Source organism: Gymnodraco acuticeps, unplaced genomic scaffold, assembly GCF_902827175.1.
Source record: "Gymnodraco acuticeps unplaced genomic scaffold, fGymAcu1.1, whole genome shotgun sequence".
Classification (NCBI taxonomy): domain Eukaryota; kingdom Metazoa; phylum Chordata; class Actinopteri; order Perciformes; family Bathydraconidae; genus Gymnodraco; species Gymnodraco acuticeps.
The window spans coordinates 1-104,871 of NW_022990319.1; the positions used below are offsets into that span (position 1 = coordinate 1).

A 104,871-nucleotide genomic window follows, 5' to 3' on the forward strand; every position below is an offset into this window, starting at 1 on the left:
GGGCAAGACACTTCACCTGAACTTGCTCCTGTGGGTATTGTCCACAGTACATGACCATTGCATGTATGATATGTGTAATGTGTATTTGTAAAGCGCTTTGAGCATCTGGAAAAGCGCTATAATAAATGTAAGGAATTATTATTATTATTGAAGTGACTTCAACAGGGTTCATACACTTTTTCACCCCATGATTTTCAATGACTTTTCCATGACTTTTCCATGACCTTTACCTAATTTTCCATGACCAAAAAAATTACTCTTTCTCAGCGGTACCACTGAAAATTGTTTATTTTAACATGGAACAGGAAAATAAGGTCTGAAACATGTTGTGTCTATCTAAAACAAATCTAATAGGCTTTCTAGCTTCTACTAAAATCTCTCACCAGCAAAATACCTCGACAGTTAAATGCCATTTTATGTTTCATTACTATACGATACAGTATTTAATATCATTATAGTATTACTATTTCAGCGATTAGATAAAATATAAATTATATTTGATGCAACTTTAGTTACATTTCCATGACTTTTCCAAAACTTTGGGAAAAATATTGTTTTCCATAACTTTTCCAGGGCCTGGAATTTGCATTTTGAATTTCCATGACTTTTCCAGGTTTTGAATGACCGTAAGAACCCTGCTTCAATGATGGGATGGGGAGTTACCTCCACACTGAGACACGTTCTTGGCCCCGGCGATGCCCTGTCCTTCGATGCCGGGACATGGCTCACAGGATAGCTGACCCAGCGTGTCCTGGTACGTCCCGGGAAGACACTGCACACACTGCTCCTGCTCCCCGCTGTAGAACGTCCCGAGCCCACAGCTCACTGAGGAGGAAGACAGTGGCAAATACTTTGGAAGAATACTTTTGTGGCTTGTTTTGAACTTTGTCCTGTTGTTTTATTTTATCAAACTAATTCAAGTATACACAGTCATTTTGTTCACCTAATTCAAAAAGGTGTTGTAATGCATCAGCATGAACTTTAAAATACACAGTTCTGTATTTTAAATTGTATTGTAACATTGTTATGCTGCTAGTTATCCCCCTTTAAAAGAAATGTACCAGTAAACTGATCCTACCTTCTTTACGTAAATGTAAGAGACTACAGTTACCTTTCTTTTGCATGCTGATAACGTAAACCCGTAACATGTAATCCGTTTCTCCACAAGCCTGCTAGTAGGACCCTGAACTCACCACACTTCCCCTCTCGGAGGACGTGTCCCGTGCTGCAGAGCTCGGCTCCCTCCAGTACCTTGGACGGTTTCTGGGCCACCTCGTACTCCGTCCCAGAGAACTGGATGTAGAACTGCTGTTTGTTGATGGACTTCCTGAGCGTCCGCATGGCGCTCTGCAGCTTCTGCTTCACCCTTTCCCGCACACACTCCACGTTACAAGAGTCTGAGGAAAAAGTGGTTTGGTGGTCAAAAAACGAATTCTAAAGGTTTCTTTGAAAAACACAGCCTGACACTGTCCATATTTTACAAACAATTGTTATTTTTCAAACTGATTTGATATAGACAAATCATGTAAGAAAGAACATACCTGATGCTTCTTCCTCTCTCATCTCCATCTCAAACTCAGCTGTGATATGGGAAACCTCTTTGGAAGGAGATTTGCGTCCTCGTCTGCGCTTCTTAGAAGAGTCGCACTTGAGGTTTACAAATGTTACCTGGCAGTCGTCTGTGCAAGGGAATTGGCCTCCTTCCAGGTCAAAAAGACGAGGAGGAGGAGGAGCAATATGTTTTAATCAACACAAAAATAACTGCAGTTTTTTACAATTTCACTTCAAATAAAAGGGTAGTGTGTAAAATGAAGCTAAACTCAGTACAATGTGTTTACCTTGTAGGTTCTGTCTGGAGGAGTCTCTGTGTTTCTCCTTGTTTCGGGGCCTCAGGTGACATTTGGCGTCTTTGATCTTAAACCTGGCCTTCTGCTTTATGGGTGCGGACAGCGTGTCTTTATTCATAAGCAGAAGAGACACTCAGATTTGCTAATCACCATTTATTATAAAAACAACAGATGTGTAAAGTCTAAAAGTAATATTTTGACTGATAGTAACAGAAAGTCCTACTGTACCGCCACAGGTGGGTAAAGCACTGGTGGTGTTCCTCTTCGGAGGAGCTTTAACAGGCTGGACGGGCACTCCACAGCTCAGTGTGTAGCTGTTCTCTGAGTCTGTTAGAAACACACACACACACACACACACACACACACACACACACACACACACACACACACACACACACACACACACACACACACACACACACACACACACACACACACACACACACACACACACACACACACACACACACACACACACACACACACACAGACAGACAGACAGACAGACAGACACACACACACACACATTAGACTACAGTGAGAAAAGAGGAATCAGATATGATGATGAGAGGTAAGGGAGGCTGAGAGTTTTCATTTCGTCTGATGGACTGCGTGACCGGGTCATCTGCTCCATCAAACATCTGTAAGATATGGAGGCATGTGTGTTTCACTTGGCACGGCGCTGGGCCACTCACAGCTCGGAGGATTAAGAAGAATTGTATAAACGCAGTAGGACCTTACTCTGCTCCTGTATTCAGAAACAACAGCCCAGAGGAAACTTGTTGAACCTCTATTGAGAAATTAAAACCCATGAGATAGATCTACGAACCCTGTTTTTCGATCGTGATGCGCACCAAGAAGCATTTCAAGTGTGAAATGAGGGATGAAGTTTTTGGAGGTCATAAAAGTGAGATGATTAAATAAGAGCCTGGGCTGCATTTAGCCACAGGAATTTACATGGCTCTCTCCCCCCCTGAAATTAAGACTTTGCTCCAGAAAGACAGGAAAACAAATATTTCACTTCATGCCTGAGAGCTCTCCATCAGTCTCACACCACGGCAGCCAAGTTAAACGAAGCAATGGGCTCGCTGTGGAAAAAAAGGCGCGATCAAAGAATGTAATCGATTTACAGATGTGTGTTAAGTACTATTGCAGGAGGAGGAGACGCTGGGCTGCCAGCCAAAGTGCTTGCACATGGAAAAAGAAACACATCAGTCTGAGTGAAGCACCCTGAGGAGTCAACAAGTACAGCAATAAAGGACGTTAGTGCTTTTTTTTAAGCATCAGAGGCACAGACAGGAGAGTAGGTACAAGGAGCTGTGATAGCGAGCTGTTACCACCAGAGGGAAGCAGCGTGTGTAGCATGACAGCTAAAACCATCTGGCTTTTTTTTTTTTACAGGAGTAGAGTAAACTTTTTTATTTAAATGCCATCAAGAAATAGTTTCCCCTTTTTTTCTCCCCATTTTATTTTATCTAAGTGATCTCCCACCCAGACCACTTCCAGATATAACAAAACTGACACAAATTGTAATCATTCTTAAAGTATCCATAGCTTTCTTAGATAATATGATCCTCTTCAATAAAACCTGGTCTCCTCTCCTTCAGTACATTCATTACATCAGCTTGGCCACACTCTCTATACAAAAGAACAATTTCAAGTGATAAAATAGCACAACATAAATTCTTTTGTCCTATTTTCAAAATGGTATATTTTATGTATTTATTAGTTTTGTTGTAAATAATTTTGGTATCCACTGTAAAAAATGAAAATACAAAAATCAAAAAACATATAAAAAAGTATCAACATCCTTAACTTAACAGCAAGGTCCCAATTTAAGAATTTGGTTTAAATTGATACAAATAAAAACAACTGACAAGGACAACCAGAGCAACAGTGTCCCAGTTTTTCAATCCAATAGTCCTTCATTCCAGCCCCTGAAGTGTCAATACATTGTTGTTAGGAAGTGTTGGATAAACCTCATCACTTTAAAACACCAGTGGTAAAAAGATAATTAATTTTTTCGAAAAAGTGTGACTTTAACTAAGTGTTTTTGTGTGTACCTGCGAGGAAGAGGGCGTTGGAGGGGCAGGAGAGTGAGCAGACCTCTGCCCCCCCGCTCTTGGTGCAGGTCAGCTGGGCTCGGGGTACTGGCTTCCCATTGGGCAGACACTTCACCGCCTCTGAGGAACACACAGAGTCAAATCACCATGACAAACACCTGGACACACACACACACACACACACACACACACACACACACACACACACACACACACACCACACACACACACACACACACACACACACACACACACACACACACACACACACACACACACACACACACACACACACACACACACACACACACACACACAGACACACACACACGTACACTGGTGTTCAGGTCTGCTGCGAGGAATCCACCACGCCTCGTGTGGAGAGAAGTGGACACACACACACCACATACACACACACACTTGGTGCTTACCGATACAATCCTTCTTGTTCCAGTGGAGCTTCTGACCGGGTGGACACACACAATCGTAGCCGCCCTGAGTGTTTATGCAGCCGTGCTCACAGCTCCCGTTACTGATGCTGCACTCATCAATGTCTGAGACACAACCACAGAGACCATTAGGGTGTGTGTGAATAACAAGACATTATAAAACAAGATATTAGCAAAGACAAAATATTGGGATTATAAGCACATGTGATTAGAGATATGAAAGACAGTGAAGATGTAACTACACTCTAAAAACGAATTCAGGCGACCTTTCACCTCCACTTAATTAAATGCATGGTTGCAAGATAAAAATGTGAGTTAATTGATTTAGATAAACATTTTAAGTTGCAAACATTAATTTATAAGTTGTGTTGACGTAATAATGTTGGTAATTACATCAACTTAATATTGTGTGTAATTTGAACTCTGATTTCTGCGTTAATTGACTTAAAACTAAATTCAAGTTGTAGTAAGTAATGCAATTGGCTTGATAACTTAATTGTTCTACACCTTGAGTTAAGGATTTCAAGTCCACTCCCACTTAACATGCCGGGACAAGTTCCGACAGTTAAGACAAATAGAAACATACAAAGGACATTTGAAGTTGAGTGTCATCTTTTGTCATTCAAATACAGTAGATAGCCTTGTAGTTGCACTGTATAGGTAAATTGCTGTTTGACCAAAATTAGCAGCCTTTGAACTGTGAATAGTTCTGTGAGAGGATAGAAAGTAGTAGAGGCTACTGTGAGAGTAAAAATACTTTGGTTACTATTGTGATATCGCTTTTTATTCAAAATGAATCTCGCTGAAGCAGATAAAGGACATGCTTCTTGAGGTAGGATCGTTATTTAGAGTTGTCATTGAAATGCAAGTTGTTGGCAGTCCCCCATTCAGAATATATTCATTTAGGTAATTTCTCTTTTTTTCCTTTTTCAAAAATAACACAATACAATTGAAGTACGCAGAGAACTATAGCCATCCGCTGCCTTGTCGTGTACCTTGGAGAAAAGGAAGAGGACCTTTTCAAGGAGTTTAGCCACGTAATTAAAAATCTTGAAATAAAATAAAATCCATGGGCACAGTGTAAAAACACAGGACAAAAGCACTGCTCTCTATCAGTTACATTTTGAAGCATATTGCACTTTTGGCCACACCCCAATCCATAATATTTTAGCAACGTTCAGCATGGATAGGTGTTGACAGCAATGGCATGGGAAAAGGATAGTGTAACATTTGAAAAGTGGCTTCCGCTCTTCACTTAACCAGTTCAAATATTGTATGGAAGCAGCAAAAAAGAATACACTAAAACTTGATACACTAGATACACTAAAACTTGCACGGTTGTGATTGACAAAATCTGTCCACATGCATTTAAACACTAGGCAAAGTACTCAAAAGCACCTCTGTGTGTCTTCAGGACCACATTGCCATGATGACACACACATGCAGACTCAATAGGTGAAAACAATACCAGTGTTGCTTTAGCAGCTGGTAATAATGGCTCTGAATTCGCTAAGAGTGACAGTTTAAAAAGTATGCAATTACCTAATTCATTATCTCCTATGCGCTAACCTATTATTGAATGTGCTTCAAAAGGACATGAATATCGCCTTCATCAGTGACCGGTCCACCCCAGGATCTGACCATACGATGGCAACCATCGTGTTCGAGGGAAACAAATGAGCAAGCATTCTGCGTTAAATGTGTTCATACTGTTTGAAATAATGACTGTCGGCAGTGTAAACATCTTTGTTACATCTTGTGTAAAATGGATGTGTGTGATCTGCAGATTGGTGGCCATTGAGAGTTTGTTTCTGTAGTTTTACAAAAACGTTACAGATTTGACATATTTGGCACTGCATGGTTTTAATATGCAAAGGCCTCTAACTTCGTTGTGATGGCAGCATTTATTTGCTGTGTCCCCATTTCTATGGTAATATGGTTAATGTGTTTATTTATTATTTGTGGGGCAATTTAAATTTGTGTTATTTATCTTTTTTTTCAAGATTTAAATGAAGCTCAGCGCAAGTTCTATTTCATCCTTACTGACCGTCAGAGGCGGTGCTTTAGCACTGGATATCTTCCATCTCGCGCATGCGTAGGTCGAATATTTATATCAACAAAGTCACGTGTGACCTCGTATGACCCCGGAAGGCATAAGTTCCGCTGTTGTCAACGAGTTCAGTCCTTTTTCATCTTCTCGCTGCGCAGGTAAATACTTTTTGAGTAGAAGCCAAGCTAGCTTATTGAAAATTAAGATCCTAGCTTATCGCTACCTGTAGCCTTGTGATCGTCTCGATCGGAGCTGCGGGCTAGGAAAACGCTCGCCCTCCAAAGGCTGCGACGAGCTAGCTGTCCGCCCTCCCAAGGGAGGGGACTGCGGTGTTCACCGCTCGGACCCTAGGAGCTCCGGACCGGTAAAGAGCGGACGCTCCTGCACGTCAGCCGGTGAGATTGCGACCATTTATCGCTGATTGTGCTATCTATTCTCAAGCTAATGAGATAACTGTGTACAAGTTAGCCGGGGGCTCTCGCTAATTTGTTACTGCGCTATTGAAGGGAGCGTCTCCGCCCCCCTCTCACTACATACATTTGGTTCTTTGCCTGTTTTATCGTCCAGTTAGCTGAGTGTTTTCGTTCAAGCTAACCGTTACGGCTCTAGTGAAGGGAGCGTCTCCGCCCCCCTCTCACCGCATACATTTGTTTCCTTACCTGTTCTATCGTCCAGTTAGCTGATAGTTTTCGCTCAAGCTAACCGTTACGGCGCTAGTGAGGAGAGTGTCTTCGCTCCCCTCTCACAGCTCACAATTAGTTCCTGTTCTATCCCCAGTTAGCAGAGTGCTCTCGCTCAAAGCTAACTTGCTACAGCGCTAGTCAGTAGTGTAGTGGGCGTCCCCCGCACCCCCACTTATTTGGAGCATGATCTTTTTTTTAAGTCTAATAAATATAAAATCGTTGCAAGTGTATTTGTTGTAATAATGACGAAAACATAATACATTTCACAGTAATTAAAATAAAAACGATTTCCTTAAAAAAGTATGATTCATACTGACCCCGCGGTCACTGACCATAGTCACTGACACACCCACGGTGAGCCAGCTCGCCGCGCCCGCCGATTTTGCGGCAGCTCTTTCCCTCAAGAACACTAACGAAAAAGCTCTATAATGGCAGGCTAACATGTTTTACTTGACTTATTTTCTAAAAAGAATATAATTCACAAGAAGAAAGAGGCTAGCAGCATCGAAGCTACAAGTGAAGCTGCTAGTAATACATCAGAAGAGCCGCCTAAAGACGTGGATAATGCTAGCTAACGTGCACGTTAGCTGCGCTAGCAACGTTCCCCTGGCTAGCTCAAGCTCACCTTTCCCAGAGGTATGGACGGAGGAGATGTGGCGGAGGAAACAAGAGGCATACCCGTGGATAGACTGCAAAGCTGGGAAACTGGGCTGCAAAGTTTGTTCATCCATTTCGGATTTATCAGTCTTCAAAACCCAAGGTGTGTGTGTGTGTGTGTGTGAAAAGCAGCGCTGTCTGCTTATTTGCAATGTAGGCTAGGCCTAATCAGAATAATGTCAAGTCCAGATTCAATGTTGTTTGCATAAGTATGGCTATATTTTTCGTTTTGTTTATTTAATAAGTTCATTGAGCGCAGCGCCGTCTGCTTTTTGCAGTACAGTAACTAAAGTAGGACTAAGCATACCGGTAGTTTCTGTGGACCTGTCTGCCTGTTTTATGAGTGCACTGCGCGCATGCGCACTTGTGTGGCATTGTTCTATCTATCCCCAGTTAGCTGAGTGCTCTCGCTCAAAGCTAACTTGCTACAGCGCTAGTGAGGAGTGTCTTCGCTCCCCTCTCACAGCTCACAATTGGTTATTTTATTTAATCGTTTATTTGACAGGGACATGCACTGTAATGAACACTTAAGACATTTAAATATGTCAAGCGTAACAGTGCCAGATTTAGCTTTGAGCTACTTTCCATTCCCTCACATAAAACATTGAAGGAAATTACATTTTACAAACATGGTAAAAAACAAAATACATGATATGCAAGGAGTGGCAACGACATATAAAGTGCATCCATCCTCCAGTTAACTGAGTGCTCTCGCTCAAAGATAACTTGCTACAGCGCTAGTGAAGAGTGTTTCCGCTCTCCTCTCCCTGCACACAGTTGGTTCCTGTTCCACCCTCCAGTTAACTGAGTGCTCTCGCTCAAAGTTAACTTGCTACAGCGCTAGTGAAGAGTGTTTCCGCTCTCCTCTCCCTGCACACAGTTGGTTCCTGTTCCACCCTCCAGTTAACTGAGTGCTCTCGCTCAAAGTTAACTTGCTACAGCGCTAGTGAAGAGTGTTTCCGCTCCCCTCTCCCTGCACACAGTTGGTTCCTGTTCCATCCTCCAGTTAACTGAGTGCTCTCGCTCAAAGTTAAAGGTGACCTATCATGCAAAATGCACTTTTGTACGTCTTTTATACATGAATATGTGTCCCCGGTGTTCCAGGGAACTCACCAAGTGTCAGAAAACACAACCCTCTCTATTTTTCCTCTATACCCAAATCTCTTCAAAAGGGGCTGCAACGGATCTGATACAGACTGATCCAGATTTGAACACTTCTATGACGTCACAGAAGTGGTGCTACGGCTATTGGGCCAACTCCACCAATCAGGAGGAGACAGCCACGGACATTGCCGTTCGAAAGTGCTGGAGACGCTGTAGTACATATGCCAGGCCTGTAGATGGTGCTGTTCTCACAGAATCAGCCCATCAGCATGATCTGTTTGGTATTTTGAAAAATAAAGAGTATAAATATGCCTTATATAGGTATGGTCCTACACTATATTATTCAAATATAGCATGACAGGTCCACTTTAACTTGCTACAGCGCTAGTGAAGAGTGTTTCCGCTCCCCTCTCCCTGCTCACAGTTGGTTCCTGTTCCATCCTCCAGTTAACTGAGTGCTGTCGCTCAAAGTTAACTTGCTACAGCGCTAGTGAAGAGTGTTTCCGCTCCCCTCTCACTGCACACAGTTGGTTTAATACCCGTTCCATCCTTCAGTTAGCAGAGTGCTCTCGCTTAGGCTAACTTGCTACGGCGCTAGTGGAGAGAGTATTCTCGCTCTCCTCTCACGGCATAAAACCATTAACTGACTTCATTGTTCTCACCCCAGTTAGCAGAGTGCTCACGCTCAAGCTAACTACTATTGTGCTCACTCCCCTCCACTGCATATTTGTTTCCTGGCCCAGTTATTTACAGTCAGCTGAGTGCTCTAGCAATCGCTAGGTCTAACGGCTCTAACACTTGTATGGCTCCTCTTTAACCAGAGGATGGCCATGACCTTTGCCCCTCTTGTCTTGGCCTCGAGCATCTGAGGGAGGGCCTTTCGGAGGACCCGTGCATGAATTGCACCATCATGCCTCGTGCGGTAGGAGCTGCTAGACTAGCCGAGGTTGAACTACTAACTGAGGGTGGCCTTCCCCCTGCACAGTCGACTCTGCACAGCCCAACCTACCCATCTTAGGCGTTGGGCCGCAGAGGCTGCGGGTGCACCGCCCAAGAAGAGGACTAAGCCTGATAGGCTGTCCTCCAGGGTGGACCTACTCACTACTGAGCTAGCCCAGATGAAGTCACTCCTCTTGGCTCTCCATTCTGGTGCCCGTGCAGAGCACGCCGCTGCCCACCCGTGGCTGAGCTGGTTCTAGATGTGTTCTCGATGGCAGCTTCAGCCACTCAATTTGATGAGTAGGATGGGGAGAGCCCATCCCATGCTTCTGGGCCTGGCTCCTGTACCTCAGCTCATGGTCCCTCGGAGGAGGCAGATGACGGCTCCATGGGTACCGTCATTCGCATGGCACTGGCTCACCAGCAGCTGGATGCGCAGCAGCCCGAAACAGCGCCTGCCAGTGTGTTCTTTAGGCGCACTCTTCACAACCTTTACTCCCTCTTGTGAGTATCTGAGGGAGTTACATGCATGCTGGAGGACACTAAGGCTCTTTACAGTCTTACGTCCGATGGCCGAGCCCTGGCAGCCATGCAGGATGCGGCAAGAGTTGGCCTTGACCACACGCCAGCTGTTGAGCCTACCATTGCTTCCCTCATAGTTTCCCCTGACGAAGCTCTGAGGTCGGAGGCCAGGTGCCCTCGACTCCAATGTCAGGTCACTGATGACCTGCTCACTAAGGCTTACGATGCAGCGGCGCGCATGGGCCGTATAGGCAATTCCCTCTCTCACCTCATGCTCGCCCTCTCAGCTTCCCCGCAGCAGGATGCTCTTAGCGCTTCCTCTACCAGCCTCAGTGACGCCTCATTACAGGCGTTCGCTCTGATGTCTAGAGAGCTTGGGCGCCTGATGTCCACTCTCGTCCAGACTCGTCGCCAGGTTTGGCTGACACAGTCACCCTTATCAGAGACATGTAGGACTCTCCGTCCACCGGCTCACCCCGGTGCCCGCCATGGGCCTCAGCGCTCCACGAGGGGGCTGGCCCGCTACGGTCCTGTTAACTCGCCCCCAAGGCAGCCTCGGTATCCGGTGCCTAACCGTCGCCCCCCCAGAGCCAGGGGGCAGGGTACTGAGGGTCTGGGGCCGGCTGTTGGTTATCTCTCCCAGCAGCAGCAGTTCAACTATCGGGTAGCTCAAGCTTCAGACCCCTGGGTGGTTTCCACCTAACCCAAGGGTACAAGCTTCAGTTCCGACACTGGCCTCCAGTCTTCAGCCGGGTCAAGATGACCACCATAAGCGACCTGGCAAAATAAATCGCCCTAAACCAGGAGCTGTCAGTCCTCCTTGCCAAGGGTGCAATCGAGCCTGTGGACCCCATCTCACAGCAGGAGCCGCCTGGCTAGGCTTCTACTCGACCTACTTCCTGGTAAGGAAGAAAGGCGGTGGACTTCGCCCAATCCTCGATCTGAGGGGACTCAACAAGTTCCTAAAGATTTTACCTTTCCATATGCTGAGCACAGCGGACGTTCTTCGTACCGTGGCCAGGGGGGAATGGTTCACGTCCGTCGACTTGAAGGACGCTTATTTTCATGTGCCTATTGTGCCTCATCACAGGCAGTTTCTTCGCTTTGCCTTCAGAGGCCGTTATTTCCAGTTCAGGGTGTTCCATTCGGACTCTCCCTCTCCTTAGACGACTGGTAAATCTGTGCACCATCCCGGTTACAGACGATCCAGGACACGGCTCTCCTCTCTCATGCCGCCCGGCTAGGCCTCATGGTGAACATGGAGAAGAGTTGTCTGAACCCCTCTCAGAGCCTAACCTTCATGGGGGTGGCTCTGGACACAGTCACTCAACCAGCGAAAGCAGTGTTCTCGCCCCCACTCCTGGTAGACGTGATGCTTTATTCTAGCAGCAGCCGACTGGATAGGCTGTCCTGCTGAAACTTCTTTTTTTTCCCAGCTAGGTGAAGGCAGTGCTCTCGCTCCCGCTCCCTCTGCTGGTAACATGGGTTTAGTTACATCCCTTTTGGGTTCGGCGAGTAGGAGCGTTGCTCTACTCTTTCCGTTCAGCAGGTAGCTGGTGAAGGCTGTGTTCTCGCACCCCGCTCCCGCCTACGCTGCATCTGGCATTCGTTATTAACTCAACCAGTGAGCGCGGTGTTCTCGCCCCTGCTCCTGGTAGACGCGCTGCTTCATTCTAGCAGCAGCTGCCTGGCTAAACTGCCCTGTTAAATGTCCTTATCTAATCCACCTAGGTGAATGCAGTGCTCGCTCCCGCTCTCTCTGCTGGTAACGTGGTGTAGGACATTTACATCCCTCTCTGTGTTCGGCGTGTAGGAGCATTGCTCTACTCTTTACGTTCAGCAGGTAGCTAGTGGAGGCTGTGTTCTTGCACCCGCTCCCGGTTACGCTGCATCTGGAATTCGTTATCAACTCAACCAGTGAAGGCAGTGTTCTCGCCCCTGCTCCTGGTAGGCTTGTTGCTTGATTCTAGCAGGAGCCGCCTGGCTAGGCTGTCCTGTTAAACTTCCTTGTTTAACCCAGCTAGGTGCGGGCCTGTCCATCTGCTGCACAGACTCTGCTGTGGGACGCCTTGACGTCTCCCCAACAGGAAGGACCTCTTGTCTTAGTTGGAGAGTCGGATGTGGCACGCCGACCCCTGCCGCCTCCAGCTGTGGGTCTGGCCACTGGAGGGCCCGACCCACTGCTGAGCGACTGCATAGAGTATGTCAGGAAGACTATTCTCCAATGCCAGGGCACCATCTACTCGTAGGCAGTACGAAAACAGGTGGAAACTGTTTTTTTTTTTTTTACTGGTGTCAAGGGCGAAATGAGGACCCAGTATATTGCTCGGTGCCTACGACCCTTGAGTTCCTGCAGTCCCTCCTGGACGACGGCCGGTGTCCCGCTACCGTCAGGGTGTATGTGGCTGCTATATCAGCTCAACACACAAGGGCTGACAACAGCTCAGTGGGAGCCATAGGTTGGTATCCCTCTTTTTAAGGGGGAGCTCTGAGGCTTCGCCCCCCCGAATATCCCAAGGGCCCCTACATGGGACCTGCCCTTGATGCTGGATGCCCTATGCTCGCCTCCTGTTGAACCTTTGTTTCAGGCAGAACTGGAGTGGCTCTCAGCTAAGACTGCTCTCCTTCTTGCCATCACCTCAGCAAAGCGTGTAAGCGAGCTTCAGGCCTTGTCCATGAACAGCTTGTGTCTGAGGTGGAACTCAGATGGCTCAGGTGTCACCTTATGGCCTAACACAGCGTTCCTCCCTAAGGTGCAAAGACATATGTGCTGCGGCCACATGGGCATCCCAGAGCACATTCGCCAGATACTACACGGTGAATGTTGCCGCCCCTCACCCGCTGGGTGTGGTCCTCCTGCAGAGTCAGCCTAGGCCATCCTTATAGCAGGGGGAGTATTCAGACTTCCTCGTGACTCTGTTGGTATAGGTCATCCAGTGCTAAAGTACCGCCTCTGGTGGTCAGTAAGGATGAAATAGAACGATAGTTATGTATGTAACTACGGTTCTATGAATACTGGATGACCGCCAGAGTTTCTTGGTCACTCGGAATCTCGTGTTTCCGCGAGAAGATTCCATAGGACTGAACTCGTTGACAACACCGGAACTTATGCGGTCACGCGTGACTTTGTTGATATAAATATTCGACCTACGCATGCGCGAGACGGAAGATATCCAGTGCTAAAGCACCGCCTCTGGCGGTCATCCAGTATTCATAGAACCGTAGTTACATACGTAACTATCGTTCTTTCAGGAAGACTGGGTGTATATACATTCACTCCGCAGCTGCATATAATCAGCTCATCACAGGCGTTCTCTTTAACCTATTACATTTCACCTCATTCTCCAGCAGCCAATCAACGTGCTGCAGCCAAACTATAAAATGGTTCTCCTCTCTCCTGCAGTCAGCTGTGATTTCAGGTGTTCATGCACCTTATCATATGGCATGTGTCAATAAATGTTCAAACTAAATGAATTCTCTCCAGATTGAAACATCATGTGTTGAAATAAACAACTGCAGTTCAAAATAAAAAGTGAATTGCCTAATATTTTTGTTGTGGAATCAATTAATTTCTTTCTTTAAAGGCAAAAACATGAAAAAGCTAAGAAAAAAAACTATTGAATACAATATATTTGGAGCAACTTAATTTATAAATGGTTGTCAACTTAAAAACGTTTGTTCACAATGATGGTAATGAAGTACATACAACTTAAAATTCCTTTTAAATCATGTGGTATTACAAGTTGGAACAACTTAATTTTTGGAGTAATCAACTTCAAAACTTGTATCCCGAATGAGGGTAATTAAGTACATGCAACTTAAAATTCCTTTTAAATCATGCGGTAAAACTAGTCGGAACAACTTCATCTTTTGAGTAATCAACTTCAAAACTTGTGTTTATAATACCAATTATTAAGTAAGTGGTAATTAAAAACACCTGATTGTAGAGGAAAAGCCTTCTCCCCAAACTCAAATAACTTTGTTGCTTTAAGACAATTTCATTAGACGTTGTCTTAACTCAATAAACATTGATGCAAACTGTTGCGTTGATTTTCTTTGTTGAGCCAAGGCATTTGTTTTTAAGAGTGTATGACAGACAAACATGAGTGCTCCATATATGTTCTCTACATACCTCATCATTGCTACATTACCCTGTGTACGCTCCCCTTTACACTCTAAAATGTATTTCCCTTATTAGACGCATACACACAAAAACACACACTTTTCTACTCTACTGGTACTTCCAGGCCTGTTTGCTGTTTGATGTGAATCTCCTGTGCTGAGGGAAGTGGGATTCTCACCTCCGCAGTGTGTGAGGCCGTACAGGATGTGTCCCTTTTTGCAGACGCACTCATAGCTGCCAGGGTAGTTGATGCAGGTGTGGTCACAGGTCCTCTCAAAGGAGCATTCGTCAATATCTGAGCGAGACAAGAGACATCATAATTGAATAATCAAAATGTCACATAAATGTTTACCCATCATGGATAGTAACACTCATCCTCAAAATAATGTGGCTGACATGATCCTGCAAATGTATAACAGAAAGCCTGTGTTACTAACTGGAGACATATAGGAGCCTAAAATAGATCTTATTGGAGTCCCTATAACCAGAAGTCAGGATATCTCAATGTCTGTTGCTTCAATTTTAACTAATTCTTTTTTTCTTTTGACATGTTTTGCATATATATATATATATATATATATATATATATATATATATATATAAAAAAGTAAGGTTTGTTGCATCAGTTCAGAAATTCTTGACTATTTTAGGCTCACAGGTCTCATAAAAACATGCTATTTTCCCAAGAAGGTGTACCATACAAATGAAAGGAAATATGACTTAATCGTGGCTTGAATCAGTTTAATAAGAGGTTTTGTCCCGCTTCCTCTGTGGAAGCAGGAGTCAGCGGGATGAGTGGTTTACAGATATTGTAATCCTAATGACTCATTTATGGAGAAATACAGGCTGCTCACCACGGACTTAAGAGGTCGTCCCATTAATCACGGTGGACAGTATAGTAAACAAATACATGAGTTCAGCACTAAACTAGGACACAAGCTCATTCTAATAAACCAATCTGGAAAAAGTACTGAGCTGGAGGCAGCCCACATTCAGTGTTACGGCAATGTCTGTGTGTGAGTGTGCACGCCTGCCCGCATGTATACCAAATATTATTAACCTATCAGGAATGGAGGCCAGCGTTTGAAGCTCACCTGGTTTATTTCAGGCTGTTCCGCGGAGCTTTACAGGGGCTAAAAATACGCCATGTTATAATGGAGTTTGTCATGTGGAGGAAGTTGTTGAGGCCTGGATGTTGGCTCGGGTAAATATTCCAGGCAACTGTTCAAGTGAGGACTTAGAAATAGCTTTCCTGTTTCGAGCTAGCTCACAAGCGGAGTTTATACAAGCTGATCTGGGCACACTGGAATTGGCAACAGCTGTTGAATGTTAAAGGACATTTATAAAATCATTTCTGGTTTGTTTGAAGTGTTTTTCCTTGAGATATGCCCTCGTCATGATGACTTGTTTTGACAGTGATTATTGGAGTTCATCTTCTTCTGACAAAATGATTTCCTAAAAGGGCCCTATTGTGTCATTTGGGGGTTTTCACTTCCTGTAATGTGTTGTATAGGTTTTATTGCATGTAAATGGTCTGCAAAGGCTAAAATTCCAAAGTTCCCTCCAGAGGCAGTTCAGTAACATATGTAGGGAACACTTGTGCTTCTATTAGCTAGCGCTCCAACACATTGTACGTGATAGGCTAAGGGGTGGGACATCTCTCAGCAGTTGACCAATCACAACAGATCTTGCCAGCTAACCAATCAGAGCAGACTGGGCTCTGGTTTCAGACAGAGGGTGAAAAGGCGCGATCAAAATAAAGATCTTTTTGAACATTAAAGCATGAAAACATATGTCCTCTTAAACTTTTACAAAATAAACAATAAGGTGGAAAATTCGTATGCAACGATGGCAAATGATTGATCTCTGTGCTTAGGATTTCTTAGCCAGGACTGGAAAATCCTCTAGCACTGGCATGTCGTGTATCACCAGAAGCTATTTTCCCTGGAGAAGCTCATCAGCACTAAGAAAGGCTGGAAAATTAAAAGTTACATTTCCTTTTAAGGTCATGTTGAAGCTAAACAGTGCATCTGTCAATGAGTGAAACCTGGCAGCTACAGCAGTCAGTGGCAAAGGTGTGTCAGAAATAGACACTGACTCTTTTATGTCTTTCAACACTCAACACCACATTATTAAAGACTTTAAACGTAGCGACAAAGATGCACAGTTATTACAACACACGCTTAGGGATAAAAGCACCTCAGGGTTTTGTTGTTAATAAAAATCCGTTTGTATTTGTCTGCCTCACTTGTTGCAACTTGAAACCAAGATTCTGCCTTCGGTCTTACAAACACAACACAATAGCTCCTCCGTGTACGCAACACACTCACTGAGGAAGCTAGCTAAAATGCTATGACTCTGCACGACATTACATTAATGGGTTTACACGCATCCAAATCTTCACACTAGAGCAATGGATATTTAAAAAAACACTTAGACATTTATTGAAATATACTTAGTTATTATTGACTTTCTGTTAGCGTTAGACCAACAGGTCCACTGAGATGTTACTGTAGCCTCGCTTACACAAGGACTGCAGATGTGTGTATATTTCCGCTAGGCTAATGTCCTACAGGAACTAAAGTATCCCTGGACTCTCGGAGAGATCTAATTGATAATTATTTTCTCATCTTACTCCAGCACAGACGCACACTTGCTCTAAGGCTCCAGTTTCTTATTTACACATTTATTTCGCTGCACTGATCCATTGAGTTTGTACGGCACCGTTATGTGAACAATCAACCACGCGAGAGTCAGGGTTGGCAAAACGTAATGAATTATTTGAAAACACTTGCAATGTTTCGGCAAAGGAAGTTATAATAAATTAAAAAAAAAGATTAATAAATGTTTAGATTAATTTGTTTATGTTTTGAAATGGGTGGGATCAATCGGGATCAGCTAAGTTGTCAATCGAAAGGTTTATATTAAGCACTGACATTTGTTGTTAGCCTTTAAGCCTCAGTTCCACATTTTTCAAAGGAATTAAGTGTTCAATTATATGTATTACTTATGTTATCAATAAAGGGAGGGGTTACTTTTTTTCAATAACTACTTCCTGTTTACATTGCGCCATACAATTACTTGACGACGTTGCCATTAGCCATCGCTAGCTCCAGTAGTCCAGTCCAGCAGATGGCAGCAAAATAAGTTAACGTTTGATTCAAGATGGCGTGGTTCCTGCAATGCTTTATATATTATGTTATTATGTAATAATTGCATTGCTGTGAGCATCACACAAGCAGTAGGCCTTTAAGCTTTAGGTGAAACATGACAAGCAAGTCAAGAAAATATTTTATATGTTGATGAAACCAGTGCCTGATTGATGACAGGGATAATCTGTGTGATTGACAGCTGTCAGTTACTGACCTTGGCATGAGCGTTCGTCAGTGAGCAGTTTGTGTCCTTTCTGGCAGCTGCATTCGAAGGAGCCCACTGTGTTCTTGCAGAAGTGATCGCAGCCTCCGTTGTTCTCCAGGCATTCGTCGATGTCTGGGTGGAGACGATAACACATTTCAACAATCCATGTTTGTATATCACAGATTAGTTTGACATATAATATTTCTGTACATTTGATGCTATATGACAGAGAAATACTCAGACATACTGTATATACATCTGCTGTCATGTCATTTAACAAACACACTTGGCGGACTCCTTTTGTTTTGTTCCCTGTGATGTTCATCTTCATATTGCCTTTTAAAACTGGTTGCGAGCTTGTTTAACAGATCGGCAGCAGGCAGCGTGGAATCAGTGATTGGAGGTTGGCTCAGGGCTTGTTCATAGCGATCCCACTGTCTAATCCTATGATACGGTAGTTATCTGGAACTAATGGAGTCTAACTTCTGTCAGAGAGAAAGAGACTATCATTGAGTAATCTATAAAAGCTTCTTTTTTTTTTTTTTACTGTGGGTGACGACCAATGAAAGGGTTTATTGTCACCTTTTTATATCTGTCATCAACCATCATTATCCAGAACGAAACTGGAAAAAAATGTTGACAATGTTTTTATTTATTTTTTATTTTGTACGCTCATATTAAGGTAAGGGATAAGAAGCAAAGGTTCATGAATTTGGGACTTGTACCAAGTTTTGATCATGTCAGAGAGAGCTGATAACAGCCTCCTTTCAGCCTGATATATAACTATTTTTCAGTTAATTACAACGTGTAATAAATCATAAATCAGCAAGCGGATTTACAAACAACTCTAATACTGGCAGCACTTTGAGAGTAAAACATTGATTTCAACTACTTTCAAAAGCAGTATGAGAAGCTGTTAATATGCTGACAACAATTTACATATCTAACAAACATATAGACAGCTCTGATCACGGGAGCGAGTGTCTGTTGAATCCCTGTGGAATGAACCCTGTATACCTGAGCTCCAGCCCAGGTGTGATACAGACTTCCAGAGGAGCAGATTCTAAAATAATAATGAGGCTATAGCCCGAGGCAGCATGTTCAGCGCCAACTGCAAATCTGCAGGCTCCACTAATCCCAACCATCCAAACCTCACTCCCCTGCACATCCGGTCCTCAGTGCCCTCGCATGAACCCAAACTGCATATCATCACTTCTTATGAATACATTTAGCTTCTCCTCATCTCTCAATTAAAGTGATGATCAGATCATTCCATTTGCTGCTGGAGAAGAAGGTGAGATCAGGCTGTGGAGGTGGAGAGGAGCAGGAGGAAAGGAGGTGTGAGAAGGGACAATAGTCTGGCAGATTACACAGGCTAAGCCTTTTTTGATTGGTGCTCTAAGTGATGAATATTGTGAGGAGTTAACACCTAAATCCTTGAGCTGGGGAGTAACTCAGGCAAGACACCACGGAGAGAGAAGTAGAGTAGGGGGGGGAGAGGAAGAAGGAAGGAGGTGGGATACAATCAGTGCTGTGTAAATTGTGGCTTCCGACGCTATATGTACACTGCATTTATTTAGTCTTAATTTGCGTGTAACTCAATCAATTCAGCTATTAACGGGGTCAGGAGAAGGTGGCAGGAGCACATAGAGGTCCAGTCAACACGCACACACAAATGGCCCTCAGTGTAGCGTGATATGAGCCCTTATAAAACATCCAGTAACTAAGCCACTGTGTTTTTCCATCGGGTAGATTCTGGCCTCTCTGGCCTGATCCTCTCGCTCTGTATCCTCAGGGAGCTTCTGCTGAATGAACTCTTCATCTAAATATGGAGCCGAGACAGGAATCCACAAGGAGCAGGCCTCAGTAAAAATGTAGTAAACTGTATGTCCCGCTGTGCCCTGTCCGCGCACTTTTAAAGGGATTGTCCCTCCATCTGGCTCGGCTAAAACGGATTTCCCCGTTGGCTGGCGGGATGAAAGTGATGGAGTTTTAGAGCGGGACAGGTAAGTTAATGGCATTAGAAGTATTTAGATTGGTTAGCTCCTACAAATATATCTCTTAGTTTATTACTAAATCGCCTCTTGACTTTTGCCATTTTGCTGTAATTTTTATTTGCAGTAGATTACAGCTTATTTTGGCAATTGTTTGAAATTCAGCAACTTTATGTCTCAATAACAAAAGTCAAGTAAGTTAAAGGTAGAAAGTAAATGGGGGGGGGGGGGGGGGGGAAAGTAAAGGTTTAGGGAGGCGTCATTAAAACCTACTTTTGGGCCTTGTAATACAAAAACAGTTCTTGATCCCACCAAGAATAGGGAGCTAAAATACAGTTTAGCCTGATACCTACTTTGAGATGTATTACAACATGTTGTGAAACTTTAATATGCAAGTGGAAAGCCACTCTCGCAGCACTTTGATAGCAAAAATGTAATGATGGCTGTATTAATTTTTCTTTGTCTTTTTCCTATTTGACCCTCTTTTGTTATTCATGTCTAACCTGCAGCATCGTCTGCCAAAGGATTGAAATCAATAATATCCATATTTCTGTTATTTTCCTCAACAGTAGCTTGTCAGGCCATGCTGATCTCTATCTGTGAGACAGCAGGAGGGATGGCTAGCTGTGGGTTACAAACATACGCAGTCTTTCAAATCCTGAGACTACATGATTTTTTTATCAAGACTAGGCATTTTGAAGTTTTTCTGCTCCTGCATCTTGTGGATTGAAATGAATCAGATCACAAACATGGCCCAGAGACCACAGAAAGAAAAGCTTCAGGAGTGAGGAAATGTGGATTCTCCAACCAGGCATGTTGTTAAGAAAGACATATGCACAAACAAACAAACGCCATCCTACAACATTCCCCCTCTGCCCACATCGTCTCCGCTCTAATGCCTATGTAAAAACAGTGGATACCACCCCTGGTCTAACCCAACACAGACAGACACAGCTTCGTAATTATTCTGGCAGCCACAAACACTGGCAGAACCAGCGCTTTCTACCCACACTTAATGGCCACTCTGGGGATGACTGAGCCTTATAACGGGGTATATAATTACCTTTAATGGAGCTTAAATAAGCTTTGAGTTTAAATAAATACATTAAGCCTCCGCACATCTTGAAATGATAAAGTTTGGAGAAGAGGGAGAAGACAGATAAAAGCCAGTAAGGAGAGTGGGTGAAGGGGGAATGGAGGGTGGCCTGCCATGGGTGGCAGTTCTCAGTATTTCAGGGCTTGTTTTTACAAATGTTAAGCACTATTTTGATCTTATGTCATTGTGTTTACATGCACATCTTTGTTTTAAAGCACAAAGGCCATTTGACATGTGCTTATCCATCACTTAGTGTTGTCCATAGCCATGTATACTTGAGGTCAAATCCAAGTACAGCAGATCATAAAAAAGTATTTCAGAGAAATGCATCAACTTCCCTTTAAGTGTTACACCTGACAAGGTCACAGGAGCAACTGAGGCTGATGGGGATGTCATCTTTATATTTTTAAGGCCCATGATTGTGAAACACCCTCCCAGAAACGGATCTCAGAGATCGTTCATACTTCTGAGAGCCAACTCAAGACAGACCTTCTTAACTTGTCTTTTAATTTAAATGTATTCATTTTTATGATGATTTTTGTGTGTATTATTAATTAATTTGTTTTTATTTAGTCCTGTGTTTATTGTCTTCTGTTGATTTTAAGTGTGTTTACTGGTATTTAATTACCTTGGAAGGGGGGTTTGAGAAGCACTTTGTGACTTTTGTCTAGGAAAAATGCTAAATAAATAAAGTTTGAATTGATTTGATTTAAACAAAATTATTGAATAAATGTGGTGATTTTTTATGGCAGATGAAAATGCAGAGAATCACAATCAAAATGTTAACGCAATCCATCTAGTAACTGTTAAGATTTCCCTTAATCAGTTTAAACCTGGACGTGTTTATAATAACACAACATTATTTTCCAAAGAGCCACGTCGCTAGCATGGCTCGAGATGTGTTTTTGTTTGTTTAAACACAGTACAACTATGTAATTGTGAGAGAATCGGTGTGTTCATGAATGGGCAACTAGATGTCATCTTGCACCAACATCTGGAGAGCCAGAAGCCATCTTGCCTCAGGCGTTTGATAATGAGGACGCTCCTAATTAACTAATTAGCTCTTTGAACCAAGCAAAACAATTGTCTCTGCTTATTTCCAACAATCAAACAAATGTAAAAATCACACACATAGTCTTTCACACCAATGATTCCAACTCTAGTGAGTCATTTGTCATTTTCACTTTACAAAGATTGACAATCTGCCATGCGTTTCTGCACACAGACACACACACACACACACACACACACACACACACACACACACACACACACACACACACACACAGCTGTCTCCTGGGATCCATCTCTGACATTTAGTCTAGACGATCAATATCTTGCTCCAGCCTTCAATCAATAGTTTCCTCCTTTGCCAAGAGCAGTTTGTATCTCAAAATCTCACACAGCTTAAATCTTTTGCTGACAGATATGAAGCTGCATGCGTGACAGGGAATTTTCCCTGTTTCACACATCCAAATGAAGTACTTTTAGGGGCCTTTGAAAGCTACCCAGAATTACATTTAAGAGCAATTTAACGAGCAAAATGAAGAAAAAAAACCTGGCAAAAGCAGTCTATTCCCAATTGAACATAGCAAAAGAAAGTTGTGAGACTAAAAATGAAAAAAAAACATTGTTGACAGGAAATCATTTAAGAACAAGTTGTGAAACATGTTAATGGTCATTCAATAAAAACATGACATTGTATTAAACTTGTTTGTTTCCCAAGGAAATCGAGAATTCAATTGGTGTCGGTAATATCCAAGTAGGGTGCCATTAAAGCAAGAGTACAGCAACTAAAAGAGATCCAGTCAACAAACAAAAAACACATGATGAACTTCAGTGCACTTTCGCATTTCTTTCAAACATTACATTTTTCCAAACATAAAAAAGTTTTCTCCAATATATGTTTCAATTATTAACTCTTAGATGAGCATATTGAACTGCACGGCAACATATCGATGGACACGATTAATTCATGTGACAATAAAGGGCTAGTTAGTAGTATTAAGAGACACTAATTAGCAGAAATGGAAAATGGTGGTGATGGCAACACCAGCAGCCCTCTCAATTTGGTATCTCCCAAAGTAGTGTTATGGTAAGGATGGCCTGGCAGTGTTAAGCACATGTTTGAGGAGTTGTATGGCTCAGAAGAAAAAAGAGCAGGATTAAAATTCACTTTCACCACAATATGAAGGTAAACAGATTGAAAGGCCTCCAACACAATGTCATTTTAATTGAATCCCCTGGTATTTAATCAATTTCTTTGAGGGTATTCATTTTTTCCTAGGTCAGATATTTTTCAAGTGAATTCCTCACAGACACTGTTAGCTGAGGAGGATCACTAACATCCACTTGGGCCAAAGGAAACAAGCACCACACCCCCCCCCCCCCCCCCCCCCCCCGCCTGGTCCTCTGTGAGCCTCGGGGGCTGTGTTTGAGGAGTCTAATGTTTGGAATGGGTAACCTGACTCCAGAAGAGACCCTGATGCTGCTGCGGGGTTCAGCTGCCTGATAAAGACTGACCTTATTGATTAGCGTGCCGCCTAAAACAGCCGCCAGCAATAAGGGCAAAGTAAATGAACGCTAATTCTCACCTCTGACCCCGGCGTATAGAGAGAGGTCAAGCGCAGGGTGAGGATGTTATGTAAGAGGCTAGAAAGATGGAAAAAGAATCGACGGAAACTGGCATCTAATAAAACTTAAATTGTCACTTAAACCTTTTTTAGACTTACTTGTAGGAATGTGCTAATCATACCCCCAGGGTACGAGCTGCATAGCGAAGACTTTTACCAAATATAGTTTTACCAAATATTTGCAGTAAAAACCAATTAAATGGAATACATTTGCAGAAACCCGAACCTCTACAAATAATTATGGACTTAGTGCAGGGGATCTAGTTTTCTTGGAGAGCGCTGGTTTTCTTCGCTGGGTGTTGCCGGTGGATAGGACAGACATCAGGCCAGGAGGTAGCGTGTATTTATTCAGGTATTAAAAGACCTAAGCACGTGATTCTGTTTAATAACAACGGTTCCACAGGGGCATGTGTGCCAAGGGAAACTCAGTTTTACACAACAATAAAACAGCCAGTGATCTGGACTAGAGCCAAGACTGCTGGCCGTGGTGCAGTCATGTAAGGTGATGGAGAACATGGCACTATGACAGGCTCAGTGCGGTTGATGAAAGTGGACACTGATGGGGTAATTGATGACTGTGACTCCTTACTAATGCGACAGGGACAGACAGATAAACAAATATGCAGGTGTTGCAATAAAAAAAGGACAAACTGGTAAGAGAAATCTGAACTTCTTTAAAATCTATTGTAACATCATTTCCAAAATATTCGCATGAAGTCTGACCATTTTCTGGGACTAAACATTAAAAAGCCTCGACAAACCAGAGAGCTGCTGTGATTGCCCTCCGTATAATTTGCGCGACACATACCACCATACAACATATACGACTGTGTCTGCTAGCGCCAATTTCTGTGCAACTTCAAGAAAGGTTCGACAAAACATTCTTTCCTCCATCTCCACCACAACTAAAGGGAACGAGTGCAGTAGGCATTTGTCCTGGATTCGGTGTTACCACAAAGGTTGCGATGTCCAGGAATCTTGTAGCTTGTTACAGCTCCAGATTAATTGTGAGCTTTAACATTTAAAACTTACTTTTGGATTCTCCAGAAAAAAAATCTATTTGGATTTGGAACCAGACAACCGTCTCTGGGTTTGTTAACATGCATTAGTGGTCATGGTATTCTTTTGTTAGAAGACTATTAGCTGCTTGCTAAGTGGATATGATCAAGTCCTTGTCTTAGTTTGATATGACTATGTGTTTGTGTGCTTTCAGGTCTTTTCAGGTAGAAGAGGAATGCAGGCCAGTGGGGACGTGTTTCAGGTGCCACACTGTGCACTGTACCATTCCCCGACCACACGCTATCCACAGAAACACTCATACAACTGCAAGAACACACACACACGCACACACTCTCCATTAAGCTTATAAGTACACCAAATATTGACTAACATGCAACCGACTAAATGTGTGCCAATTAACCCACAGAGTGACATACACACACACACACACACACACGTACACGCACACACACACAATAACTCATCCATACTCCGGTGTGTACCTTCTAATCATACATCTGGTAACTGTTTTTAAAAAAAAATCTTCTTCCCTTTTCTCTACCTCTTTTTTCCTTCCTCTCTCCCTCTCCCTCCCTCTCTCTCTCACCCAGTTGTCGGCACGAGAGCCCCGTGATGAAATGCCTCCTCCAGTCGGCGTCTGTCATCGTGAGAGGCTGAACCGACTCGTCTGTCAGCGCAGATGAAAGGGCGTTTATCGGACTGGTGGGTTTTAAACATGCCCTACATAGTTTATATTGAAATGATTATGATAGACAGGCACGGCAGGGCACATCCTCTTGGCTCTGAAGCAAGGTAGATACAGACAGGGAGAGAGAGCCGGGTGGAGAGGGAGCTGTCTGCCTCTATCAAGCAATTTAGTGGCACATTAGATGAGACCACCTCACAGCGTGGCACTTATCTAGCCGCTAACTACTATGTTCAGTAAACTACTAACTGCCGGCACTTATACTACAGTCTGTGCAATACATAACACAACTGTGATAACATGTGCCACCAGATCTGCTACATACCCACACAGATAGGCTTCAGCAGGATATATTGATTAGCACTGCGGGTCTTGGAATTGACTGAATGCTGTTATTCTGTCCTCATCAATAAAGAAAGAAGTAAAGCACAGTGATCTAACAGCAAGATGGGACCCCTTTTGAATACATTAGGGTAGGGGTTGAAAGGGCCGACAATTTCACTGCCACTTCCGTTATTCAAATCCAACCATGGGACCTTTTTTTGCACACCATCCACCCTCATTTACTGTCAGCATTATACCGCATTTGGTTGAACTGATCCTTTGAAGTGAATGGGAAATATAAAGTGTGATACATAATGATGAAAACTAAAAATGATTAAGGGCAGTAAACCCATAATTCAAATGTATTTGTTCATCTTAAACCACAGCCAAGATTTGTTGACAGTCTATACTTGCACTACAGCACATCATAGTCTTGGTCTAGCTGAATTATTGCAGGGTGTCGGACAGCATAGAGAATGTGTGTGTACAGAGAAGTGTTAAGTTTGCATCAGTTTGAGTGCGAGTCCTCCTGGGTGATGGATACTGATCGATGTGCGCTGCCTGCTCTGTGTCTCTCTGCACTGATCCCTGCTTTGGGATTTATGAAGCCTGGGGGCTGATCCACATCCAAATTATGTGGGCGGGGCACAGCTGGACTGCACTCTTATCAATCTTCCCCACTCAACTCAAGCTCAAAAAAAAGGGGGAAACTTTTCATTTTTCTACCACTGTTTTGTCAAAACCACATATCACCTGGGGAGACAAAGTGGAAGTGTCGGGCCTAAATCTGACATCAGAGCAGCGGTGGACATGTTAAACCGAGCATGCCTTTCAGTAGACAGTACTACTATATGGGTTGCTAGAGCCAAATGGATGGCCGCATGAACATGGCTTTTACATTTTAAATATGTAATGTCCTCACATGAAATCTTCATCAAAGTCAGGCTGTTTGAGCGAAACATTTCCATGTAAAGGAGTGTTGGTCTGGATGGATGTAAACGGTCTGCAAAGGCTTTAACCCAAAAGTTCCCTCCAGAGGGAGTTTGTCACAAACACTCGTGCTTCTATTGGTACTGTACGCGCTCTAACGCATTGTAATTGATAGGCTAAGGGGCGGGAAATCCTTAAGAACAATCACAACAGAGCCAGGGGGGAAAGAGGTGCTGCAGCACAGGCAGTATGAGAAAATTAAGGCACCGAAAGCATGTAAACATGTCATAGTAGAGGCACACAAAACTAATATGAAACCTGAACATTTGCATAATATGACCTATGACTCACAGTTTATCATTGTTACCATAAGGATGAAGTTCCCTTACCTGACCCTAGCCCCTAACCCTAACCATGACCTTTCCCTGAACACAACGTGCATAAACTTAACCAAAACTATATTCTTAGTAGCCTTTAGTGAGGTCCCGTTTCATTTGCAATGAAGAAGTGTTTTCAAGCTTGATAAGAAAGTAAAAGGATAATATACAGTTGCAAGAAAAAGTATGTGAACCCTTTGGATTCTCCACACATAGCGTTGTGTGTTCCTTCCAAACAACTCAACTTTGGTTTCATCTGTCCACAGAATATTTTGCCAGTAGTGCTGTGGAACATCCAGGTGCTCTTTTGCAAACTTCAAACGTGCAGCAATGTTTTTTCTGGACAGCAGTGGCTTCCTCCGTGGTGTCCTCCCATGAACTCATTCTTGTTCAGTGTTTTACGTATCGTAGATTCGTCAACAGAGATGTTAGCATGTGCCAGAGATTTCTTTAAGTCTCTAGCTGACACTCTAGGATTCTTCTTCACCTCATTGAGCATTCTGCGCTGTGCTCTTGCAGTCATCTTTACAGGACGGCCACTCCTAGGGAGAGTAGCAACAGTGCTGAACTTTCTCCATTTATAGACAATTTGTATTACCGTGGACTGATGAACATCAAGGCTTTCAGAGATACTTTTGTAACCCTTTCCAGCTTTATGCAAGTCAACAATTCTTAATCGTAGGTCTTCTGAGAGCTCTTTTGTGCGAGGCATGGTTCACATCTGGCAATGCTTCTTAAGAATAGCAAATTCAAAACTGGTGTGTATTTTTTATAGGGCAGGGCAGCTTTAACCAACACCTCCAATCTCGTCTCATTGATTGGACTCCAGGTTGGCTGACTCCTGACTCCAATTAGCTCTTGAAGAAGTCTTTAGCCTAGGGGTTCACATACTTTTTCCACCCTGCACTGTGAATGTTTACATGGTGTGTTCAATAAAAACATGAAAACATATAATTGTTTGTGTGGTATTAGTTTAAGCAGACTGTGTTTGTCTATTGTTGTGACTTAGATGAAGATCAGAACACATTTTATGACCAACTTATGCAGAAATCTAGGTAATTCCAAAGGGTTCACATACTTTTTCTTGCAACTGTAATTATGATGATCATGTTGCATCCTTTTGTTTAGGGAAATTAGGAGCCGACTGATTTGTCTTGTTTGTCTACTTTAGTATATATGCCGATCTACAGCTGGATGGTGCTGTCTGCGTGTCCTGGCTGAAAGAGAGTGGCTGGGCAGCGTGGGCCTCACTGTTCAAACATCTTAAAGTTTGCCGATGCGTCGTCTGCCTGCCATGCCTGAGACAGCTCCGGTTCCAGGATTTCACACACTTACATGCCACATTCTCAAACTGCCTGACACACACTCCAGAACATACACACATACAGTATTATACCATTTAAAAAGAGCACGCTCGGATCACACGAGGACTGCAGATTCTGACATGCAAAGAGTCATGTCACGTCACATAGCCTTGTTGCTGTGACAATTCCTTGACCATGTCTGTCAAATGGTTGAGCCCCACAACTCCATCTCTCCATATCCATACAGAGAGGAGGAAGGAGGTGTAGCATCCTACACCATACATGTACTGTACATGTGGCAGATTATATACAGAAATACATATTCATTACATTGTACATATCATCGTCACTGTGAACTTTTGCATATTCTCCTATATTAACCAATATTTTTGACGCACTAAACTTTCTTTGTGTTTTTATTTGTAATAGTATCTTGATAGTGTCTTATTTATTTAATCTTATTGGTTTATTGTTTATTGTATGCACGAAACGCCAAGGCACATTCTTTGTTAGTGTAAATCTACTCGACAATAACAATTATTCTCCTTTGGTAAGACAATAGCCAGGTGTCCACAACCTTCTCACTGCTGCTTCGCCCTGAGGAGATAAAGCACTGCTGCCAGTGTTTGAACCCACGGGTCGGCCTCATTGAGCGGGGCTGTTTGTTTAGAAGAAAGCCATAATACTACAATTATATGTTTGGGAAGTTCTGGCCCACGCTGCGGCAGCCTTCTCCTCGGACCACTGTCATTGACGTTAGCGGCAGGTTGGTGGAAGCATAGAAAAAGCATATTAAAAAACAACAGACTATGGCAGTGACCACGACCGATGCTCTGCGAAGTTGGAAGTGAAGCAGATGGCTGGGGTGTGGTTTGGTCTAGGTAACTGAAACGCTTACACAGTGCCCAGAGTGCTCAGTGATCAGCAGCTGTAGACCTTTGCTCATAGTCATACAGCAGGCTTGAAGGCATCAGAAAACGTTCAATTTACTGACCTTTGCAGGTTTTGCCATCGGGCTGCAGAGTGAATCCCACGGGGCAGCTGCAGCGCACCCCTGTGGCGGTGTCTTTGCATGTCCTGTCACAGCCGCCATTGTTCACGGCGCAGGTCTCTGCAGATGGCGGGACAGAGATGGAGGAAGAGAAAGAGAAGAAGGGGGTGTTAACATGTGACCCCTGCTTCTAAAACAGCATCAAAAAGAAACAAGGGACACTGAAGGGGATGTGGGTTGAGAGAAAAGGTTCATGCAGTGGAAAAATACACAAACAGCACAGTAATGTTTTCTTGCGTTTTCACAAAACTCCAAAGATAAAACATTTTTTTTACCAAGATAATGCAGTGTTCATAAACTCAGAAAGTGACAGTAAATATTCAGGTGAAAAAGTATTTGGCTCAATGGTTGGTCCTGTTTCAAAATGTGTCAAGAAATCATCGTTAACACAAAAAGGGAAAGGGTTAATGTAAGTAGATGGAAAAATAAAGTTAGTGCAAGGTTGAGTGCTGTAAGTCTAGAACACTCTCGGCAGCACCGGCGTATATTTTAGTCCAGAAAAATGTTTTTGTACGTGGCGCAGATAAAGGTTTGCTGGGACTTGTGGATATTGCCTGAGCTGATCCCAAAACCAACAGGAGCTCATGGTAACTCTAGCTCACCTGCCCAGCCACTGTTGCTTTAGCAAAGCTCGGTACACACTTTCCCAATACGCCTCCAAAAGTGCTGAGGAGGCTGACATTTGACGTTGACTCATGTTTGTTGAAAGGGATTTAATAAAACTACACCTAATAAGGAAGTTTCAGTTAGTAAATGTTTGGTTATTGGTGGGTTTGACTTCAATAATTTTAGAGAAAATTGTACATTTTGCTGCTGAAGGTACAAGGGCTAAGAGTTGAGATATTCCACTAGTTCTCGGGCTTTTAAAACCTCCATCTGAAACCCAACAGGTCACATTTATAAATACACCATCATAACAAAAGTTGGCTTTTGAAATTCAAAGGATTGTTCCAGCAACATGTAAATCGGGGACATTACCCTCCTTTTTGGCAGCTTCTTCCCATTTAATTAAAGTGGCAGGATTGTGAAGGAGAAGTGAGGAAATAGGAAAAGCCTTTTCAGGCGTGCAAACACATTCACATCTAGAGGTCAATTCATTAGCATAAAGCATTCTGTCAAGAAACAGGAAGGTATTTGTGGGTTTGTTTGTGTTTCTTCATGTGGCTCCAAACAGCATCAATCTGTTTTCTAGCCTCATTTGTTCCTTGCTGTGTTTATCCTTGAAAGCTCTGTGTTCATCACACGCAATGTTTTTCATGTCTCGTTCTCTCTGGGAACGTTCTGAGACCAGATATCAAACTATTTTGTAATTCTGAACTGTCTTACGAGGGAGGAAAAGGGCCACATGTGAATTTTTGAAGATTAAAGTAAAAAATGTAGAGTTTTATTGCCAGAATTCAGACTTTCTTCTCAGAAATGTGACGATTTTCTTAGAATTCTGAGATTAAACTGAAAGTTCTGATTTTGTTTGTCAAAAAGTTTGTGTCAGGATTCTGACATTAAAGACCCTAATCCTCCGTATTGTCTTAAATGGATTCGTTATTTAAAAATGTTTTGCAGGAGGCTTCACAGAGTTTGTGTTTGTGTAGAAAAACAGCAAAGGGGAAAGTAGACACTAACCGTAACCCTCATTTAAACTTGGTCCTGTATGATACAACAGAAGACCCCTGTCCCATCTCCTCTCCCCAGCTTGGGTCCCTGTCCGTCTGCGTGAGAATTAAGGTTAAAGGCTGTATGCCTGCGCAGGTGCATACAGTCAATAAGACTTTTTGTGTTAGTGTTAAGGTACATGTGCATGAGCGTGGGCTTGATGTGAGTGGAGGTGGTGTTTGAGGGTCAGAGTGATTTATACAGAGTACAGTTGGCCCTATCATTAGGTGAGGGTTGAGCACAGTCCTGCTCAGCGCCCCAGCCTCAGGCCAGACTGAGAAGGGGAACACAGACGCACCGCCGAGCCTGATTGATGTGCTGGACAAGCCCCTTATAACCCCCTCGGCCCCATCTCCAAGCCTCTACACTCTCCATATAACCCTGCATATTTCTATCCCAGCCTGTTTGAGTGTGTGTGTGTTTGTGTGTGCGCAGCATATATCTGCTTGTTACTTCGATGTCATGAGGGCTGGAATCACATATGATGGATTCTAAACTCATACTGTATTTTTCCTCTGGGTGTCTAATGTTAGATCAGTCTTTGGTGTTTTGTTTTTTTCAGCACCACACTTGCAAAAGTTGGGGTATTCTCTGTTGACACGGTCCACAATGTGAAGGCTACAATTGCGAAATTGCTGATTATGTGTCAGAGTAACTGAAGCAATGACACATATTGAATGTGGATTGTGATTGTGGCAAAGATTACATGAATAGTTCAACATCTTCAAAATACCAGCATCTTGTAAGTTACCATCAAAACTATTACTAGAGAAACCTTACTTCACATTAAGACTCCATTAAGTCACCCGTCCGAGAAATATTCTGTAATACGACAATATGTAAAGAATAAGATGTAAGTAGGCTGACTTTGTTTGCTAGCTGTATATCTAGTATATATGCTAAACCTAGCAAATAGCTTGCTGGCTCAAGCATAATGTTTACAGAAACATGACTGGAATCAATGTTCTTATCTTACTCTTAGCAAAAAAGTGTAGTGTATTTCCCAAAATATGGTGGTATGAATAAAAAAAGGCCCAATGTCTATTCTCGGGAATTGACTGTTGAGTCAGTTCACAACTTTTCCATTTCCACTTTTATTTGATGAACATGTTTGATAATGTTTCTAGAAATGCTACTGTTGCATGTATTTCACATATTGTCTGTGAGTATTAGGTAATAATGTTCATTTTTTTATTATGATTTTTATTTTTAGACTATAAAGACCACTTGACTCAAGATGAAATCAATTTGAATGGAGAAAGGAAAAAGGTGGCAGCATATTCAGAAGATGATGCAAAATGTTAAGATTTCAGGAGAGGGGGAGGCTGCCAAAATGAAAGCAACCCAACATAACTCTCCTCTTGCCAATTGAACAAGGTCAGCAACTGCATGATAATGGATGACAATATGTCAGCAAGGGGAAGAGGAATGAGAGGAAAAACTGTATGGATACACATCGTCGTCTTCTCATGGAACTGCTGACTTTTTCCAAGAGAGGACACATGTTCTATTGATTAAAGATGGAAAGCATGAGAGGGAAAACTATGTGCACTGTGTGTACTAAAGCATCATGCCAAGTCACTAACTGTTGGAAAAAGGTGAGAGGGGCACGATCATCTGTCAGCTCTCAACAAGATCCCCTTTTCCCCCGTGATTGGCATCTAAATCAGCTGTCAGTCAGCATAGCTCTGGCCTGCAATCCCGCTATATAGATACACCTACTGTGAACACACAAACACACACATCAGCTTAGCTCCATCTGTCCAGAGGGGATGGTTTATTTGGAGTCCAGAGCCAATGTAGCACCAGTGAGTCTCTCTTTTGACACTTCGTTCACATATGTGCAGCACCTGGCTCCTGAATTTTCTTCAATAGCAACGTCATGAAATGTCTCAGAATTACTTTTCATCAGATCGCCCACACTCCTTCTGTCCTATTTCCCTTCTGGCTTGCTCTCAAGGTTTCTCCTTTTGTTATCTCACCACCGCCTTTCATTAGAGCTCCGGTCGCAGATCCATTTGTCTTGATCGGCACGTTGTCTGTGCTGTGTGATGGCAGCGAGTGCACAGGCAGGAGCACCTCGTGTCAGAGGAATCAGACTGATAGCTATGTCAAATCTAACATGCTGCTGCTGTTCAGGCGGTGCCAGTGCAGCATCGGGATGGACACTATGCTCTTAACAACCCCAGGCATGGACATGTGTTTGTTCATGCACACTGATAACTTCCCTCAGGGTTGAGTATCCAAATATATTGGGGTAAGTGGTGGCCCTTGATTAAAAGTAATAATAACAATAATAATCTGTGATTAATCATGAATAATCAAAAGATGTTTTATTTTTGCTTTATAGTAACATCTCAGCTGAGTTTAAATGATTTCTTAATTATTGGCATGAAGTCCAACAATTTTCCGACACCTAGCTGAAGCATCTTCAAAGCGGCTGTCACAGAGAATAACTGTGATCACCCTCTGTATAATGTGTGCGACACACGGAATATGTTCTTGGTAGTATTCGCTCTGCCAGTTTCACATTGTTAGCACTATTTGTTCCCACAATGCCTCCGCTTTCTTTTCGTTTTTACTGCCATGCAATTTAATTCTAACCCTAACTTTAACTGTACTGGATGTATGGGAGGCACTTAGGGTCAAACTTGATAATGTGAATTATTTGTGTAATTTTTCTAATTTCATTTTAACGTGGTAAGGTTTCCAGATCAATTGCAAGCTTTAATGTGGTAACATTTGAATTATTCAGGGTTCGAAACTGCAAATTGCTGAACCGCTCAGGATGTGTAGTGGAGCTTTCAGGAAAAGATGATGGATTCCACCAAGCTGAATATAAGTTTCACATTTATCAACTTCTATGTTGAGTGGCCAACTTGAACAAAGTTTAGGCTGTTTAGGCTAACATGACTTTGTTTTTTGTTTCTGTTTGTGGACAGTTCTGAGATTCAGACATCAAAACATTCAGAAAGACTGGATAATGGGAATCTGGATGGCAGTGTCCTCAAAGCCTTTCTCACACTGCAAGACTTGCCAAAGGTGCTACTGAGGCTGGTGCTATTGTAGACAGTTTTATTTGAAAGAAAAACCTGAGGATTTTTCCAGCGTAATTTGCAGCAAGTTGTAAATGACGTTACAAGAGGAGCACCATCAGGAAAGGTGACATGCTGGTACAACAGGAAGTGAAACAAGGTTTAGTGTGGAGTCAGGAGACTTCTATATTCAAGGTAAATAAAGGAGAAGAGAAAAGAACAAAGAGGTATAATAAAGATGAGGAAAAACAAATTCTCCATTCTTCCTCCAAGCCACATTGTCCGGAACCTGCTGAAATAAAATTGTAAATCAATTGACTGCAGACTGTACAGCACATCAGTTTGGAGTTCCAGATATTGGGGTGCAGGGGAGGAATGATGAGTTGAAGATCTGAAAAGAAAAGTGTCAGGGTCCAGTCCTTCAGAAACCAAATAATGCCCATCTCGTTTATTTTTGTATAAGTTCTCGATGTTGCACCTTTCATCAATAGCCATCCTTTACAGCAGAAACCGAACCTGAAAACCATCCTTAAAAACAAAGGTAGCATGGGACTGTTGGTTTTATTCGCTCGCCTTTACTGCCCCTTCAGAAGATTGTGGTTTTGAGAATAGGCTGCCAAGTACAGTGTAAAACGTTTATGGGGCAACCATGGGGCAACCATGGTCCAGAACGTTATATTACAACATTGGTAGTCTATTAGAGGAATGGAACACATACATTGTACAGTAAAGCTACATTCACATGACAAGCGGTAAAACGGCTCTGTGCTGTCGTTGATGTTGTGTTTCTACCCTCAGCGTCGCGAATCGTAAGAAATTGCGAGCAGTTCTTGATTGCTGTTGACTTTTTGATGCACAACCAATCAGATGACAGCTGTGCTAAGCGGCGCAAGCTAACAAGGGAGGTACCCATAAAAACAAAACGTATCTGGTGCTTTCACCGCAAGGCTCTGCACCCAACCTCACAGTGAGCAAAGAGCGAATCATGTGAATGCGGCTTAAGGTGCAACATGGAAAGCCAATGTTAGTCATCGAGAAAAACCTTTAGTAGTTTTAGGAAGGACCAGTTCAAAGGAAAACAGGGACTTCTTTCACTTTGTTTTCATCACGTAAGGTACAGAAGCAACAAAACGGACTGTGGGAGACACAGTGGGCATCATCGGATTACAAAAAAAAGAATGTTAACAAAATAAAGACAGAGAGGAGGACGAGGAGGAACGGAGAGGAATGGAGTCGGGGATACAAGCACAAGCGCCATGGCAACACATAGAAAGAGGAAGAAAAGAGTTACCCATAAGTAGCCGCCGTTTCACCCGCTTGTCCACATCAGCTACTGACGTGGCATTGAACTCAGAGCTCTCAATTGCAGCCTCATCTTTCTCTAAAACACAAGTGACAAGGGGACAAACAGTGAGCAGCAGGTTAATGAGAAGCCCAAATGACCAGACCTTCAGCCCCTCTTGGTGTTTGAGCAAAAAAACCAAAGCCAAGAAGCAAGAAGCGATGAGGAAGCGCCAAAATCCCTGTTAGAGTGTTAATCCCCAAACAAATGATAAATCCCCCAGAGCAAACAAAAGAACAAAATAAAATAAATGAAATATTGGTATCAGTGTGTAGCTCACAAAATGAAGCGGTAGATAGGCAAGAAGGTAGGTGGGGAGGGAAGGAGATTGAGGACTTACGTGAAAAAGTAAACCAATAAAAGATGGTTAGAGGTGTGGGGGTTTTAGGGATGGAATGAGGTTGGGGTGAACATTAACGGGAATCTTAAATCTTATGTTGACGTTACTGTTTGCAGATGGAGTTTCTGTCTTCCATATCAAACAGCCACACTTTCTCAGCAATGATTCCCTTGCGTTAGGATGGAGGAGGAAGATGAGAAAGAAAGGGAGGGGAGGATACTTGTCCAACCTTTCCAAGACAAGCTGTCTTAAATGTTGGAACAGAGACGGAACCAAGTTGTAATGATGACAAAAAGAGGTGAAGGGGAGGAAGACGAGAGGTCGAACAGCAGCAAGAAGTGATCAAACAACCGAGTAATGACAAGATTTTTGAGTGAAATGATGAACAGAGAAGAAAAAAAGATACCGAGGTAGAAAAGGAAAGGCAGAATCAGTCCCATCATGGCCCACAATGGGAGAGCTATATGAGGGACAAAGGGGTGCACACACTGAGAAATGGGGTTTGAAGGGGCAGTGCAGGGAGGGCATGCAGAGAAATAAAAAGGCAGGAGGGGGTAGTCTGGGGGCAGCGCTGGTTGCCTGTTTGTCTATGGAACACATCACAACTGGCTTTAACAGTTAACGCTGGAAGAACCACAATCCAAAATGTGGGCAGCGGAGCTGGGGGGGGGGGGGGCTGAGGTCGGAGGGTGGCCCTGACGATGGTTGTAGAAAGGGTTAAGATGGCATGCATGTGGTGCGTTGATGATGGTGGGTTTTACGTTAGCGAGGAGGGAGGCGGCCTTTCATTTGGGCCTGAGTCATTAGGGCCTGAATGAGCACCTCTTCTTGAATAGACGCCACTTGCCGCTATAGGACTGGGCTTTGATGTATACACTCAGTCCTGAGGTTGGTGAGGGGGTGGATATGGGAGTAATTAATGTTCATTCCATTCCCCGGCCCTGTCCCGCTACGGTTTTCTCTCTCTCCTCTTGGGAGCTTGATGGACAAAGTGGAGGACTCTCTGAAGTACACTCAGGGATGAATGGAGGCTTTCTGGTGCTCGGCTAACGAGTGAAATGTGGCTGTATGAATGTGTGCGTGATTGTTGAATTGAGAGCTTGGGCATACCAGTCCGTGTGCTTTTGAGCGTCTGCTTTCTTAAGTGTGTGAAAAAATCTGTCACGGAGGGAGATAAAATGTGTGGGTGGATGTGTGAGCCAGGTTGAGAAGGGGTGGGAAGAGAGGAGTCCCTGCCACTCACTTCTAAAGAGTCTACAGGGCTAAGCAGTGGTCTGAGGCCCACAGAGAGGGGAGTGATTAGAGAGCCAGACCACAGGACATGGAGGGGGGGAAGAGTTAAACCAAGCCAATCTACTACAACTACGAGGAGAATGGTAAACACCGATGCACTGAGAAAAACAACAACACAAGGACCAGGGTCACTATAAACAACAACAATAACAAAAAACAAAATGTTATTCAATTCCAAAAAGGGTAAAAAAAGAAATTAAAAAAAAGGGAAACCATACCAGGGCAGGCTCTCCCATGCAGCTGGACAAGCAGACAAACACACACATGATTGGACGGATTAGTAAAAGAGGAGGTGACAGACACTTGGACGATATGGCACATGTGAGTGGACAGAGGCAGTAGAAAGAAGGGTTAGCGGTGCAAGCCCCTGCCTCTCTATCAGGGAGTATGGAGCAAGGAAGGGGGCTGATGGATGGGGATGTTGTTGTCGGCAGGTTTGTGGTTCTCGCTTTGCTTTTTTGTGTTCGGGAGGTGGAGGATGAGGAGGTAGAGAGAGAGGTGGAGGAGGAGGAGTAGGGTTAGGTTTGCTTTTGAGGGAGCTTAACCTAAGATCAGGCTGCAATTGAGATGTCCGCTTTTAGCCACAAAGTCTAACACGTGGCCCCTGACCCCCGTCCCGTACCGTACCGCCCCACCCCACCCCAACAGCACCCAGAGCCAGTCTTTCCTCTTGTGCACTGAGGATTTATCCTTTCAATCCACCTGAATTGAGTTTTAACATGGATGCTCAGACAAGACAGGCAATCAGGAAGCAGCAGGAGGAGGAGGAGGAGGAAGAGGAGGAGGAGGGCGGAGGAGCAGAGGGATAGCACTATATAGAAAGAATAAAGGAAAGGTGGGGACAGGTGGGTCCATTGAGTAATTGGGACACCCAGTCCGAAGACCTTTCTCTCGTCAAATAAAATAGAGATAGAGAGAAAAAACACAAGACATTTGGAAAGAAGGGAGGGTTCTCTCTCATTTTTATCGTATCTTCTTCTTTGCAGCCTTTTCCTCGATGGTGTGTTCTTCTTTAAAGTAGCTGGAAAGAAAAAGTGGTTAATGGCAGTCAAAACCTAGCAGCACAGCAAACTGCTCGTGTGTTGAGACAGAGGGAGGTGTTTCCAGTGTACGAACAACAGGAAGGACAGCACATCAAAATCAGATCATTGTGTGTCCATGGTTTTATCAACAGCATTGACATCATTCTGTGTGTTCGTGTTTTTCAGTTCACAGCATGAATGAGTGTGTGTTGTTTGGTTGTGCAGGTGGTTGCAATCTCACATGTAATGATGTGTTTAAACGCACTTCCACTTTGTTTTCTTTGGTTTAAACCACAAGGAATTGTTGACTTTTTCTTTTGTTGTTTCATTGGGATCTCGTTGTCCAATTACAAATGAACCACAACTTGTAAACAAAAGTCACATGGACTGAAGCAGCTCACTAATTGGCAGAGATTAGGTGACCCATAATCTTGGTGGGTTAGTGATTCTGGCAGTAGGGGAACACTTCAGTTCCTACCACTACAATAACTGGAGGTTATCACTTTTGGGGAAAAACATTAATTAATTTAGGGCACAACTTTGATTACTTGCTGATTCAATTATGAACTTGAAGATGCAGAATTGATCAACACCTTCAATGTGCTTCATGTATTACAGCCCTTGAGGCCAAACTACAACCACTGTGACTGGAACCAGCTGCAGTGGGCTGGCTAAGGTCATAAATGTGGTGATGAAATTACTGTAAGACTTTACAAATGACTAATAACATATATATATCAGCAAAAACAAGGCGGAAAATAACAGTTGAAGAACTCCACTTACCTTGAACGCTTTTATTTATCCTTTACCGATTAAAACAATTGCAAGACAAAAACCAATGTCCATTATGTGAGAGCTAGGATGTCCTCAGCATGTTGTGGAGTCAACTGAGTTCTGACATGAGGAATGGAGTATCAGAGTGGGTATTGATACATTCAAAAGCAACTCACTTTCAAACATGTAACACAGGAGTAACGTTATGGCCCCAATGGATCATTCAAGAGACTTTTTGCAATGCAGCGCACCTCTACGGACTTTATATCCAATGTGCGACAGCTTCACAATCTGAAAACACCCAGTTCCCAATCGAGCTTCTACGTTGACTCTTTGGGTATGATAAGGTGAAGATAACCCTTGATAAGTAGTTTAGAAAATGGTCTTAAATTAAACAAGGTGCTCTCAGTATGCAAATCAGCTATTTTAAAATGTTTGCATCTACTGAGAGCAATCACTGTCATTTTGAGCCTGAAATAAACATGATAATAAAAGACATATTTGAATGTGACTCTGCATTCATTGTTGATTTAAGGATTTTCACAATTAAAAACATTGATAATTTAGTTGATAAGATATTTGTTCTTTTCTAAATCTACTGACAATCTCACTACCGTGTTTCTGTTGGGTTGAACATAATACGAGTATCTTAGCAGGTTTGATGCAGCATTAAGTTTGCAAGAACCTGGAAAAATTGTTGATTTAATAAGGTCTAATTCTTATTCTTTATCGCTGAGAAGCTCACACTTGAGTGTTACCCATGTCCTTTTTATGACCCGTAAATCAGTGTGCATCAATCTGTTAAAGTGCTGTTTCCCTCAGTATCAAGGGAAGAAGAGAGGAATGGTTGTGGAGCTCGGAGATGATCTATCTTTCAACTGTCCAACTCCAACCCCCGAACACACTTCCACATTCTGTTACCTTGCTTCTTTTATCAGCTGTGCTACACCGACACGGTCATGGCCTTCTACCATACAACAGATGTTACAGTCAAACAGCTGTGGGGGCTTCAGGGTGTGTGTGTGTGTGTGTGTGTGTGTGTGTGTGTGTGTGTGTGTGTGTGTGTGTGTGTGTGTGTGTGTGTGTGTGTGTGTGTGTGTGTGTGTGTGTGTGTGTGTGTGTGTGTGTGTGTGTGAACTGGGAAGACTTCTTGGTTGTCACTCACCGATGCAGGTCTTGCTGTCTGAGTGCAGGGCGTACTTCTGATGGCAGCCACACACCGGCCCTGTGTCTGTGTCATCGCATGTGTGCTGGCAACCGCCGTTTCCATAGTTACACGTCACTGAATACAACACACACACATTCCTGGCTTGTATATCATGCGCAAAACATGGCTCGTGACATTTTAAAAGGTCCACTCATTCTTGATTTAGCTTTAACAACAATGTGGGGGGGCAGTAACGAAGACGCAACATGGATGCTGTATTGGATATATGGCTCGGTGTGACAGGTGGGAGAGGGCCATAAAAGGATGCAACGAGAGAGACGAAGGAGTGAATTAAGGAGAGAAGGAGAGATAAACAGAGAAAGGGTGAGTGTAATAAATATGGTCTTCAGTGATGGTTATATTATCCTAAATGTCTGTTTCTCTGTTTCTTAAATATATGTCCTTGTTAGTGCTCTTAATGCTGTGATGCAACAATGGTATGTCGTATGGTAAAAAGAGAGGACTACAGAGCAACAGAAATAAGATCAGGAGAAAGGGAGAATTAAGATGTATAAGAAAGATGGAGAAGGAAGAACAAAGATGGGGCGAGGGACAAAGAAAGAGAGGATAAGAACATTTTGAAAATAATATATTTATAGTGTTTGAAATTCTTTGGCAATATAAAATCTATATAAAGGTAAGGTTCTATTGTTTGTAGCATATAGACACCTTTTATATTTAACATTTAGTAAAGTTAGTATTCTATTTTTTAAGGGTTTTATGGAATAACATTTCGGTTTCTAAAACAACATTTTAAAAGATCTTTTAATTGTTTAAGCTTTTGATAGTTTAAGACACACAATCTGACTGGTTAGTTTTAGGAAAATATCCTGGTTTGGGTTTAATTCACTACTTTAAGGTGAGTCCACCGTAAGTTCAAACTGGATTCCATGCATTTTAAATGTTCTTAAACAGGTTCCCAACTTCCTTGAAATCTCAAGGTCAAAAGGCAAAAAGAGGAAAAGGAAGAGGGAAAGAGAAAATATAAAAACTAACAACAAAAGGATAAGAAAATCCATCCATAGCGGAGAGATATGGAGACAATTGTAAAGAAGAGATCATAATGCAGGATCTTTCCTGGAGCTTTTTCGAGTACTTGCAAACCCTTACGCAGCAGAAAATAAAAAGCTTTAAACTTGGCCGCAAAAACAGCGAGCTGAGAAGTACTTTTTGACGGGCCACAAACTATTGAGATGGGGTTTGCCATAGTAAACAGAATTGATTTGTCAAACTCGAACTATTTCAACAGTTTGTGATTCCTCCAAGTTGTTAACCTCCTAATTTGCCTCGTTGACAGTTCTCCAGTGGGAAAGGGATAGAAAACTATTCAGATGAAGAGAAGAGAGGAGGTGAGAGATGAAATACAAAGACAAAAAAGGTGTAAAGACGTGAGAGGATGTGAGAAACAGAACAAAAGAGGGCATAAGGAGAAAGGAGAAAAGCTAGCATTTCTTCCATCATGTCCTGTGCCGCAGTGCTCATAAGGCCGGCACAGCACCGGGTCCCTGGCGTCTAATGAAATATTACCACAGCAGGTGACACATTAGAGCCCTTTCGGAGGCTTTCACAATCTTTACACTCTCACCGTCTGAGAGGAGAACAAGATTTGATGCCAAACAAATCGTAACTAAAAGCTTATTTCCCCCCCCCCCTCAAAAACAGCAGCCCTAAATTCCATGGCTGCAGGCGCTCGGCGTGAAGAGTGAGAAACAGAGATTGAGCTGCGAGGGGGGAGTTTGAGACATGAATTCTCTCTCTACTGAATCCTTCAGCACCTTCGGCTTGGCCTGAAACGCTTAACTGATTTTGGTATTAAATGTCCGCCCTCATAATTTACCCCTGAAGGCCTACTGGATCTTGTCCATCATTGCTATTACAGATGTTTATTATTAAAAGAGTTAAGATCCTTCATTGCACCAGTACGTAACCTCAATACAATCAGAAACAGAGTGTTAATACCTTGCTCCCATGTGAACTGTAAAAAGGAATTGAAACTAAATAGAGTGGTGCAGTGATGACATATTTCTGAAGGGCAACCCGGAAGTTAGCATCGCAACGGCTCCCTTCGTAAAAAAGCAATGGGATTTTACATCGGATTTCTAAATATTCCTGATTCCTGATGTTTCTGATACCATACCTGAGACCATCTCTAGATATTAACACCACTTTTATTATTTTAGGGAACGTAAATGCATCGCCAGAAGTATAAAAGCTAACGAACTACATCATGGTCGAGTGTTTTCCTTCACCACCGCTAAGCTAAAGGCGGCTAATTTTTGGCGTTATGATCGTTAACAGTCAAATGTAGTCACTTGTTAGCAACTTAGGATATTCCATCTAATGGCGTATTTGATGGCATAGAACAAAAACAACTTTTGTGTTGACCAAAGATCTTATTTCAAGCATCTAACCAGAAACATGTTTAAAAAAAACATTGACTTCATTACGAGGGAATCAGAAAGTGGTTAAATGCTTACTCAATTCACTCATGGGGGGTGTAACACTGAGGTTAGGTGTGATACGTACATATGCAGTCTTTCTGGTTTTTGTTCAGCTCAAAGCCAGGACGGCACTCGCACGACACCCCGCCCTTGCCTGGAGCCTCTCTGCAGATGTGGGCACAGCCGTGGTCCTTGTTCATGCAGTTCATCCCATCTGTTCAGGGGACAAAGAAACAGAGCTGAGGAACTGTTGTCTTACAAGTCATCAATTATATCATGGAGTAAGAAACTTCAAATTTAAATATTCATGACTGAACGAGCAACAGTGAGGTAAGAACACCTTTAGTTATGATTTGGATTTTTAAAAAGTCAGATTTCTCAGGATTGTGTGGGCGTAGTTTGATCAGATTTGATTGACAGTGACCAGACAGACCACCAATTTCATATGTATTGCAGAGGATTACATGAAACCATATCCTACATCGGCACAGCTACCTTTAAACCAGTAAGTGAGAAACGCAGAAACCCCTTATTTGAAATAATCTACTTTGGCAGATAATAATGTGTTCATGTAAGAACATTTCAGCCAAAGTGAGGAACTGATTTAGGAAGTACATTTTTGGGCATTTAACATTTTGCTTTCCCAAGATATTTCTGCATCACTCTTTTGACATCATGCCTCCAACAGCCATCCTGGATCTGCAGTTTTACAGAGCTTTACAGAGAGTTTCAGATCATTGTTTCCATGTCTTGTACACTGCCATCAGCAGAAAACACAACACAGACAGACTGTAGTTGGAGCCTAGCTGGACACAAATATGACTCCAAATGAATAATAACGTTGCTCTGTAACTGCTGGAAAGAAGCAACTGCTAAGAAGTTCCCCATAAGTTAAGAGGTGAAAATGATTGTTGTTCCTCTGATGTCAAGGATTAAAATGTGACTGTTGGTGAAAACTTGACAAATGAGACAAAGCAAGAACTACAGGCACGTTACAAAATAAAATATGAAAGAGTGGAACCCCTGTGGTATGAATTATGAAATTGCGAGAAAAAAATCAAGTTTATTGAACCAAATGCAAAACAGAACAACACATGTCATATGTAAGATGAGTTGAGGCGTCTAACAGCCTGTTCTTTTTGCCTGGAACAGTGAGTACGGTCCTCAGGCTGAACAGCCAGCGGTCATCAAACCAATGTTTTCCTTTGTAATTAGAAACTACTTTTACCATTTCTGAAATCCCACTCTCTCACACATTAAAACCCAGACACATTTCCTCTTCATCATCAGCACCAATAAAGCCCTCTGCCTAAATGTACGACTGTCCTTAGCCCATGTTTTCAGCGGTCACTAATCCGAGGCTTCGTCTTGTCACCGCTGACACGGCTGGCCCTTTTTCTATCCCTTCATACTTTCACCGGAGCATGTGACATGTGGTCTCCTATCCCGGTGATTTGTAGAGCATGATGGGGCAATACTAGTCTAAATAGGCCAGTGTTTAAATCTTCATCAGCTGGAGGGAAAACAAGTAGGAGGAGGACCAAGCGCCAGTCTCTAGAGAGGCGAATAGGGAAGGAGAAGTCAGCCAAAGATATCACTGAGCTCTGGGAAGAACTGGAAAAGTTAGTTTTTGGGGAGAGTGCGGTCGTCTACCTGTCATGGCACAATCAAATATCTTAACTTGCAAAAGACGGCTTCTTTCACAGAGTTTTGTACGTGTTTTCAAAAGAGCTTTGATCCACTCACGAGCTGATCAATGTTCTAGATATTATGTTTTTCTGATTTTGTTAGCTGTTCCATGACGTGAACTAACAGCCTAGAGGGAACATTGTGTTCCTCATGTCAGGAAAATGATGGGTCAGTACTTCTTCAACGCACTTCTTTGGGACTTTTTAAATGAGTACTTATTATTTGAGACACTCCTGTTACAGGACATATTTATCTTGCTTTTCAGTCCATTGTCTTCAGTTCCATGCCAAAGTGTTTCGCGGTTAGGAGAGTTAGGAGAAATACATGAAACGTAATAAGAAATTGTTCAAAAAATCTCACTCGACACTGGCTTGAGTTTCAATAATCAGGATACATGTATTCATTTCTTGCAAGAAAGGAACAAGCAGCCCCAAACAACTGAAGTTTGAAGGAATTGAATTAATCACGTAACACCATAAAACGTACAACCTAAGACGGCACTACTTTGATCTACTTGAATGGAATAACATACGACACCTTTCATTTACAACACTCTCAAATGAACTGACTGAGCCTAAATTCAGTCTGTCTGCAGAGTTTGTAAAGCTCTATTACACCGAGCATTTAGGGGAATTCTAAAAATCTTAATAGTTTATTCTGCTGCTGATAAGAATCCAAATGCCAGTTATGTGTATTTGGCTGTAAAGACCCCGTGCTTGAGGATGCTCTCCAAACAAATCCAATCACCATGAGGAAAATGTAAGAAGTAAGAGACAAGTGTTTCAAATTAAATGAATGAGATTTTAAGTAAAAAAGAAACACAAACAATAAGTGATTACCGCCATTGTCCTTATTTTCGCTATTTACTCACGATTTGCATTTGGTAGCACTCACCAAAAAGATTTGGTTCAAAGACACGCCCCTTCTCTGATCACCATGGTGAATAATGTCCCTTCATGGGGCCCAAGAGCGCTTCAAGTACCTCATTAAGGCGCCGTTTCTTCTAGAGTCTCCTTCACAAACAAAAAGTCCTTTCTTAAACACCGCCATTCTAGCTGTCCACTCCAACAGGACCATTCCATCAAAGTCCAAAATCAAAGGAGCCAAAGGAAATTGTGCAGTTACATGATTAACAAAAGATCAAACTAAGTCTACCCCTCTATTCAACGTTATATAATTCAGACAATATAGCATTAAATGTAGGCAGGTATTGATGCAGTTTTGCACTGTAACTGACAGGGCAATGGAGCCAGGGGGTAAAAAAAAGTTTAAAAGTTTCCAAAAGCATCCATTGACCCTGTTTGAAAACTCATAAGAAAGTATCTACAATCAATTTAAACCTGGGAGAAGTCAAATAAACGGAGGCAGAGGGAGAAGGTGGACACAGCCCGGGACTCGGCACAATCGAGCCTAAAACAACAAACACCAACTGCGGCCTCTCAACGTGTCCGATGTGACGAGGCAGGGCGAGAGGGAGAGCCGGCTGCTCACTGACACGTTTACTCGTCAGAGCTGAAGAACCCACATGGGTCCCTGGATACATATTCAGCCGGATCTGATGTCCAACTCTGCTTGGATCAACATCAGAGCTGACCTGCTGACACAAGGTGAGGAGTGGGAGTGGAATCAGGAGTTCATGGCGTGCATGAGAGAAGGTTTTAAGTGCACTAAAAGTTAACGCTGCCATCCTCATACAACAAACCTGCAGGGGAACAGATCAAGAGAATGGGCCACAAAGACCATGAGTAACAATACTTTGTTTTTATAGGCTGGCAACACCATGCCCAGGTGTTACCAGGTAAATTACATCCTTTTTTATTATCATTATAACTTTTTATTTGTTAATTTGGTTTTTCTCCGCAATAATTATACTTGTTCTCCAAACACAAACAATTAAAACGTATGCTGTATCGATAGTAGTTTTTAAAAAAAAACTAAATTACCTCCTGCTCAACAATAAAGCATGCAGACATGGCTGCACGGTCACATGAGCGGTCACCATAACATAAAGAGGAGCACACGGACACAGCAAAATACAAATTAAGCAAATATAAAGTGTAAATACCTGCATCATTCCTACCACTCCTTCACAACTTTAACATATCACTGACTTTTTGGAGAAGACAATGCTGGCTGTGTTAACAAAATGAAAAATGTATGAGCACTTATAGTAGGGTTAAGGCCATTGTCCTTCTTTCTCTAATACTTAATACGAATTAAAAAGTGCAGAAACACAGGTGCTTGGGAAGATATAAATATAATCTTCAAAATAATAATCAAGTTATTGTTGCCGAAATGTACTAATCAACTCTTAATGTAATGCATGTATGTAAATATTTTATAGCTTTCCAAGCCTTTTGAAAATGGGTCATGAAAAGCAAACCACATGGCAGAAACACTAAGAACAGTTAATCTGGTTCAGAAACTTTTATTTAAAGGAAGCTCCAGTTTCAAACTAAAAGCAAGTGACCGTGATATTGGGTAGGAGATTCCTGTAATAATAAGGCGGCTAGTTGGATAGAGTTGTCCCGTGATATGTAATGTAAGCTTGATCAATAATCCATAAAGACCTGCCTTTTGATCGCCATCTTAGGAAGTCTTTTTTTGCATGTTGTAAAAATGCAGATAAAATGTCTGTAAACTAAAAACAGTAGCTACCACAAGTACATGGAAACGTATCCCCAAGACAGATGGTATGTTTTGGAAAAAGGTTGCCTAAAATGCCTCTTTAAAGTAAAGTGGTGTTTATGTCCCTTTCAGTGGCAATCCTTCAGTGAGCAATGAAAATGGATTGAGATGGTTGACGTTTCCTTTTTTATTCCAGCTGGAAGAGGAGCTGTGTTTTGATAGGAGAGGTCAGCAGGTTTAAAACTACTGAAGCTCCACACTGGGAGCCCAGCGGGTCCAGATAAAACACTCAGACACGTCTTCAGGGCCCAGCAAGAGCCGCTCTGTCTCTCACACAGTCTCTCCTCTGTTCCCCTGTCTCTTTTATTGCCCTCTGTCTGTCTTTCTCCTTCCCTCTCCCCTGCCTTTTCTTTATCCACCTCTCCACACATCTCTCTCAGGAGCTCTGACTCCAGATGAGGTCCAAGCATATCACAGCCGTGTTATTACAACCCGACTCTTGCAGCGTTACACCCCAAAGCCCCGAATGTCTAAAAAAAAAAGCAGGAATGAAGTGAAAGAGAGACGGATGGAGAGAAGAAAGAGGAGAGGAATGTGGAAGAGGTAGAAGGAGAGGGATAATTTAGAGCCTCATATTCGCCTCCTCCTTGTTTCCTCGGAGGATGATGAGGAATGAGGTGATGCTGAACACCGGTCTCACAGCCAGATCTCCTCACCGGGGAGAAAGAGACATTTCACATGTTCAAATAACTCTGTAGAAAATATGATGATAGCTTTCAAAGGTGTCACAACATTTAAACATTTTATTGCATTCAACTGCTTTCAATACTCATATACTCAATGCCACTGTTGAGATAAATGTAGACACTATTAATGTTGTCACTTGCTGCTGCCTGGCTTTTTTTTCACCTCGATTGGACTCCGTTTTTTACTTCCGTAACATATTCACATCCCTGTGTAACCCTCAGGCTTCTATTGGCCAGCGTACCAACACATTGTACATCAGGGCTTCTCAAACTCCGGACCAGGGTCCAGATCCGGACCAAACTGCAAATCAATCCGGACCGAACCCTGTGTCCCATTATAATAAAAAAAAGAATTATAAAAAAAAGAATTCTGATTCTGATGTAAATTAAAGTGGACCTATTATGCTATATTGGACAAATATATTGTAGGGCCATACCTACATACAAAACATGTCTGTGAAGTTTTTTGCTTAAAATACCAAACAGATCACCCATTGTAGCCATGCCTCATACTGCTCATACCCCTCTTTTGCAGCCCTGTTAGAGAAACGTGGATTTTGGGTCCTTAGCTTGAAAAAAAACAACCTGAGGAGGCGGAGCTAATGCCTGATCAGAATTCTACTGCAGATAAAGTAAAATTCTGCTGTGATAAAACGCCATCCTGTCAAAGATTATTTCTGAAACAGTATGGAGCTCAAATGCTTTTTCTCTTGCGGGTTTATCACAAGGTGAGTTCCTTTTTTTATTTCCTGCTTTTTAAACACATGTGCTCTACACAGTACAGGTTAGCTCTGAGTGTTAGCGAGGCTTGCTAATGTAAACAAAGACGAGATTATGTCCAAAACACGTCAGGCATTGTTTCTGATAGCAATTTTCTGTGGGTCCGCCGCCGATTTGACGTCAGATCGGCAGCAAATCTGTATCCGCTCGTTGTACCCCTGTTTTTAAAAGATTTGGGTACGGAGGAAAAGAGAGAGGGTTTTATTTGCTGACGCTGCGTGAGTTCCCCGACGCACCGGGGACACATATTTATGTATAAAAGACATCACAAAGTGCATTTTGCATGATAGGTCCTCTTTAATGTATATTTTCTTGTGTCTGACGCGTTGTGAGAATGAACGTGCATATATATTGTGCGTCTAACTCTACATGCACATGCACACCAGCCAATGACCATGTGCATTCCTGTCTGTGTGTATAAATTACAAGTGTTTGTACTGTGACTGTATGGTAGACACAAAGCCACACATAAAGAACTCCACTTAAAAGGCCCCTTTTAAATGAAGCTTTTTAAAAAGCCTCAAACGCTCTATCAAACAGGAACAATTTAAACTGCTGTAACAGCTTCCTGTGTGAAGAAAACAGTGCTGCAGACTGCAGAGAGAGGCTGTTACATCACCTCAGCCCGTGCACTGCCCGGTATGTGGGATCGTGTTGGACCTACTTTACATTTGATTTGTACTGGAGAGTATATGCTTCGTCTCTTTTCCATGTCTTTTCTTTCAATTTCTAACATTAAAATTAGACATGCAACTTGTATATAAATGTGTATCCCAACATGGGGACGCAATGTTATATAATCAAAGATGAAAGGTTCGAGTTTTAACATTGAAAATCTGGGTAACTAAGCCAAACCATGCGAAACAGGACGAAGAGCTAGAGAATGAAACGAGACAAAATGTTCTGAACGAGTATTGAAGTGAACAGCTCTCCAGACAGAATTAAAAAAAACTCCTCAACCGTATCCCCCCCCCCCCTCACTCCCACCCCCGCCTTCCTTCAACTTTTCCATCCATGCTCTTGTAAATGGCGTTTTAATTGAAATCTGTCAGGCGCTGGCTGTGGGTCTGCACTGGTCTGCTCAAACTGCACTGCTATAGGTGCTAAGCCATGAATTTCAATGAGAGCTTTTCTTTAACTGGCTGCATTGAACTCCTTTAAATAAGGACTGTGCCTTTCTAATAACCCTCCCCAATCTCTTCTTCAAACACACAACACACACACACACACACACACACACACACACACACACACACACACACACACACACACACACACACACACACACACACACACACACACACACACACACCACACACACACACACACACACACACGCACACACACACACACACACACACACACACACACACACACACATTCTTTTGCTTACTCCTTCAGTATCCAACTTTAACTCTCACGGTGGGAGTGACGTGCATTTTAACATCCCTACTGTATATGATTTTACAAAACCACGCTTTTATATTTGGAGATTTGGAGGGAAACTAGTTCAATTAAAGCATTAAAAAGGCAGAAGGCCCTGTTCTTTCAGAGCACACATAGCTAAGCAGTGAACGGTTGTGAAACCTGGAACAAAAATACTGTGTTTACCCTGCGCTTCAGTGAATCCAAAAAGAAAATGAACACGCCCAGAGCAATAACAGAGAGAGGGGACAAGTAGCAAAATCCCCTTTGTGACCGGAAATGTGCTCTTAATTTAGAGAAACACTAACAACCGCTAGTAAACTGCCCTGACCGTTCTTCCCTTTTATTTACAGTAACTTTGAAGATCAAATGACCAGCGGAACTACCTGGAACTGGACTTCACTTGAACCCCCAGGATTACTTAAAGTCAATTAAGTAAAGAAAGGATTGAAAATGACATTTATTTTTATTTTTGATCTTCATAATCCTCAGTGTTTTACAATTGAAGTGGATAGTAGTTATATAGATATACAGTTGTAATGCGATCAATTCACTTGAAGAGATGCTTTGTGGCTCAGGCTGTATTCCTGGTATTCAATCCTCATCTTAGTGGTGACCATGTGATACACAAGTTACAGTAACTACAAAGTCCAAACAATCCACAAGCCATTACGAAAATTCCAATTATCAAATCTTTCTGTCATTAAAAGTGCTTTTCTTTCCATATATCCACCCATATCCTGTTCAAAAAAGGTTTACATACAATTAAGAAGCAATGACGCAAAAATAATCTTTTCATATTCAAGGCATTAACTCAAAAGCACAGCACAAATGTATCTGGATGCAAAGCTACAAAACAAACATGAAGGACAAACAGCTCACAAGTTTACAGAGGTGAATGATTAGGACAAAATAACATCACTGTGATGGATTAGCTATCCCAATCAAATCAAAAAACTGATACCTAGGGCGAACTGAAATGTGGGAGATGTGCAAATGCATGTTGCAGTTGGAGAATATTCAGCACAAGCATTACTCTTGTCCTCTGAGCAACTTAAATCTTATATTCAGCACAAGCATTACTCTTGTCCTCTGAGCAACTTAAATCTATAACTTCAAGGCAGCAGAGTTTACATGGAGGCAAGAGAGCAAGCGAACCAGAGTTCAGTGTGTTGTGTTAACAGAGTCCAGCTGCTTAAGTTAAAGAGAGGAGAAACATTTGGGAAACTGTTTAATTCACACTGAAAAAGTAAGATCGAGGGTGTGTGCATCAGGGTGTTAGCTTCCTGTAACAGGCTTGGAATTGAGGAGACAGTGTGACGTTTACTTGATGCTTATATGAGTGTGTTTTAACTCCTACAGTCCACTCCCCATGTTTCATGTGTTTGCTCCTGAGCGGCAGCGACACCAGGTCAGCTCCACGCCTTCGTACTAAACATTTCCACTGACCACAGACAAGCTCTGGCCTAAAAATATTGCAGAGGGGAAACAGAGCAGAACAGAGGTATCAAACCTGGATTCCACCTTCCGCTTGCAGGTAAATAACTCGTATTTAAAAAGTAAATAACTCATATTTACCTGCAAGAGAGAGAGATTGCTGAGTTATTAAAGCTTGTTTGTAAAAGTTAAAATCACATGCTGGAATAATATTTAAACAAAGTATTTATAAAGTTAAGAAGAGAGCGGGTGTTTAGGAACGAAAGCATTAGTCACTTTCAAGCACCCCCGCCATGCTCTGATGACACAGTGTGGTGTGTGTGTGTGTGTGTGTGTGTGTGTGTGTGTGTGTGTGTGTGTGTGTGTGTGTGTGTGTGTGTGTGTGATTGTGTGTGTGTGTGTTGTGTGTGTGTGTGTGTGTGTGTGTGTGTGTGTGTGTGTGTGTGTGTGTGTGTGTGTGTGTGTGTGTGTGTGTGGTGTGTGTGTGTGTGTGTGGTGTGTGCTGTGTGTGTGTGTGTGTGTGTGTGTGTGTGTGTGTGTGTGTGGTGTGTGTGTGTGTGTGTGTGTGTGTGTGCCCTGTAGATATTGGTGATGATATCACTTTGGAACACTTTGGAACATTTAAGTAAATCTTGAATCTGTATTCAGTCGTCTTTATTCAGCCACTGTCCTGAATGTGAGAGGTCACCTTACCGCCAAATCTTCCAAATACATGATTGAAAAATGTATCAATCCTGGACTCCACAACTAAACCAAAGTTATTCCTTTTAAACTCTATACTTCTAACCTTGTGTTTTAGGTCAAAACTACTACCTATAGGGCATTTAGACGTTGTTGTTGTTGTTGTAAGGATAGTAATTTCAGCTTTAGGATGTGCTTCTACACACATTAGGGTTTCTTAAACAACAACAGGTGAGGATTTACTGTATATTACAGACACGCTGAGCTCTAAGTGTTTATGGTGTATGACAGGTGGATGGTTTCTGGCTTTTGATGATGTTTGTAATTGATGATGATAACAGCCAGGTTAGACAGAGCTCCCTGTACTTAAGAGTTCCCACATGCCCCCGGGCCGGCATTTAAAAGCTCCCTGTACCTCCAATTTCCTGCCTTGGTTTGTTTAAAGTGAGAATTCCTCCTCCGTGAAGAGTACGGCGTGCCAGTCTGTGAGTTTTGGTGCATGAATGCATGTCTATGAATCTGTGTGTGTGTGTGTGTGTGTGTGTGTGTGTGTGTGTGTGTGTGTTGTGGTGTGTGTGTGTGTGTGTGTGTGTGTGTGTGTGTGTGTGTGTGTGTGTGTGTGTGTGCCCTGTAGACTATGTTTGTCTCTCTGTGTTTGTTTTTCTCTTCCCCCCCAATTCACAACTCCCCCATCCCATTCTCCCACAATCCATTGCTCTATTTGCCTCCCTCTCAACACATTGTACACTGTATAGTTTATTATTTCACAACATTGCTCTTCATGTTTAGGAATGCACAAGCAATATATAAAAAAATAATTCATGAAAACAGTATTCTGTAGTTGTACCTTTGTAATAATACAAAGCGTGTTAGTAAGAGACACGATTCCTGGTCAATTCTGTATATTTATAATGCCTCTAAAACGACTGTGTATCTGCTTACATTATGTTCTAAACCATAATAAATATGAAGAAATGCTAAATAAACGGTGCTTTGTGGACTCAATAAATAAAGGTTTGCTTGGATACCAATGGGTAGGGGATGTTTCTTAAGATGCTATCTCATTTGTTTTGACAATATATTTGGATTCTTGACATTTTACTGGAGGAGTTTGAAGGCATCACCTTGGATTTTTGAAAAACGTGAGTATTTTGTATTATTTCAATTTATGAAGAAAAAAAACCCAGATTAATCAAAACAATTGTTATTTAAGTTATTCCATTACATTGAGAAGCACGAGAAATATGTAACTAACTAATACTCCACTGCACTGAATTGATCCCTGCATGTTGGAGCAACATAGCATCCCGCTAATTGTGATGCCATCACATACCACCTTCTAGAGCTGCAGACGGGTCCGTTTCTTCACCCAGTACCGTGTTTACATGCACGGGCCATAAAGATGGTTTAAACTGTGGGGGAAACCTTGAACATGAGGCAATCTGAAAAATGCAGCTTCAAAATAAGTTACATTTTCTACACGTAGTCCTAATACTGTGGGAAATATTTTATTTTGAAGTTACATTTTACACATTTCTGAATTGTCTTCTGGTCAAATCTTTCTTCCCCACAGTCCGCTATCAAGCATCTCCTGGTAATGGGTTTTTAAAATTCACAGAGACTACTGCGACCAAAATTGCAGCGCCAGGCGAAATGTTTAAAATTCCCAACTTTCTGCCAATTCCAACTTTGCCAGGAACTTTGGTGTTGAGCTTGGAGGAGAATTTACAAGCATATTGTTTTCAGTCTGTTTTGGCGAGGATTACATTAACTACCATGAATAAATCAGACGTAAGGGACAGCCCCGGTTAACTTGGAGGCATCAGTTTGATATTTCATACTGCAACTATTCCAACTCTGCACTGCTGCTGCAAATCACACACACCTACGCTACGATTGTTGATGGCATAATCTCTCTTTTAAATCCTTTTTCAAGGGCAGCAGGTAACGCAACAACTTTCAGTGACGAGCCAGATAGCCATTTTAGAGATCCGCAAATAGTCCAAACAGGATGTGAGCTTCTCCACTCTACATGCATGTCAGCGTTGGGCCTGTTAGCCATACCTGACTCATGTGGTCACAGCCCTCCCACATCATGACAGATCAGGAACATTCACTGCGAGAGCTGTTTCCAAACCCGAGATCGGGAGTCAAGTTCTTGCCTGGGTGTGCTTCAGACAGAGCTGTGAGGCACAACAGAGTGGAAACAAACCATAATGGAACAAACAATTGTTGCTAGGCTTTATTATCCTCCAGACGAGTGTCGGGGAGAAAGAAATGAGCCGTGAGCTGACACTCACCACATGCAAAGCAACAATCTAACACAAACTGTCTCTCTCCTTCTCAAACGTACACACACAACAGCTGCATTTGGGATCATTTTTATCTAATAGACTATAATTTGTGAAGCTGGTTGGAGCCTAGGAATCCCTTCTGTTGCACTTATGGTAAATATGGTACGTATAGGTGAGATTAACAGCAGACGGTCTCTGGGGGTCAATAACAAGCAGACCTGCCAGGATACACATCATTGCATACAAGCCAATAAAAAGCTCTGTAGCTCTCCACAGGTTGTTGTTGGAGGTAAATGGAGGAATATAGGGGGAGTGTGTGGGAGAGAAACTCCCTCTGGAGGGAACTATGGGATTTTAGCCTTTGCAGACCATTTACATGCACAAAAACCTATATAACACTACAGGAAAGGGAAAACCCCAAAAAGCGTAATAGGGCCTATTTAAAATGCAAAAGAATGTTCTCTTGTTGTGTTCTTCACTTTTTTAAAGCCTTATATCTCATCATGTAGGTTAATGTGTAAGATTAATATAGTACAGTATGTGAATATCTTGTCAGATTGAGCTATCTGGTTTAAAGCCTTTCAAAGAAGAAATAAAGAGAGGGATTAAAAAGAGACAAGAAGAAGAGAAGCGGGCCACGGTTGGGAAGATGGAAAAGAATCATGTGCGAGGAGATTCCTGTGGGACACCGGGATGCTGCTGCTATTCCTGTGCGGGATGAATGAGAGGAGACAAGTGTCTGATTGAGGATCTCTGTACGGGGTGGGGGCTGTGGGTGAAGGCTCATGAAGCTTGCCAGAGTACCAGGAACACACCACAAGCATCTTCACTGCGTGCTGACCGTGAACATCCCTCTGACAGCAGCAGGAATTACACATATTGACACAGGAACTGCTTTGACATTGAAATTGATTCACTCAAATGTACGGTTTAGCAAGCCTTTTCCCAAAGCATAAGGAATATTAAAGGTTTTAATGGGGAAAAACTATTGCATATTTAATTTGTGGTCTGATTCTTTTGTAAATACAAAGTTAAAACTCTTAATGGCTGTCTCAGAAATAGGCATTATGTTTTTTGGGGAATTTCCCTTTCCTGTAGTGTGTTATATAGGTTGCATGTCAATGGTCTGCAAAGGCTCAAATCCCAATGTTCCCTCCAGAGGGAGTTTATTTCCCTAACACATAATGACATCACACTGTAACACTCCCGCTTGTATTGGCTTGCGCTCCAACACAATACGTGATAGGCTCAGGAGCGGGACATCTCTTAGCGGTTGACTAATCACAACAGAGCCGGCAAGCTAACCAATCAGAGCAGTCTGTGCTCTGGTTTCAGACAGAGGGTGAAAAGAGGTGCTGCAGCACAGGCAGTATGAGAAACATAAAGATATCTTTGAACATTAAAGTATTTAAACACGTCACAGTAGAGACACAAATACAAATATGAACATGAGCATGATAGGACCCCTTTAAGGGGAGCAGAAGAGATATATTCACATGCTGGTTTATGGGGTTTCCAGTGAGCAAACACACTTCTATTTCTGCATCTCTTCTAACTCTTTTTCTGACCGTCTCAACAGAGGATCCTCTAACATTCTGCCTCCTAACACGCCTTCACTCTGAGCACACTAACAGGGAGAAGAGGATAGAGAAGAGGTCACTCTGTGGCAGCCTCTTCCTGTATGTGATCCCTCTCTCCTCCCCCTCACTCTTCATCTCTCACCACATTCCTCCTGCGTCTCCTTTCTGTGCCATCGCAAGGATGACGGATGACTGTCCTCTCATCTGTCTTTGAACTTCCACGTCCACACTGTCCCCATTCACCACCGAATGGATATGAGCATTGTGCTTAGAGAATGTGCGTGTGAGTGAAGAGGGAAGGAGACGACAACCCTGCCTCACCTCGGGATCACTCCTCCTTCAGCACCCCTCACCGCGGCAGAATGAGCCCATAAATTAAACGTGTCAGAGATGCCAGGGTAGAGGGGGGTCAAATGATTTTTAAAATAAGTACAATGCCAGTGTGGGAGTGGAGAGCGACTGACCGAGCCAAACATATGATGTAAGGGCCGTCGAATCCCACGTCAACGTGTGATCCAGAGAGGAGGTTATGAGTCGGTATAAAAGAGCAATGGCTTTATAATGTCACAAGGGATCAAACCATTTTATAGACACATGGATAGTATCTTGTTGAGTGGACTGATATTTTGCTGACCAAAAATGTGTTTTGTTTCCACTCCTAAAGACCAGTAGTACCTGGAAGAGCCTGAATGTATCACTGAATGGGCACAGTATCAGGGGCCCAAAGTGTCCCTACCCTAGGAGCCTTGCTTTAAGTGCCTCTTCTTGTTGGAGAGTTACAGTAATAGGACACAGAAAAAGACAGGCACAGCCGCCACAGAAAGACACAAACAACTACAAACGATGCAGCTCCGAAAAATCGCGTAGTCTAAAGGCCCTGACACACCAAGCAGTCACCAAAGAACTCGCCGATGCCGACGTCGGCGTGTTCTCCTGCGTCTTCGCCATGTGTCGCACTGGAACACACCGCAAAGACTTCAGCCGAGCACGTACGAACTGCGCATGCGTGAGTGGCAATAACTCTCCTTACCAGCAGGCGGCGGTAGTGTGTATTCGTCATTCAAAAGAGGCAACAACCGGAAGACAGAGAAGAAGAACAGACTACGTGATATAAACAAACAACAAATAGCGTGTGCATTCCATTTTCACTCTCGTCCAGGGGCGCCGTAAGGGGGTGAAAAGTTAGGACGATTCTAAGGGCCCGTGCCTGACAGGGGCCCCAAACATTTTTAGAACATCAATAAAAAATGTTTAAGTAACCTTTCATCAATCATCAATAATTAACATTAATATAACGTCATATTGATAATATACTCACTAAACTTACGATTCATTTAATCGTGTGCATCTGGACCCGGTGACGACATTACCTATTGACGCAGCAACCACTGTAAGTTATATTCTTGTTTAATTAGACTTCTCTGTTTCATTTATTCGACTCTGTATAAATTGTTATTGTAGCGTAAACGGCTAAATCGCGTTTGAGAGATTTTAAATCTCAGATCTGCTCAGGCGAAACCTGCTTCACAGGTCTCAGCACTCAAGCCTGCATTAATATAGGCACGGCCAGTCTATTGATAGCGTGAAGTACAACCGCGTGACTCAGTCATTTTGTACCTTAAAAAGCATTTAAATACCGCATTTAAAATCTGATGAACTCAGTGTGCATCTGGACCCGGTGACGACATTACCTATTGACGCAGCAACCACTGTAAGTTATATTCTTGTTTAATTAGACTTCTCTGTTTCATTTATTCGACTCTGTATAAATTGTTATTGTAGCGTAAACGGCTAAATCGCGTTTGAGAGATTTTAAATCTCAGATCTGCTCAGGCGAAACCTGCTTTACAGATCTCAGCACTCAAGCCTGCATTAATATAGGCAGGGCCAGTCTATTGTCGCCCATCAGCTGTAGATAGTTAACTAATTAGAGGGCTGTGGCCCTACAGCTGTGAGAACTGAGCAATCAGGCGTCCATTTCGGGTAGCTCTTTCCTGGAGCGTCAGCTTCAGCGTCAGACAGCCGAAGACTGACAAAGACATTGGAGTCCTGCGGGAGTAAGACTGACAAAGACATTGGAGTCCTGCGGGAGTCACGAGGGAGGCAAAGAGGAGGCAAATCCTACTCTGATCGAGCTGGTGTCTTATTTCTCTTTTCTTTAGTTTTCTAGCCCCGCATGCTATAATCATGTGTATTTTCTCTATTCCTGTTCATGTGTCTTCTCGCAATTATCACTGGCCCCGTGTATCTCCTAATCGATATAACCGGCCTGCTCTCGTCTATCCCACGTGCTCCACTGAGATCCAACATCTAGTTTCTGGTGGCCTGTGGAATTGCCAGTCAGCTGTTCCTAAGGCTGACTTCATCTCTGGCTACGCCTCCCTGCAGTCTCTGGATTTCCTTGCTCTCACTGAGACCTGGATTACTCCATCCAACACATCCACCCCAGCAGCTCTCTCCACTGCATATTCCTTCTCCCATACACCCAGACCCACTGGCAGAGGAGGTGGCACTGGTCTCCTGCTCTCTCCCAAATGGAGCTTTTCCCTCTTCAAGCTACCTAACTTCACTCCTTCCACCTTTGAATTCCATGCCGTCACAGTAACCCATCCTATACAGTTAACCATTGTTGTTCTCTACCGTCCACCAGGCGCCTTGGGGGACTTCTTGGAGGAATTAGATAATCTCCTCTCACTCATCCCTGAAACTGGCCCTCCCGCTGTACTTCTCGGAGACTTCAACCTCCAGACGGGGAAGATAGACGAACTAACATCTCTGTTAACCGCCTTTGCTTTCTCACTGTCTCCGTCCCCACCGACTCATAAAGCTGGCAATGTCCTTGATCTCATATTCTCAAGGAACTGCGCTACTTCTAACCTCTCTGTAAACCCGCTCCACACATCCGATCACTTCTTCATTTCATTCTCTCTATCCCTTTCCAAACATAACAAACTAATCTCTTCTCATCCTGCACTTGTCCGCCGTAACCTTCGCTCCCTCTCCCCCTCTAGCTTTGCCTCGTCGGTGCTCTCAGCCCTCCCTTCCTCTGATTCGTTCCATCTCCTGCCTCCAAACTCTGCTGCAGAAAACTCTCCTCTCTACTCTCTCATCCACTCTGGACTCGCTCTGTCCTCTCACATCTCGGCAGGCTCGTCAGTCCCCTCCTGCTCCCTGGCTAAATGATGCACTGCGTGCTAATAGAACCGTCCTTAGGGCAGCAGAGCGGAAATGGTGGAAATCCAAACACCGTGACGACCTCCTAACCTATCAAGCTCTCCTCTCCTCTTTCTCTGCTTCGATCTCTCAGGCAAAAAGCACTTTCTTTCAAGATAAGATCCAATCTTCCTATTCCAATCCTAAAAAACTATTTTCCATCTTCTCCACCCTCTTGGACCCTCCAAAAGCTCCTCCCCCCCTCCTCACTTCTGTCAAGCGACTTTGTTACCCACTTTGAAAAAAAGGTTGATGATATTCGCTCTTCTTTTTCTGACTCACCTTTACTCACCGCTGGGTCACCAGACCCTCCTTTCACCAACACACTTACCTCCTTTTCCCCTCTCTCTCCAAGTGAGGTTCTTACCCTCATTACCTCTGCCCGCCCTACCACCTGTCCTCTGGACCCTATCCCTTCAAACCTCCTTCAGACTATCGCTCCTGATATTCTACCGTTTCTCACCCATTTCATCAATACTTCTCTAACTTCTGGTCACTTTCCAAACAGTCTCAAGGAGGCAAGAGTAAACCCTCTCCTAAAGAAACCCACTCTCAACCCATCTGATGTTATAAACTACAGGCCTGTCTCTCTCCTCCCCGTTCCTGTCTAAATCACTTGAACGCGCTGTCTTTAAACAACTCTCCTGTTATCTCAATCAGAACAACCTTCTGGATCCGCACCAGTCTGGTTTCAAGGCAGGTCACTCCACAGAAACTGCTCTCATTGCTGTCACGGAGGAACTGCACACTGCCAAAACTGCATCCCTCTCCTCTGTCATCATCCTATTGGACCTGTCTGCTGCATTCGACACGGTGAATCATCAGATCCTCCTTCGCACTCTCCAAAAACTTGGAGTTTCAGGCTCTGCACTTTCCCTCCTCACCTCATACCTGAAAGACCGTACCTACAGGGTGACTTGGAGAGGGTCTGAGTCCGACCCTTGTCAATTAACTACGGGGGTCCCTCAGGGCTCTGTTCTTGGTCCCCTCCTCTTCTCCCTGTACACAAACTCGCTCGGATCAGTCATTAGCCCGCATGGTTTTTCTTACCACTGCTACGCTGACGACACCCAATTAATTCTGTCCTTTCCCCGCTCAGAGACCCAGGTCGTTGCACGCATCTCTGCTTGTCTAGCTGACATCTCTCAGTGGATGTCTGCTCACCACCTCAAGCTCAACCTTGACAAGACTGAGCTGCTCTTCCTCCCGGGAAAAGATTGTCCCACTCTTGACCTAACAATCAACATCGGCACCTCAGTTGTTTCCCCCGACTCAGACTGCAAGGAATCTGGGTGTGACCCTAGATAACAACCTGTCCTTCACTGCAAACATCGCTGCTACAACCCGTTGCTGCAGATACACGCTTTACAACATCAGGAAGATACGTCCCCAGCTGACTCAGAAAGCGACTCAGGTTCTGGTCCAGGCTCTCGTCATCTCACGCCTAGACTACTGCAACTCCCTCCTAGCTGGTCTACCTGCATGTGCCATCCGACCTCTGCAGCTCATCCAGAATGCAGCGGCTCGTCTGGTCTTCAACCTTCCTAAATTCTCCCACACCACTCCGCTCCTCCGCTCCCTTCACTGGCTTCCGGTAACTGCTAGAATCCACTTCAAGACACTGGTACTTGCTTACCATGCTGCGAATGGATCTGGCCCTTCCTACATCCAGGACATGGTTAAACCGTACACCCCAGCGCGTGCACTACGCTCTGCATCAGCCAAACGACTCGTTGCGCCCTCGCTGCGAGGGGGACCCAAGTTCCCATCGGCGAAAACACGTGGGTTTGCTGTCCTGGCTCCAAGATGGTGGAATGAGCTCCCCATTGACATCAGGACAGCAGATAGCTTGCACATCTTCCGGCGCAAACTGAAAACTCATCTCTTTCGACTCCACTTCGAGCGTTAGAACTATTAACGAAGCACTTTTATACTAATAAAGGACTGGCTTACCTAAAGCCAGTTGAGTAGCACTTGAAATGTTTGGCTCTATGAAACCTGATGTACTTATATGATTCTGTTTTCTTCAAGGTTGTGTCTTCCTGGTCGAATGTACTTATTGTAAGTCGCTTTGGATAAAAGCGTCAGCTAAATGCAATGTAATGTAATGTAATGTAATTTAACTTATTTTCTTCCAAAAGTTAATTATCCAAAGCATCAAACACCCCCCTCTATTTACATGTAATGGTTTGGTCCTGCCTTCAAACGCTGTGCGGCACCGGCCCTTTCTAGCAGAGTGAGAGCATGTGAGCAGGGATGCTACGTGTGTATGATGTCTCAATGACTAACAAAGTCAGGCTTTCAAGAAAGAAAAGAAAGGAGAGAAAGACAAGAAAGAGGGACTAAAGGGCGACAGTGTGTCACCCAGTTTTTCAAAAGAAAAGGTGGGTGTGGTCCATGAGTGGTGGAAATTAGTCTGTTAGCTAAGCGTAGTCCATTGTAAATAATAATTGTAATGTTTTGCTGACATTAAAGGTGGGGTAGGTAAGTTTGAGAAACCGGCTCGAGATATATTTTTTGTTATATTGCATGGAATGCTCTTAACATCCCGATAGCAATGAATATCTTAAGTGCTTTGACAAAAAATCCATTAAAAAATGTCATCTGTGGAAGCCATAGTACTGTAAAAAGCACGACCAATCACCTGAGCCGGCCCGGCTAAAGTAACTGGATGGCCTACCTGCCTGTCAGCCTTCCATCTGTGCACAAACTTATCTTGTGCCCTCATTGGTCATGTACGCATTCGTGTGTGTTGGAGGAGGGGCTCTGTAAGGAAGTGGCAGATTTTTTCCGGTTGTGTATATTCAAATTCTAGCGCACTCGAGCTGGTTTCTCCAAAATTACCTACCCCACCTTTAAGTACTGTTAATATCTTCACAGAAAATTCAGAGGTTTTTAATTTCACTCCTCTTTTAGCTGACATTTAATAAATGCAGGTACATTTTTAGCAGCTATTCATACTAAATCAGTTGTCCCTCCCCCTGGTGCTAGGACCAACAGATCCATCTTTAGGCTCCGTAGCCCTGTCCCCCCATAAGGCTTTGCAGTCTTGCCATGCTGTCCATTGAAACCCAGTTGACTAGAAAGCTGGACTTCAAGGACTTGATCAGTGACTTTGCCTGTAAGAAGGCTAGGCGCTGGGCTCTTGGTGAGTAAGGCTGAGCCAGGGCTCGTAATAACTGTTAAAGGGCAAGGCTATGGTAACGATATTGGATCACTACACACCAGATGCATGATAAGAAAAAGACTGAGAACAGGTAATAGGCTCTGATTTAGCACCACCATCCGGCCTTTTCATTTCCATTTCCGTTTTGTTGTCCTTTTACACTTTAATACCCACTTATTTTGTAGTTGGTATGTATATTTAATTTTAAAAAACTGCTGCTTATGTTATTTTTTTTGTTATAGCATTTTATAAATGATAATATTGGTGTTAATGTTCACTTTATTTTAATTTAAGAGGTCATGTATATTTAAGTTATATTTATTTTGATTTTTGAATGTTCCATTCAAAAATGTTATTAAAAAGGCATGTACATCATAAAAGATGACTATTGAGGTCTATTGTCAGGAATGTTAGTGTTATATCAAATAGTGAATTCTACTGCGGTAGAATGTTGCACGTCTGCACAGTGTTATATGTTCACCGCTCAGTGTCAGTAAATATTGTGCAGTTAGTATTGGACTACAAGATAGATGCAAGCCTGTACAGGTAGAGTTATTTAAAGCATAAGAGTCGGTTGTGTTCTGGGGGTGTGGTAACAGCATTGTGCTTGGTTGGCGTGGCCTGGGCCTGATGGTGGGGCCCAATGTGATATATTTTCATGGGGCCCAAAATCCCTGGCGGCGCCCCTGCTCTCGTCCATCGAAAACATGTTTCGTGCGTTACTGAAGCTATCAGCCATTGGAGTGTTGCTTGTGGAAGACATTCTCAAGCAACCATTTCGCTTCTCATGCACTGATTCGCTAGCTGAACAGCCAATCAGAGGGATTTCTTTGTCCGACTGCCTGTGGCCGACGCACGGTCATGAAAGGCCAAATAAGGCGTCTCACGGCCGACGGTGCGGGACCAGTCTATGTGCGGGACACACCAAATTGAGTTTGGGCGACAGGGTACGCTTCGTCGTCCGACTAACGAAAACGGCCGATTTCGGCCTGGTGTGCCAGGGCCTTAAGTGTCTTGCTCATATACAGGAGGTGTGTGTGAGTCTTTTATCATATTCCCACAAATAAATGTCTACAAAAAATGAAGACCTTTTTACAATAAGTCTGCATTAAATTGTCTTTTACATATCCAATCAAACACAGTGGGACAAACAACTCTTCCTTAACTACAGCGAGAACAGCATCCATGGGTTGATTTCTTTTCAATGACTTAGCATAAAATTACTCAACCAATAATAAATAAATGCTTTGTCACATTCTCAGGTCACTCTCTCAGGTCTCTGGAAAACAGGTCCAGTTACCATAAAATATTGTAGACACTTTAAACCCTTTGCTTAGTAATAGAGTGAGCATGGAACATCAACTAGCTTCACATAACCCTGAAATAAAGCTTCACATGTTCTCTCAAGTCTCCAGAGAGTGTAAGAGAACAGCTCTAACAGAATAGTGTGTGTTTCAGTCTTACCATCAGAGCGGTGGATGCAGGTATGCTGGTTGTCGCTGAGAAAGAAGCCATGTGTGCACTGACACTCGTAGCTCCCCATGGTGTTGAGACACACTTGCTGGCATCCACCGTTGTTGTCTGCACACTCGTCCACATCTGTTGGGATTGGACACAGAGAGAGAGAGAGGGTCAGCTATGGTAGAATAGCAGCCTATTAGGCGACAAAACATCAGTCAATGAGAGTTTATGTGTCGGGAAATGTCCGATGAAAGGGATGACACACACACACACACACTAGGCATTAGGTGTTTACCGGGGTCTGACAACGTGAACATCTACAGTATGTGCACAAGAGTGTGTTTGTGGGGCCCCACTGACCGCCGAAAGGTCGGTACATTTCCAATGGGGCATTTTGATGGGACTCAAGTGAACTTCAAACATGTAACACCGTCCACTGACTTTTAACCAGGGATCAAACAGGACTGCCCCTGTGTGTGTGTGTGTGTGTGTGTGTGTGTGTGTGGTTTGTGTTGTGTGTGTGTGGTTTGTGATGTGTGTGTGTGGTTGTGTGTGTGTGTGTGTGTGTGTGGTGTGTGTGTGTGTGTGTGTGTGTGTGTGTGTGTGTGTGTGGGTGTGTGTGTGTGTGGTGTGTGTGTGTGTGTGTGTGTGTGTGTGTGGTGTGTGTGTGTGTGTGTTGTGTGGGTGTGTGTGTGTGTGTTGTGTGTGTGTGTGTGTGTTAAGCTCTGGCCTAAAAATATTGCAGAGGGGAAACAGAGCAGAACAGAGGTATCAAACCTGGATTCCACCTTCCCGCTTGCAGGTAAATAACTCGTATTTAAAAAGTAAATAACTCATATTTACCTGCAAGAGAGAGAGATTGCTGAGTTATTAAAGCTTGTTTGTAAAAGTTAAAATCACATGCTGGAATAATATTTAAACAAAGTATTTATAAAGTTAAGAAAGAGCGGGTGTTTAGGAACGAAAGCATTAGTCACTTTCAGCACCCCCGCCATGCTCTGATGACACAGTGGTGTGTGTGTGTGTGTGTGTGTGTGTGTGTGTGTGGTGTGTGTGTGTGTGTTGTGTGTGTGTGTGTGTGTGTGTGTGTGTGTGTGTGTGTGTGTGTGTGTGTGTGTGTCCAAACCCAGTGCCTGACCATGATGACTTTCCTTTGTGTTTAGTCTGAGTCTCTGAGGTTGACCAAGCAGAGAGGTCAGACAGGTTACACAAATATAGACATACTGCGAGGAAGGACCAAATGACATACAGAGAGACGAAAAGGAACACAGCTGATCTCAAATGTATACACAACGCGGCTTTGATAATTGATTGTGTTCGACCTCAGCCTTCATTAGCTTTTATATAATGATGACTATCAAGCCAGGACATCAACAGAACTAGGGACACAGTTCCATTTAGCCTCACCGTTCTATAAGGGGTCATTTTGCATAATTTGGGCAGTCTGTCCTGGAAGGCATTTATGGTGTTGAAATGTGTTATACACTGAACAAAAATATAAATGCAACACTTTTGTTTTTGCTCCCATTTTTCATGAGATGAACTCCATCCATCCATCCATCTTCTCCCGCTTATCTGTGGTCGGGTCGCGGGGGTAGCAGTTCCAGCAGAGAGCCCCAAACTTTCTTTTCCCTGGCGACATCAACCAGCTCTGACTGGGGGATCCCAAGGCGCTCCCAGGCCAGCGAAGAGATATAATCCCTCCACCTGGTCCTAGATCTACCCCTTGGTCTCTTTCCAGCTGGACGTGCCTGGAACACCTCCCTAGGGAGGCGCCCAGGTGGCATCCTAACTAGGTGCCCGAACCACCTCAACTGGCTCCTTTCGACGCGAAGGAGGAGCGGCTCAACTCCGAGTCCCTCCCGGATAACCGAACTTCTCACCTTATCCCTAAGGGAGACACCAGCCACCCTGCGGAGAAAACCCATCTCGGCCGCTTGTATCCGCGATCTCGTTCTTTCGGTCATGACCCATCCTTCATGACCATAGGTGAGGGTAGGAACGAAAATGGCCCGGTAGACAGAGAGCTTTGCCTTCTGGCTCAGCTCCCTTTTCGTCACAACAGTGCGGTAAAGCGACTGCAGTACCGCTCCCGCTGCTCCGATTCTCCGGCCCATCTCATGCTCCATTGTTCCCTCACTCGAGAACAAGACCCCGAGATACTTGAACTCCTTCACTTGGGGTAAGGACTCATTCCCTACTTGGAGTGGGAATGAGGACAGGAAACCGATGGACTGAGATGAACTCAAAGATCTAAAACATTTTCTATATACACAAAATAACCATTTCTCTCAAATATTGTTCACAAATCTGAAAGAAAATGTGATAGTGAGCACTTCTCCTTTGCCGAGATAATCCATCCAACCTCACAGGTGTGGCATATCAAGGTGCTGATTAGACAGCATGATTATTGCACAGGTGTGCCTTAGGCTGGCCACAATAAAAGGCCACTCTGAAACGTGCAGTTTTGCTTTATTGGGGGAGTCTGGGGGGGTCCAAAAACCAGTCAGTATCTGGTGTGACCACCATTTGCCTCACGCGGTGCAACACATCTCCTTCGCATAGAGTTGATCAGGTTGTTGATTGTGGCCTGTGGAATGTTGGTCCACTCCTCTTCAATGGCTGTGCCAAGTTGCTGGATATTGGCAGGAACTGGAACACGCTGTCGTATACGCCGATCCAGAGCATCCCAAACATGCTCAATGGGTGACATGTCCGGTGAGTATGCTGGCCATGCAAGAACTGGGATGTTTTCAGCCTCCAGGAATTGTGTACAGATCCTTGCAACATGGGGCCGTGCATTATCATGCAGGCTCAGGATCTCGTCACGGTATCTCTGTGCATTCACAATGCCATCAATAAAATGCACCTATGTTCGTCGTCCATAACATACGCCTGCCCATACCATAACCCCACCACCACCATGGGCCACTCGATTCACAACATTGACATCAGAAAACCGCTCACCCACACGACGCCACACACGCTGTCTTCCATCTGCCCTGAACAGTGAAAACCGGGATTCATCCGTGAAGAGAACACCTCTCCAACGTGCCAGACGCCATTGAATGTGAGCATTTGCCCACTCAAGTCGGTAACGACGACGAACCGGAGTCAGGTCGAGACCCCGATGAGGACGACGAGCATGCAGATGAGCTTCCCTGAGACGGTTTCTGACAGTTTGTGCAGATATTCTTTGGTTATGCAAACCGATTGTTGCAGCAGCTGTCCGAGTGGCTGGTCTCAGACGATCTTGGAGGTGAACATGCTGGATGTGGAGGTCCTGGGCTGGTGTGGTTACACGTGGTCTGCGGTTGTGAGGCCGGTTGGATGTACTGCCAAATTCTCTGAAACGCCTTTGGAGACAGCTTATGGATTGTAGCTGACATCCTCGTGGATTCATCTTCTTATTACAGACACATGCATTTCCTAACATTCGGTCTATATGCTGTAAAATGTATTATTTCTTCGATTTACACACGGCATCTATTGCACGTCTGTCCGTCCTGGGAGAGGGATCCCTCTTCTGTTGCTCTCCCTGAGGTTTCTCCCATTTTTTCCCCTTAAACTGTGGGTTTTCTCTGGAAGTTTTTCCTTGTACGATGTGAGGGTCTAAGGATAGAGGGTGTCGTTTTTCTCATACTGATATTCTGAACAATCTGTGCTGTTGTATTTGCTGTAAAGTGTCTCTACTGTAGGCTATTTTTATTATATGTACAGCACTTTGGCTCGACCAAAAATCGTTTATAAATGTGCTATATAAATAAAACTTGATTTGATTTGATGGTAGAGAAATGAACATTCAATTCACGGGCAACAGCTCTGGTGGACATTCCTGCTGTCAGCATGCCAATTGCACGCTCCCTCAAAACTTGCGACATCTGTGGCATTGTGCTGTGTGATAAAACTGAACATTTTGAGTGGCCTTTTATTGTGGCCAGCCTAAGGCACACCTGTGCAATAATCATGCTGTCTAATCAGCATCTTGATATGCCACATCTGTGAGGTGGGATGGATTATCTCGGCAAAGGAGAAGTGCTCACTATCACAGATTTTTTCAGATTTGTGAACAATATTTGAGAGAAATGGTTATTTTGTGTATATAGAAAATGTTTTAGATCTTTGAGTTCATCTCATGAAAAATGGGAGCAAAAACAAAAGTGTTGCATTTATATTTTTGTTCAGTGTATATACAAAATATTTGTTTTGAAGAATGGACAATAGAGCTGTATACATCGGAAACTTTCTCCCCACAAGATACAATGCTAGACGCAGCTGCCGAAAGACGCAGCTATATCAGAAAGGATTGGGAGAGGGTGTCTCAACATCTATCCTGGGCCGATGTGTCTCTTTAAGTTAGTGTTATAAAGCAGCGAGCAACAGTCAGTCCTAATGGTGAGGCTGTAAAGCTTCAACACGTGTTAACACCTACTCGCCATTGAAAACCAAGCCATTAAGGGCGAGGAGCTGCAGGCAGAGCTCCTCACTATTAAATCAAGGATTACTGAAGACACACGCATCAACTGTTTCTGAAACTCTGTCTTCTTCTGTGATAACCCACTCAATCTGGGTTTCATATGTAGGTCTCTTTTGAATTCCTCTTTCCACATAAGCACCTGTCTACAAGGCCTTTTAGTCCACTCTTTTGGAAAGCTATTTGTGACATTGCAGTTTTTAATAACGCGGCCTACAGTTCATGTATACATTTATAGATGTAAGATTCTATCGGCACCAGGTACATAAGATTTGCATTTAGAGTACTGCTCACTTCCTTACTCCTTATGTTTGAAATAAATGTGGCCTTAATTGTGACATCAACAAGTTGTTAACATTAAACAACTACAATGTGGTGCGTAAATGTTTTCAGAACAAAACAAAAAAATGTTTTCTGACCTGAAATTCCTTTCAGCTGAACATCATTAGCTGGTGCATTCTAAGCCAATGAATTATGTAATGGTCTCGAAAAAATCTATTTAGCCAAAGAAAAAACAACAAGTGTTGAAATATATAACGAGAACTTGTTTTTAACTGTTAATGGTGATGACACCAGTAAAAAAGTTAAACCCACATAGCATGATAAACGGAGCACTCCGTGTTCCAAGAGGCGTTTGGGGGGGTTGCTGACGGACCACTAGACGATGGTGGGCCGCCACAGTCTGCGTAATGAATGGGAGTCACTGCTGTATCTTCCTTCTCAGCTCCTGACGCTGTGGGATTTCCACTTGAAACTAATTTCTTGTACTTGGAGAAGGTTGTGCTGGGCTTGTTAAACCCCTAGGGAGCGGAGGGAACCTTAAACAGTGTAGACTGTATTGAGAGATGAGGAATATTCCACTATCATGTTTTCCATTTTGGGGTTTTGTTCTTATATATCATTACATATTATAGATAACTACATTTTCATTCTGTCCTGGATTATTACACCCGTAAATTTCCTGTGGGAATATCTCACCGTATTAGTGCCGTAAAACTTGATGTGTCCTCGCTGAACTCTGAGCTTTGTTCTAATTTCCCTTCCTAACCTATGTTCCTAACACAGTTTTAAGCAAATCTCATGGTTTAACAGATGCCATTAATATGACTGATGCATTTTATGTTCAGGCCGGAGGGATAGAGACAAAGAGAAAATGTAGCCATCTCCAAGTCTAATTGATCTCTTCCAACATTTTTGCATAAACACAGGCCACGGGCCATTTTTGCAAGTTTCAACCCGAGCCCCTCTGTTTTGTTTGATTGTGCTTGTGTAAACTTGCGTAAAGTTTTGTTTAGACACAACGAGGATGTGCTTGACACATCGAGAGGGAGGGGGGGACATACTGTATCGAGGCTGGAGGCTGGTGGAAATAAGAAGGGAATAAGAGAAAAAGGGGGGGAAAGTGATGGTAGAGAGGCTCGAGGGGAAACAAAAACTTTTAAGTAAATATGCAAACAATTCAAATAAGACATTTCAAATTGATTTGGGGAAATGTTGATAATGAGAATTTTTTTGGGGAAAAACCACAAGTAGGAAGTAAAATAAAACGAAGGGTGTCAAACATCAATGTCTCTCTTGTGTTCCTCACCTGACCCTGTTGTTGCACAATTTTGAACACTATTTTAAACTATGTTATGATAGGGACATATTTAAATCATCAGGGCCTTACTTTACTTGAAGATATGGATCAATAAATGGAAAAATAAAGCACTTTGTCAGCACATGTCAAAGTAGAGGCACAAAATATCTGAAAATGAGCGTCGTAACTTTAACGTTCAGTATGACATAGGAAATACTACAGAAAGAAAAATGTGCTTCAGTGTTCATATGGAACAGGGATTTGCAAACAGCCTTGTCATGTCATAACTAGTGGTTTCATGGATTGGATATTTCCATGTGTGCTTTTTAAACTTTGCCTCAGTTTATCTGCCCCCTCCCTCCCCCCCCTCACTTCTCGTCTCCCTCCTCTTGTCTGTTACATGTCGGACTTCTCTGTGACACGCTGCGGTCGCTGGCTCCCTGCTGTGCAGCCACCTCTCAGATCTTGTCGAGGACAGGTCGGAAGGAAAATAAACGCACGTCAGCGCACCAGACATTCACAGAGGGCACCAAACGATCAACACATTGAGCCCAGCTGTGTCCATGGCAAAACAAAATAAATAAAGTCAAAATCAAAAGGAAGAAAGGAACCTAACGGGAATCGCTCTTTAATCAGAGTACAATTATGCAATCTTAAATCAATTAGTGCCTTGACTTGTTGACACAGTGCATCTGGGACATGATGAAGTTTGTCATCCGAGGCTCATTCAGCACCACCACAAGGTTCTGAGGTTTCGGAATATCATGCTTTGGGTCTATTAAAAGCCACAAGGTATTTTATTGCAGTGGTTCTCAACTGGTGGGGTCGCGACCCAAAAGTGGGTCGCGGACCCTTTTCGAGTGAGTGAAAAAAAAAATCTTTTTTTTTTTTTTTTGGGAGAAACAGTCAAACCTTTATTTTGAAGGCCCGATTTTCTAACGCTGTGCATGCAGTAGGCGTTGGACTGAAAGTACCGGAGACCATAAACAGTTTTGAAAACTTCTGTCACATAGTGATCATCTTTTATTATTACTTTATTATTACATTGCATTTAGCTGACGCTTTTATCCAAAGCGACTTACAATAAGTACATTCGACCAACAAAATACAACTTGAAGAAAACAGAATCATATAAGTACATCAGGCTTCATAGAGCAAAAACATTTCAAGTGCTACTCAACTGGCTTTAGATAAGCCAGTCCTTTATTAGTATAAAAGTGCTTCGTTAATAGTTCTATCGCTCGAAGTGGAGTCGAAAGAGATGAGTTTTCAGTTTGCGCCGGAAGATGTGCAAGCTATCTGCCGTCCTGATGTCAATGGGGAGCTCATTCCATCATCCTGGAGCCAGGACAGCAAACCCACGTGTTTTCGCCGATGGGAACTTGGGTCCCCCTCGCAGCGAGGGCGCAGCGAGTCGTTTGGCTGATGCAGAGCGTAGTGCACGCGCTGGGGTGTACGGTTTTAACCATGTCCTGGATGTACGAAGGGCCAGATCCATTCGCAGCACGGTAAGCAAGTACCAGTGTCTTGAAGTGGATTCTAGCAGTTACCGGAAGCCAGTGAAGGGAGCGGAGGAGCAGAGTAGTGTGGGGAAAATTTAGGAAGGTTGAAGACCAGACGAGCCGCTGCATTCTGGATGAGCTGCAGAGGTCGGATGGCACATGCAGGTAGACCAGCCAGGAGGGAGTTGCAGTAGTCTAGGCGTGAGATGACGAGAGCCTGGCCAGAACCTGAGTTGCTTTCTGTGTCAGCTGGGGACGTATCCTCCTGATGTTGTAAAGCGTGTATCTGCAGCAACGGGTTGTAGCAGCGATGTTTGCAGTGAAGGACAGGTTGTTATCTAGGGTCACACCCAGATTCCTTGCAGTCTGAGTCGGGGAAACAACAGAGGTGCCGATGTTGATTGTTAGGTCAAGAGTGGGACAATCTTTTCCCGGAAGGAAGAGCAGCTCAGTCTTGTCAAGGTTGAGCTTGAGGTGATGAGCAGACATCCACTGAGAGATGTCAGCTAGACAAACAGAGATGCGTGCGACGACCTGGGTCTCTGAGCGGGGAAAGGACAGAATTAATTGGGTGTCGTCAGCGTAGCAGTGGTAAGAAAAACCATGCGGGCTAATGACAGATCCGAGCGAGTTTGTGTACAGGGAGAAGAGGAGGGGACCAAGAACAGAGCCCTGAGGGACCCCTGTAGTTAATTGACAAGGGTCGGACTCAAGACCCTCTCCAAGTCACCCTGTAGGTACGGTCTTTCAGGTATGAGGTGAGGAGGGAAAGTGCAGAGCCTGAAACTCCAAGTTTTTGGAGAGTGCGAAGGAGGATCTGATGATTCACCGTGTCGAATGCAGCAGACAGGTCCAATAGGATGATGACAGAGGAGAGGGATGCAGTTTTGGCAGTGTGCAGTTCCTCCGTGACAGCAACGAGAGCAGTTTCTTTGGAGTGACCTGCCTAGAAACCAGACTGGTGCGGATCCAGAAGGTTGTTCTGATTGAGATAACAGGAGAGTTGTTTAAAGACAGCGTGTTCAAGTGATTTAGACAGGAACGGGAGGAGAGAGACAGGCCTGTAGTTTATAACATCAGACGGGTTGAGAGTGGGTTTCTTTAGGAGAGGGTTTACTCTTGCCTCCTTGAGACTGTCTTCTCAATAAAACATATTTGCTGATGTTTTTTCGAGTCTTCTGGCGAATCAGAATCAAGATTGTTTGCCGGAAGTCCCCACGGAGAATAACTTTGCGGTAGAACTATTCTTTATACATCCATGGGTACAACTTCAGATAAAAATAAACACATAATGAAATATGACCCCCGGTTTGATGATTGACAGGTCACAGAACAATGGGAGCTATCTACCCTTACTCACAAAGTAAAGTATTTCACACAGACTCTCTCCTCTTTGCTCTTCTCTCTGTGAGGAGCAGCAAGTTCAACTGTCAGAACAAAGTGAAAAACAAACAATGGCATACAATATTATTAATATGTCGTAATACATCTATTTATTTTCTTCTCAGAGTGTACCAGAATGGGTAGTTTATGTTAGTATTTCAAAAAATCTCCTGGGGGAGAATCCCCCCAGATCCCCCTTCTGGGGTTAGGTTTTCAGCACGTGTGCCTTTTCATGTTATACAGTTCAGCTTTGATTCCATCATCTCATTAAACCTTATTTAAAAAGCATTATTTTGTTCTGTGAAGAGATATAAGGGATATATGCACTGTACTTCACTTTAATTAATATTGTATACTGCAAAGCGTATATATTACTGCAGGATTTTTTGTTGAATAGATTTGAGTGGTTCAACATTTCGGGTCGCGATCTATTGACTAAGGAAAAAGTGGGTCCCGAGGCCTGACCAGTTGAGAACCACTGCTTTATTGTGTTCCACAGGCAGGCCCAGAGCGTGCGAGATAAATTGATTGTGAACTTTGACAGAGAAACAAACAAGAAGGACAGAGATGTTTCAAATTGAGCTGTCTGTGCATTTTACTCGCTTTTATCCATGCATTTTACTCCAAGTACATTTAAGACCGCCAACTTGTAGTGTTAACTTACAACAATGCTCCTTCCTCTCCATCTATAACTTCAATGTTTATCCTACCGTTTACTCTGCTATGTATTCTTATTATCCCTGTGTGAACTCTCATCTATTCCGTCTTGTCTTTCGCTCCTATTCTGTTGCTGCTTTAACACCTGGGGATCAATAATCTTTGATAGACTTAAACCCAAAAGATTAGAACACATGTCTTCGGACAATATATTACCAGCTATAATTAATGAGGCGAAAAGCAAAAGGTTTTAAAATGTGTTCCCTTACGACATATGTTCATCGAAGTGTGACAATATAAAAATAAGGGAACCTGATTACTTATGGATTACTTCTATATCCAGTGCAACGCTGAGAAATAGTGAAAGAAATATCAATAGGATGTCTTTAATTTAAGTGTAATATGTCTGAACAATGTAACTTTAGCAAATAAGAGGCCCTCTTATGCTATACATGACTTTTTTTTATATAACTGTAATTCTATATAAAAATGTATTCCGTTACTGCCAAGCCTGTGTTTTGACAGATCGTCCTACGAGACACTTTCTGTCTGTGGATGTATGCACAAGACTGACAGCATTAATTGAGTGTCTGAATGTATAAATGAGAGAGGGAGCGTGTTTGATGGTGAGCCCTCATTCATACAGTAAATCTCCTGCTGAATGAGACACTTGAGAGTGAGACACTGTTGACGGGCAGCTCGGGGGTTGGAGCTTCTCTTAAACTGCGCTCTAACAATAGGTTCCTCCAGTTGTGTTTATATGGTAACCATGCATCACAGGGCCCTATTTACCTCTATGGTTAGTGATGACAGCAGACAAAAAGCATCAGAGAGCATGGTGACAATATGGTATCCATGAGTCAATACCATAGACTGTATATATAAATACACAGGAACGCATTACCCAATCGGCACTGCCGTATATCTTCTGGACTAAATATAGATCTATATAAAAATAGATCCTACATAACATTCATCATACTTGTTGCCTTTTCTCTTCCAGCAATGCAATTATATGTATTTTATTTTATGTGATCTGAAAAGGCAAGTCAAAATGGTCTTTTACGGCACCTGAAAAACAGTGTACAGAGTAGGCCACAAAATACTGACTTCCATGAAAACTGTGTCATCTCAACACCTTTACTTACAACAGGCAGGTTTTGTCTGTTTTTTTAAATATTGACTTCAGTAAGCAACTTAGAACATGGATCACAGTCCCTGTAACATCCTGCATGCATATTTTTGCAATTTAATGCCCCGGCCACACGAGGACGAAAACGGCTAAACGCATAGGATTAATGCAAACGCAATCGCAAAAAAGCTTGTGTCCACACGCAATAGTCATCCGGATAGTGTCTGTCCACACGAGACCGCTCCGTTTAGCTCCAACCGCTGGAGAAGCTGCAGTACAAATGCAGGAGCCTGTACGTGGCGCTGTAACTTCCTCCACAAAAGCAGCGAAGAAGCATGGTTGTCATGGTTGCCCTTCTGTTTATTCTCCGCGGTGGGGGCCGAGGGAACCGGGCAGAGTTTTTCGCCAGTCAACGTGTATTAAAGTTTAAATCTTCCGACAAAATTATAAAAGTGCCGGTCAAAGGTCTTCTTTGTTATTTATTGAGCTTTAAAACAAATGAATAACGACTCTATATAATATAATAATAAAATACACGAAGCCTCTCTTTTTCCTCCCTCTCTTCGGACAGCGTCAGTGTCTGTTTCATGCAGCAGCTGATCCAGTAATGAGTGACCCGGCCGACAGTAAAAATAACATATTTATAACTAGTTTAGGTAGTTTGAGAGGTGTCTCCGTCCTGTCAGATTAGACTTCACTCGCGTTTATGTCCATATCGAGAGAAAGATAAATAATCTGAATTCAGTGTGCAGTTTACTTTGACGCGGGGGTGAGCAGCAGAGGTGGGGAGAGGCGGGGCTATTGCCTCATCATTATCAGAAAATGATCGTATAGGGCGTACACACGGAGCCGTTTGACCCCCCAGAGCGTTGCGTATGCCGTTCTATCCACCTTGGGACCCGTTATCGTTTCCGCAGTCGTTTAGTGCCATATTCGGTCGTCCTCGTGTGGCCGAACGGTCTATATGACACTAAACAGTAACGCAAACGACCGTTTTCGTCCTAGTGTGGCCGGGGCATAAGTATTGACTGTTTTATCATTTGCATGTTAACAATTTAGTCAAATTCACAGTGCTTTTGAGAACTGATACAGTTTGAAGATTATGGATCATTTTAACTTTATTTGTTTTAGAGCAAACAATGTATACAATTCCAGAAGACTAATATCTTATCAGATGCATTAAGAGTGTCTTTTTATCATTCCCATAATCACAGTCAGCCTGTACCTCTGCTGTCATCTGATGATGGTTAAACGTCCAGTAAAAACAGTAAGCAATCCATCTGACAAATAGATTTAAAAAGTGAAGGGGGACAAGAAGAAAAAGGAAGGACACAAGAACAATTTGGGTAATTAGATGAAAGCTAGTAAGGTCAGCAGACAGACAGAAGAGTATAACAGAGCAGAGGAAGAAAAGGAGAGAGAAGGACAGAAAAAAGAAAACATATGAAGAGAGGTTGATGGAAAACAAGAATGGAATCAAACGAAAGAAAAAAGTTCATAAGGTGGGATGGAAGGAAAGGACAAAGGGAGGGATATAGTAACAAGAAAAAAGTGAGATGAAGAAAGAAAAGAAGAAAAAAGGGAAAAACAATGGGGATAACGAATTCATGAAAGGATAAAAGAATAAAAGCGAAAACAGAGAATAGCTTAAAAGGCAAAAAATAAAGTAAACCTTAAGAAAAAGGAGGGAAGGAGATATGGAACCGTGAACAATGAGGGAATAAACAACACAAAATTGGAGTCAAATAAAGAAACAATGGAAAAAGTCAAGGACCGACTTTGATTGGGAACACATATGTTGCTGCCTATTTTGAACTCACTGAACCGGTTTTAATTAGCAGAGGTTAATCAAGGCTGCACTCAGCGAACATCCAATAAAGCGAGCCTCCGTGCTCAAATCAGACGCGGGCTGGCTTCCTGTTGCCGGGCCATAAAGAGCAAGTGACGGCAGTTCTCACACGACTCGTTTGGTCTGCGTTGTTTGAGTTAGCGGAACAAACACGTGTGGTGAAATGCGACTAACCTCACAGCCCTTCTTTTCAATTACCCACAACATAGAACGCTAACCAATGAGCTATCAGCTGTAGACAGGGCCTTTTCACAGACAAACACGCAGGAAATGAACACCACGTAACGCTGTCAGACCCAATTTCAACGACTGTAAAGACCGCTCTCATTTTTATAGTTGTTTACTTTCCATCGTGTTTGTATGTGTGATCAGATTTTCACATCAGCCTCATTGTGTGTGGCCAAAGCTCTTCAGTTCCTTTAATGACCACTAGATGCTGCCTTTAAATACAATTATTATTTTCTTGATGGGAATTAAACATTTCAATATAATAAGAAAGATATCAAGGCCTTTCTGATACATTATTATGTAGAACAATTCATTTCCAGGGCAAATTTGATTTAATTTTAAAGCAAATTTGAGGCTCTAGCATTCTACATTAAAGAGGGTGGACGTTTTCCGGAGTTTCCTTCCTGGGGTTAGATCCCTCCATCTTGGCACAGCAAGAAGACAGCTCAGACAAACACACAAAGAAGCTTGAGCCAAAACACTCTTAGGAACAGCTTTGGAAGATGCCTACTTGATTTGCCCAACCAACTACTGAAGCCATATATTGACATTAAATCAACTTTTTTTAAATATGGATTCCCCCCCCCCCATTACTTTCATTAGAAGCATGTTAGGATGTTATCTGTTATTGGCTATGAACAGGAGGACTGACTATTGTTGTAGGACAGACTTGAAAATGTAACAAACCTTTAATACTATATTCGTTTAAATTATACTCTTCCAATATTAATCACAGAGTTGGAAGGATCACATATTAAAAGGGTTTTTATTGACCATTTCTGGCCCTTGTTGGTGCATGGAGGAACATTTGAACTCTGATGACGGAGCGTCTTAAACTCTGCTTTATATCAGCTGTCTGAAAGTCATCCCTGTGAGGGGAATCCACAACTCAGCAGCTACTCTGCACGGCTGGCTGCTGCTTTTAGCGCTCAATCTCTCACTTAGTCTCTCCAAAGGCTCAAAGAATGAGCTACAGCACTTAGAAATCCCAAAACACATCCCACCAAAGACACATCCAAAACAACATGTTCCTGATTTTATTTTGCTCTCGTCAGTCAGCAGTGGAGGACTGAAGGGATGAAATGTGTTCGAGCACATCCGTGCAGAACTACGTGTTGCACGGAACAGAAAAAACATTACTCTGACTGACACTAAGTCAATAACGCAGCACTGAGGCTAAATGGGATGGATCTGTCAGTAATAAAGCACAGCCAGGTATCCTTGAAGAAGAACTCTTTAACCCCGACCGCCCTCCCAACAGTAAGGAGAAACAAGCCAAAAAAACACAGATAATGGAAACCCTCCAAACGATGACAGAGGGACTGTACGGGGAGAGACATGCTGAGCCAGGCAGGCTTACACACACACACACACACACACACACACACACACACACACACACACACACACACACACACACACACACACACACACACACACACACACACACACACACACACACACACACACACACACACACACACACACACACACATACACACACACACACACACACACACACACACACACACACATACACAAGGCGTTTACAGTCTGTATTTTTGGTAAATAATAAAAGAAAACGCTACATTTTGGAATACTTAATTTCAATCGAGCATCAATATATCTAGATACAAACCCCATGTCAAATCAAAGGGGTTGCTATTTGCAGACATCATGAAAACAACGAGACCTTTAGGGGGTCTAATTTGAATCAATGTGATGACATGACAACTCTTTCACCAACTCTGTGAACACACACATACAGGAGGGGTGTTTCTGGGACTGCTCTTACCCTGACAGTTGTGTCCGTCGTGGGCTAGCATGAACCCATCGTAGCAGGTGCACCTGTAGTTGCCAGGTATGTTGATGCATTCATGGACGCAGCCTCCGTTGTAGTCGTTCTCACACTCGTCCATGTCTGAAAGAGAAAGGTGGATGTGTCAACTTTTTTTGGTTTGTCTTCACTAGTTTAGGTTGTCTCTGCTGTAGAGGCTTGCTTTTGAAAGGCCGATTACATTTTTTGAATATTGTACCTTCACAGTGAGGTTGTCATTCCATACAAATTGTAAAATTGCAATTGATTTGGTTGTGATTTATTTTTTCAATGTTGAGTTTTCCTCCAACGCATTATTTTGAGAAATTTCTAGCCGTAAATGGTACATTTTTGGTTTTAAAAGAAGGCAAATAAATGGTATAGTAAATATGATACAGTAAATATGGTAAAGAAAATTCCCTAGAAAACAACGTCAGTTCAAATCTTAATGAAAATGACCGATGTCACAAAGAAATGTAAAGGGTAATTAAAAGTGTGATTTATTTGCATCGAGTCATCAGTTTTAAATAGTTTTTCAATGCTGACGAGGATGGTGATGACGTTGATGGTGCATCACTTTCATGTTTTGATTTGAATGAATTTGTTACCCTAGCAGCGTTTCAGTGCAGTAATGGGGCACACTCAGGAAGGGGTAAAGGCAGTTGGTTCTTAAAGCGAGGCAGGAGAGGGAAGTGTCAGCCGGTGTTTATTCGTCTGGGGATGCACCCACCCAACCTCCACGCTGAGCCAGTGGAGGCTTTCACAGGAGGGGCTCACAAGTGGTTGCCATGCGGAGCCACTTAAACAAACATTCCTCCCCCTCCGTGTGAACAGCAGGAGATCCGGCAGGCAGCGAGGAAGACCCTGGCCCACATCCTCCTCCTCCTTCCCCCCCTCCCTTCTGAAGATGACACAGTGCAGGTATCTGCCCACGCTCCACGATTCAGATGCTATGCTGGATCCGTCCAACTTGTTCTCTTCCTCGTGCCAAAAAGGATGTCAGATTGATGAAAACAAAGTCGCTCTTGGCTTTTAACTCGTCCCCCTTGCTCATAGTCCCATCCTTTACTCTCTTCCTGTCCCCCAACCTCTCTCTCTTTCTGCCTCTTGCTTTACTTCACACCATGGCTGTTGCCTGTCAACATTCCATTACTTCTTGCTTGAATGCCTGCTCGCCTCAGTTTGACTGTCTGTCCACCTGTCCTTCACTGTGTCCAACAATCTGACAGCTGATATCAATGAAGATATATTGAGAATGGAGTCACAGACCGCTCTAAATGTCCCATTACAGGTGTGATAACAGAAAGGGTTATATATTTGATATGGTAAGTCACAAACATGACTCTTCAGCTTCTGAATGTAGACATACCCAACAGCTTGACACTGATGTATTATTTCTTATTTCTAGATTTGACTTTAACTATTGTGTCCATTCTTTCTATTTCTCCTTGCACTGGATTTATTTAGTAAGTATATTGTTTTGTTGCATTTTTGGATTGGATTTTTATTGGCAAAACTACATTGTAGCTGTTGTGCATATGACAATAAAGCCTTTGGATCTTGAGCATATACAAAAACTCAAAAAAGCACAACAATAACACAGAAATCAACACATGTCTGCATAGTGACTAATACCACAAGTGCAGGCATGAGAATGCAAAAATGAAGACTCACACAATGCAAACGCACAAACAACAAACAACAGGATTGTTTATCACACTTATCACAGAGACCTTCTACCCACAAAACACTTCCATTCAGATGGATAACATCGTGATTTGGGCTTAAGAATGAACGCTTTGAAAATACCACGCGACATAAACATGAGAAGAGCTTCATCTAAGAGGTTTCACTTAAAAAAAAAATCAATGCCACATTCTGTACCATGAAGCGCCACAGACATGTTTACCAGAAGCCAATTACACAAGCATCAGTGCATTGTAATACCGTCTGTTTGATCTCTGACGAAAGATCCCAGTCTCTGTACTTGGGGTTCAAAGGAATACTCACATCCACACATACTCACACGTTTTAGAAGAGAAGAATGATCAAAAGGGTATTTTCTTTCAAAAGTGTCCTAAAACTGACCTGAGAACTAGTTGAATTGAGCTGCATGTGTGTCAGAACAACAGGAATTGATCTTACCGGTAAGGAGAACCAAAGAAAAACAATCACAGGGGGATTAAGTGCCGGAGCCTTGTGTATACAAACTCCTCACGGATATCACTGGCTCATCCTAAAAGGCATTTGCAACCAATTAGGCCGAGCTGGAATGGGCGAGTGTTTGGGGAAAGGTTTGTTTGGACACTTTGCTGTGCTGCCAGCTCAGATGGCCCGGTTCTGCACGATGTAACAGCTCTGCTTTTCATCTGTCTGAGATGAAGGGGCGAAGGTAAAGACGAGAACTAGAGGGGGGGGGGGGACTCACCACTGAGGGTAAATGAAAAGCAGCAGGTGATTAATTGGTGCCTGAATCAAACACTGAGACTACATTCACAATAAGCCGGGTTCAGTTTACACACATCTTCTTCTCTCCGTTTGGACATCCTTTTGAGTTGTTTTTTTTGTTGCCAAAAAGAGCATTTAAAGTGTGGATACAAGTTATGTAATTCAAATGTAATTTTGTTTGCTCAAGAGAATTGGAGAAAGAGTACAAGAACACACCTGAAAACACTGCCCTGAGATCTAAAGACTAAATCATGTTTACAGATTTGAATTGACTTTAATATCTGTGATTGTTTGTTTCGCACCAAATAAACAAAATAAATGTTATTGTCTCACTTTTTTGAATTGCTTCCAATGAAACACCATCTTTCGGTTGGAAAAGGTTACTTTCCGTGTCTAACCCTGATGATATCAGAAATGGCGAAGCTCCATATGCAGATACACAAAAAGACAATACAACTGTTTTCACAGGTTGAAAAGAACTTAGAACAATTATAACTTAACTGACATTTATTTATTGTGTATAATTTTGGGTGTAAGGTTTCAAGGTTAAATTGACAAATATGTCCTGATTCAATATGTCAGATAATCAAAACTGAATCAGCAGTAACTGAAAATCAAATGCTTACAAAGATTTCACAACTAAAATGAAAAGCAGAGCCTTCATGTTTTGGCATTATAGCATCAGTTGTCTAAATAGTGGAACAACACAATACAGAGTGTGATTAGTCTCTGTACTCCATTCAATTGGGTTCAAATACAGTGACATGCATCGTGTTCTGTCTTAAGGCCAGGTTATACAAAAACAAACAAGTTGAGAAAAATAATTGCCTAACCAGATCTGAATGCAGAAGTGTTTATTGCTGTTTCTAATGTTTACACATGCAAACTAACATTTAGAAGGGCAAACAGCACACAATGTATGACAATCATTTCCTCAAAGATTCTGAGCTTTACTTGTGTCCAACAATCACTGATAATGTTAGTAAAGCTTTCATTCTAGGGTTCCTGCTTGTCGTTTAAAAATCAAGAAAGATAAACTGGTTAGAGAGAAGGTTTGAAGCATGCGTTTGTGTATGTGTGACGGAGAGATTAGAGGTCGGTGGAGGGAGGAGGAAGGTGCCTCGTAGGGACTAGGTTGGCCCCAAACTGTGCCACTTCCTGCCCCTGAGCTGTTGTTGACATCTGACAGCGGTGCCCCGAAAGCTTCAACTGCTTCCGCTCTCATATGCACGTTTTCTAATTGCCGGGGAAGCGTTTATGCTCCACGTCTCATCGAGTGAATTAGGCGCCTTCGCTGACAAGCGCACGCCTCCTAACTGGACAGATGGAAGGAAGGGAGAAAGGGAGGAGGGGATGCTGCTAACAACTCATGCAGGGTGTATGCCTTCAGGTCTCAATGCCATAAGATGACTATTAACACATATTTATGATTTATTTTATCAAAAAGGTGTAATATGCTATGGCAGTTTCCCATGCACGAAAGCAAACTACACATTTTCTGGATAAAACAGTTACCAATTTATTGCCATACTTTTTGTTCTGGTTGAAGGAGGGGGGGGGGGTCTTGTTTTTTTGTTTTTAACATGTTCGCAACAATTATGTGTCAGCATGCACATTCCTGCACAGTTTACTGTAAGGACATCAAATTAGTTTCCAGTAAATGGTGTGAATCGTCTGCACTTTGATGAGCAAACATGGGCATGGATAAATCAACAGTAAACAAGCGTCAAAGCAGTGGGTTAGGGGGTGGGGGGCGATATGTGCAATTTGTAAAAAGTACAAAAAAAATATGTTGGAGATCTCTGCTGAATGAAGTGAAGCAGAAGAAGCTGAGGCCTTTTGGGTAGAATCGTGCAGGGTATCCAGGTGTCTGTACATTGTATTATTCTAAAATGTATACAATTCAAAAAAGATTCAAAATCATAAGATGAAATTAAAATGGTCAGTGCCATTCCCTTTTACTCAGTTGATTAATGTAATAAAACATGTGCAACGCACCACAGTGGTTTGTCTGCGGATTGACAGCCTTATTAAAAAAATGTAATGAAAGAGGAGAAGGTCGCTAACTTGGTCTCTTGATGTAGAAAATGTATTTTTAAATTCACTTGTGTGCCAAAATAAACGTTTTTATGAGGTCAGATTGCATGGCAAAAAATGGGAATAATTTTTAAATATTTTTAAACTATTTTTGTTCGTTACAGAAATGAAGAAGAATCCACAGTAGCAACCAAGTCAAGTTTCTTATTAAGAGTGTGAATTTGTCATGATATAAAGAAACGCTCCGACATACACTACATATCTCAGCTGTGGAGTGAAAGTCAGTACCAAGTCCAAGTGAGCTTTTACTGAGTGACATTTCCAACCAGCAATGCCAGACATCATCCGTCAAACACTGACAAGGAAGCGGCTTTGAGATGCTGGCATGAGGTCACTGTATCTATATATAAAGCCTGAGTCTGAATGAATCTGACTTGCTCCCCTGAGTCTTGCATGGAGGAAGTAGACGGAGAGACAGGAGAGAAAGAGGGAGGTGCACGGAGGATATGTGTGTGTCTGTAGGTAGCCAGTGGAAAGAGCGTCTCACTGATGACGCAGGGACAGACGCCAGGCAGACAATGGCCTAGTAATTGTCTGCAACCTGTAACATCTCCCTCGCCATCCTTTCCTCCCATGAGATGTATTTCCTCCTCCTCCTCCTCCTCCTCCTCCTCCTCCTCCTCCTCCTCCTCCTCCTCCTCCTCCTCCTCCTCCTCCTCCTCCTCCTCCTCCTCCTCCTCCTCCTCCTCCTCCTCCTCCTCCTCCTCCTCCTCCTCCTCCTCCTCCTCCTCCTCCTCTCTGTCTCGGTAAAGCAGGTCATGTCTTCATTACTCTGGCGCAGGGTAAGGGGGGAGCTGCTGGTACAATACAGTCTCAATCAGACACGGCATCTGTCAGGTTCTGACAAGCAAAGAAACGGTCCAAAAGAGAATTAATGGTGCACATGTTGCATGAGCCACACCTAGTCTGATTAAAAACCAAGGACTGGTCATCCAGAGAAGTCCAGAGTGATGCTCTGAGTGCACTTCACGGAGGAATAAATCCTGAATCAAAATGATTTGTAGTTGTGTCTTTGCGTTTCTGTCCAGCTCATCATTTATGATGGAACTCAGAACTCCAGGTCTTTCTTGTCTCTTTAATTTTCTCTTGTCTGCAAAGTTGTTTAGGGAGTAGATTCAGATATGTGCAAACTTTTTTTTAAAGTCCTCAATTCCCATTTACTTTGTATGCAATTCATCTAAAATGTGCTTTGAATGATGTCCAAATATACAGTAAAATCCCAGTTTCATGTCAAAACTGTTCTCCTACTAAACTCTAGCATCAACTACTAATCAGCTACAGTTGTGGTAGAATCACACTGTCTATGTTTGGCCTGTTATATAGTTAAGAGAAACACAAAAAATAAATCAGCCAAGAGAAAAACTATTTACAGCCAGAACCAGTGTTTGAGAACAGCTTTAAAGTGTTTGAAGTGACATTTCCCTCTACCTACAGTACTTAATTAGTTGCTCTGGTATGGAGATAAAGCTTTGGAATCCAACTGAGACAAAAGTACACACTCAAAGGTGTTTGTGTGTGTAAGAATGGAGGTGGCTGTACACTCAATGAAAGAGAGGAGAAGAGACTATTCAGCGCGATTGGCAGCACTGATGAAAACCAATCAATTAGCCTGTAAGAGGCAAATGCTAAGTAAACACAGGCTTTGACAGCTCTGTATAGCAACCAGCCATATAACTCATCCCTAAGGACCAATGCACTCTGTTGAAAACCTCAAAAACGAATCCAACAACACAATTCATGAGAAATAAGACAAAATAAAAAGGGAAAACGATGAAACAAAAATAGACAATTATGTTTCTGCAGCAGGAATGCCATGCCTTATCCTTTATTTGCTCAGAGACTTTTACTAAACTGATCTTTGAAAACACAGTTCTTTGTTCAGAGATCCATCTTTGAAGAAAACAAGTGCTCACAACACTCTACAAACGGTTATGGTTTTGCTAGATCTCACTAGAAACAGGGAGACAACTCTGGCACCGTCCTTAACACACAATCACAAACACAGTAAAGCAGGCTTGACTGATACACAGCTCCCCCCACATACTCTTCATTTGACAGCCCAGGGATAAAAGTTCAAATGTTTCCATAACGAGCCGGCAGTATCAGCTCGTAGAAAAGTCTACAGAGAGGGCAGCGATCATAAACGGCAGATCCGATTTCAGTGACAAGAAGCATTCAAAGAAACGCATTCACTTGAGAAAATGACGCCTCTGGGGACACAGTCCTGATAGGAGCACCCATCACACCCATGGTGGAACAAACCGTTGTGGTTGAAACCCACTGTAGTTGGGATGTTGATCCCGCTGAGTCCTGCAGGACTACTGGACATCCGGCTCCTGGCAGAACAAAGCGGCCTGCAAGCTGCTAATTTGTAGTGCCGACGTGTAGCAGAGGCTGAGAGCACAGGTCGTCTCCCTTGGTCACCGGGTCTCGAATCCGAGCCGTTACAAAAGCACATGAGCGAGCCAGAGTTTTGTCAATGTGGAGCCACACAGGCCACATCCCTCCAGAACCTCCAAAGTGCACGCTAATAATGTGGTCATCAACACGATCCATGTCCTTGTGGCTTTCTCCAGAAAACCGACAGTAAAAAAATAATGTCTGTACATTTGAAGGACTCCATATTTACCAAGTCACAAGATGACAGTTGATATTTTGACCACAAAATGCTTTACAATTTGAGCAAATGTACTGTATCTGTTTTTTGGCCTAACCCAGCACATTTAGCTTTCGTTTTGTAAGTGAAGAGTCAAACAACTTCACATTGCTGCTTTCTTTGGCATCTTATAGGCTCTCATTGCTGTGCTGTTCCTGCAATGTTCTTCCCAGAGACCAAACTAACTGCAAACAAAGCTGTATAACTTATTGAACTTAGGGGTTGAACCATTAACTAGAGGCACTTCGTTTTTTATTGTTACCGATTAAGCAAGGCAAGGCAATTTTATTTATATAGCACTTTTCAGCACGTGGCGATTCAAAGTGCTTTACAGATTAAAAGCAAACGACATTTAAGAACAAATACAGCACAAATACATTATATTTATTTTTAGATTAGTATTAGTACTTTTTGTACTTTTGAGACAGGATCACAACGGGCAGCCTTAGGAGGATAGTGTCCACTTTAGGGAACTCAAAATTGCATCTGTGCTCTTTGCAGATGATATGATTCGGTTGGGTTTAACAGACCATGACCTTTAGTAAGCACTTGGGCGGTTTGCAGTCAAGTGTAAAAGGGTCTGGATGGGAGTTCATCATGTGTGTATTGCTCCCTGCAGGTTCGAGGTACATTGAAAACCAAACTACAGGAGTTCAAATATGTATGGTCGGTTGAGATCCACAAGCCGATTGTTGCAGCGTGGGCACTGGTGCTAGCATTTAACCAAAGGTGGAAATTAGTTTCTCTCTGTAAAATGGTTGGGCTTAACATTAGAGATACTGTAAGGAACCAAAACCTCTGAAGAGAGCTCCATTGTGACCCGGTCCTGGTTAATTGGCAGAAAATCGATGGCCGGATGAATATTATTCCGTCTCAATTGTCTTAAAAGCCTCTGGATAGACGTAACACTACTTAGAATAATATTCTGATTTAACCCACCGTTGAGTAGATTTATGTGGCAGTTTAGGCTAGTTTTATTTTGTTTTCAAGAAGTATGACGGGTGCACCTGGAGGTCTCTGAATACCTGCAGGTGCTCTGGACTGAAAGGTCTGATAAGAGGACAAGTAAGAGATAACAGTGTGGATGGATCATACCATTCTGAGCCAATGTAATCGTGAGGATTAAGGAATAAAAAGTATATGACGATCCTTCAGTTTTATCCAATTTCTCCCACGGTGTGTTTGACTAGACTGTTGAGTGAGTGTTTGCTGATAAGGAATGACACTGATGATAAAGAAGCAGAGAGGACTTGAGGGAGAGAGAGCTGCTTCCAGGTGCTTCCAGGAATAGCATAGCCACTAATGGTGCTGGTCGGCAAAGTGACTCGTAATGCCTGTTGATGGAAAACACAGCCGACCAATTACAGCGGCCATATCTAATCACCAGGGTCGGGGGTCAAATCCAAACCACCATTTGTCTTCATTTGATGTCCCTGTCATGAGCTGTTGTCTCATCACTGGATGGAGTTCAATATATCTCAGCGTACAGTCAGGGGGCAAAGGGAAGGAAGTGTGTGTGTAAAGCATGTTTGACACACACACACACACACACACAGTTCACGCAATGCATTCAAATGTCGGATTTAGAATGGTGATGTAATAAAATGCGGTTGACATTCAAGCTCCGTCAAAGCACAGCAGCCTACAGCTTCCACACACACTTACACAAAAACACACACACTGATCCAAGTGCTGGCCTTGGTGAAGTGATGTAATAAAAAGTGGCTGTCAGGACAGGTCCGCTCAGACAGCAGCTTGACAGGAAGAAGATTATATTCCTGAAAAGCCCAAACACACTGCCGTCTCCACCAGAGAACAGAGGAGCTGTTGTTATTCAGAGTTCAATAGATCTGTGTCCGTCTGTCCAGTGTAATAAATCACACACTATATGTAAAAGACAACAAAGCTGGATAATAACATAATCAATAATCATTTACACGCCAGGGGTCAGTTGGACCAAAAATGGTGTCATCGTGAGACAGCGGCGCACGCACATGGTAAGAAAAAAAACGATAACACAGAGAGCTTATGGGGAGATCAACCCATAGTTGTTTATGGAAAATGAAGTGATGACGTCACCTATATAGTAATTGCTTCTGTTATTGTTACAATCTGTCATTCAGCGTGTGTTTTCCTGTGATTTTCTTTCTATACTTCCTGCTAATGGGAGTTATTAAAGGAAGGCGTCCATGCAACTTGGGTACATCTCATATGAGCACATTTTCTCATGCCCTTTTCTAATGCGGCCCCCTAAATTGTGACGATTTGGGTAAGTAGCCGAGAAGACCCAGAGTCAAGTATATGTTTTTTAGCTCTATCATGTTCACAGAACAAAGGAGGATGTAAACATTTTCAAACCAGGGCCAAAGATATCGTAGAAAGAAACAAAGACGGTTGTATTATTATTATCGTCCAAACAACAGACTGTGGCTTATGTTCCAATGCTGGGTTTTTAGTTATTGACAGAGATCAATGGAGTTTTGAATGATGTTGTCTGTCTTTACAAAAAGTGTTGTTTTACTTTGGCCCTAACTATCCCAAGATGATAAACCGTGTTTAGGCTCCAAGTACAATCTGGTTTTGAGCCCTGGATTTTAACAAAGAGTTGGATAGTTTAGCACAGAAACAAATCATAAGAATCCCTTGTCATAAGGTTAGACATCATGCTTTAATGGCTGCTTCATTGGAATGTGATGGCATTACACCCACTTACAAAGTATACCCCACTTCATCCAAGTTTTAAACTGCAAAATATGAAGGCAATCTGTCCTGGGATAACCACTGAAGCGCACGGTACATGGGGAAACAAATTACAGGATTACACTGTGTGCGCGTGTAGTGTGTGTGTGTGTGTGTGTGTGTGTGTGTGTGTGTGTGTGTGTGTGTGTGTGTGTGTGTGTGTGTGTGTGTGTGTGTGTGTGTGTGTGTGTGTGTGTGTGTGTGTGTGTGTGTGTGTGTGTGTGTGTGTGTGTGTGTGTGTAAATAATTGTACGAGCGAGCTAGGATTCTGCATAACACAGAGAGGGAGAGCATATCTGTGCATTTGCTGGAGCTCCAGCTGTGGTGTGCTCTGAGGCAGAAGTGATTGGAGGTGTGAACGCACAGCCAGGTGCTGCCCCGTCTCACCCTGACACCCTCGCTTAGTCCACTTCCTCCCCATTAATTAGGAGATTAGGGGGGCGACTGGGGGCGGCATGTAGGGGCTGTGAAACTGCTGTCTATAACCAGCCGTTACATCAGAGTCCCCAGATCCAGTCTAGATGTGATTCAGATGTTAGTTCACATCCAACATCAAAGTTTCACTTCAATGAACGTGATCCCAATCAAGTATTATTTGGCCTTGATTCCGATAAGATTTATATTGGGTACTTATACCCATTTCCTCCAGCCGTTTGTGGGCTTTATTGCCACCCTCGCTCAAACAACGCCATATTGCGGGGCCGCGGACTGGCTCACTCCCTGAGGTGAGGGATGCAGCCCCCTGCTTTAAACCCAACCAATGCATTTTGAAACATAAATCCCTCCTCGTTTGGCCTACTACGCTTGTAGGTGTGACTTTTCTTAAGTATTGTCATCAGCATTCATTGAAAAGCCAAAGCATTTTTTGTTAGATCCACTGTTAAAAACGACGTGTGCATAAGCCTGTGACCTAAGATTTTCATTGACATATCCACACTGTAGCTACTGTATGTTCAAATGATAATAAAAGCCTTGAATCCTTCCTTGAATGAAGATTTGCCTTACGACTAAGAACGCTGTACACAAGCAAGCAAGACGTATATGGAAATAAATACACGGAAATAAATGTCAATACAATTTAAAGTGGAAAAAGGTCACTCACCTTCACACTGCTTGCCATCTCCCTTGTAGCCTGGCTTGCAGATGCAGTTGTAGGACTTGGGCGTGTTCTGGCAGAGGGCGTCGATGTGGCAGTCGTCCGACCCTTCTGCACACTCGTCTGCATCTGTAAAAACATGTAGACATGGAGGTCAATATCCTATATGTCCCAGTGGATTCAACAAGCCGCACTACAGATGGCAAATCAAGATCGGTGTGCGTACTGACCTAATGCATCATTAAAGAGCCATCTCAATTCAAATGTATCACAGTTCACAGACTGCATGTCATTCAACTGATGTCTCATTACATGAGGTGTGCGAATAGCAGTTCAATGTCCAGGGAGGCAATCGATTAGCACTAAGATGATAACAGTTCTGCACTCGATTTACTTTTCTAAAATTATTTAGCTTGTTTTAAGCCTATATTAGGATGCAATGACGATGATTTGCCTTCTACTGACGTAAGGCATAATGATTTTACAACAGCGGTTCTTATCCTATGGTTATGGACCCCCCAGAGGATGCTAAATTACTAAGATATGAACACAGAAAAACACAAAATTAAAATGTTGTATATGAAACAGACCTCCAATCTTTTTTTCTCTTGTGAATTACTGGGTAGCTTTACCTCCTCAGGACTTCTAAATAAATACCTCTTGACATTGTTATAAGCCATTGACATGAAAGAGGTGACAGTTAGCCACAAATTAACTTTTCTGAGTTATAAACTATCTAGTAATTGGATCACACCAGCCATCACCAAAAGTGGAATCACCCCATCCGCAACTTCCTACACCGCTACCTCCAACACACTCACACGGACCACACCCGTATTCAGACTTAACCTTCCTTTTGATTTCAGGTTACAATATGTGTCCATAGTTAAACAGACAGAAATAAAAACCCATGGCAAAGTACTCAAAATGACTTCTGTGAAAGTTCCCGCAACAGAAGGGATCTCCAACATTTTTCCATTAATATACAAACACTAAACCGAGCCTAATGAAAGCTGCGTTTGAGTTGCATTGTGGGAAATGGGGTACTCAGCTTTTTTGGAACTTGCTTCATACTGGGGGATGTATTCAAATGCTCTAATTTTGGCAATTATGTAAGTTAATCTGTCTCTTGCATTGCCCTAACTTGAAAGTGTGATATACAGTTATATATGTATGGCTTTATTAGATCCTAAGACACTCTTAATGTCTCAATTTATAAACGTTTTTTGTCAAGGTTTGTTCAAGGTCTCAGATGCAGAGAACAGAGGGTTTAACGGTTAAAATTGATCAGGTTATTGATAGAGGAGCCAGTCACATCTGGGCCCAAATCCCAGGGTGAAGGGCCAAGTCATTGCACACTCACACACACACACACACACACACACACACACACACACACACACACACACACACACACACACACACACACACACACACACACACACACACACACACACACACACACACACACACACACACACACACACACACACACTCCTCCTGGCTGTCATATCTATTGTTCAGCAGAGCTTTGACCCCAGAGCTCCTTTGCATCAGAGTATAAATAGACAGTGTGTAGTAAGTCAGTCGACCCGGCTGGAAGCGGCCTGTGGTTCAGCCCCTGCTCTCTTTCTGGCTCTCTGCCCGGCTCAGCTGTATAACGGAAATAAATAAACGATAAAACGGAATATACAATAAATATTTTTCCTGGTAAAAAAAAAAAGGCAGTGAGCTGCAGGGAAAAGCGAGAGAAAGAGACAGAGTTTAGGAGTAAAGGCAGCAGCAACAAGTTTAAGTCTTTTTTTATGGGATGAAATGCTGCAAGAGGAGCCACAGAATTCATCTTCTCTTCAGTGGTGGGCTTTATAAACATGAGTGCCCCTGGTTTTGACAAAGCCTTTCCCTGCATGGTGGCTCGCGGGCTTTCACTGAGGTGGGAGGCTGAACAATGTGCTGCTGCCTGGTCGATATGGCCCCTGCTGCCTACCGGCTCCTCCTGGGACCTGGACGCTCCCTGCTGCCACCACCACCCCCTCTCCACCCACATTACCCCCACACACAGAGCTTCCACCTCCTCCACCAAACCCGGAGACAAGATGCTCTCTAGCGGCTGAGTCGACTTCTAAAAATCACCATCGGTAAATCATTTGCCCCATTTGCACACGGTGAAATATTTAAACAGGCAGCCCTCTCACTCCGCAGCAAATCACAGCAAATGAGTGCTTAACCCAGAGAGCAAGCTGCGGTTTCCGATTGAAATTGACCTTTGCGCGCAGGAAACACAAGTTCCAGTGAAGTCTGGGACGCCGTTAAACCGACTGGAAAACCATTTGCGCATCTTAAACGTGAGGTGCAACTCACTTTCTAGCTGATTTTTTTTAAATAGCCTACATGTGAAGTAGGAGATACGAAAATAATACAATTCAGTTGTAATACCACACAAATGTGAGTTTCTAGTTGTATACAGTGTGCCATTTTTACGCTGCTGTTCTAATATTATAGAGGATGAAAAGCCACGCTACTCTACCAAATAATATTAATATAGGAACTTCCTGTGCTATCAAAAGGCAAGTTTAAAGTGGCCCACGTGTGCTTTATGATTAAAATGCAATCTCCGGTGATATCATTAGAATATTCCAAGTAGTTTTTCACTCATGTTTCATCATTTTTACCGGTAAAGCCAACTAAATGTGCATTTCATGGTTGACAATAAAGCAAGACAGAGGAAAGGGGAGCTCTTACCTGCGAGTCCGACATTCCCCATCACCCTGCAAGTATTTATGAGGAGGATAAACAAACAAACGTCCCGGGAAAAACAAGCGCTCCCCATGCTGACAGACGGTGTGAGGATTCAGCAGGGCTTTTCTGGGGGTTTGGACTGTGTGTGTGTGTGTGTGTGTGTGTGTGTGTGAGTGTGTGAGTGTGTGTGTGTGTCTCTGATACGAGAGGAGGAGGACCGCTTCTGCTGGACGGGCAGCGGCGGGCAGAGAGAGGGGGGAGAGAGAGAGGGAACAGCAGGAGAGAGCGGAGGCGATCGGAGCCTCCTGATTGGCTGGTTTGTACCGGTGGGGAGAGAGAGAGAGAGAGAGAGAGAGAGAGAGAGAGAGAGAGAGAGAGAGAGAGAGAGAGAGAGAGAGAGAGGGGGGGGGGGAGAGAGAGAGAGAGGGGGGGGGGGAGAGAGAGAGAGGTGAGCAGCGCAGCGTCATGATGTGGATACTCAAAGTTCGTTCTCCTAACCCTTAAACCCAAGCTAAAAACATAAGTTAATACAAAAAAACAGTTTGAATTAACCCCAGTCGACATTTATGAGGGGTTAAATGTATAAGAAGTGAATTTTAGTGGCCTAGATTTTTGGCTGACTTTTGGATAACTCTATATTTTTTGTTATAAACTGCAAAATCCTTAAATATAGAGAGAAAATGAACTAGCCTACAGTCAAAATGTTCATAACTGATGTAGAGCACCTGTCTGTATAAGCCAAAAAAAGTTGGAAACCAAAATAGGAATTGTGTTCATTTTACTTCATATATTAATTATCCTGCAAGGAACCTTTTACATAATGTAGCTGTTTTACAATATTAAAAAACAATTCCAAAATGATAATTCCCTGTGCGAACTAAGGACCCCTGAAGGTCCAAAAAGCCGTAGTTTTGGAAACACGTAGTCATTAGACTAAAAGGGCAATTTGAGAAGTACAGACTCAGGGAATAACAGGGTTTATACAGATTCATATTCAGTCGTTTTTTCTCGTGAAATACTTATTGACGCACTTTTCTGAAACGTTACTCGAATGAGGTTTTAAGAATTAAGTAATACTGACACCTAGTGATGGGACATGAACGTGCAGGAGTGCATTACTCCCATTCAGCGCCGTATAGACCTTTATAGGGCTTTGCCCCCATTGTAAGAGTAGGCTACTGCGCACCACCTTATATAATGAAATGAATGAATTAGACAGACAAACATCGGACAGGGCAGTTTTACATGAACACTAGTTGGTGTATAGGTCTTTGCAGAAAATAGTTAGGGGTAATGTGTGTGGGGGCACAATGGGGGCCATAGGTCACCAGGTTAATCCATAGGTCAGGGGTCACCAAACATTCGTTTATTTTAAGGATTAAAAACAGTCAAAAATAAATATGGGGATTCTCATTGTTTTAAGTCTTTTTAAATGAGGTTATAGTTAAAGGACAACAATATTCCACGTTGTTGTCATCCTGAGCTAAGAAAGAAGTTCATGGTTTAGGTAGCTTAGTTGTGTATAGTGAGTTTTATTGAGGCCATTATATGCAAACGAAAAATGAATAGAGTTATCAAAAAACTTAAAAGTAAATTAAAAGACTTGAGGTCGTTAAATTATTTCAGTAGTTTTCTTTCATATTGAATGTATAGATAGCCTCTAGCTATGTCTAGTAACACTTGTATTGACCCCATTTTTTTTAATTTACACAAACCACAACAAAAACCACACTTAAAGACAAGGCCGAAACTGTCTGGGAACTCACCAAAATTGTTCTCTTTCCAAATGCAGGTGCAATTAACGAGTGCTTTATTCAGACGCTGCCAGCTTCTGTTCATTTTGAAGTGAAGACGGCGAGAAAGTAGACAAATACCGCCATCTTCTGGACAAGCTCCTTCAAAACATTTCTCATTTCTAACCAATCACAGAGAGAAGACAGAATGATGCATTTAAGAGCAATGCATTTGCTAGCTTCTATAATTGTATCTCAGTTGGAAGCTTTTTATTCCAAATCCACTCATTGCTTCCTTTTATCTAACTCGTTATAAAGCCACGTATCCAGCAGCACTGTTGCCTGTCACCCTGCTATATATGCATGACCTTGTATACGGGAAACATAAAAATACATTTATAAAACCACGTGACGAGGTTAGAATGAAAGACAGCTCTTAAGGTTCACGTAGAAAACGAGGAGTGCATGAACGCAACGCGAGATCTCATCAACTGTCATGGCGTCTCCCTTGAAGGGGGATAGGTAGTGGAGAAATTAGCCGCTGTCATTTTTCAGTTTTCTCCTGTTTACAGAGCAGGTAACCCCGACTGAAGAGGCCTTTAGGAGCGGATATTAACCATGGGGACTGTCCATGCTAAGGTAAACTCCATTATCCCTGGCAGCTGGCCTTTATGTGCCTTTGTTACCTACCTTTTTTACATGACCTCCCTGCCAAGTCAGACTCACTAGCATTTGTACTCGATGTACTGTTCAATACAGCTGGATAAAGACGAACAATAAAGAATACTGACTGGTTACATTACGTGTGTACTGAGGAACTGCATGTGGTGAAAAGCTGTATCTTTGACTGAAGCTCATTAATGTTACCAATATAGGCCTGGTGGGATTTTCAAATTTAGATATCATATGTATGACAAACTAACTCGTTGTAACCACGATTTGTGGTAGTATTTTAACGTGGTTTTGTGTTTTCAGACAGTTTTCATACAAGAATATCACTAAAAGCCATTTCATACTGTGTAATTAACACCACAAATAGATTCAATTTACTGTCACAGTCTTTCATTTGAGAAATGTGCTTCTTTAACCTACTTACCTTACCACCTTCCAAACTGACTCCCCATGCAGTGACTTTCACTTGTCGTAGGACATCAGATACTCTCTTTTTAAGGCCCACTCATTGACCTAATGACTCAATGACAGCAGTCCTTTTTAGAGGTGCCATGCATACCTTCCTTGTTTTAAGTGTATCAGATACACAAACCAAATTTAAACTCGGAAATATAGTTATAGTTTGGCTCAACTTCTGTAGTCAAAGAAGGTTTATTAGGGAGATTTTTATAAATTGTTTGAACTTTGCATTACATTGTTAATGTAGTGTTACTTAAAGGCATTGTGCTTATCATGGTGGCAGAGTCTGGATCCTCTCCCGATGCATGGCCGAGATTTGGGCGTCCACCCTGATGACTTGGTCGAGCTTCCAGAACCGGAGCAGGAATCCAAGCAGGAGATCCTCGAAAACAAAGCTGTAAGTAGCAGTAATATCAGACTAGATTTTGTGATAAAAACAAATCTAAGTATTTATAAATAGTATCTGTAAAAGAACTCAAGTGAAAAAAATATGGATTTGAATTGCTATCACAGTCTAAGTACCTGCAGCTACATGCATGTGTCTGCATTTGTATACGATGGTTTTGTTGGAGTAATCCAGGTAAAACATATTTTTGCAGGTGGTCGTCCAACATGTTAACGTCCAGGGTCTTGGAAGAACTAAAGAGGATCTGCTCGGCTATGAGATCTCTGAGGTTTTCCACGCAAAAAACCTCATTGATGTACGTATTTATTACTGAGTATATTAAGGAATGATAGCACTCAGTTTCAGTATTGGAGAAGTTGCAGAGCTCTGTTTCTTTTTCGGTTACAGGTGATGAAAAAATCTCACATCGCCAGACAGAAGCTTCTCCGCCTGGGAATCTTCAAAGAGGTGGAGGTTCTTATCGATACATCTGAAGGTAACTCATTCCGACCTTGTAATAAAAAATACCGCCCCAAAAACAAACAGTTTATTGAATAATGGCTCTTCCCCAGGTTCAGACGCCTTGCCCAACGGTCTGGATGTAACTTTTGAAGTGACGGAGGTAAAGAGGCTGACAGGAAGCTACAACACCATGGTTGGCAACAATGAAGGAAGCATGGTGAGAGAAACAACACTTGCATATAATTCATGTCAGTCATATTTGTCACTTTATTGGCTATGGATGGAGCACTATTCAATAAGATAGTTCATTCAAATTCTCGCTCAATTGGCTGCCAGGTTATACAATTGTCAACTTAGGTTATAAGGCCAGTGGGCATTTGAATCACTTAAATCAGAATTTATTGCAGTCCGTCTGTTAGATTATTTTAACTATGGCACAAAAAGCCAGAACCTTTTTTAATTTCCTTTCCTTACTACACTTTTATATTCAGAATAAGAAACAGGTTTATGTTATATTGGTTATGTTATAGGTGTCAGGTAAAGCTTATTCCATTAGATTAGAGATGTAATGATTATTCGATGAGGGTAGATTATTAAGGAAACCGTTTTAGTTCTAGTAATAACAGGAAATGTGTTTTTTAATGTTTATAGAAAATAGCCTTTCGTCATGCCACAGCAGAAAAGAGCTTATTGTAACAAGTTAATAACATTGGATGAAACTGGACACAGGCTGCTTTTACAGTGAAACAGAAATGATCACAGAACATGGTGGCTTCATAGTATTGGTTTGGTCTTTCAGGTGCTGGGTCTGAAGTTACCTAACGTGTTCGGTCGAGCTGAGAAACTCACCTTCCAGTTCTCCTACGGGACCAAGGAGACGTCATACGGCCTGTCCTTCTTCAAGCCCCAGCCCGGAAACTTCGAACGCAAGTATGTCAGTGAATGTTGCAAATAGACTGTTGACTGCGTGTCCAAGAAAGTCTGACTTCATAAAGTATAAGCACTTTTTACAGATGGCTGATTCCTAAATCTTGGATTGCCAGTAAATGCACCACCAGAACTCTGAGTTGTGTTTTAAGACACTGTGTCCTCTGTTTCAGCCTCATCCTCAACCTGTACAAAGTCACCGGTCAGTTCCCATGGAGCTCCTTAAAAGAAACTGACAGAGGCGCATCTGCAGAGTTTAATGTAAGAGGCCGTGTTTGTTTCTGAATGGAAAAACAGACCATTCAAATGATTAACCAATATCAATACAGATACATTTCCTCCTTATGTTTATGTACAAAAATAAATTCATTCGAGATTCATTTCACCCATGTTTTAAACTGCTTAGTTTGTACCATAATAACCTTTATTTTTATTTGTGGACTTTTTTATTTTTAAATGCATTGGCATAGGTATAGAATCTAGGGAGAAAGAGTCGAACATGTGACTGTGGACATGCATGCTCTGCATTTGTGCACAGCAGTGTGTAAATCCAATCTGAACGCTTGAATTTGCCAGCATTTAATACTGTTGAACCATGCAGGATTGACACATTATCTGCTAGGAAAAGTGTAACTGATGAGTTAACTCAAACGTCTTCAGCTCACGTTCTCCCCTTTCCTTTCCTCCTGCAGTTCCCCCTCGGGATGACCAACCACACGTTGAAGTGGGAGGGTGTGTGGAGGGAGCTGGGCTGCCTGGCGCGCAGTGCGTCCTTCGCCGTGCGGGAGGAGAGCGGACACTCGCTGAAATCTGCCCTCTCGGTACAACCTGGAGCCTGGACTCCTCCTTGTGTCATATCATTTTAAATACATGTTATTAGTGCTATACATATTATATCTTCCACCCCACCAGTTCAACACATCTCCTGTTTTGTTTGTTTGCAGCACACTGTGTCGATCGATTCAAGGAATTCTGCTATCTTCCCCAGCAGGGGTGCATTACTCCGGATCAACCAGGTTAGTGTGCACATGTGTCTAATAATAATAAGGGACCCTGAAAATACATGAATATATGATTATAAACATTTCATGTGTTGGCCTGCAGGAACTGGCTGGGTACACAGGTGGAGACACCAGCTTCTTGAAAGAGGATTTTGAGCTGCAGCTCAACAAACGACTTTTCTGGGACTCGGTAAGACAGAAATAAGACGCCAGACTGGTTTAACAATATTTGTCTTTTAAAAGCTGCAAACACCTGAGTTTGTTCTTTCTTTCAGTGTGCTTTTAGTTGATGAATTGCATTAACGAACCACCAGTGGGCGATAAAGCCGCACTAGAGGAGTGGAACAACAAACGTTGTTCTGCTTAACTGAATACTTCTAAGGTTTTGTGTTATTAACAGAAACGTTGTGTGTCCTCTCAGGTCTTGTCTGCTTCTCTGTGGGGCGGGATGCTTTGTCCCATCGGAGGACAGCCGTCCTGCATCGCTGACAGGTACGTCTGATCCAAGAGCTGCCATCTGGCTCTGACACATCTGACCTTCATTTACTACTCCCAATGAGAACACACTGTGGCTCTTTTGATAAAGATCATGCTCTCAAGATGATCATATCTGTTTAAAAATCTAAACTTGACTATAAGCTTGGGCTACTTGTGAATTGACCAATTTATTTGTCTTAAACGTTGTACTATTAATGACATTCTGGGTATATGGTTTAATGAATGAATCAATTTTTTCCAGGTTCTACCTTGGAGGTCCCACCAGTGTACGAGGGTTTGGGATGTATAGCATTGGGCCACAGAGTGAAGGTACAAAAACATTATAGTTCAATTAATGAGTTTTTTTCTTTTTTAAATCAGCTGTACCTTAATCAATCATCTTTGTCAAAAAGAATGGGACAGTCAACATGGGGCTTACTGTCCAAAACTATAAGACAAAGACAAAAAATTGTTTTACCAACCATTAAATATTGTTGGGACTTAGTGGTAAAGACAATAAGACTACAACACCCTATGATTGATTACAGCTGGAATCCGCTGTTCCACTTCATGTCTAATTCTACACTGTCAGCATCCACACACAATACCGCTCCATAAAGAGAAGTACTTAAAATAATGAATAAAGTGCTACGGCTGTAAGCATGTGTGTATGTTTAAGTAAGTACACTACATATCTTGGTTTAATGCCCTCTCTTTGTGCTCCAGGTGACTATCTTGGTGGAGAGGCGTACTGGGCAGGTGGTCTGCACCTCTACACTCCTCTGCCCTTCAGACCGGGCAAGGGGGGCTTCGGTGACCTTTTCAGAACGCACTTCTTCCTCAATGCAGGAAACCTCTGCAACCTCAACTATGGTGGGTGACTAAAGAAATTAGTAAATGCATAAATACAGCACCTGCAGTGTTCAAAGAAGTACCAAGTGAACACATAGAAATGAACAATCAATAAATCCCCACTCCAGAATTTGTTAGAGTGCATTTAAGCCACATTTGAATATTCTCAAGCATCTTTTCAGTATGTTTCTGGAATGTGAATCACTTCTGAGTGACAGTGGGATATCCCAGGTGGGCGTTGACATGTCGGGTGTTATGTGTGCAGGTGAGGGTCCCCGGGCTCACCTTCAGAAGATGGCAGAGTGTCTTCGCTGGTCGTACGGAGCAGGCATCGTGTTGCGGCTCGGTAACATCGCCAGGCTGGAGCTCAACTACTGTGTGCCCATGGGAGTTCAGAGTGGAGACAGGTACACTTTTCACTAACACTCCCAGATATTACAGGGGTATTTCTGGACTCATAACAAACTGCAAGAGCGTTTACTACAGCAGTGTAATCACAAAGTAAACACAATTTGCTGTGATTTAATTGCAATTGTTTAATTTGGTTTTAAGGATACCAAAATAACTACATTATGATGCTGATGTGTAAAATAAACATGTCAAAAGTCTGAACATTTTTTAATAATTGTTTTCTGAATGTAGTTCCAGAGACGGCTACAATATGTCTTTCTTCCATTTCTGATTCAACAATGTCTAGATGTCAGGGAAATCCAAACACTGACTGGCTTTCACACAACGGCATCATGTAAATAGTGCGCTCAATTTGGACAATTTCAACCCATTTTGGCCCCGACATTTAGTTTTTTTGCTACAAATGGAAAAAGTGTAAAAGAAGCTTGTTCTCTCCGCCTCTATACTGAAACTAGAGGCTACATTAGCCTGCTACAAGCATAACACACACAACTAACTCTCCTTACCAACTTGTTAGTTTTAATGAGTGAAAAAACAACAACGCTATCTCTGGTTCTGCATCTTTATCTCTTATTCAAAATGCTGCAAACTGATTAAGGAAATAAAGAATTGTCTTAAGGTGACACTCATTCCTTACTTGTTGTTTCTCTTTCTTCTCTCCTCTCTTAGGATATGTGATGGTGTACAGTTTGGAGCAGGAATCCGCTTCCTGTGACCTCATCACTCCTCCAGCACAGGCTGTGACATGAAAAGGGAGAACGTCTTGTTGTTTATCACCTGTAAACGTGTTGTAGAGTGTGTACACTAGCATGGGTCCTTTTTTCTTGGGGAATTGTGCCTGACCCCCCAAACCCTCCTTTGATACACCGAGCAAGGCTTTGGAACAACAAAGTGCCAGTGCCATAAAACTAGTGAGGCTTTTTACAGTTAAAAGGGAAAGTAATCAAGATGTACACAAGACATGACTATAGGGGGAAAGAAATACAATCATGGTAAATCTTTTACAACCTTCAACATCATGTCAGGACTTTTATTCTCTTCAATAACAGCTGATTTAGGGTTTTGTTTTGAGTTTTAGCCTCTTTCCTTGGTTTGAGTTCTTCAGCACTGGCACCTTGTCTGTGGAAAAGTCATCTACCAGTGATTTCCCCCACCTCGTTTCCTGTGGTGACACAAAGTAAATTATTTTTACAGAATGTTAAAAGAGATTTTGGGCATGTTCCCTTTTTTGCCTTCCAGGACTGCTTCTTATTCGGGAGCAGGACTTTATAATGATTTTTGTTTTGACAGTTTACTGTACGCCACACACACTTCTGACTGGTTTTGTTGAGATGCACTGTGTGATTGAAAGATTGCAGTGGAAGCAATGGAATGAACCGGGAGAAAATGGCACTTTTGATTTAGAGTGGCGGTGTTAGAAGGGAATCGGCCGTCTGCTAAAGCAGTTTGTTCACACATTGTTGAAGAACAGCGGGATGACCTCCCAAGGTGGGAAACCCCCCCTCCTCCCCCAAGCAACATCCACCTCCAGTGCTCTTACCGTTAGTCCTCTTTTTAATGTTGTTGAAGATATTCACAATAAATCACAGCTGCTCCCCGAGTTTCTCTATGAATCCTTTATGTTTTCTCAATGAAATATTGTAAAATCAAGTATGGAATCGATCAAATGCAGTAATCAGTTCTGGACCTTCTGCGCTGGGATTGATTTAAAAATATATTTAGTTCTTGTTGCCTCTAACCCTCAATCTACCAAAATATTAAAACTAAGGACTAAAGAAATGTACTGTAAGAAGAATCCATCATAGGAAAATGTTAATTTATTTCTTCTGACAACTTCTTTTATATTTTCTATGTTATTAAAGTAATGTATTAAAGTAAATACATTTTAAGAAAGGTGCAGGTAATTGGCATATAATGTTAAATGCTAATAGACATAGCTATCTATCCTATATTATCTATTCAAAAAGAAAAAGCTGTCATTGGTTGCTTTTGGCTGAGGTCACAAAACACTGGTTTTATAAAATAAATCTCTAATTAGACACCAGAAAAACATAGGAAGTCATTTAGAACAAATGAATTGACAAAGTCCTAAAACAGCCTGATGTTTGACAAAAACCATACACATGTTGGTTCAATAAGGGATCGAGTGAATTATTTTTCTTATCAAGGCTGCATTTTTTTTTTAGGACTGTATGTACAGTATATGACATATTGTGATTTATCCCTTGCTTCTGTTCTAAAACAACATACATTTGTAGCAGTCAGTGGCATCAGCAAAGCAGTGTTGTAATAATCGTGCAAGCATAATAATTGAAGTCATCGTTATTTGTACTACCTTATCGGATAAAGGGATTTCCTATTGGAAGAATGAGAAGTTGTCAGCTCCGCAGGGCACAGTCTACCTTGAAGGAATTTTCTTTCCAGCTGACGTGAAAAAGGGGGTATGTGTCTCTGCCCTGCTCCCCTACAGGTCGTCAGTGGACTATTCGACCCTCTCCTCCACAGGAACCTGTGCAGGGCAGTTGAGTGTGGATGGTGCCAGCTGTGTGTTTGTGTGGGAGTCTGGGCAGGTGCATGCTGCCAAGGCAAGTACAGAGAAACTTATGGAAGCCTGTTTGAACCACTGTGATGAAAACACATCCTGCTTGTTGTTATAATGACAAAATATTGAGAACCTTTTTTTTTTTGGCTTGGTATCTAAACATTTTTACAATGTATCTCAAAATAATGACAAATGTTCTCAATTATTTGGTTTAGTATCTTAAGTTAAGCCCGAGAGACCCCGATAACGGGGGCCTCCTGCAATATCTTTCAGAAAACAGTGTCTGAGGGCATGTTCATTTAATAAACTATGAATGTTTTATATCCATGTAACGGAAAGAAACTCCTCTAACTGATCTTTTTTTTTTTTTAAATGCTAACGTTGAGCCTCTGAATTAGCAACGAGCGAAAAATGCTAACAGATGACTGCACCGAAATTCACTCACAAAACCTTATTATTTATCTTTGCGCACATCTCAACCCATCGTTTCACATCGTGAGGGGACACAGAATCGATGGGTACCCTCATTATCACTCAATTATACGAATTCTCGGAGATAATGACAAGAACACACATATGGAGCTAGTTAGCTAAAAACGGCAAAATGGCTCACCTGTGTGGTAGTCTGGTCAAAAGTGGTCTTCAATGGCATTAAAACAATAAAAATGATGCTGAAGTTAATCCAATGTGTCTGTGTCACTTTGAATGATTTCTGATAATCCATGAGAAATAAATCTGCTTTTCGGTTTTGAGATGTCAGACCTAGAGACAGCTTCACTCTGGAGAAAAACTGGGTTCACGAAGACGCCATCTTTTTTAACATGAGTGTGTGCGGGACGATTTCCCTTCGATTCTATAGAGAGGCGAAGTCCCTCCCCTTCCGAAAGCCTCCATGGGACCCCGGAAGCGGAAAATTATACATTGAAGTCAATGGAGAGAGAAAGGTTATCTTTTGATCCCGTTTGAATTGTGCCACGAATGACACATATGATGTTTGTCAATTTAAAAGAACATTTTGCAAGTCAAAAAAATAAAAATGTGTCGTAAAACTGTGAAGTTACACATTTTTTGTGTGAAACCGCTCAGTGAACTACAGGTCTCTCGTCTCGCACAATACGCGTCACCAACATAAAGATGGCCGTCACGTTAGCACATTTCACCACATTCTTTCAGAATGAGAATAAAAGTATTTTACGAGGTGAAAATCACTACAAGTCTGGGCACGTTGAGAGCTGTACCTATATGAAAGGGGAGTTAGTCGGTTCTGTAAGAGCCCGCATGCGGGACCGGCTTTACAAGGTTTCGGTGAGTAATATTGTTGTTTTAGCAACTAGTTTTCTCCTTAAGAACTTCGTGGTCTCTGTGTATGCTGTGGATAACATTAGTGTTCACAAGAACAAGGTACACTCCCGTGTTTTGTTTTAGTTGCTCTTCAGATTGAAGCGGACAGTTTTATATCGACTATACTGTATGTGTGATCTCCTTTGTGTCATTTGAGTTTATTTGCTGTGTGTAGATTCAAGGATTTTGGTTATCTTGTCAATTTGTTTGGTTATCTAGGCACAGCTGTGTGTGACTCCCTCTGGTACACTGGTATGTGTGTTCCTAATGTAGAGAGCATTGATTAATTAATAAACTACACACTGAGTCTAGATCCTGATCAAATCCTTTTTTTTGTTGATCAAATGTTTTTCAAAATGTATTCATACACATTTAAAAAAATTAGGGCTGTCAGTCGATTAAAATATTTAATCGCGATTAATCGCATGATTGTCCATAGTTAATCTCGATTAATCGGAAATTAATCGCACATTTTGTATCTGTTCTAAATGTACCTTAGATGAATATTTGTCACGTTTTTAATACTCTTATCAACATATGAGTGGACAAATATGCTTTATGCAAATGTTTATTATCATTTGAACAATGACAAATATTTTCATGAATATTAAACACAACAACCTCATAGGTAATACAGAAAAATCAAACAATAACAACAATCAGACAAATATATGGAAAAATAAACCCTCCCACCTCCAGATCCTGACCATCCTTGTATTGCTCATTCAATCTATTATAGCATGCTAACAAATGGTACTTACTTTATTTTTACAGATCTGCATGGGAGACGATGGCGCGATGCAGAGCGGCCATCTGAGCCCATATGTATGATGGGGTGTTATGCAGAGGGGAGGAAAACAGGACACAGCAGATTGGGATTGTGGTGGAGATGCTAAGCAGTTATTTAATTGTTGCATGTAATTATTATTATACTGTGTGCTTCTTAGTTATTCCATCTTTTGCTGTAACATGGATCTGTATGTATATTTACTTGTTATCTACCACACTTCCTTCTACATCATACACCATCATTATACATGATGGTGCATATAAGATATATATATATGTTTGTATTAGGGATGCTCCGATCGATCGGTCACCGATCGATATCGGCCGATACTCACTCTCTACCGATCGATCGGTGCTCTCTAAACATGCCGATCGCGAGAGCCGATCGCATGACGTAAAATACATGACACTTTTCTCTGCGTGCGGCAAAACAAGTTCGCCAAAATGGCTTCACCGGTCTGGCATTATTTTAAGGTGTCCGAAAAAGACAGTAAAATAGCGTGTGCAACGTGTGTGAAGCAGAAATCCTGCAGCTCCGCCCGCCGGACAGGTAAGCGCAGCGAAACACACACACAGGGAGAACCAGACCGCAGTTCATTTCCTCATATTCCAAACGAGAAATTACGGTAGCAAATCACCCGGTTCTTTACGACCAGAACTATTAACGGGATACAAACCGGAGGAACCAGGCATGGAGGCAGGTGGCAGAGACAGTGGGTGAAACTGGTAGGTTTTCGCCTGTTTGGGGAGTTTATATATATATATTGCTCGCATAAAATCCCCGGGTTTTTTTGCTTTGTATGTCGGGGGCGGGAGATTCATGTGATTGGTTGTTGGTCGCGTTGCTCGCAAAAAATCCCCAAGCTTTCAGACACGCCCAGCTCCAAGATTTTCGAAAAGCTACCGTGTGGACGTACCGTAAGAGTTAGACCTAACACACTTAGCTATTTTATCTACCTCTGTAACAAGCTAAACTAGTTATTATAAATATATTTATTCTTCATTGTCGGGTC

At 42.6% G+C, this 104,871-nt stretch overlaps 2 protein-coding genes and 1 long non-coding RNA gene across 6 annotated transcripts; 2 read left to right on the top strand and 1 right to left on the bottom strand.

Annotated features, from left to right (window-relative positions):
* Nucleotides 1-663: 663 nt before the first annotated feature.
* LOC117550651 (signal peptide, CUB and EGF-like domain-containing protein 1) lies at nt 664-92,033 on the bottom strand (the record flags this gene model as incomplete). 4 transcript variants are annotated; one of them, XM_034223122.1, is given in 17 exon segments in its annotated part: nt 664-825; nt 1,194-1,397; nt 1,542-1,679; nt 1,839-1,955; nt 2,076-2,174; nt 3,911-4,030; nt 4,342-4,464; nt 14,616-14,732; nt 17,804-17,926; nt 29,152-29,268; nt 35,185-35,274; nt 39,830-39,946; nt 42,398-42,526; nt 63,416-63,550; nt 78,012-78,137; nt 89,075-89,197; nt 91,811-92,033. In XM_034223122.1, coding segments are annotated over 17 exon segments (2,128 nt in total), but the record flags the coding sequence as incomplete, so codon positions are not given.
* Nucleotides 6,540-27,179, top strand: LOC117550652. The gene is made up of 3 exons (XR_004569678.1): nt 6,540-6,804; nt 25,128-25,239; nt 27,120-27,179. It is a non-coding gene; the product is annotated as an uncharacterized LOC117550652 (long non-coding RNA).
* Nucleotides 92,034-93,990: 1,957 nt separating the features above from the next.
* Nucleotides 93,991-100,786, top strand: LOC117550653 (sorting and assembly machinery component 50 homolog A-like). The gene is made up of 15 exons (XM_034223125.1): nt 93,991-94,179; nt 94,955-95,068; nt 95,271-95,372; nt 95,465-95,552; nt 95,629-95,735; nt 96,318-96,448; nt 96,619-96,706; nt 97,138-97,266; nt 97,390-97,461; nt 97,550-97,636; nt 97,868-97,938; nt 98,186-98,253; nt 98,650-98,796; nt 99,041-99,182; nt 99,856-100,786. The coding sequence occupies exons 1-15, from the start codon at nt 94,159-94,161 to the stop codon at nt 99,899-99,901; spliced, it is 1,413 nt and encodes a 470-aa protein (XP_034079016.1). The 5' UTR covers nt 93,991-94,158; the 3' UTR covers nt 99,902-100,786.
* Nucleotides 100,787-104,871: the final 4,085 nt, after the last annotated feature.

Excerpts from the sequence above, each read along its gene's own strand:
- LOC117550653 (XM_034223125.1), top strand. The coding sequence starts at position 94,159 with ATGGGGACTGTCCATGCTAAG. Across the intron at positions 95,553-95,628 it reads TCTTATCGATACATCTGAAG|GTTCAGACGCCTTGCCCAAC; the intron begins GTAACTCATTCC and ends GCTCTTCCCCAG. Across the intron at positions 95,736-96,317 it reads GCAACAATGAAGGAAGCATG|GTGCTGGGTCTGAAGTTACC; the intron begins GTGAGAGAAACA and ends TTGGTCTTTCAG.